The 113,082-nt window shown below is 42.3% G+C and overlaps 2 protein-coding genes and 1 long non-coding RNA gene across 6 annotated transcripts; all 3 read left to right on the top strand.

Annotated features, from left to right (window-relative positions):
* Positions 1-25,131: 25,131 nt before the first annotated feature.
* On the top strand, positions 25,132-90,541 carry Gab3 (GRB2 associated binding protein 3). Of its 4 annotated transcripts, none has more exons than XM_013141024.3 (11): positions 25,132-26,094; positions 57,618-57,921; positions 60,594-60,810; positions 61,324-61,793; positions 72,441-72,496; positions 72,981-73,200; positions 74,714-74,795; positions 75,876-75,978; positions 84,665-84,781; positions 86,095-86,211; positions 89,186-90,541. In XM_013141024.3, exons 1-10 carry the CDS (start codon positions 25,537-25,539, stop codon positions 86,206-86,208), a joined length of 2,241 nt encoding a protein of 746 aa, XP_012996478.2. In that variant the 5' UTR covers positions 25,132-25,536; the 3' UTR covers positions 86,209-86,211; positions 89,186-90,541. The 4 variants fall into 4 exon arrangements, with proteins under 4 accessions (XP_012996478.2, XP_063102698.1, XP_063102697.1 ...); XM_063246628.1 differs by having other exon boundaries at positions 60,591-60,810; positions 89,671-90,541; XM_063246627.1 differs by having other exon boundaries at positions 60,591-60,810; positions 89,191-90,541.
* A 5,620-nt stretch (positions 90,542-96,161) lies between these two features.
* On the top strand, positions 96,162-100,126 carry LOC106025155 (EKC/KEOPS complex subunit LAGE3-like). The gene is made up of 3 exons (XM_063246625.1): positions 96,162-99,314; positions 99,618-99,740; positions 99,932-100,126. Exons 1-3 carry the CDS (start codon positions 99,124-99,126, stop codon positions 100,068-100,070), a joined length of 453 nt encoding a protein of 150 aa, XP_063102695.1. The 5' UTR covers positions 96,162-99,123; the 3' UTR covers positions 100,071-100,126.
* A 782-nt stretch (positions 100,127-100,908) lies between these two features.
* Positions 100,909-110,241, top strand: LOC134475402 (uncharacterized). The gene is made up of 3 exons (XR_010046499.1): positions 100,909-100,984; positions 108,306-108,385; positions 109,906-110,241. It is a non-coding gene; the product is annotated as an uncharacterized LOC134475402 (long non-coding RNA).
* Positions 110,242-113,082: the final 2,841 nt, after the last annotated feature.

Below are 113,082 nucleotides of genomic sequence, written 5' to 3'. Positions count from 1 at the left end.
TACCTCCTTCTACTCCGAGTTACACCTTGTTAATACAATGGCTTGAAAGGGCCACAAAACTAAATCATGCCGTGTCCCTTTTCTGCTCAAAATCCCCTAGGCTTCCCATCATAGGAGATGGAAGGTGGCCCCCAAGCTATGTCCACAACCTAATCTCCAGACCCTGAGAATGTGACTTTATTTGAAAGGGAGGGATCTATGCAAAATGTAATGATGGTAAGGGTCTTGGATGAGGTCATCCTAGATTACCTGGGCAGGCTCCAAACCCATGACTACTGTCCTTAGGAGGCAAGAGAAAGTACACAGAGAGAAAAGACTATGTGAAGATGAAGATGGAGAGTGGAGTGCTTTCAGATTTCTAGCCCCCAGAACTTCAAGAAAAGCATTACTGTGGGTTTTCAACTACTTGGATTGTGAGTAATTTGTTCTAGCAGGCCTAGGAAACTACAGTATCATCTTGAAAAGAGTAAAGACCAAAGTTCTTACAGTGGTTCTCCTGCATTCATGGTCTCCACTTATACTCACACCCACACTGTCCTGCCAAGATGGCCCTTAGCATGGCAGGCCTTTGCCCATCTCCAGGCTTGTGCACTTGTTGTTCTTCCCTCAGCTTCTAAGGGACTTTTTTTTTTATTTAGGTACTGGGAATTGAACTAGGGACCTTGCACTTACCAGGTAGGCACTGTGCCACTGAGCTATATCCCCAGCCCAGGGACTTTGTTTATTGTCTGTGTCTCCACTAGAATGCTGGTGTTATGAAAGCAGGATATTTTTGTCCATTTTATTTATTGCTGTATACCCAACTCCTAGGGGACACAAGCTGAAACCAAAGTGCATACTTCCCATGAATTTTGCATTTGTTTTTGTTTTAAACAGGATCTAGCTTTATAGCCCAGGGTTGCATCAAACTCATGGAACTCCTCCTGCCTCAGCCTCCAGATTGCTGAGATGACAGGCATGCACTACCTACATCAGGCTCTCAAGGATTTTTTCTTTTTGGTCTTTTTGAGACAAGGTCTCACTATGCCGTTCAGGCCAGACTTGAGCTCACTTTGAAGCCCAGGCTTGGCCTCTAACTCATGGTGATTCTCCTGCCTCAGCCTCCCGAGTGCTGGAATTACAGATGTGAACCACCACACCTGGCTCCTCCCAAGGATTTTTAAATAAGAAAAAAAGTCTTAGTATTGCATTGGCTACCTTGTGTTTATGATAGCACAATGTTTTAAGAATCATGATAGAGGAAGGCCCCTTAGCACTGTTTTGAGCAGTTAAAATGGCTAACATTCAAATTTCTTGAATTTTTGACTCAAGCCAGGGGATGAAATTTCTATAACTCTGCTCAGGTAACCACTTAATACACCACAAGAAAAATGTCCAAAGGTTTGTGCTTTAATCTATTACCATTCCAAATTATAGAATTCTGTGAATTCATATCCTTGCCAGTTCTCTAAGTAAAAGTTAAGACAATGAAAAGCACAGAACATGGAGATTTGAAATAGAAATAAACAGGATAATTAGGAAGACAGGGACTTAGCAGAATTCCCAATTCCTATTGAGTCTCCATTGTTTAAGTTTTTAAAAATTACATTACTTTGTTATTTGTCTGATTGTAAGTTATCCCTTATCCTGAGTTAAAAAGCAGGGAAGAGTGAAAAAAAAGTTCTTTTTCTTTAGATTCAACTCTCCCACTCCAATTTCTCCAGACCTCTCACTAGAGTCACCTTTCACATGGCCTTCAGGAAACAATTTGCAAAGACAAATGCAGCAAGAGAAAGTTCTCATATGAAAACAATAGTAGGAGTTTGCAAGTAGGCATGGGTAAACATGGCAATATTTGCATAATTAAGCTTTGAAGCTTCTTAACCAAGAGGGTTGAGAAGGCAATGTTAAGTCTGGCTGAATTGTTAGTATAGACACTGAAATGAAGGTTCAAGTGGTGGGGATGCTAATAACACAGCTGTTTATTATCAAGTATTACGTCTTACATGTAATTGTCTGTGCTATACTTTTGTTTGTTTGGGGGTTTGGTTTTATTTTGTTTTGTTCTGTTTCTTGTTTGTCTTTTTTTTGAGACAGGGTCTTCCTGTGCAGTTCAAACTGGCCTTGAGCTCACTTTGTTGGCCAGTCTGGTCTCGAACTTGCAACAATCCTCCTGTCTCAGCCTCCACCAGTGCTGGGGTTACAGACATACATGGCAACACATAGCTGTGCTATATTTTTATACAACTTGCAGGCCAGTTGGCTTATTTACCTATCAATTTTAATTTGGGGGACCACCATTTTTATGTGTTACGTGGTACATTCTTTCATTTTGTTTCCAAGTAAGGAAACCTGTCCTTACTCTCTTAATCAATAATGAAATGGATTGGAAAGGTGGAATAGGCTCAGGGACTCAATGAACAGCAGCTTTAAAGAATGAACATGACACTTACAGTTGACTTTCCCTGTCAATTCCAAATCGGAGAGTTCAACCAAACACAAATCAAAAATATTTTTTAAAAAAAAGAGGAGTCAAAATATATGTCATGTGGGTGTAAATTCCCTATGATGAATATGATCATTATGTACATCTAAAATGTACCAATAAACTTAATTAGAATATACTTTTCATTCTAGGAGGATGAGGCAGAAGAAGCACAAGTTCAAGCCCAGCCTGGGCAACTTAGCTACTTAGCTAGAACTTGTCTCAAAATAAAAATAAAATAGGTTGAGGATGCTCAGTGCAAAGGCCCTGGGTGGTTCAATCCCTTGTACCACAGACACACCAAAAAAAAAGTCTTTAAAAAGTGTCTTCCCACTCATTGACTCCCAGGTAGCTAGGGAGCTGCCACATGCTGAGCAGTGTGAGCTGAAGGCCTCTACAGTGAACTCTATCTAGTTGTGCAGTGACAGGACCTTGCTTGGAACCTGGTAGGGCCCCACCCAGCATACCCAAATAATCCAGGACCTTTGGTTTGTCACTTGGATTCTGCCTGGGCCCCATACAGCAACCCTCCAGGTAGCTAGGGAGCCACTGTGTGCTGAGCGGTGCAATCTGAAGTCATCCACAGCAAACTCTACTTAGCTGTGCAGCCTTGGGACCTGGCTCAAAACCTGGTGGGGCCAGTCCAGCATCCCCAAACAGTCCAGAACCTTTGGCTCTTCACTCAGGTCTTGATTGGGCCCTGCCCAGCTACACCAAGCAGCTAAGTAACTTCAGTGGGCTGTGTGGTGTGGGCTGAAGGCCTGCACAGCAAAATCCACTTAGCCATGTGGCCTTCGTATGTTTGTGTGGAACCTGGTAAGGCCCCACCCAGAGACCCCAAGAAGTTAAAGAGCTTAAATGTAAACCCATGGTATAAACTGAAGATCTGCCCAGTGCACTCCATCTACCGTTCAGCCTTGGTACTCCACTCAGAACCTAGTAGGACCCTACCATGTGACCTCAAGCAGCTGGGAGCTTCGGTGAGCCATGTGATGTGTGCTGAAGGTACACCCAGCACCACCCCAACTTGGGAAGCCTTTTAGTGCCACTAGGGACCTGTCAAGGACTGCCTAATGTCCCCCATTCAACTGGAGAAACTCCCTGAAGCACAGACAGCCATCCTCAATCCAAGAAACAGCTGAAACTGCATTCAGCTGCTGCAGGGGAATACAGGAAAGTGACAAAATGAAAGAGCAAAACGTAATCACAAACTGTAGCACATCCCAAACAAGCTTAGGAGACATGGACATAGAAGAAAATGTAAGTCATACACCTGAAACTTCTGAAATGATAGCATCTGAAGTAAAGAAACAACTCCATGAAGCTATAAAGGAACTCAGGTCAGAAATAATCTCTCAGGTAAAAGAAGAAATGATAAATGTAATGAAAGAAATGGTGAACACATCTAAAGACGTAGTTAAAAAAATAGAGGAAGATGGCAAAATAATTGAAACCTTGAATGAACAACATAAGAAAGAATTAGAATGCAAGAAACAGATTCAAAGAGATGTCCAGGAAATCAAAATTTCATTGAAAGCTGTCAAAACTGCATCAATGAATGTGAAGATAGACTTTCAGACCTCAAAGAAAAGATTGCAGCCAGTGAACAGAAAAGGAAAGATCTTTTAAAAATAATATGGAATCAGGAAATAACAATTCAACAGCTGCAAGATGATGCAAAGAAAAACAATATAAGATTCCTAGGTGTAAGTGAAAAAGGTGACAACAGAAATGATATAAAAAGACTATTTACAAAGAGCTCCCTTGATCTGGCCATGGTGGGACTCAAGCAGCTTATTCACCCACCCTTCTGGTAAGCAACTATGGCATGGGCCAGGAGGAGAACCAGAGCTCCCAAGATCCGGCCGTGGTGGGACTCAAGCAGCTTATTCTTCTGCCCTCTTGGTAAGCACCCATGGCATTGGCCAGTAAGAGAACCATTACCTGTGAGCCTACTGCAATGTGGGTTGAAAACCAAGCACCCTTCCCACTCCCCCTCCCCCATAGCTACTGGGGATAGATGTCTCAGCATCCCTTGGGAGGATGACCATATGCAGTATAGCAAATATGGGGGATTTCCTTCTATCTTCTGTTTGAAGGTAAAGGTTGTTTTCACTGTTTTGTTTTGTTATGTTTCTTTTGCTCTATTCAGTACTTTCAATTGGTTTTATAATGTTCTATTTTTAGTTTGATTTTGCTATACCTAATTGACTGGACAACTATTGTGAAGCTAACAAGATATACCATAGTATCTATTACTACTATCCCAGTATCCTACTGTGAAATCCTGTACCAATTTCACTGCATTGTCTTGATTGGCTTTGTTTTGTCTTGTGCTGTTGCATTTTTACTACTTTCAAAATAAAATTTTAAAAAAAGACTATTTACAGAAGTAATAACTGAAAATTTTCCAAACATGAGAAAGGAAACTGATATACAGATAAGTGAAACATATCAAACTTCAATCACAATAAATCTAACAGACCAAAATAAATCTACACCCATACATATAATAATAAACATCCCAAAAATTTAACATAAGAACAAAATATTAAAAGCTGTTAGAGAAAAGAAACAAATCACCTGAAACAGAAAGCCTATCAGAATCATGGCAAAGTTCTCAACACAAACCATTAAGTCAAGAAGAGCATGAAATATTTCAATGTTAAAGGAAAATGACTTCCAACTTAGACAGATGTACCCTGAAAAACTATCCTTCAAAATTGATGGAAAAATAATATACTTCCACAATAAAAGACAGCTGAAGAACTTCATGACCACCAAACCAACCCTGCAAAGAATACTGAAAGATTTTCTAGATAAGCATAAAAATAAATACGATTTCAAGAACAGAAAAAACCACCAAGCAGGACAAATAATTAATCAGAGGCCAAAGGTAAAGAACCAATAGCAGAACAATAACATGACAAAAATAATCCAATACATATCAGTTATAACCATTAATGTAAATGGCCTCAATTTGCCAATTAAAAGAAACATACTGGCAAAATGGGACAAGAAACAACATCCAATCATATGCTGTCTACCAGAAACCCATCTAACCCAAAAAGAAATTCATAGACTGAAATTTAAAGGATGAAAAACAATACTCCATGCAACAGGAACACTACCCCCCCCCCAAAGCAGAGGTAGCTATTCTGTTTGCAGACAATGTGAACTGCAAACCAAGACTATCAAAAGAGACAAAGAAAGTCGCTAGAGTGATTGAAGGAAAACTTCAAGAGGAAGAGATAACTCTCTTAAATATATATGCACCAAATATGGGAGCACCCAGCTATACAAAACAAGTATTAACAGAAATGAAAACTCAAATAAGCAGTAACACAGTTATAACAGGAGACCTTCACACACCATTGACACAAAGAGATAGATCAGCGAGGCAGAAAATCAGCAAAGAAATAACAGAATTGAATCACACCTGTGAACAAATGCACCTAATGGATATGTACAGACTGTTCCACCCAATGACAACAGAATATACGTTTCTCTCAACTTCACATGGGACATTCTCTAGAATAGATGTTATACTAGCTGATATAACATGCTTAAGTAAATACAAAAGAATTGAAATTATCCCATGCATATCATCTGATTATATTGCCATAAAAGTGGAAATTAATCATAAAAGTAACTGCAAAAATTCCATAAACATAAAAATTAAATAATACCCTCCAAACAATCAATGGGTCACATAAAAAATTAAGCAATATCTACAAGTGAAGAAAAATACAAACACAGCTTGCTGGAACCTGTGGAATGTAGTGAAAGCAGGCCTCAGGGAAAATGTATTGCAGTGAACTCCCACATCAGGAAAACATAATGAATACAAATAAATAACCTGATACTATACCTCAAACATCTAGAAAAAGAACAGCAAGTCAAGCCCAAAGCCAAAAGAAAGGAGGAAATTATAAAGATCAGAGCAGAAATCAACACAATAGAGACAAAGCAATACAAAGAATTAACGAATCAAAGAGTTAGTTCTTTGAAAGAATACATAAAATTGGTAAGCCACTAGCCAATCTTATTTTAACAAGGAAAGAAAAAACTCAAATTCAGGCAATAAGGAATGAAAACGGCAAAATCACTACAGACCCTGTGGAAATGCAGAAGATTATCAATATATACTTTAAAAACCCTTTACTCTTATAGGTTTGATAACACAGAAGAAATGGACAGATTACTAGAAAAAATATGAATTATGAAAGTTGGATCAAGAAGATGTAAAACTGCTGAATAACCCAATTTCAGTTAATGAAATTGGAAAGTAATTAGAACCTGAGGACTGTGGATATCTCAGCAAGCAGGGGAGCATCGCAGGTTCCAGAGGCCCCGCGGGCTGTGGTAAGTGCTCAGCGCACTCTGCCCAAAGCCCAGATTGTTCAGGAAGCTCCAGGCTTCCGGGTGCAGTGAAGTGGAGAAGTGGGTTTGAGGCATCTACATCCGCCTCGCCATCCCGGCTGCGCTTGGAGAACTGTGGAGCTTCCAACAAGCAGGTGGGCGCACAATGTCCCTGAAGCCCAGCTTATCTTGTACTACAGAGTTCTAAACAGGCAGAAGAGGGACATTTGTTCTACAGGCCCAGTGGCTTGGGGTAATGGGGTGCCAGAGTCTCAGGAGCTGTGAACATAGAAGGGGATTTCCAACAGACCCTTGAGAAAGCTTTCAAATAACACTTGAAACACAGAAATATAGGAAAATGACAAAATGAAAGACCAAATTACAACCTCAAACCTCCAGCCCATCTCAAGAAACCGTAGGAGCAATGTATATAGAAGAAAATATATGCCATTCACCTCAAATATTGGACACAATAGCTACTGAAATTAACAAGCAACTCCAGGAAGCTTTAAAGAAATTCAAACTCGAAATAATCTCCCAGGTAAAAGAAGAAATGATAAAAGAAATGAAAGAGATTCTGAATATATCTAAAGAAAACACAGTTAAAAACTTAGAGGAACTAAACAAAAAGATAGAATCCCTAGATGAGCAAAATAAGAAACAAACAATACATAATGCAGATGCACAGAGATATACAGGAAATAAAAAACTCCACTGAAAGTTGTAAAAACCACCTCAATGAAGGTGGAATTTCAGACCTTGAAGACAGGATTGAAGCTAGTGAAGAGGAAAGGAAAGATCTTTTTAAAATAATAAGGAATCAGGAAACAACAATTCAACAACTGCAAGATGATGCAAAGAAAAATAACATAAGAATGATAGGGATTAATGAAAAAGAAGGGGACAACATAAAGGATGTCAAGAGGATAATTAGAGAAGTAATAGCTGAAAATTTCCCAAGCATGAGATCAGAAACCGGCATCAAGATCAGTGAAGCATATAGAACTCCTAATAGTCATAACCAAAATAAAACTACACCCAGATATATAATAATCACCATCCCAGAAATCCAACACAAGAATAGATTATTAAAAGCTGTCAGAGAGAAAAGACAGATCACTTATAAAGGAAAACCTATCAGAATCACAGCAGACTTCTCAGCACAAACAATAAAGTCAAGAAGAGCATGGAGTGAAGTATTCCAGATCCTAAAGCAAAATGATTTCCAACCTAGACTGATGTATCCTGCAAAACTATCATTCAAAATAGATGGTGAAATACGATACTTCCATGACAAAGAACAGCTGAAGAACTTCATGAATACCAAACCAACCCTGCAAAAAATATTGAAAGACAGTTTAGATACACAAAGGAAAAAACCCCTAAACAAAACAGATAATTAAACAGAACAGAAAGATAAAGATGCAACAGCAGAGAGATAACATGTCAACAATAAACCAGCATTTAACAGTAATAACCATTAATGTAAATGGTCTCAATGCACCAATCAAAAGAAACAGACTAGCAGAATGGATCAAGAAACAAAATCCAGCCATATGCTGTTTACAGGAAACCCATCTAACCCAGAAGGATACTCACAGACTGAAAGTCAAAGAATGGAAAACAATACTTCATGCAGCAGGAATCCAAAAAAAAAGCAGGAGTAGCCATTCTGTTTGCAGACAACGTGAACTTTAAACCAACAATGACCATAAAGGACAAAGAAGGTCACTACATACTCGTTAGGGGAAAACTCCAAGAGGAAGAGATAACTATCTTAAATATATATGCACCAAACTCCAGAGCACCCAGTTATATAAAACAACTATTAACAGAAATGAAAACTCAAATTATCAGTAATACAATTGTAACAGGAGACCTTAATACGCCATTGACACCAAGGGACAGATCAACCAGACAGAAAATGAGCAAAGAAATAACAGAACTGAATCACACTTGTGAACAAATGGATTTGATAGACATATACAGAGTGTTCCACCCAACAACATCAGAACACACATTCTTCTCAGCAGTACATGGATCATTCTCTAAAATAGACCATATATTAGCTCACAGAACATATTTAAACAAATGCAAAAGAGTTGAAATCATCCCTTGCATGTTATCGGATCATAGTGCTCTGAAATTATAAATTAATGATAAAATATACTGCAAAATCCCACAAACACATGGAAACTAAATAACACACTCTTGAGTAATCAGTGGGTCACAGAAGAAATTAAAGAAGAAATTAAACAATACCTAAAAGAAAATGAAAATGCAGATACAACTTACCGGAATTTGTGGGATGCAATGAAAGCCGTCCTCAGAGGAAAATTTATTGCACTGAGTTCCCACATCAGAAACAGAATGAATACAAATAAATAACTTGATGCTACGCCTCAAACAGCTAGAAAAAAAAAGAGCAAGTCAAGCCCAAAGCCAAAAGAAGAGAGGAAACTATAAAAATCAGAGCAGAAATCAATGCAATATAGACTAAGAAAACAATCCAAAGAATCAACGAATCAAAGAGTTGGTTCTTTGAAACAATAAATAAAATCAATAAGCCCCTAGCTGGCCTTATTAAAAAAAGGGAAGAAAAAGCTCAAATTCATGCAATAAGAAATGAAAAAGGTGAAATCACTACACACCCAATAGAAATACAGAAGATAATCAACACCTATGTTGAAAACCTCTACTCTCAAAGGATTAATAACACAGAAGAAATAGACAGATTCTTAGAAACATATGAAGTACCAAAGCTACATCAAGAGGATGTAAAACTGTTGAATAACCCAATCTCTGTTAATGAAATTGAAAAGGTAATTAAGTCCTTACCTACAAAGAAGAGCCCAGGCCCAGACGGATTCACTGCAGAATTCTACAAGAAATACAAAGAAGACCTAATGCCGACACTCCTCAAACTATTCAATGCAATTGAAAGGGAAGCAACCCTTCCTAAGTCATTCCTGGAAGCAAATATTACTCTAGTACCAAAACCTGAGAAAGACCCAACTAAAAAAGAGAACTATAGACCGATCTCCCTAATGAACACAGATACAAAAATCCTCAATAAAATATTGGCAAATAGGATGCAGCAAATCATCAAGAAGATTATACACCATGACCAAGTGGGATTCATCCCAGGCATGCAGGGATGGTTCAACATATGTAAATCGGTAAATGTAATCCACCATATCAATAAAGCCAAAAATACGAATCACATGGTCATTTCTATAGCTGAAGAAAAAGCTTTTGATAAGGTCCAACATTTATTCATGATAAGAACTTTACAGAAAATTGGAATAGATAGCCTTTACCTCAATATAATAAAGACCATTTATGACAAACCAACAGCCAGCATCATACTAAATAGCCAAAAATTGAAAGCCTTTACTTTAAAATCAGGCAGAAGACAAGGATGTCCTTTATCACCACTCCTATTTAATATAGTACTGGAAGTACTAGCCAGAGCAATTAGGCAAGAGAGAGAAATAAAAGGGGTAAAGATAGGAAAAGAAGAAGTCAAATTATCATTGTTTGCAGATGACATGATACTCTACATAGAAGACCCCCTAAACTCCATTGAAAGACTCTTAGATACAATAAATAAATTCAGTAATGTAGCTGGATACAAAATCAATACTCAGAAATCAATAGCATTCCTATACACGAACAACAAAATCACAGAGAGGGAAATAAGAGAAACTACACTCTTCACATTAGCAAGCAAAAAAATGAAATATTTAGGAATTACTCTTGTGAAAGACCTATACAGTGAAAATTATAATACACTGAAAAAAGAAATTGAAGATGATCTCAGAAAATGGAAAGACATCCCTTGCTCATGGATAGGAAGAACAAACACTGTGAAAATGGCCATTCTCCCAAAACTGTTATACGGATTCAATGCAATCCCAATAAAAATACCATCAACATATCTTATAGATCTAGAGAAATCACTCCTAAAATTCATCTGGAACCAGAAGAGACCTAGAATAGCAAAGACATTTCTAAGCAGCAAAGGCAAGGCAGGAGGCATCACAATCTCTGACTTGAAGTTATACTACAAAGCAACAGTAGTAAAATCAACATGGTACTGGAATCAAAACAGAGCCGAAGATCAATGCAATAGATTAGAAGATACAACCACAACTACAAACACACTCAACCACCTTATCTTTGATAAAGGAGCCAAGCAGGTTCACTGGAAAAACGACAGTCTCTTTAATAAATGGTGCTGGAAAAACTGGCTCTCCATTTGCCGAAAACTAAAGCTAGACCCATGTCTATCACCATGTACTAAATTAAAATCTAAATGGGTCAAAGATCTGAATATTAAAACAGAAACACTAAATCTATTGGAAGACAAATTGGGTAGAAACCTTGAAGACATAGGAGTAGGTAGAGAATTCATGAACAAGACTCAAACCGCACGGGAAATACTTCCTAGAATCAATAACTGGGACCACTTCTTATTAAAAAGTTTCTGCATGTCAAAAGAAATCGCCAGCATAGTGAAAAGAAAACCCACAAACTTGGAAAAGATTTTAGTGAACTCTCTCTCAGACAAGGGACTCTTGTCTAAAACATATAAAGAATTAAAAAAACTCAGACCCCCAAAATTCAAAGATCCCATCCAAAAATGGGCATCTGAGATGAATACGCACTTCTCAGACGAAGAAATGCAAATGGCAAATAAATACATAAAAAAATGTTCATCATCATTGGTCATTAGAGAAATGCAAATTAAAACCACACTGAGATTCCATCTAACTCCTGAAAGAATGGCCAGGATCAAGAAAACCAACAGCAACAAATGCTGGAGAGGCTGTGGGGAAAAAGGAACTCTCCTACACTGTTGGTGGGAGTGTAGACTGGTACAACCTTTGTGGAGGTCAGTCTGGAGATTTCTCAAAAAGCTGGGATTGGAAGTCCCATTTATTCCAGCTATTCCACTTCTAGGCATATTCCCAGAAGAACTGAAAGCATCATACCACAGTGATATATGTTCACCTATGTTTACAGCAGCACAATTTGTAATCGCCAGATCTTGGAAACAACCTAAGTGTCCATCCACTGAGGAATGGATTAAAAAGTTGTGGTATTTCTATACAATGAAGTATTACTCAGCTATAAAGAAGGATCACATTGAGATATTTATCAATAAATGGGCACAGCTTGAGACCATACTCATAAGTGAAATAAATCAATCTCGCATGTGTGAATACCGAATAGTTTCCCTAATGTAAGTAATGATTCAAATATATAAAAATATGTGGTAATCATGATTCCCCATTATGTAACCTTGAAGCCTTATAAGTTTTCACTTATTAATTGGAAACATTTTATTCTGTGCTTCTTGATATAGAAATATTTGAAGCTATAGTATATGAAGTTTTATTCAAATATTTCAAGGAAAAAGACAGACACTATGGTAACTACTATTAAGTCGGGTTATTTGGTGGTGAAGCACTAAGTTGCTGAAACAGTCATGCTTTTACCTGTATTGTTATAATGTTATGTCCTGTTTTATCTCAATCTCTCCCTTATTCATTAAAAAAATTATTTAGTTATTTTTATGGTTTTTTTAATTAAGGGGAAAAATTTAAAAAATTAGCAGGATATATAATAGTAACATTTTTTGATTTCCTATTAACTTATTTTGAAGTCCTGTAATAGTCCCACTATCTTGTTTTGACTGATTAAACTCTGTTCCATTCTGTATGATAGTATCAAGTTTGAGGGTATAGGCAACTACTTTGAAGGCAATAAGATTCACTAAGATGCCCATTCTTGTTTGACTATTGTCTCCTTTGGAAGTCCTGTAGTGTTTACAATGTTTAAGTTTTATTGGTCTTGTGCTCTACTGTTTCGTTCAACTTTATAATACCTTATGAGATAGACAATTCTTTTTAAGTAAACAAGAGACATTATGGTTACCATTGTTGATAACCTTGTACTCTGTTTTTACATCATGTGCTATGTCTATCCTTGGTTTCGACTGACAGCTTTGTTTTGCCATATTTGACTTTATTCTCTCCCAAAAAAAAGTAATAAGAACTAAGGAGTAATAAAACCCAAAATGTGTAAATTTTGTTGTAAAAAAGAGAGGGAAAAAAGTGCTCTAAAGGATACAACAGCAAGTGTGTTTAGGAGTGTTAAATAGCTGACCATATTAATGTTTTTGGTTGGATCACTGAACACCACTGTTTGCAGTCTCACTGTTTGAATGTCCACTTTGTATGCTTTGATACTGTGACTTGAGCAACTATCTCTAAGATGATAATATGTAATCTATTAACTGGTGATTTCTTACTGGTTTTTTTTTTTTTTGTAGTTCTGTATTACTTGTACCCTTACACCGCTTTGTTTTGTTTTGTTTTTTCTCTTTTTCCTTTTAAATAAAAATTTTTAAAAAAAGAAAAGTAATTAGAACCTTACCAAACAAAAAAAAGCCCAGGTCCTGATGGATTCATAGCTAAATTCTACAAGAAATTGAAGGAAGGCTTAATACAAACACTCCTCAAAATCTTCAATGAAATTGAAAGGGAAGCAATTCACTCTAACTCATTTCTGGAAGAAAGTATTAACCTAATACCAAAACCTGAGAAAGACCCAACCAAAAAAGAGAGTTACAGGACAATTTTCCTCATAAGCATAGATGCAAAAATTCTCAATAAAATACTGGCAAACAGAATGCAGCAAGTCATCAATTAGATTATACACCATGAGCAAGTGGGATTCCTCCCAAGAATGCAGGGATGGTTCAACATACACAAATCAATAAGCATAATACATCACATCAGTAGAGCCAAAGAATCACATGATCATCTCATTAGATTCAGAAAAAGCTTTTGATAAAGTCCAACATTTATTCATGATGTATTTTCATACATCATGGGAGTTTCATACATTGTGGGAGTTCACAGCAATACATTTTCCTCTGAGGACTGCTTTCACTGCATCCCACAGGTTCCAGTAAGTTGTGTTTGTATTTTTCTTTACTTGTAGATATTGTTTAATTTCTTCTGTGACCCATTGATTGTTTGGAGGGTATTATCTAATTTTTATGTTTATGGAGTTTTTGCAGTTTCTTTTATGATTAATTTCCACATCATGAATACATTTCCTTCCCTATGGAAAATCAAAATAGATGGTCTTTACCTCAATCTGATAAAAACTATCTATGACAAACCAACAGCCAGTATCATTAAATGGTCAAAAACTGAAAGCTTTCACACTAAAATCAGGAACAAGACAAGGCTGTCCACTATCACCACTTCTATTCAACATAATACTAGAAACATTAGCCAGAGCAATAAGACAAGAGAGAGAAATAAAAGGAACAAGGATAGGAAAGGAAGAGTTTAAATTATCATTATTTGCAGACAACATGATACTCCACATAGAAGACCCCCAAAACTCCATTGAAAGACTTCTAGATGTAATAACCAAATTCTGTAATGTAGCTGAAAACAAAATCAACACTAAAAACCAATAACATTCCTAAACACTAGCAACAAACTCACTGAGAGAGAAATATGAGAAACCACACCCTTCACAATAGCATCCAACATAATTAAATACTTAAGGATCAACCTAATGAAGTAAAAGATCTATTCAGTGAAAATTACAGTACTCTGAAAAAAGAAATCAATGAGGATCTCAGAAAATGGGAAGATATTCCTTGCTCATGAATAGGAAGAACAAACACTGTGAAAATGGCTATTCTCCCAAAATACAAATGTAATGCAGTGCCAATCAAAATATCACTAGCATACCTCACAGATCTAGAGAAATCAATCCTAAAATTCACTTGGAACCAGAAAAGACCTAGAAGAGCAAAGGTAATTCTGAGAAACAAAGGCAAGGCAGGAGGCATCACAATCCCTGACTTGAAGTTATACTACAAAGCTACTGTGATAAAATCAGCATGGTATTGGAATAAAAACAGGCATGAAGATCAGTGGCACAGATTAGAAGATACAATTACAACTACAAACACACTCAGCCACCTTACCTTTGACAAAAGGGCCAAACAGGTTCACTGGAAGAGTGACAGTCTCTTTAATAAATGATGCTGGTAAAACTGGCTTTCCACATGCCAAAAACTAAAACTAGACCCATGCCTATCACCTTGCACTAAACTAAAGTCAAAATGGATCAAAGATCGAAATATTAAAACAGAAACTGAATCTGCTGGAAGACAAAGTAGGTAGAAATCTTGACATTGGGCTAGGCAGAGAATTCATAAACAAAAATGAAACTGCATGGGAAATACTTTCCAAAATCAACAGCTGGGATCTTGTCTCATTAAAAAGTTTTTACATGTCAAAAGCAATCTCCAACACAGTGAAAAGAAACCCTATGAATTGGGAAAAAAACCTCAGTCATTTGTCCCTCAGACCAACAAATTTATCTAGAACATATAAAGGATTAAAAAATCAGACTCGCAAAATTCGAAGATTGAATCGAAAAATGGGCATGAGATGGATACACACTTGTCAGCTGAAGAAATACAAACGGCAAATAAATACATGAAAAAATGTTCAGCATCATTGGTTATTAGAGAAACGCAAATTAAAACCACACTGAGATTCCATCTCAGTCCTGAAAGAATGGCCAGGATCAAGAAAACTACCAATAACAAATGCTGGAGAGGCTGTGGGGAAAAAGGAACTCTCCTGCACTGTTGGTGGGAGGGTAGACTGGTGCAGCCATTGTGGAGGTCAGTCTGGAGATTTCTCAAAAAGCTGGGATTGGAAGTCCCGCTTGACCCAGATGTTTTACTTCTAGGCATATTCCCAGAAGAACTGAAAACATCATACCACAGTGCATATACATGTGCACCCATGTTTATAGCAGCACGATTTTTAATTACTAAATCTTGGGGAACAACCCAAATGCCCATCAACTAAGGAATGGATAAAAAAGATGTGATATTTTTATACAATGGAGTAGTACTCAGCTATAAAAAGGGCAACATTTAGGCTTTTATAGGTAAATGGGTATGACGAGACAATACTCATAAGTGAAATATATCGAACTCACGTGTGTAAATACTATATTGTATCTCTAGTGTAAGAAATGGTAAGAGTACATAAGATACAAAATCTGTAATAAATATAGTAAAAGGGTAAGAAATTGCTCAAAGAAGAAAAAATAACTCACATAGGGAAAAGGAGAAAAGAAGGAAGAGAAAAAAGATATAAATTTGCATATATATACACTTAATGGTTACTAAGATGATTCTACTACTAATTCTATTATTTTTTGGAACAAAACAGTTAACATTCAAGCAATACTTTTGAAGATAACTATGCAAAATAACAAAATTTTTTATGTTTCTACCACCTTGTTTTGAAAGCCTATATTGTTACTGTTTTGGGCTTTTTGTTATTGTTATTTGTCTCTTTTGTTTCTTTCTTTTCTTATACTTTGTTTTCTTTTGTTTTGTTTTCCCTCTAATACAGAAGGATAGATATACACATACAGGCTTATATATCCCTAGAACTTCTCCTAAAGGATTTATAAGAATTTTATTATGTGTGATGGTATGAACAATTACATTGAAGTAAACAAGACGTTATGGTAGCCATTACTGATTTCCTATCATGTTTTGAAGTCTAGCAATGCTTTTATTCTTTGGTTTGACTTGTTTTAGTCTGTTTCATAATATTTAATTTTAACATACATAAAGTTATGGACAGCTATTTTGAAGAGAGCAAGAGACATTATTGTAGCCATTATTGATTTCCTATTGTCTGTTTTTGAAGGCTCTCATTCTTTTGTTTTGATTGGTTTTATACTATTTTGTTTTATATTAATTTACTCTTTGTGAAAGTATGGGCAACTATTTCTAAGGAAACAAGAAACACTACAGTAACCACTGTTGATTTCCTGTGATCATGTTTTGAAATCCTCTGTTACTTGTACTGTTTTACTCTTATCTGCTTTGTTCTGTTTTGTTTTATTCTCTTTAAAATAAAAAGTGTGTCTTTCTTGAGAATGTATAGAGGTTTTTCTTGTCATTATCCATAGACAACACTATATCGCAGCTGTTTACATGGCATTCCCATGGTATTAGGTGTTGTAAGTCACCTGGAGGGGATGTAAAGCATATCAGAGAATGTGTGGAGGTTCCATACAAATCCTATGCCATTTTGTTTAAGGGACTAGAGCGTCTACAGATTCTAGTACCTGAGGAGGTCCTAGAACCAATGCTTTCCAGATTCAGAGGGATAATTGTGCTGATTTCAACAGATAGAGATTTATACACACATATATGAGTGAGGATAAATGTGTACATCACAGGAATAAACATTTAGGACAGGCCTCAAAATCACTTATAGTTCATCTCTCACTTGCATTGCACTGTGCACACAACACTATACTGTTATATAAGACTGTGGTGAAGAATTGGAGAGATTAAAAACAAAAATTACCATTTAAAGAGATTTATAACAATAGATCTAAACATGATTCTTTTTATACTCCAAGAGAAGAACCCATAACCACATAAACTCTTCACACAAGCTTCTAAACTCCCCCCATACAAGCTCTTAAATTCCCAACTTATTTTTTTGCCCTAAGATCCCATAGTTATGATTGGTTTTAAAATGTTTCACTAGTGGTAACTCTTGTTAGTAGAACCAGGTACAGTGGCACATAGCTATAATCTCAGCACTCTGGAAGGCTGAGGCAGGAGGATTTCAAGTTTGAGTCCAGCCTGGGCAACTTAACAACTTAGTAAGACTCTGCCTCAAAATTTTAAACAATTCAGCTTTATAAGGGCTGCAAGTGTAGCTTGATGGGAAAGCCGTAGGCTCAATTCCCACAGCAGAAAAAAAGGAAAAATAAAAAACATCGCTACATAATAACCATTCCTTTCCTCCTCTTCCTTGTTAGTAAAGCCTCAGTTTTATTTAGAACAGCAGCATGTCCACGTTTGAGGTAAGAATCACATTGTTATAAGCCTGTGAGATTTTTTCATTTGTTTGTTTTTTGAGACAGTGTCTCACTAGGCTGGCCTTGAACTCACTATGTAGCCCAGACTGCCCTCGCACTCATTGTTATCCTCCTGCCTCAGCTTTCCAAGTACTGGGATTACAGCTGTGTGTCACCACACTGGCTAAGTTAGTAAGGTCTTTTCTCACATCCTTTACTGGGCTGTCTTTTAGTTGGCAGTTAATGAATTGTAATGGGAAGTCTGCAGGAGAAAGCAAGGGTGTGTAGTGACAGGAGGAGCCAAAAACCGCCAAATAGGTCTGTTTGAAGTAGGAAGAGTAAACCTCAGGTCTCAAAGTGTAAATATACCTTTCTTGGACACTAGTATCGAAAGCAGCCAAGTACAGAATCAGGAAGTTGTGAAGCAAAGATTCCAAAGGTATATCATTCATAATTCTTGAGATTATGATATTCTCCAGTACAGTTCTCTGTTTTCCAGACCCCTTCCATTCTGACCATGACAAAAACTGCACTACTTAATGGTCTCTGATTCCAAGTATTATCCTGGTTTAGATATAAAATGGACATCAAACTCTTGTGTGTCCAGAGGCGGGGCTTTAAGAAGGTAATTGGGTCACAGGTGCATTAACATCATCAGGGAATCAATCCACTAAGGAAACTGTAAGTCGATGGCATTTTTGTGAGGTGACGAACACTTAACAGGAGCAGCATAGATGAAGGAAGTGAGTTTGAGGGCATTACCTTGAGGACTGTATCTTGTCCTCTCACACTTTCCTTTATACTCTGCTTCCTGGCTGCTGTGAGTTAAGCAGCTTTCCTCCATCACATCGTTGCCAAGGGTCAAAAACAGTGGAAGACCATGAATTGAACCTTCTGAAACCATGAGTCAAACTATACCTTTTTCCTAAAGGTATTTATGTCAGGTATTTGGGAACAACAATGAAAACTGACTACCACACAAATTCTGTAGGACAGCACTCTGTCTAGTCATTTTCTCATTGCTAGGACAAAACACCCAACACCCAAGACTTTAGAGAAGAGAGGTTTATTTTGGCTCACAGTTTTTAAGGCCATGGTAGAAGGATCTGTTGGAGGTAAACCACTCATGTCATGGCATCCAGGAAGCAGAGAGCAAAGGGCAGACCCAGGACCTAGGGAAGGAGATAAATCCTTCCAGGTCACAACCCTGACGACCTGCCTGTAACCAGGCCCCATCTCCTAACAGCACATTCAGCCCTGAAACAAATCCACTTATGAGTATAGCACCCATGAAAGACCTACCCCTGAGAATTTGAGGACATTTGAGTTCTAAACCCTAACACACTCTGTCTTCACAAGGTGCTATGTTCCAACTACCAGTGTAACAGAACCTTCAGTATTGCTCAGATCAATAGCTGCATGGAAGATGTTGAGAAGGGGTGTAGAACTACTATAGCAGAGGGATCACATCTAGAACTGGAGCAGCAATTGAAATAACATCTTGTTTAAGCTTATAACAATCCATAGTCATTTCATGTCCACAGCCTAGGTTTCTTCTGCTGCGTCAACAAACCATTCCAAAAATTCAGTAACATTAAGCAACTGTTTTGCTGTGCAGACAGGTTCTTCAGGTTAGAAATTTAGACAGATAACAGTGGGAATGGCTTCTTTCTGCTCCATGATTTCCAAGGCCTAGGTAGATATGGCTTGATGATTAGGAGTGATGGGATGGTTGGCAGCTATGATATTTTGGGTGTTCCCTCACTAACCTGCCTCTCACATACCTATGTCCTGGTTTTGACTTCCCCTTCTGCAATGGGCCATTTCTAGCACCTGACAGCTGGCGGCTTTCAGCCCCATTTCCCCCACTTCCTTTCTGCCCCAAACCTGAGCCAGAAACCCTGGGTTCTCTCTTTTGTGCTCTCAGGACGGTCCAGTCACACAATGCCCTGCTCACACTTGGGAATTGGCCAGCCCCACCCTAGCTTCGGTTCACTTACAGCTGGCTCTCAGTCTCAGAACACTCAGCAGCCTGGGCAACCAGCCCTGCTCTCCCCAGAAGCCTCACTGCAAGTGATAAACCTGTTCCTACCCCTATGTGCTTGTGTATGCACATGTGTCCTGCTCATGCAGGCTGGCCACACCAGTGGGAGGAAAGGTTTCATGGGCACTGTGGGCCTTTCCATGTGGACTGGACTTCAGTAAGATGCATCAGCCTTGGAGTCTGACTCTGTTGGATGGATCAGGTTTCAAGAACTGACTGTTAGAGTGACTAAGTCATAAAGCTGCTTTGCCTTTAGTGACACAGATTTGGAAGTCTTGTAGCTTCAGTTTTGCTGTGTTTTGCAGTTTAAGAAGTTACAGTTCTGCCTAGGTTTGAGGGGAGGAGCCATCGACCCCTTTATGAATGGGAAAAAACAAACAAATTTGAGACCCTTCGTTTAAAATTGCCACATTTATGAAGACCTGCTGTGCAGACCAAAGTGGAGAATAAAATGGGAGTGTGATATGAACTTCCTTCCCTATATTTTTTAAATCTTTGATGAGACAACTAATTTCTGAAATTCTACTCTGAGCATAGGGTACTTCTTTTGATTCACACTGCTGGAAGAAGCTCTAGACAAAACACTAGAGACTTCCACCTGGGCTTTTTTGGCCATAGTGTCCTCATTCCATAGGTCAGGAAACCAATGTGAGGATTTTGCTGAATTTTTAGTTTAGCAATTCTGATAGGTAGTGGCATCTTTTTTGTGGTTTTAACATGCACCGCCATAATAGTTGATTATGTTGAACATCTTCCCCTATACTTACTCATCATCTGCATATCCTCTTCAGTGAAATGCCTCTCTCTATAGCTTTTGCCTGTTTTCTAATTGTATCATTAGGGTTTTATTTGCATATTTATTTTCTTGGTTTTACTGTTGAGTTTTTGGAGTTTCTAAAAAGGCAAATCGGCTTTTCTTGGCAACTACTGAAGTAATATATTCTTCTAAGAAATATATCTTGTTATGGCTTGTGTCTGGATGTTCCCCCAAAGCCTCATGCAGTCATAGGTGGAACTTATTCAGAGGTGGCTGGATCTAGAGTGTGTGATTGATTCATGGTGCAATGCTAGGATTAAAGAGACTGGGATTCAGGGTAGGTTATTACTAAATTAGTCCACTGATTGGTTTGACACCCATTTTAAGCCAGGTAGCCTAGATAAAATATAAAGAGGACAGGGCTGGCTCTGTAGCATAAATGCCTGCCTGGTAAGTGTGAGGTCATGAGTGTAATCCCTGGTACCAAAAATTAAATAAATAAACAAATAAATAAAGGACAGAAAGAAGCTACTGTTCCCAATTGCTAACCTTTGCTTTCTTCTACCTGCCATGAACTGTTGCTCCTCTGTGATGTTCCTCTGCTAAGCTACCATATCTTGGAGCTATGGCCGACTATGGACTGAAGCCTCTACAAATTGTGAGACAAATAATCCTTTCCTTACTTAACTTTGAAGATCAGGTATTTTGCCTCAGCAATATGAAAAGTAACTAACAGAATTTTAAGTATTTTATCTAAAAATTTCTAGCCAGGGATTTAGCTCAGAAGTATAAGTGCCTGCCTGGCAAGCACAAGGTCATGAGTTCAATCCCCAGTATTCCCCTCCCCCCAAAAAAAGAATTTCTAAGACAATTTCTATTAGCTATCATAATTTACCTATAAAGTAAATATTATAATAACATTTCTTTAGAGCTTCCTGAAACAGATGAAATTATTATGGTTGCTTACAGTGAAAACTTAAAAACAAATTTATAGAACTGTTGACCAGATTCATTGGCTTGATTCTGTTCAGTGAAAGAAAAATAAATGAGCCTTCTAATAGTTCATCGTTCAGAATCTGTTACTGTATAGCTTTTAAGGATTTTGAGTAAATTCCAGTGAAGAAATAAGATCGATCTGCTTCTGTAAAAATGATCATTAAAAATATCCATAAGAGACCTATCATTCAAATTATAAAAGGAAACCTCATCCACTTCAGAGTATATGATATGTCAATGATAATAGCCATTATTTTTGGCGATAATTTTCTTTTCTTTTCTTTTCGTTTTTTTTTTTTTTTTTTTTTTGTCTTTTTCCTTTTTTATTGGTACCGGGGATCGAACTCATGACTGCCTGCTTGCAAGGCAGGCGCTTATGCCACTGAACTAAATCCCCAGCCCCAGAAGATAATTTTCTTAAGACCTAATGCAATATAATAGTCTGATTATGTTATCCAATTCCCCATAATCCATCCTATCCTAAAATTGGTTGATTTTGATTTTTCCTTTTTGGAAGAGACATTCTTTATGCACACCCATTGTAGATTCAGATTTATCTTTTATATCTCTTATAATCCAGAATTGCTGACCAGGTATAAAATCTCCATTGGTTATGAGGTAATTTTTGCATATTTCAATATCACACAGTTTACTTTTCTTCTTCTTCTCCTTCTTCTTCTTCTTCTTCTTCTTCTTCTTCTTCTTCTGCTTCTGCTTCTGCTTCTGCTTCTGCTTCTGCTTCTGCTTCTGCTTCTGCTTCTGCTTCTGCTTCTGCTTCTTTTGATACAGGGTCTCACCATACAGTTCAAGCTGACCTTGAATTCACTTTGTAACCCAGATTGGTCTCAAATTTGCAGTGATCCTCCTGCCTCAGCCTCCTGAGTGCTGGGATTACAAGCATACGCTACCATGCCTAGCTGGCTTTTTTACCTTCTGAGACAATAAATTTGCAGTGTACTGTTTCAGAATCTAGAACTATATGTACTTGAAATTGCTTGATAATTTTGTATGGGCCAGAATATTGTGGAGGAAGTGGGTAACCATAATCTTTGAATTTAAATGAAAAGTGTGAGGATAATTAAAGCTTTTGTATCTGTGGTAAATACTCTTAGCCTTTGCCAGAAATTGTACTTCTGATTTTACTTGTTTGCTCTCTACATCCTCTAATAGATATTTTGATAAGGAAGCATGATCCGAAACGTTTATTATTATTTCATTTAGTATTGCTAAAATATCTACCATTTCATCTTGTAATTACCTATGTATAGTCTCTTGCTCATTTTACAGAAATAATATAAATTGTTCCATTTTGGACTTTATTTCTTCTCTCCTATGTGCTACCTTTTTCTTCAGTTCCAGTAATTTTCCAATGTGCATAGTAATCACTTTTTCAGCTGTCTGCTTGCATAGCTCAATGCAATGGTCTTGATTGTTTCTGATCATAGAGGAGCATTAAAACACCCTGATATTTAACCTAAAAGCTGCTATGTCTCATCTAGTTTGTAAATCCGCAATGTTACCTATGGCATTAACCCCCAACAGGCTCTGTGTGAGTTCCAACAGAAGAGATGGCTCAGCTGCTCAGACCCAAGACTGCATGGAAACTGCAGACACTGGCAGGGCAATGGCTGGACTTCTAAGACTTCTTTTTATATTCTTGACAAGTGTTGTGTTAGATATATAGATGTAGGTTGTTGTACGATACTCAATATATTTTGTTGATCATAAATTTTAATTTCAATGAAATTCATTTTATGAATTTTTCTTTTATAAGTCATACTTTTGGTGTCACGTATAATAATTCATCACTAGCTTCTATGCCCCAAACATTTCCTCGTGCTGTCTTCTAAAAGTTTGATAGCTTTATGTTTTATATTTCAATGAAGGATTCAATTTTGAGTTAATTATTTGTATGAATTGTGAGGCTTGGATTGAGTTTTTGTTTGATTTGTGCTTGTTTTTTTAGTCTATATAAATATCTAATTGTTCCAATATGGTTAGTTGAAAAAACTACCCTTCCTCCACTGAACTGCTTTTGCAAAAAGGAGTTGGAAAAATTTATGTGTGTCTCTTTCTGAGTTCTCAATGCCATTCCACTTAACTACATATCTGTCTCTGTGTTAATACCACACAATTTTGATTATTATCAGTTTATCAAAAGCTCTGACATTGTATAAAGACATAGCCTTGTATCCTACAATTTTGCAAAAATTCATTTATTAGTTATAGGGGTTATTTTTACAAATTCATTGAAGTGACGGATTAAGACAATGATGCAATCTGCAAGTTGAGTATATTTCTTTCTAATATATATGACTTTTATTTCTTTTTCTTATAATAGTGCATTGGTCAAAATGTCCACTACTATGTCAGATTAAGGGTGTGGAGAATGGATATCCTTACTCTGTTTCCAACCTTCATATGACAAGTGTCCATTTTATCACCATTAAGTATAATATTAGTCATAGGTCTTCTATAGATGTTCTACAGAAGTTCAAGTTGAGCAAGCTCTCTTTCCATTTGTGGTTTACTGAGAGTTTTTGTCATGAATGATTATCGGAGTCTGTCAAATTCTTGTATGCATGAAAAGTTATAATCATATCATCTTTTCTTTTGCCTGTCAATATAACAAATTGCTTTGATTGGTTTTCAAACACTGAATGAGCTTTACACCTCCAGAATAAAGTCTACTTGGCCACTGTTACAATTTATAAATGCATTTTAAATTCTATTTGCTAGTATTTTGCCAAAGGTTTTTATGTCTATATTTGCCCTGCATACTGGTGTGTAGTTTTCATTTCTCTTTTGAAAAGCTGTCTTTTCCTGGCTTGGCACCAGAGAAATACTGGCCTCACTGAATTAGTTAAGAAGTATTTGATTTGGACTTGTGAAGATAATGTCATGTGGCTTTAAATACGATAATAGTGGATATGATGTCAGGATTTTCTCATAAGATATAAGAAATAACATCATAAACAGCAACAAAGCCGAATGTCACACTTCAAAAGGAAATGAGATGGGTTTTACTTTCAGAGGAACACATTTCAGATGTGTATATTGGAAAAAGAGCTGCCCTGTTTGAAAGTATACCACGACACTCTAGGTTTTTTAAACTCACATTTATTCGATCAAGAGGTGGGTGGGACATGGCCTTCACATGTGTCTCCATGTCTGTCCAAGAGGCACAATTTCCTTTTCAGATTTGTCATGAAAGAAAATGTTCTATGTCACGTTCTATTTGAATTTCCCTTTTCCACTTTGCCTTTCATGACACAACTGAAAGAGAAAGTGTGCTGCAACAGTGATTTGCTTCCAAAAATCCTTTTAGGTATAAGATTCACATTGCTGAATGAACTGCCAAATTGAGCCCCACCCCACCTCCATCCCACCCCCCTTTCTCCTGTTGGCGGTGCTGGGGAAGGAACAGCGGGCCTTGAGCACGGTGGGCAAGTGAATGCCCTACGGGGAAGCGCCGTCCCTGTCTTAGTGAGCCTGTTTCAGATAAAGAACCACCAGGAAGCATCTCGTAATAGTGCCACGTGTGGGCAGGACCAATGAGGAGCCAGAGTCATTCGGAATAAAGTTTCGGGCAAAGAATTCTGACCAACCACAGTTGAGGACCTGGCTGGAAAGCGAGGAGAGAGCAGTGGAAGAAGGAAGATATAAATGCCGATTCTGGTCTCAGGCTTAGTCACAGGGATGAGCAATGTCCTTAGTGTGCTTCCCCCACTTTCTTCCTCTCTCCCTTTTCCTCGGTGGATGGAGTTTGCACAGATCCAGTGAAGTGCTTAGGACAGTAACTGGCAAAATGTCAATCTGGCACAGAGAAGTCCCAATAAAAGTTGGGTGCTTACTGGTATCATTATTGCTCCGTAGGGTGTTGTGCATACCGCCTGGCGCAATCCCTCTCAGAGTCATCGTTTCAAAGTTGAATGAAGGAGGCTGCAGCAGCAGTGCCCTAGAATGAGACTCTGTGGGCTAGCTTGGTCACGGAGACCTTGTGGTCGGCAGAGCTCAAGGCCAAACGCTGGTTCTTCGGGGGCGCCCCGCGCGCCAGTGCAGAGGAGCTGGCCGGTGGAAGCGGAGCCTCGCCTTTCTCACCCCTCTGGCTGGCTCCACGGCAGAGGCGTCAGGGCTTTTGATCTGGCGCTTTATGCCTTGTGGATGCGGCTTGCTGGGGACCGTTACAGAGGCGGCCGGTTACACGTCGCGCTCCCGGTGGTCCCAGGGGAACGGGCGGCAGCGCCGAAGGGCCGCCTCGACGTCGCGTCCAGGGCCGCGCGGGCCCGCCGCCGCCGCCCGCCTCCTCCCTGCCCCCTTCCCGGGGGTCGCGGCCGGGGCGGCGCCGGGCCCGCGGCGCTGGGCCCGCCCCGCCGCATCCCGGGCTCGACTTCCTCCTGCCGCGGGCGGGCGGCCGGCCCAGCCGGAGGAAGCGGCGGCGCGGCCACGATGAGCTCGGGCGACGCCGTGTGCACCGGCTGGCTCGTCAAGTCGCCCCCCGAGAGGAAGCTGCAGCGCTACGTAAGTAGGGGCGCCGGCGCCGCCCGGCCGCCGCCGGCAAGACCGGGTCGCACGTCGAGCTCGGGTCCCGGGACGCCCGGCCTCGCGCGGGGTTCGAGCGGAGGGCGGCGGGTTCGGGTCGCGGCCGGGCGGCCCGGGGGACCCCCGAAAGCACGCTGCTGCCCGGCGAGGCGATGGGGCGGGGGCCGGGCCGGGGCCGGGGCTGCGGACCGCGGGAGCCCCCGCCTTCCCGGGACCGTTAGGCGCCCGGCCGCTCTGCGGAAACTCCTCCCGGCGCCTCCGCGCCCCAACTCCGTTCCCAGCTTCTCCTTGCAGCGCTTTCTTCCTGCTGAAACCGCGTTTTTCTAGTCCAGCAGGAACCACTGACATTGAGGATTATGAAAGAAGGGACACTCAGAAGAACACGTCTTCCTGCACGCCTTGTTAGCAGTTTTCTAATGTGCTACCCACAGCTCAACCGGTCATTATCTCCCTGAGCCCACTCAGGACAAATCTTGAAATTGTTCTGCTTAAAGACCTAATGGCTAGCCATCAGCATTCCTCAGCCATTAGGAAGAACCACTTTGGCCCCCAGGGAGCTGCATATAAATAGATATCACGAAGGCTTGCTCTTGCTTTTATTTTTTTCAAGGCTAGGAGTAGCTTGATGGACCCTTGTTGTTTCTGATTCCCAATTGCTCTGCGACTCCAGCGCTCAGGGGGAACAAATCCAGCTCATCTGTGGCCATGCACCCCAAACGGCGGCTCCGCCTGCCTGCTGCTCATGTCTCCCTCTCACATCGCGGCCCCTGCTGTGACCAGGTTTAACCAGTACTTTTCGTTTCCACATTTCAGAATACACATAGTGGTAAAAGATGAAGAGTCAGAATTGTAAGACTTTCCTTTCATAGTGTGTGAACACTTGTAGAATTTGCAACGGAATCTTTTCCCGAACATGCACTTGCTCTGGATCCCTTTCCCCTTATCCCTAGGTGACACAGTGTCACACTCTTAAGTGCTCTGAAAAGGTTTTTTGTTTTTTGAACTGCCAAGCATTTTACAATGTTGTTGTACTTACTATGTAAGATATCAGACACGTAGAAATATGAACAATTCTCTTAGTAACTTCCAGCGCATCCTGTAAAGTGCTAAATACAAGGTCCTGCATCTCTACACCTGGGCAGCATCCCTAACACTGAGGAGAACTCATTGCCCCTCAGTGGAGGCAAGAAGAGAAAATACACTCCCATGCCCTGCACAGGCAGATATGGCCTTTGTTACAGAATGGTACTACCAATGCTGCAAATTCGCTGTGCGTTGTCAGACTGGCCTTCACATTCTAGTAGATGATTCAAAAAGATGGTGAACCCAGAGAACAATGCTTATTGAAACATTTTTCCCAGCCTTGGGTTTGTAACTTGTCCTGAGCATGCTAGCTTAGGAACATTCGTTAGTGTTTTGTCATTGGGAGAAGGGGCGGCTATGGAGACCTGTTGTAATATGTGAGTCAGTCACTCTTTATAGGTGGAAAGAGGCTGAAGCAAGAGCAGACAGCATGTAGCCTTGAGATATAGAATGTGTGATGCTATAGGAGACTGACACAAGAGAATCTTGATGTTACTTTACCAACATTTCATGACATAAACGTTGACATTTTGGCCTATGACTGGGAACGACTCTAAGAAAGATCATGGTCTTTTTGCTGTGAAGTGCCTATGCATGGAAAGAACTCAAAAAGAAGTCCATTTTCTCTCATCCCTAAGGACTACAGGAATCCTTTGTGCCACTAGGTGGCGATCGTGTGTCACTTCGACGGGGCCTGAGAGAGGCTGTTGTTCATAACTCTGTTAATGTAACTCTCCTTCCCAAGTAGTTTCCCCTTCCATCAATTTGAGTGTCACCTCTAACCAGGGCCCATATTTCTTGCCGGGAAGACAGAGAATAAAGACTCGATTCCACCCCTCAAGAAGTACAATTAACGCGTTTAACTAGTAGTGTAACAGAGCTAGTTTAGTGGAGCAACTTAGGACAATAACTGAGTTCTCAGTTGTTTGTGTTGGCAGAGGTCAGTGGGCCACACTCCATTGCAGTCTGTTTGTGGACAAAGCTTTTCTTCATGCACTTGATGCCATGAGGCAAGGCCATGAGAAAGTTATTTTATATTGCTGCACTTGTAAAAGATAATTCTTTTGCAATTTTGTAAAATATTTATTCTTATTGTAAAAATTTTAAAAATACAGGAATAAATAGAATTTGAAGTGAAAGACCCCTTCTCTTTCCCCTACACCCTCCCCTCCTCAGGGATAACAGCTGTTACATATCATTCTAGAAAAATTCCCAGAAAATACATATTTTTTCGCACAAATAGTATCCTATTATATGAATTGTCTTGCAGTTTGCTTTTTCCACAATCATCCTGGAGATCTTTCCAAATTAGTAAATGCAAAGGTTTTTTTTTTTGAGACAGGGTCTCACTATGCAGTTCAGACTGACCTTCAGCTCACTTTGTAGCCCATACTAGTCTTGAGCTCACAACAATCCTCCTACCTCAGCCTCCTGAGTGCTGGGATTACAGGCGTGAGCCACCACACCCAGTTCAAAATTGTTTTTTAATACTATTGTCTAATGTTTCCTGTAATGTATGCATTGTAATTCAATAATTTCTCTCTTGGTGAGCATTTGGCTTTTTTCCAATTGCTATAACAACAATGATTATTAAGTTATGAAATAGTTCACAATTTATTGAATGTACCAGATGTCATGCTAAAGATTTTGCTTCGATTCAAAACAACACTGAGAACTAGGTATTGTTTTTGTCACTGGATATAAGTTCTTGGTTGGATTATAGTTTTCTATCAGTCTATAAGTTTGCCTTTTCACTGTCTCTACAGTATCTTTTGTAGATACACATCTTTGTGAAATCCAAAATGCCATGTTTTGTCTTTTGTGGATTATGTTTTCAATGTCAAATCTAAGAAGTCTTCAGTCTAAGATTGTCAAGATTTTCTCCTGTTTTTTTTTCTTAAAAGTTTTATAATTTTACACTTTGTATTTAGATCTGTGGTCCGTTTTGATTTGATTTTGTAAAAGTTGTGAGGTTTACATCCTGGTTCATTTTATTCCACATAAACTCCGTCTGTTCTAATGCCATGTATTGAGTGAACTTCTTTACTCCTTTGATTTATTTTTGCAACCTTGTAAAACATCAGTTTGCCATATTTATGTAGGTGCATGTAGATTCTCTAGATTGTTCCACTGACCTGTTTGTTCATCTTTATGCCATTGCCACGCTTTTTGATGACCATAGGTTTATAATAATCTTGAAATCAAATTAAGTTTTGCAACTTTGTTTTTCTTTTTCAGAATTGTTTTGAACATTCTACACCCTTATCTTTTTTTGTTTTTGGTATCAGGATTTGAACTCAGGATCTTGCACTTGCCAGGCAGGTGTTTGTGCCACTGATGTATATCCCTGAGCTCCTTTTATTTTCTGTCTTTTTTGTTTGATTTTTTGAGGCACCCACCTTGTAGTTCAGACTGGCCTTGAACTCACTGTGTAGCACAGGCTGGCCTTGAACTTGCAGCAATCCTCCTGCCTCTGCTTCTGAAGTGCTAGGGTTACAGGCATGCATCTGTATCAATTTTATAATTAGTTTAATTGATTTTATTGCTCTTGTATCCTGAAACCTCCATAGAGGCATATATTAGTTCTAATAGCTTGTTTGTAGTTGGAAGCTTCTTTAAGATACATGTTGAACAGAAATGTCAAATGCAGATATCTTTCATTGTTTCTTGATCTTTGGGGTGATAAAATTTAATTTTTAAAAGTATGCTAGCTGTAGATTTTTTGTAGATGTCACTTACCAAATTGAGAAAGTTTCTCTGCATTGATAGTTTTGTGATTTTTTTTTTAAAAAGCATGAATTGGATTTTGTTAAATACTTTTTTGGCATCTTTAAAAATAATAGTATACTTTTTCCTTTTTAGTCTTACTATGGTGAATTATACTGATTCAATTTTTGATGCTGAATCAGTCTTGAACTCCTAGGATACACTTCATTTTGTTGTGATATATTACTGTTTCTGTATTGCTTGATTTGTTTTGATATTTGTGTTCCTGTTCATTAAATATAAGCTTCAGTTTTCCCTTTTATCTTTGTGTGGTTTTGATGTTAGCATAATTCTGACATGAAATGAAATGGAATGAGTGCCCTCTTCTATATTTTCTAAAGAATATTGGGACATTTATTTATTAACTACAAATTCTGTTTATTTTTTCTAATATTTTTTATTTAACAAAAATATGTGTATATATATATATATATATATATATATATATATATATATGGGGGAGATTAAGATGAAAGAGGACATAACAACACAGATCAGAACAGAACTATTTAAGCAACATAGTGTTTCACCACAGAATGACTATTCGGATTGTCCATATCTTCTTAAGTGAGATTCATTAGTTTGTGTTTTTCAAGAGTTTTATCTATCTTAGCTGTGTTTTCAAGTATATGAGCATTAATTTGTTCATTATATTCTCTCATTATTCTCTTCCTTTATTAGAACTTACACTGATGCCCCTTCTTTCATTTATGGTACTGTAATTTATGTCTTTGCTTTGTTCCAGATCAGTCTGGCTGAACTCCTGTTAGTCATTTATATTTGCTAAGAACTAGACATAGGTTTCATTGTTTTCTGCTTTTCTTCTGTTTTCATTAATTTATCCCCTTATCTTTATTATTTCCTTCTTTCTGATTGCTTTGGGTTTAACTTTAACACTTCTTAAGTCTAGGTTTTTTAAGGAAGAAATTTAAATTTACTGATAGGAGACCTTTCTCATTTTCTAATATAAGCATTTAATGATACAAATTTTCATCTAAGCACTGCTTTAGGTGCACCCCCGAAAACTGGCTATGTTGTGTTTTCATTTTGATTCATAATATTATTTAATTTCTTTTTGGAATTTCTTTTGTGACCCAAGAATTGTAAGTTTTTGTTTGGCTTCCAATATTGAGGAATTTTCTAGATGTCTTTCTGTTACTGCTTTATAATGAAATTACATTATGATATAAGAATGACCTATATGATTCCTATTCCTTAAAATGTATTAGATTAGTGAGGTGTGGTGGTGCATGCCTATAATCCCAGCACTGGGGAGGCTGAGGCAGGAGGATCTTTGCAAATCAAGACCAAAAGGATCTTTGCAAATCAAGACAAAAAGACCAAAAAATTATTATATTTATATTTATATTATGGTCCACTGTAGTGTCACTTGGAGAAGTTTACAATTATTATTCAACTTCCAGCACTCTTCACTACTTTGCATAGGTTCAAGGCTTGAAAACATTTCTCTGGCAAGTTGAGTAGTTATATCTTCTGGCAATGAATTTTCTCAGTTTTTTTCTGAGAATATCTGTTTCTTCCTCATTTTGAAAGATACTTTACTGGACATAGAATTGAGTGTTGATAAGGTTTTCAAAATTTTTTATTTCATTACCTTGAAGACATCACTCTGTTGTCTGCTGGCTTTAGATTCTCTACTAACGCCTTATATTATCCTTCCAGGATAGGGGATGCTGGCCAGAGCTTTTGCTCAGTGTTTCTGTGACCTTCAATGTTTTCCTCTGTTGATTTTGTTGTTTGTGGTGCTGGCAACTGAACCCGGGGCTTTGCTTGTGCCAGGCAAATGCTTGGCAATACAGTGCTAAACCTCAACCCCTGTCTTTGACTTGAGATTTTTTTTACTACACCCCCAGCAACATTTCAAAGCTGGCTTCATTCCGTGCTCAGTAGCCTAAGAAACACTTCATGGGATTTGTGGAGGAAAAGAGTGCAAAACCTGTGGCCCCTGATGGCTTCACTTTTTCCCACTAGACCACACGCAATCTCCAGCAGTTCATCAGCTATTCTAGCTGAACTCTTCTTCATGGTATTTGGTGGTCTTTGACCCAGGCAAGCAGGAGCACTTCTTATCTGTCCCTGAAGGCTCATGTGTCTTTGCAGATTTCAGATTCACAGGTTGCCCTACAACCTTAGGTCATTATGATTATTTGATTAATTGGCCACTTTACTATCCTGAAGTGACCTCTTGATATTTATGCTCTGAAATCTACACATTCTAATACTAGCATAGCCATTCTAGATTTCTTTTATATCAGTATTATTATTTTTTAACCATACTACTTTTAGATCTTTTGGTGTTTACATTTAAACTGATTTCCTGATAGGTAGCTATAATTGGTCTTGCTTTTCATAATGAATCTGACAATCTTTTCTTTTTGTTTAGACAAAACACTTTTAATGTGATTATTAATATTATTGATTTTCAATCTATTATCACTCATTTCCTTTTTTGTTTTTGGTGTGGGGATCAATCAGGACCCTACGCTTTCCAGGCAGGAACTTATGCCACTGTGCTAAATCCCCAGCCCACACTCATTTCCTTTATTATTTGATTCCTTTTATTTTCTTTTGTGCCCTGCTTTGGGTGAATAATTTTTATTATCTCATTTTATCTTTGCGGGCTGTATTTCTTTGTGCTTATTTTTTGTACAGTGACTGTTGTAGTACATGTCTTTAGCTAATCCCCTTCTACCTTACAGTGACAGACCTTTGCATACTGTGTAAACAACCTGTAAGAGTATGGCTCTATTTACCCTGCTCCAAACTTTGTGCTACTTTTGCCGTGCATGTAAAGTGCCATTTTTGCTTTAAACACTCGAATATCTTTTCAAAAACACTCCCTTCCTCATATGAGAGATTGAACCCAAGCCTTTGTACATGCTAGACAAGAGCTCTACCATTTTTATTTTGAAACAGAATCACACTGGATTGTTCAGGCTGGGTTCAGACTTGCAGTCCTCCTACCTCAGTTTCCTACAGTGCTAGAATTACAGGCATCCACTACTATTTCATCATTAGAATTTTAAAAGAAGAAAAATATATTTTATATTGCTCACATATTTACTATACCAAGTAGTCTTCTTTTCTTTCCAAACCTCCACATTTCTCTCTACAAGTGTGCTGGTGATGAATTCTTTCAACTTTTGTATGGCTGAGAAATATCTTTTCTATAAACTTTCATTTCCAAATGATACTTTGCTGGGCGAAAAATACTTGATTGATTTTTTTTCTTTGTGCATTTTAAGGATGTTATTCACTTTTTTCTCCTGTGAATTGTTTCTTTGCACATAATGTGCCTTTTTGCTCTAGCTGCCTTCAGCACCAGTTTTAAGCGATTTAACGCACTAGTATCAATTTCTTATGTTTCTTGTACTTGGAATTCATGGAGTTTCTTGACTTTATGAGTCTGTAACTGTGCCTTGGTTACACTTATATTTAAAGCATTTATTGTTTCTCCCCATTTCTTTGCATTTGTTTGGAGACTGTAGTTATGCCTATAATAGGCTGCTGTTTTCCTCTCCCTTGCTTTGCTCTGGTATCATTGTGGATGGGGTGTTGCGTGGTCTTTCCACTTCACTTATCCTTTTTTCCTGGCAGTGTATAACCTGCAGTCAGACTTGTGTAGACTTTATATCTAAAATTAAGATCTTTTATTTTTTTTGGCACTGGGAATCAAACTCAAGCAAATACATGCATGCCAAGAAGGCACTGTGCTACTGAGCTATATCCTCAGCCCTATATCTAAAATCTTATGGTTTTTATTTTATGTGTTTTTAATCGTTCATATCTTGCTTTACTATGCTTTACCTTGAATATATGCTTATTGTTGTAGTCAGGGGTTGTGTAGAGAACAATTAAAAACAATTGTTTTATGATGGTCACCCAGAGTTAACGCAAAAAACTACAGAAAATCTGTCCACAACACCAAAGACATAGACTATTTAGTCAAGGGCCTAAATCCCACAGCAATGTCCCACATGAGTCCAGATAGAAATCCAGAGCTCGTAACAATGCCTCCTACGAGTCCAACTGGAGGTCCAGAGCCCAGAAAAAGGACTCACGCCAGTCTCTTATAGATCCGTGCTGGAAAGGCCCAAAGGTCAGCGGTGGAAACCAGAAAGTCTACACCAGCAGAGTGAAGGAGCTGTGCTGGTGGGTTGAAAGTTTTACACTAGAGCCAAAAAGTCACACTCACAACAAAGACCAGAGCTGTCCTGAAAAGCACCACAGCCTCAGCGACACAGAGCCCCGAGCTCCTATAATGACAAGCACAGTAGAGTACCTGCCAAAAAGCCAGCACGACGAGTTTATCCTAGAGACCAAGCGGCACACGTCTTCCTCTCCAGAGCCAGGAAGCAATGCTTGATATGAGGACCAGAGCTTCTCCAAAAAAACCAACGGCTCAAACAGCAACTCATAGGAAAACCCACAATGCCTCAATGCCTCAATGCAGTAGCTTCTCCTTCTCCAAGTCTTTATTTATGCTCGCAGTTTTCATTAGGTGGAGCATCTATGCTCAGCGCCATGCTGATGTAATCCAGCTGGCGCTAAGTTGACCACCAGTTTTTTCTCATAACACTTATAGTAGCTGTTTTAATGTTCTTGTCTATTAATGCAAGGTGCAACAACTCCTCTTCTACTTTGGAACAAACAGCATGCATGCTCCGTATCACTAGCCTCCTGAGAACTTTACTTTGGGACCAGATCCTTGATATTTGTACAGTTAATTGCACATTTTCTGGCATGCAATGTCTTACTAAGCTTAGGTAGCCCTTACTTGGTGCTCAGCAGGTCTAGTTTATATATCACTAGTGTAGTGGTTACTAGTTTGGTGATCTGTGAGATATCTATGCAGTCCCTGCCTCTCCAGACTAGAGGGAACAGAGGTACAAGCATTTGCCAGGTCTGTAGCTGCATAGCAGGTGCCAGGGCTGTGTTTATTTGATGGAGGGACGAGACCGTGTCTAGAAGCACAGCTATAATTGGCACCATCTCTGGGTTATGTGTACAAAAATAGATTCTCCATGATCCATCCACCTGCGCAAGCCAGACACGCTTGTGGAATTTGGGCTGTGCTAAGAATGACCGCTTTTAAACCTTTCAAGTCTTCAATGGTGGCTAATCTCTGACATTTCCCTGGGGATTCAGTTTTGCTTTTAAACAACTCTTCTGGCAGTGGGTGTGGGAAATGTGTCTGACTTTTGCCTTCAAGCTATTGTAGCCCTTACTCCACAGGTAGGAAGGCTGATACAGGGATTTTGTTGGTTGCCAGAGAGATTTGTTTCAATTGCACGTTCAAACCTGGAAATATGTATGACTGCAGAGCCTCTGGGCCAAGTCAGTGATGGAATTTAGTGAAAACTTCATTTGTTCCTAGTCTCTCTTGATTCCCTTGGCCTCTGTGCAGTCTCCCCTTACTCCCATCACCAGCTCCAGGCAGCAACTGGGCTCTATAGATTTCCATTTTCTGGAAATGTAATGTAAGTGGAATCACAGAGTGTGTACTCCTTTGTGTCTGTCTTTTTTGTCTTAGCATTAGAGCTCCCCCCACACAGCAGCCAGTGGCCTTTCTGAAATTGTTTGAGGTGGATGCTGAGGCTACTGAATGCAAGCCGCCTTTATTTTGCAGGGCAGACATTTAGTGCTACATATCTGTCCCTTGGTGCTGCTTTAGTGGCATTCTGCCAATTCTGACGTGCTATGCTTTCATTTTTATTCACTTGGAGTTATTTTCTAATTTCTCCTGTAACCTATAAGTGTTTAGAAGTGTATTAATTTCCAATTATTTGGGGGATTTTCCAGATATGCTTCTGTTTTCTAATTGTAATCCAGTTTCGAAGTCAGACAACCACTTTGTAATTTCATTCCTTTTCCATGTGTTGAGACTGGTTCAGTGTACGCTATCACCGCGCACATCACGGCAACAGCTGGTGGGTGAGTTGGAGAAATGTGCTTGGTAGAATCCCAGCCCCTGCATCAGAGGAGAATGTGAAGGGCTGGTCTCGGTGCCAAGCATTAATAAGCAAACTGGTGGCACAGTGTAGATCTACTCTACAGATAGGTCTCAACTTTTCTCTCGTACTTATCATCATCATATTGTTTTACTTGATGTTCTCAGAGACTTTCTAGGGTCAGAATTTCAGTTCACTAATTTACCCTTCATTTGTAAACAGTCTTCTGTTCAGCCTATTAGCTGGTGGTCATGTTTTCAGTTTCTCAATTTCCTTTTCACATCTGCCCACCCATCTTTTCTGGGTATCTCACCATCCTGTGAGAATTTCCTCCAGCTTGTTTTGTATATCCTGACTAAGATAGTTAAAATAGTTAACTTTCTAGAAATCAGGAACAGCAAGTGCAGAGGTCCTGAGTCAGCAAGAATATATGTGCCATATACAAGGAAGAACTTTTTGAATTTTGAGTTTGTATTTCTTAAATACTTGATGATTCTTGGCTCATTGCTCATGTTTGTAATTGATGGTCTGGATCAGTGGTTCTCAATGAGGATAGAATTTTGCCCCCAGGCAGAGTAACCATATTTGGCAAAAAAAAAAAAAAAAAAAAGAAAAAGAAAAATACAAGTCCCTCCTTAAATTTTCATCAAGATAATAAATATATATCCATCAACAAATGAATGAGCAAAGAAAATGTGATATACTATACAGTGGAATACCACTCTGCCATAGAGGATAAACTTGAATCATTTTCACCTTGAGGAAAATGGATCCACTTTGAGGCCATTATGTAAAGTGAAGTAAATCAGGCCCACAAACTTAACTATCACTGTTTTCTCTTATATAAGAAACCGAAAGTATAATTATGCTAAACAGCTAAATAAAAGGTAGATAATAAGAAACAGGGAACTATATCTTTTGCAAAGGGGAAAGGAACCAAGAGGTGGGGGGAAGGGGAAGGGGACATAAAAAGAATGGAGAGTGTTATGTAATTTACCTACTCCTGCACAATGAATGTAATCATTATGTACTACAAACATGTACCAAGAAAAATGCAATTTTAGAAAAAGACAATGAGTTTAGTATGTTTACTCTTTCGAATGGGGAAATGTTTGGAGGCATTTTAAATGTTAAAACTTGTGGTAGGGATGCTGTTAACACCCCTGCAGCACCCAGGACAGTCCCTAGCATGGAGAATTCAGCCCCAAATAGTCATGATATCTAGCGTGAGACATTTTGTTCCATAGTGGACAGTGGGTTTCTTCAGTTTAAATTAGAACTCTGGTGACCAAGAGCCACTGGAATGACAGGCTTGTTTCCTGGGCACCCAAATGTCGCCATATTAGGAGAGCGTTCCTTCGTGGGTCCTGTTTCCTCTTCACCCTCTGAGACTTTAGCTCTGATTGACTCAGGAAACCTAAGATTTTGTGTTTTGTTTTGTTCTGCTTCTCTTCTCAGGTGGGAGATGCAGCTCTTTGTGTGCTCGGTGTTTTCAGCCTGCAGCTACTATAATACTGTGGCGAGTGCACAAAGACCTCAAGCAAAGTCTTAAAAGTGAACTTGCTGCGTGAAAGTGCGTGTGAATGTGTGGTATCAGGAGGCAGCCGCTTGTTAAGTGGCCCCATCAGTTTCCACTTGCTCCTCATCACCACCTCAAATGCAGTCAAATATTTTTATCTTTGCATTGTTGACAGGTATATTATTTTAATTAAATTTCTGCATGAGTGAGATTATCTTTTCATGTATCGAAGTCATTTGTCTTTGTCTCTAGAAAATGATCTTAAATGTAATCTGAATCTTATATGCTTCCTTAAGTCTGTTTTGGGGAACTTTTATTGATCTTCCTACCAATTTATATGTATTTTGTCTCAGTTTTTAAATTGCTATTGAATAGGTTATATCTTGACATATTTCAAAAATATAAACAATTAAATAGGCACTCAGGAATTTCATCATCACCATTCCCATCTTCAACTACCCCATTGTCCTTCATCTCTCAAGTAACTATATTTATTAGTTTTTATCCTTTACTTTTCCACTACCTCCATATAAATATAAGCACATGTATATGTATAGATTTTTACTCTCCCTTTGCTTATACTTTTTCTTATTCTTGTCAACTAAAAGTAGCTTATTATACCGACCACTCTGTACCTTAAGACTAAAAATATATACTTTAAAAGCTTATCCTAGAATTCTTTCCATGTCAGTGATCCAAGATCATTTTTGACAGTTGTATAATATTGTGTTGCGTGACAGTGTTATAGTTTATTCAGCCAGTTCTCTATTTTAGATACCTAGGTGCTTTCCATTCTGGATATTACAACCAATGCCCCAAATGTGTATATGAATAAGATATACTGACATTTTATGTTTTGTGTTGCTCAATTTGCAATTTTTGCAATCCGGCTGGTAGAAAGTAGTATTCCTGTGTAGTTTTAATGCAGATCTTTTATTTGAAAGGAGGTCGAACATTTCATTATGTATTCAACTGTGACATGCAAGTTCTTCCTCTATTTTTGGTGTCTTCAATCTTAAATTCTAGGAAAAAGAGAAGTCGTGTAGTTTTAGCAGGTTGTCCTTTGCATTTTGATTTTATATATTTTTTGTGTCTACTAAAATCTAGTATCTAGTAAGAGTTGTTAACATATGCTTTGTAGCTCCTAGATTTTACATCATGTTAGGAAGACCTTTTCAACTCCATGGTTATAAAGGAACTTGCCTATACTTTCTTCCAGTGCTTGTGTGGTTTTACTTTATTGGTTTTCATAAATCTGTGATCCATTTGGAGTTTTTCTGGTTGCAGATATAAAGGATGGGTCCAATATAGTTTTCTTCCAGATGTCTATACAGTTGTCCTAACATTACTTGTTAAAAGTTCATCTTGATAAGTTTGTATATTCAGTTCATGCCCAGTGTATTCACTTCCATTATTTGTAATTGGGGCTTTTTCTCCATTTGTATCTACTAACTGGCTGTTTCAGTACACAGGCAATTGCGTCTTCAACTGGTTTCTTCAAAAAACAGATTTTGAGCCTAAACTTTCTTGCCAGTGCACCATTAGCATCATAATATCGTTGCGGTGAGAATGAGAGAAAAAGGATAAAGGAAAAGAAAATACAAACTACCATTTTGTTGAATTGGTCACCACCTCCCAAGAACGTACAGGACCATCACACTTCATAATGCCCTTTTGCAACCAGAAAGGGAGAAAAATGTATTTTCCAGTTCCGTTATGCTCTTGTCTCTTCTTGTCACTCTGGGCAGCAGGTGGGAAAGCCAGGTACCATGCTCTGTGGCATGTGATCTTGCCTGAATCTTGAAGCAGTGGGAGGAGCAGAACTTTGGTGGATCAGTTGGGATGCACTGGACACAGGAGCTGCTGTGGTTTCTGTATGATAGAAGCTGTGCCTGAGTTCAGCCTTTACTGCAGGGAGGCCACACTAGTAAGGACGGAAGGGACTGTCAGCAAGCGTCATTGTTTCTCAGTGAGTGAGCAGCCACAACCTGCAGGGCAGACAGGGCCAGATCTATCCAGGGTGCATACAATTAGGTGCAGTATGACTTTCACATATTAATGTTAATCTTATATCCTCTTACCTTGAGATTCTCTGTTAATGCTAGTTATTTAGTTGATTCGTTTGTGTTTTCCAAGTATTCACTCATGTCATCTGAAAAAGAAGTAGTGTCACCACTTTTAAAAAGATTCCTCTTTCAAATATGTTGTTTAACAGTCCGGTGTAAAACAGTAGTTGATAATGGGATATCTTATTTTGATCTTGACTTTATAGGCATACCATCAATGTTTTCCTCTTAAGAAGGGTATTGCCTTTGGGACCAAAAATGAAAATATATATATACACATATATGTATCACACTAGTGAAGTATTTTACTGATTTCTGTATTACTGAATGTCTTAAATCAAAAATCATTGTTGAAGTTTATCAAAAGATTTTCAGGATCTCCAGAGATGATTATCTGACTTTTTTGCATTGAATCTAGTAAAACAATGCATTCTATTAATAGATCATCTAATATTGAACCACTCTTAAGTTTTTGGAATAAGTCTCAGTTGACCAGGGTATTTTAAATAATGTTGTTATTTATGCTCATATTTTATATTGGATTTTTTTGTCAGTATTCCTAAGTGAGATTGACCTTTTTCTGTACGACCCTTAGCATATTTTGACATAAATGTTATCCTTGGTTCATAGAACCTTTGAAAATTTTGCCATATTCTAGAACATTTTAAGCAAGGTTAAAGTTTAAAAATTTAGCACAATTCCCCTCTAAAGTTGTTCTAACTGTACTGGTTCTTTTTTGTATTTATATCTTTGTTAGCTTTCTCTGATTCTTTCATGGAAATTGATCTGTCTACCTCCTCTTGCGTCAATTTGGTGAATTACACTTTCCTGGAAAAATGCTATCTGTATCATCCTGGTTCTTGTTTCTTAGTGGCTTTTCTATTTTACTGATTCTTTTTTTGCAGTGATAGCTTTTTATTAAATAGTTCTACATTTTAATTTTCAAGCTCTGCAACCTCTCCTCTTATATTTATTAATCTTTTTCTTCTACTTTGGTGCATTTTAGGGACATGGAAACCTCAGTTGACCATACACTTTTTATATGTGTTACACGAGTCAGAGTTTTAATTTGCTTTAGGAAGCTGACCCTATCTGGCTTAGGCAGAAAGCTTTTTGTCAAAATGATATTGGGCAGATTACAGCAATGTTGAGAGGGCTGCAGAACCAGCTTTGAGGTTAAACAGCCAGGAAAAAACATCCCAAACCACAAGTCAGAACTAGCTCTGGTTAGAAAGCCACTGCCACCACTGCTTACTTGCTCCTTCCCTCTTCAGCCGCAAGGAGTGAGGCTATCTGAGTGATGACACTGTCTTTGCCATCTCCATGAGCCGCACCGAGAGTCTGTAAAGTCCCAACTCTCAACACATCTAGATAGTATGGTAGGGAAAACAAAGAGGAGAGAAAAAGACGAGCAGATGGATGGTTGGTCTGGTCCTTGATTCTTGTTCCCCTTTTGCTCCTCCATTACCTCAGATGGTCAGAGTTCTTTATCTGGTGAGGTGACCTAAAGCTTTATCCCTGAAGAGTGACATCTTGCAGGTGACAGGAGCTCTTCTGACATGTTGGAGGTTGGGAGATTAGAATCCCCCAAATGTCTTCAGTCCAATTTTCAGGACCGCAAGCATTCTCAAGTTAGCTCTCAGTTTCACATATAAAATGTGGTGGAATAATTTAACCACTTGGCTTAGTTTTGGGCTATCTCAATCTGTGTCTGTAAGATGGGAGATTCTCTTACCACTGGCATAGGAAGTCCAGGTTTTTGTCACGCTTTGACCCAAGATCTCTGCTCTTGTCATCTTTTTTTCTTCAAAAACAAATGGCTGCCTTGCAGTCTGAGAATACTCCATGGAATGATTGTATTCTTGTGGTAGTGACATTGGGCTTCCCCTCCTCCAAAACCCTTATTTTCATTGAGCACGTCATTTCAGGTAAATAGATGATTCTTGCTTCTATAATTGGAGTTGGTCTTTCTCCCAGGAACTTATAAGGGTGAGGAAATGCCCAAATAGAGAAAAAGAGTTACTGGCCACTGAGAGTCTGGACATCAGGATGATTGAGACAAATTTGCAAGATGTCCTTTCTTCTACTCCCCTCTCCCCCCGCCCGGGTAAAGATCTCTTACTCTAAAGTATTAATATGAATGCAGGAAAAGGGAAAATAGGAAATGATTTTAGGGAAATAATCAATGGAACAGTGATAAGGTATATGGGAGAGGCAGTAGTAGAGATTTTGAACTTAACAGGATTTGGGGATATTGAGAAGTGGAAATAGCCCTGGACAAATTGCACCAGCTCCAATGATGGCCACATTTTTGACCTATTGTTTTGATATCCAGTCACTTCTGATGACAGAAAAGTGATAATGCAATGTGTTTTCCAAATTATTATGCATTATTTTTCTCTCTGATTAAGAGAAACTGAGCCTCATACTGTCCCTTTAGAATACACAGAACACATCTAATTATTTTTCAGTTTGAAAGCCTTGCAACTAATCTACTCAAAAGGTTAGCAGTTTGCCCTTCCATTGCTTAGCATAGAACAGGGTTCAGAGTTCCTTCGCAGTTCTGTCAGTCTTCTCTGAACTGACACCAGACCTTAATAAAATACTCCAGACCTAGGCTGTCCTGGGCCAGGCAGAGTGAGATGAGCAGCTCTCTTCTGGACTCTGTGCTTCTGAGAAAGCAGCTGGGGAGTTCATTAGTGTTGTTCTGGCAGCCACGCCACACTATTGACTCACACCAAGCTTCCTGTCAAATGAACTTAGTTTTGCTCTGTGCTTTTGCTAATTTATCTATTCTCCACTCTATTCTTATGCTGTTGGTGTTTGGTTTAAGCCAAGGAATAGTGCCTTACATTATTAACGTTAAAATTCATCTTTCTTTTTTCAATTGTTTTTTCTTGTCAGTCTGCCAAGGTCTTTTTGGACCTTGACTGTTTCATATTGCCACTGTGAGAGGGAGCATGAAAGGTTTGCTTTTGTGGGAGACTGTTGTTTCCCCCTTTTTCTTTCCAGAGCTCAACCATTAGAGAACTGACAAAGCATGTGGAGGTAAAAGAGCTCTTTCATCACTGAAATAAAAGCTGAATTGGAAAAAGCCACTTGTCCTGAAGTCCGATGGGATTTCCTGTTCTTTCTGGTGAAGCTGGTTCCTAATATTAGTAGCTCAGGAAGAAATAAGTGGGGCGCACATTGAGAAATGTGGCAGTAATGAGAGAAGAGAGGTGAGATAGGAGCTGACAGTCAAAGAGAGTTAAATCGAGAGGGAAACATTTGACTCATTTTCAAGGTGTAGCAATCAGAAAGTCAGTGACCAGTAATCAGATCTAGGCCCAAAAGAAATACTGTACAGCCAAGTGATGAGAAAGAACCAAAATTAACAATTTCCAAAGGGATAGCTGCAGCTTTGTGGCCTGAAGCGTGTGTTTAAGCTTAGTTCTGCTCATAGGTGTTGGTGAGATTGAGGCTACAGCCTTCAGGGGAAAACCTGAAAAGCTTCTCAGAATCCACACACATTTGTTCAGGACTTGGAACAGAAGTGCAGAAATAAAGCAGTGACCTAGTTCCTCCGCAGGCCAAATGTTTTGGGGACCAGCTCTCGAAAATACATTTCTAAGTAGTCAATAAAGGTGACCAGTTCGTATTTCACTGTTAGTAATCCAGAAAGATGTTGGAGATGTATCCTTTCCCCTAAACCTGTTGAAGGGTTTTTGCTTCCAACCACCACCATCACCAAGAGCTCCTATCTGAGGGATTACCCTTTGTCTGTACTTTTTGCTTGTACTTGAGAAAGCTGAAAGTGTCTAGGAATTTGTGTATCTTACACTTTAATTAAGGGAGGGAATGGACATAAGTCCAAGTGTTTGGGGGTTTATATATCCCACCTTTAATTGAGGGAGGGAAGGGACAATGTTCCAAGAATAGTAGACTTGACTGAAGCCCAGTCATTTCACTGTGACTTGTAAATGGGATTAAGGAATAGAACTCAAGGAATGCTAACAAATAAAAATGTTGAGATTTTCAAGGTATAAGAGTAGACTGGGGGAGAGGGGTATTTATATGTGATTTGATTTTTTCATACTGTAATTTATTCAATCTTTTGAGGGACATTTAGCTTTTTTCTGATTTTTGGCCACTGTAAAAATGACATCCAGTGGGCACATATTTGAAAACATTACCTCTCACCCCATCTTGAATTTGCAATTTCTAGATATGTGGTTCCGACCATTTGTTTCTTTGTTTTTTCTATGATATGCTTCTTCATATCTTTTGCCTATTTTTCTATTGGGTCACTTATGTTTATCTTAGGATTTCATAGATGCTCCTTGTGTGTCTGATTAATTATATAGCTCCCTACATATTGATCATCTCAGCTTAGTTCATGGAGTAGCTTACTGTGGAGATTTTTTTTGTTTTTTTTTTTTTTTTGTTTTTGTTTTTGTTTTTGTCTTTTTCCTGTTTATTGGTACCAGAGATCCAAGTCACGACTGCCTGCTTGCAAGGCAGGTGCTTATGCCGCTGAGCTAAATCCCCAGCCCCGGAGATTTTTTTTTTTACTTTGTTTAAATAATTCTGTTCCTTTATAGTTTTTGTGATTTGTTTGACATCTCACAAGTATACCTATGCAATAATTAAACATAAAGGCTTACAGGAAAACATTTTTTTATAATCTTAGAGTGGGGAAGGTCTTCAAACTTGTGGGAATTTCCCCTTACTTCACTCAGTCTGGGCAGCCCCAAAGCATGAGGGGAGTTCCCAGGTGGGGTGGATTCAGATCTGCTGTCTCTGTAGACAAGAGTGGGTGTTGGAGTGGAAACAGGGATGAAAGTTGGTTTCCTTCCCTTGTGGAGCACCACCTCTTGTTTACTTCTGTCTCTCTCAGCTGTTGGCCCATGACCTGCAAAGGGCTTGCTGCATGCCTTTATCTCCCCAGAGCTCACAGTAGGCTACATCCAAGTGGGGGTTCCTTCCCTCTCAGATCCTGCCCAGTGCCTGAAAACCAAAATGCTGTTCTCCTGAATAGAACTTTGTAAGAGTGTCCTACTGACCCATGCAGCGTGTGACCCATGCTGCCTCTCGGGCCTTGAACTTCCCTCTGTAACAACATCTGTCATAGTACATTGTGATTATTTGTTTGACTTACTCATATCTGCAGTGCCAGTACTTAGCAAAGCCTTCCACTGCAGACTTTCTATCCCAGTAACTCAGCTGAGTTCTCCTTCTCTATAGATACAAGTGTTAACTTGCTTCATGCCAAAACAAAACTCTTGCTAGTACGAACTAAATGGCGGCAGTGACAGAATGACAGCAAGACCACTTTATTGTTGCCTCACACGCCTCCTTTTCTGTAGTTATCACCATCGGGTTATAACTTCCTATTTCACAGCAAGCAAGTCTGTTATGTTGTGGCTTTCAGTGCTGACAAGAAGTCAGCGGTTTGAGGTTGTTGGCCATGAGAATGGTGTAATTAAAAATTACACTGGGGTTTAAGAAGGAATTTAACCCCACCAAATTTTCACACTAAATGAGAATTCTAACATCATCTTATCACAAAAGATACACTTTTCAATGTCTTAGCTCTTAAAATATCCTGAACAACATTATAAATATAAAAAATGGACATTACTGTCTCAAAATTAATTATCTTTAAGACAGATACTTGACACAGAAAACTTTTGTATTTGAGCTTTTAAAACTTTGGGTAATACGTAATACATAACTCCCAAGCTCTTGAAATTTATTTATACCAAGAAAGGTGCAAATTTCTTTAATTATCATGTGCTGTTAGTATGACCCTGATACCAAGTTGAGTAAGGAAATTACAGTACAAAAAAGAAAACTGTATCTCAGTCTCACTTAATAAAAATATGAGGAATAAATTCCAGATGCATTGTATCTAAATGTAAAGAAAATTTAGATGATACAATTTTCAGAAGAGAATGTTATCGAATCTCAATCTAAAAACATACCAGAAAGAAAAATACTGCAAAGGAAGAGACTTAGATCTTTGTTATATTAAAATAGAACATTTTTGTTTTGTCATTTAGTCAGTCTTTTATCATGTACGTAGTGAGCATGTCCTATTTTTTTAAGTGCTGTTGTAGTTTATAATATAACCTCAAAAAGCTTGATACAAAGTATAAAAATGTTTCAGCATATGCAGCAAACAAAAAGTTAATACCCTTCATCTCTTTGAATAACCCTTATCCATTATTAGAAAAAGGTTATCACAGTTGAGAAGCGGGTAAAGGACATGAAGAGCATTTTACAGCAGGTCTGCAAAGGGATAGGACACATAGGCAAAAATACCAATTTAAACACAGTACTCTTCTATTCAGACCATGTAACTGCCAGAACATAAAAAAAGACAGACAGAAAGTAACAGATTTCTGAGTAGCTTTGCACAGTTCCTCTGCATGAAACTCATCAAAAGGAAACAGAAGAATCCAAAACCCAAAGGAAAATCCATTCAACACATGGGTTAGTTACACACTTTGTTGTCCCTAGGAGAAGAGAAAATGGAAAAGAGATTTCTGAAGGGTTCCCTTGAAAATCCTTAACTTGGAGAAGAGAGGACCATAGCATGGGATAATTCAGTGTCCTGGAGGAGAATTGGGGTTGGTGAGGAAGAAGGCACGTGATGCTGCCTGGGACAGGGACAGGCCATGGAAACCAAGTATATCTTGCACTGAGGCAAACCTGAGATGAGTGCTTACATACGGAATGAGAAGTGATACTGGTTAGTGCTGTGTCTGAGCGTGATTGTTGATATGTTTTGGACCAGTGCTCTTGAATTGATTTAACAAACAGTTCCTGAACCCTGACTTGCACGTGTGTTCTTGGAAAAAAAGGGCAGGGCACATAGATCAACAGCAATGAGACAGTGTTTGGAGCCCTGAGTAACTGTGGGTTATTTCTAGCAAATGTGCTTTGAGGAAAGAAAGTAACGCAACTGAATTGAACTCCAGAATTTTCTTTTCCTCTCTAGGTACCAGGAAGTAAGTCAGCAGCAGATGCCAGTTGGAGTCTTAGCTTTGCCCCTGCTAAGACAGGAGCTTAAATAAACACTAGTGCCTTGTGGGCTTCTGGGCAGAGCGGTTTCTGTTGATTCATGCTTATGTGTTGATCAGAGGCTTGGGGGTGGTTTTGGCAACTTCCTCCAGCTAGAGGAGTACTTCAAGCTGATGAACCACCCATAAAAATCACTCAGAGTCATAACTGTCTACTGAATTTTCTACTGACTACTAGGTGCTGGAACCCCTTTTAGGACAGGCCACACCTTCCCATCATTGCCTTTCATCCAGACTTGATTGCCTGTTTTATGTTCTTATCGCACTTCAAACTTTTTATCATAGAATTTGCATTGAACATTTCTTCCAGGGTTGTTTTTAGCTCGTTGCTCCAACTCACAATTTTGCATCCCAGTCCTGGCACTGAATGGTCTCTCAGGTTTTTAACACCTGAAAATCTGTTTAGCTACTCTTCATGACGTGTAAGATTCTGCCACACAAGGAATAATGAGAAACTGGCCATGATATGCAGTGGCATTCAGGTTAAAAATCCATGAGGAAGGTCAAATTTATGTCATACTTGAACACAGCCCTCTTGGCGTACTTATCTCTGCTAAACATTTCTCCTCAGGGTTCATCCTCCCAAGGCCCACTATATTGCAGAGATACAGGACTTTTCTTCCTCTGTTGACAAGTCATGGAAGTAGATCCTGTGGGCCAGGCCATCTCCACGACAATCACAGGAAGTTATTCCATGTCTGGGACAAGTCCCAGCTCTATCTGGCAGTAAGCAGAAGGTTACAGGCCATCAGGCTGAAGGGTCACCAGCAAACTCAGAGCTAGTGGCACTGAGCCAAGGCAGAGAGGAGCAATGTAACCTGCTCTTGGAAATTCCCAACCCCCTGCCCTTGTGTTCCATGGACTTTGTGGTCCCCTTGGCAAGGAAATAGAGGTGGAGGGAAAGGACCCTCTTGAGTAAAGCTTGGCAGAAAAAAATAGAATATTAAACAGAATTAAGTTTCTTTAACGAGTCTCATTTGTTTTGCAACTCATAAACACATCCCAAACTTGCTGAGTGTGTTCAAGGCATAAGCACTGGAAAGAGAATGGAGCTCAGCTTAGAGGAGTGGGTCTCAGGAAGTGACCGAAAATCTCTAAGTTGTTACCAAATGCTGTCTTTCATTTCATGTTCTGGGACTACATCCAAGATTCTTGGAGGCCTTACAAATGGAAGTCAGTAATTGAGTTGTTAAGATTTCCTAAATACTAACTAGCTGTTACTAAGTATATGTCATTACCAACACAAGAACAAGAGAAACACAGTAGAGAAAACTTGTTCATAGAGGAATAAGGATGAGGGATGATATAAAAGGAAATGAAGTCAGTAAGTCAGACAAAAGCAAGGCTTATTTCTCCTTCCTTTGTTTTTCCATCTTCTGAACTGAAAAGAAGAATGCTTTTATGTTAAAGGACAGAAACATTCCACTTTGGGACATAAAATTAAATGTGGAGAAAGAGCTTGATATTTCTAAGCAATAAACCAGTCTTTGCCGAAAGTGCTCTAATGCATGATTTGGGGCTTATCTTGGTCTGTCACTCCATTTTCCTCCACATGCCTCCCAGTAGAGCAGAGTAGGTCAGAACAACCAGCTCAAAAATGTGCCTGGTAAAATTTAAAACTGTCTTGAAGCAAACTCAAATTGACCTGTACCTTCTTCCCACTGTACCTTTCGTTTCTCTCTTCTTTAATTTCAGTTTATTTGAAGTAATGTTTTTGAGCACTAAATAGAGAACCATAAGATTAAGTTCAGATTTATTGTCATTCAATGAACAAGCCATCTCATTTGTCTGGGTACCAGTTTGTTTTTCTCAACAAGTAAGATACTAGCTGTCTGAACCACCTCACAAGATCATGCTTGTGAGTTGCTACACTTGTAAGGAAAAATTGCCGTCGGTGAGAATATACTTGCTCTTGTTCCATGCAAAGGCGTCTGAGCCCTGGCAGTATGTTACATGGCAGCATTACCTGCCACTTGTGAACCAGAGCCTGTCATTCAACCCAGACTCTTTCCTCTTTTATGGCCCATGACAAGCAGTTGAGGACATAGTCCTATCAATCCTGTCCCCAACTTGTCTTTCATCATGCAGGTGCTACCACCTCCTCTAGCTGTGTCTTCTGTCACTCCAGCCCTGCCAACAGGTGTGAACTCATCTGTGCGGTACATTCCAGGCAGGACTTTACTTAGCTTGCTGGCACCACTGTGAACACTATGGTACTCCGTGCACATGTCCCAGGCTTTGACCTGTAGTACTTATTCAATCAACATTTTTTCAGAACAGAGTCCATCCACATTTAAGGTAGTTCTAGATGCATTTGGACCAATGTCTACCATCTTATTTTATGCTTTTTGTCTCACCTTTTCTGGGTTTATTTTTCTGTACTTTAAGAATCTCCCTTGGATTGAGTATCTGTTTATAAACTTCTTATTTTGAAACCAGTGCCTTGACAGGCAATTGTAAAGAAACATCCAGAAAGCCAGTGCACCCCCTCCCCAGTTCCCTCAGTGTCAGTGTCTGACACACTCTCACAACTAGTAGGCAACAGTGACACTGCCCGAGAGCTGCTGGAGGTGCCAGCCAGCCTATGTGTGTGCACTCATGTATGCACACAACTGTTCACTGTCCTTGTGCCTATGGAAACCAACGTAACAGAACTGTGCCATCTATTACCCTTTCATAGTCACACCCATTTCAGTCAGTCATTTGATCAGCAAAAATAAGTTGCATATGCGCAGAAAGCCAAGACTGGTCCTTTAGGGATTGAGCTGTTCTGTGACACCACGGAGCATATAGTGCGTGCCAGCACAGCCCGAGGTGCAAAGGAGAGTTAGAGAGCATTTAATGCTCACCAGCTGCGGCTTCATTTCTAGGGTTCTTGTATTCTTCCTGTGACTCCAAATGCTCCCCAACAGGCTCCACTCCACGTTTCCACATCTCCTATGTAACACTGTAGTGTGAAACCCTTTGTCAGGCTAAGTCACACACAGATGGAAACTTGTCACAATTGTTCCAGGTGGGATCTAGCAACCCTTTATTCTCTTTGTCCTCTAATCTGAAGCATCTCCGGCACCAGCACCTGTAAGCAATTGTAGCAGTCAACATGCAAGGACTGAAAGTCTAGAGCTCTAACCACCCTTAGCCAAGGCATGGAGCATATCCATGAGTCAGCACGGCAAGAGGTCCATGAAGTTCCCCCCCCGCAGGTCATGTCCAAAACTACCATTGTGTAAATGATAACAGTATTGAAGAATCAAAGCCTGGAGTGCCAAGTGCAAATCACTGTGGATTTGCTTCCTTGGCCTGAGCTGGCCATGGAGGCAGGTTGCAGACCCATCCTGTGCACATGTGAAGGAAATGATTTCATAGCTTAGGGATTTCACCACTGCAGAGGGGGCAGGAGGCCAAGTCTGTTCAAACAAAGGGACAGTAATCACTCTTGCCAGAAAAGCACTTTAAATCAGAGGTGTCTCCTTATAGCCTCAGAGACTTTTAGAATATTTCTCAGCTCATTTCAGTGTCTTTCGACAGGGATACAATCCAGATGGTTCACTTCAATTTTATTAGAGTGAATTATGGAGCCAAAGAAGTGAAACTTGCTATTGCCATGCACTTCGTCATATTTTCTAAGGGTTCACAGCCCATAAAAGTTTAGGAATTCACTTCTGAAATGGCTCACCTTGGAACAGTAGTTAAGAGATAGATAGATATATTCTAATTGTTGTGATAATGATAATACTTATGTCTTGATGTGTTAGACTCTAGTTTAGAGATGTTTCCTGAAACTGCTTTTGATCTTTATCTGCTCAGGTAGATTTCATTTGTGCTATATTCCTTCTTCTATCCCTAAACTACTATTAGTAGTGACAGTCCAGTTACTTCCCACTCTACATCCCTTTCACTTCTTTTGTGCTCACCCTTGGCCAGTTACCTTTATGCATCATCAGCAGCAGAGGTGCTTGTTAAAAATGTCCATTTCTGGGCCACAAGCCAGCCTGGGAAAATAGTCGCTGGCAGTAAGTAGTCCAGAAATGTGCAACAGACATCTGGATGATTTTACTCATTCTTTCCACAGGTCTTTGCTCTCTGTGCTTTAGGTTTGTTGATCACTTCTTCAGTATCTTCAAATGATGTTATGCCCATCCAGGGATTTTTAAAATTTCAGATACGTTTTTACCCCTATAAGTTCTACATTTCCCTTTTATATCTTCCATTTCTCTCTCTCTCTCTCTCTCTCTCTCTATATATATATATATATATATATATATGTGTGTGTGTGTGTGTGTGTGTGTGTGTGTGTGTGTATGCGTGTGTATGTGTGTGTGTTCCTTTAAATGTCAGACAATAATAGCTGGGTTTTGGTTGATTTTGGTTTTGTTGTATTTTTTGAGACAGGGTCTTGCCATGTAGTCCAGGCTGGCCTCAGACTTGTGACCGTCCTGCCCCAGCCTTCTGAGTGATGGGTTGATAGATGTGTACCACTAGACCTCGCTAGTAATAGCTATTTTAAATAGTTGTCTGCTTATTACATTGTCTGTGTCATTTTAGGTCTATTTCTAATGAGTGATTTTTCTCTTGGTTATGGATCACAGTTTGCTGCTTCTTAGCATTAGTAGTAGTAGCTTTGGATGCTATAACTTCTAAATATCATATCATTGAGTGTCTGGAGTTTTTGTTTTCCCTTAAAGACCTTTGTTTTTTGGCAGGTAGGTTAGTGCCTTGCAGATCAACTTGATCATTGTGAACATTATTTTTAAGGTTTTTCTAGGGCTGGTTTGGCCCTGCTCCTGCTTCTAAGTTGCAGTCTTTCTAGTGTCTCTACTAAGTGTTTTGGGCTTTTTCATTCTGGCTGAACAGAACACAAGTATCCCTTAGCACCATGAGAGCCCTGATAGTCACTCACTTAGGGGAATCTTCAGTATTGTTCTTCAGTTTGTCTTGTTGGACTTCGTTCTACCCATGCACATGTCAGTATTCAGCTAGAGACTCATGGAGGAACTCAAATCTAGATATCTAGAGCTCTTATCTACATACATCTCTCCTCTCTAGTCACATTTCCTGCATTCTAGTTACTTCAACCACCCAGAATTCTAATCTCTGTTTTCTCAATCCTACAAGATTGCTGTGGTCCATAAAGTGTCCATAGGCTGAAAACCAAAGAAGTCAGAGGACTCACTTCCTTTGTTTTCCTTCATGTAGAGATCACAGCCCTACCCTGACTGCCAGCCAGTGTCTGAAAGCAGTTGTTTTCATATCTGTGAGTTTGGGCTAGTTTTCTAGTTGGTTTTATGAGCAGGAGGAAAGTTCAGTGTCAGGTATACCGAGACAGTTGGGAATAGAAGTTTTCCCAAGTGTTTCAGACATATACTAAAGATTGGGAAACATATGGATTTACTACAGTGACTGTAATGAAGTCCTACAGGCTGCATGGATTACACAACAGAAATGCATTGTCTCACAGTTCTGAGAGCTGGAAGTCTAAAGAGTGTCAGCAGGGTTGGTTCCCCATTAGGGCTCAGAAAAGGATGAGTTCACTCTTCTCCTTGGCTTATAGAGGACTTCTTCTCCCCACATGTCTCTTCACAGCAGCTTCCTTCTGTGCAGTTCTGTGTCCCTGATGTGTTGATCCACTGAAAGACAAACTAGGAGGTGTTTGTAAACTGAATTTAGTAAGTCGGACTGTGTGAAGAGGAGAACCATGTATAGCATTTAGTCTCAGGTGGGAGAAATTCAATTCCTCCCCTTCCAACTCCATAAAAATGAACAAGCCTATGACCTAGACACACCTTCCTAAAGGGGCTTGGTTTAACCTGGCTCACATTCTAGAAATGAGCACAAATACTTTTCCACAAGGTCACAGGATGTGACAGGTTTTTGTTGTTGGAGATGATACTGGAAGGAGGGTAATGAGTCAGCTTGGTGGCTGTGACAGGAAAGGCTGATGGGAAACGGATCTTTTGCTGGTCAGAGCTGGAAAAGCCCTCAGTGCTCCTCATTGTACAAGGCGGGGGTGTGGGCTGCTGATGGGGGAGAAGCAGTTTCCCCTGGGCAAGCAGTGTCATGTGCCATGAGCGCCAACAGTCACATCGTCATTTTAGAAGCTATTTTCAAGTTGCCAGGTACTGGCATATACTTTGCTGTCTGTGTCTCATTTGTTCACCACAGTTACATCATGAGGGAGGCAGGGTATGGTTTATTACCTTCACTCACAGATGACAGAACTGAGGTTTGCAGAAATCAAGTGCTTGCTCAGAGTCACACAGAAAGCCGGAAGGAGATTCAGAACTCAGATGGATGCTCCTAAGCCTCCTTTTACATTCAGTTTCTCTGAGTTGTAGTCATGCCTGCTTGTCTGCTCAGTGATTATGCTTGTGAGATTCACTTGTGTCATTTGGCTTTTCAGTTTCCCAGGCTGCTCAGGACTGTTCCAGCAAGAGGGTCTGAGGAGAGAGGGTGGACCGTAGCTTAGCTACCGCAGCCAGCAATCCTGCGCCCACAATCCCAGAAAAACACGCTATCCATTTTCCTTCTATGTGCAGTGCCAGGTGCAAACAGTAGTAGGCACTCTGTACATATTTACTGAAGGAATCTGTGAATGCGCCCTAGGTATAGGGATTGTTTAACTCTTCTTTTTACCAGGAAAGCAGGCACAAACTGGGAGTGGTGGTGCATGCCTGTGTTCCCAGCACTTGGGGAGACTGAGGCAGGAGATTCAGAAATTCAGTCCCAGCTGGTGCAACTTAGCAAGACCCTGTCTCAAAAAAAAAAAAAAAAAAAAAAAAAGGAGGAAGCTCGGGGAGTAGCTCAGTGCAAGACCCTGGATTCAATCTCCAGTCTTGACAGAGACAGAGACAGAGACAGAGATACAGACAGAGACAGAGACAGGATGAAAAGGAAAAGGAGAGGGAGAAGACAAAAGAAAAGACAACACAAATATTGCAAATTACATAAATAAAATCTGGTGTTATGAATTATTATTTCCTTATAAGTAGCAATCAATTTAAAAATAGACCTTCCTTCCCCTGATTTCTCTAGAAATCTTTTTTTTTGCATTTTGTATGTTTTTATCACTTGAATGAGCATCTTCTAGACACATTTTTAAAATTTTATAAACCTTTTAAATCTCTTTAATCCACAGATTGCCCCTCTGTCCTATTGCTTTTCTTTTTTTTTTTTTTTTCTCTCCTTTTTTCTTTTTCTTTGCCTGTGGCACCAGGGATGGAACTCAGTGAATGTTGAGCTATGCCCCCAGCTCTTCCTTAAAATTTTTATTTTGAGACAAGGTCTCACTGTTTTCCAGGCTGGCTGCTTGGAGTTAGTAATTCTCCAACCCCAGTTTCCTAAGTAGCTGGAATTACAGGTGTGTGCCACCATGCCCGGATCTTCTTTTTTATTTATTACCAACATCACCATCATCACCATCACCATCAGCAGCAGCATTTTTTAGACAGGGTCTCTCTGTGTTGTTCAGGTTTGCCAAAAACTCACTATGTAGCCCAGGCTGGTTTCAGACTTACATGATGCTCCTGAGTGCTGGGATTACAACCATGTGCCATCATATCTGGCTTCTGTTTAAATATAAATTTAACTGTGTATATTTAAAATTTACAACATGATATTTTATAATAAAATGTTCACTATAGAGAGGCATGTTACTCTATTGTCTCACATAGTTACTTCTTTGTGATAAGAAAAACTAAAATGTACTTAATTAACATAAATCATTAATACAATAAAACTGATAGACTACAGACTCCATATTGTACATTAGGTTTCTAGACTTGTTCATCCTCTGACCTATATCTCTCCATTTCCTCTCAAGCCACACCCTTGATAACCACTCTCATTATCTCTATTTGATTTTTTAAAACAAAGATTCCACATGTAAGTGAGATCATATAATATTTTTTTTTTCTTTTTGGGTCTGGCTTATTTCACCTGCCATAGTGTTCTCCAGGTCCATCTAGGTTGCTGAAAGTGTGGGATTTCTTTCCTTTTGAAGGTTAATTGATAGTATTCCATTGTGTGTATTCACCCTGTTGTCATTATCCATTTATAAGCTGAAGGATACTTAGCTTGATTCCATACCTAAGCTATTGTGAATAACTCTGGACAGAAAATGAGAGTGCGGATATCTCTTCTATATGCTGATTTCATTTGCTTTGCTTTTAATTTTTTAATTTTACTAATCAATGTTTGTAGTACATAATCATCATATGCCTCATGGGGAGTCAGTACATGGGCATGACACATCTTCGTGCTTTTTCAACCCTTTCTCCCCCATCTTCCAATTCTTGATCCCCTTCCCATTTGCAGAGGATCTATATCCCTGTTTCCTATTATCTGTCTTTTATTTTGCTCTTGATTTATGATTTGGGTTTCTCATATAACAGAAATGATGCAATATTGAAGCTTACGTGTCTGATTTACTTCACATAGCATTGTGGTCTCAAAGTACATCCATTTTCCCACAAATCGTTCAAGTTTATCCTTCCTTATGGCAGAGTGATACTCCATTGTGTAAATGTACTGCATTTTCTTCATTCATTCATCTCTTGTTGGACATACAGGTCTCTTGCTTTGCATATATACCCAGAAGAGGGATTTCTAGGGGATATGGTAGTTCTGTTTTTAGTTTTTTGAGAAACTTGCATGCTCTTTTTCATAGTGGCTATATCAATTTACATTCCTAACAACAGTGCACAAGTGCTTCTTTTTTCCCTGTACCCTCTCTAACACTTGTTCTCTCTTGTCTCTTTGATAACAACCTTTGAGGTGAGATGCTATCTTATTGTGGTTTAATTTGCATTTCCTCGATGGTTAGTGATGTTGAGCATTTTGCTATTACATGTTAGCCATTTGTATGTCTTATTTGCAGACATTTCTTTCAGATCCTTTATCCACTTTTGTTTTGAGACAAGGTCACACTTTGTAGCTCAGGCTGGCCTTGAACTTACTCACTTGCCCAGGCTGAGCTCAAACTTGTAATCCTCCTGCCTCAGACATGTGCTACAATGCTCAGCTAGCTCTTTTATCCACTTTAATTATATATATTTTTTTCTACACTTGAGTTGTAAGAGTTCCTTACAAATTTTGGCTGTGAACTCCTTATCAGATACGTGGTTTGCAAGTATTCTTTGCAGTCATAGTCTGCTGTTTCATTTCACATCTGTGTAGAAGCGTTGTCTGATATTTATTCACTGAAGAACCTGGGCCTTTGACCTCCTTAGCAAAGAGTGCCAAGGACACACTGTGTCTGCTTTTGCATCATCACAGCTCTTAAGTAGAGATTTAAAACCCTAAGGAAGATCATGCTGGTGATTTTGCATAATTTAGCATCAAGGCCTTGTGATGTCCTATTCAAGTTAACCTGGGACTCTTCTTTTTTCCTTCTGCCCTCCTGCACCACTAAGCTACTTACACAAAGTGTTGTGCCTTTGCCAGCTTGGTACCTTGTGCCTGCTCCTTTCTCTACCCTGCTTTGGTCCTAGCTTAGCTACACTTCTTCCTGAAACCTCCCAAGACCACTGGTCTGACAGAGGCATCTCCCTGTGTGTTCCCTTAGCATCTTGGTTTTCCCTTCTTATAGCACTCATCTCACTGACTTCGATTGTCTTTTTATCCAGCTGCCCACTTTCCTTGTTTTACACAAAACTGAGTCACGGAGCCTGTGGCTTGCTTGGCTTGCCTCCCCAGCAACTGCAGTGTCCAATGTATCAGTGGGCTTGGAAACAGATCACTGTTAACTGAACGAAACACGTACTTATCTGTACTGTTTTCCTTGTATTAAGAGCAGTTGACATGAAACTTGTTTCTGAGCTCAGTTTGAGTTCCTCTTTGGAGCCATTTTTTTTGGAAATACAGTAAAGTTCCTGTTCACATTTCCCCACCAAAGTGACCTTTGGAAAGTTTGGGGTACCCCAGGATCCCCATAGAAGCTTTTCTCAGCGGGCATGAATGCCATTCTCCAATCCCCACTTCACCCCCATGGGCCACAGGCCCGTGTCCCACCCCCTGTGCTTCCAGCCTCAGAATGACATGAGCTCCTTCCCTGTCCTTATGGCTCCACACCCATCCAGGGCTATCATTTTGCAACAGGAATTTATGAAGTCGATCATTTTCCTTTCCTTCCTAGGTCATCCTCATGAACATGCAAACATGCTGTTATTTCTTCTGTTTTAGAGACAGGAATTTAATCATACTGCCTGTCTGTAGCCCAAGGGCCAGACCTTTCCTCAGAGCTTCATATGTGTAACAAGCTCAGGTTTCCTGCTGCAGCACCCCAGGGCGGCTGCCCTCCTGTGCGCTGCATGTTGCCAAAGCCTTGGAAGAGGTTTTTATTCTGAGGTGCGCTTTGGGTCTTTTGTGATGACTGGTCTTCTCTTTTGCTTTTTCAGCACTTCTTTGGATTTTCTGCTGCCTCAGATCTCATGTTGTCTGAGCAGGAAAAAGCTGAGGATACTCCAGATGGTGGCTTCTCCCTTTCCCTTGACCCCTTGCTCAGAGCTGGTCAGCTTATAAAAGTGTCAGGCATAATGACACTATAGATCCAAAAGACTTCCTGTCCCACTGGTCAGCATACCTCCTAGCAGAAGCTTGCACTTCCTGCCGTCACGCATACCACTGTACGGGAGAGCAAAGCACAAAGGCATAAATCTCTCCACTTGCACTTGCCAACCACAACCCTAAGAATCTCTAATGGAAGAAAGTACTGCTATCAACCTGTCACCACAGCAGAAATTAAGGATATGCTATCAGTGGCAATTGGCCCAGTGTCCTATATTGAGCAAGAGTACCTACATGCGCAAAGACAGGGCATGAGTTCCACCAGCAGGCTCCCCAGGAGTGAGCCATCAAATCACACAATAAAGCAGACTTAGATGGTACACTTGTCCTTTCATACAAAGTGTCTTGTAATTAGAATGGCTAAGTCACTTCTTTCCCGCTGTCTTTGTCACCACATAGCTTCTTGGCAGAACCTCAGAAACAAGAGCAGTTAGCCCAGTAACTCCTTGTTGCATCGTTTCTGTAGGCCTGGCGCAAGCGCTGGTTTGTCCTCCGCCGAGGCCGCATGAGTGGCAACCCTGATGTTTTGGAGTACTACCGGAACAAGCACTCCAGCAAGCCCATTCGAGTGATAGACCTCAGCGAGTGTGCTGTGTGGAAGCATGCGGGCCCTGGATTTGTTCGGAAAGAGTTCCAGAACAATTTCGTGTTCATTGTCAAGACTACTTCTCGTACATTCTACCTGGTGGCCAAGACTGAGGAAGAAATGCAGGTGTGGGTGCACAGCATCAGTCAGGTCTGCAACTTGGGCCACCTAGAAGATGGTGCAGGTAAGAGCTACTGCAGAAAAGTGGCCCTGAGGATATCTGCGTGGGCTAATTTATATCAGAGCTGTTCCTACCAAATACACTAGAGCACTGGAAATGGTCCTTTCTCACCTGTTTCTAGGATTCATGTCCAAACATACAAGATAGGATCACACAGAGCATTGCAGGTTTCTGCAGGAGATACAAGCTCTGTGTTTTCTCTGGGCCATTATTTCTAGACAATGGGAGCAACTGACCCAGGAGGAGGCTCTCTCTGTCTCTGCCTCTGCCTCTGTTTCTCTGTATCTCTCACACACATGCACACACATGGCCTTTCCCAGCAAATATAATATATCAAGTATATCAGAACTTTGGGGCTACAATTCACTTCCCTTCATAGATTTCGTTGTTGAGTATCAGCATTATCACACCACACTTTCATGTTCAAAATATAGGATTTTGCATATGTTTTCTTTTGTCCTCTTATTCTAGTGAAAAGAAAACTCTTACCTCTAAATCCTGTAGTTTACAGTCAATAGTTTCTGCATGGTTTTCTCCATCTGCCCCTGGAATACCCATGTTGTGACACTAGGGGGTGATGTTGCACCTCTCTCAGATGGCCACAGAGCATGCGCTTCCTAATGAGGACGTCCCTTTCTTTTCATGAGCCAGGGAAGCTTATTAAGTGAGGCTATTCAGCAATGCTGCTGAGCTTTGAGAGCACTCAAATAAAGGGAAATGACGTGATCGCAAATTCTTTTATCCTCGGTACAACAGATGAAGCTGACTTGCGATGTCACAGTAAGTCCATCCTGGCTTCAGTCTGTTAAGCCAAACTCAGGCTCCCTGACCAAGTCCTCACTCTGCTGCTGGCTTTTCACTATCCTGTTTCCTGCCTTCATTCCAAAGCAGATACATATTTGTTCATTCTGTTACGTGTCTCCTCTGGCTCTTTCCTCATCCAAGAATTGTCCCAAAACATGTATACATAATACGTTTTCCAGTAATCCAAGAGGAATGAGAATGAGCAAGGCACCAGGTAAAACGGGAAAGCCTCACTCTGGCATGAAGTTGGAGGGAGCCAGGAAACTTCCCTATAGCCCCACTCCCTCAGTTTTCAGAATATATGGGCCAGGAGCTGGGGATTTAGCTCAGTGGCATAAGCACCTGCCTTGCAAGCAGGCAGTCATGAGTTTGATCCCCGGTACCCATAAAAAAAGAAAAAAAAAAAAAACAGAATATATGGGCCAAGTCCTCTGCATGTGAGAACCAGGTTGGAATGGCTATCTGTGGCTTTCCACATTGTCTTAGTTACTTTTTACTCGTTGCTGAGATAAAATACCTGAAGCCCAAGTTGGGAAAGGAAAGGTTTATTTCTTACAGTTTGTGGAGGTTTCAGTCCATACTCAGTTGGCTCCAAGGCAGGGTGGCATGGCAGGACCACAGTTCATGGTGGCTGCCAACAGCAAGGCAGAAACTAGCAGAGAGACAGACACACCTTCTTCCTGCCATCACATTGTATGCTGGCTCCACCCCTAGGTGGGTGTAGCACTGACACCATCAATCCAAGCTAGACAATGAACCAATCACAAATGCATAGTGTAAATGCATGAGGCCTGGGGGCCACAGACATAAACCATGACACACATATAGTAGTTCCCCTTTAGTGGCAGGGAATACATTCCGAAGGCCAATAGTGAATACATGAAACCTTGGATAGTACCAGAGTCTACATATGGTGCATGGATATATGTATATATATAAAATGGGAATGTTTAAATAAAATTTATCACAGTAAAGGAGAAATGCCATGAATCTGCCTCAGATAATCCCCTCACATCAAACACACTTATCCCATTGTTCTGGTCATTTTCTGAAGCAGTTCTGGAGTCAAGAAGACTCCAGAAGAAAGAATCTTCAGCGTCTTTACGAGATGTGATTTAAAAAATACAGTGAATACTGCTGCTGAGTGCCATCTGACAGAAAGGCAGGCTCATAAAAACATCACAGTGTGTTTTCTTTCACCATATTCACCAGATCTGGCACCGTACAACTTCTGGCACTTCCCAAACCAAAATGATTGGGAAAGATAAACATTTTGAGTTGGTTCAAGATATCAAGGCAGCCACAATATGTCTAAAGACACTCATGAAAGAGGTTTTCCAGAACTGCTTTAGAAAGCGGCAGGAATGGTAGGATAAATATGTTTAAAGGGAGAGAGGATTTTGAGCGGGATTAATTGCATTGTGTATTTTACTGTAATAAATTTAAAAAATGTAAACATATACTAGATTTTGATCATATCTCATATGGATCAATGTGTTAATACATGTATGTATAAGTGCATATGTAACCATATACATATAGACTTGTTATGCATAAGTACATATGTGTATATATGTATATATTTATCGAGTGAATAAACACTGATACAGGGCCATAAAAAAATACTGTGTGTACAGATTTTAAGGCCAAGAATGTTGGGTTTTTTTCCCTCTTAATCGATTCAACACTTCACTGTTGGAACATTGCCTTCTTTCCTAGACATTGTTTATAGCTTGGGGAAATTGTCTCTGTACAAAAACCAGCTGTGATTTTCATCTTCTATTTGGCTTCTTAGATGTTGTTTGAGAAATTATAAGTGACTTGTATAGCCATTCCGAGAACAGTAACCTGGGAAATGATTTCTCCAGCAGATTCCACAGAGAGCCTCTCTCGTACACCCTCCTCCCTGCAGCAATCCCCTGCCAGCTCCCTTCATACCACCCGTGTTGCCAGCTCCTCCTCACCAAGAGATGACCCAGACACTAATGCCACAGTCGCTGAGGAAACCAGGAGTGAATCAGAGTTTCTCTTCCTTCCTGATTACCTGGTTCTGTCCAATTGCAAGAGTGGAAGACTGCAGCACACCAGGTATGCTTATGCTGGGGACTCAGTCCAAACTGGGTCTCCTACCATGAATCCTCTGTTCACCACACGTTCACCACCTCCTCATGTGGCACCTGGCTCTGAAATGTGTTCAGGGTACCGGGGCATGTCACCCTTTTCAGTGGGAATGTTTTCTAGTAGGTGTGTCCTCACCTCTCTTCTGCCACTGCAGAAGATGGGAACAGATCACTGTCAACCACTATGAAAAATGCAACAGTACACTAAGCAGGATGACTCATGTACTTCAGAATTGTGGCTTTCATTTCTAACCTTGCATTTTCATGTATGTATCTAATGTTTAGAGAATGAAAAAAGGTCAGTAAGTCACCAGTAAGGTGCTGGTGTGACTGACGGTTGCAGCAGAATTCAGCTCTGCAGTAGAACCAAAGGCAGCATTGGAGGGATGGGAGGGAACAAGACCAGTATGGGATTTGTGGTTGATGGGTGAGTGCATTTTAGAAAAACTAACACGCTTTTCTTCCCTCGGTCTTTCATCAGATGTGATAGCTGGTCAAACTCAGACCGCTCATTGGAACAGAATTCATTTGATGATGTTTTCCTGGATGGCCTGCAGCCACTGCCCTCTGGCAGCTTTGTGAACCCCTCACGCCCTGGAAATGGGTTTCAGGAGATGCCTTCCACAAGACCCCAGACTGCTTTGATCTGGAATAGAGAAATCAATGGACCATCCAGGGACCACTTGTCTTCTTCATCATTGCTGGAAACGTCTGTAAATTCTACCATACAAGCAGATAAAAACCAGGTTTCTCTGCCCCGTGGGGCAAAAGAACTAGCCAGCATGTGCAACACTCCACCGCCCCGCCCTCCCAAGCCAAGCCATCTCTCTGAACGGCACCTGGAGGAGCAGCTCTCCTGGGGTGGGCACAACAGCAGCAAGAAGCCAGAATGCACCCTGGTACCCAGGAGAATCTCTCTGTCTGGTTTAGACCACATTAGGGCCTGGAAAGGTAAGTGTCAAGTGCTGTGATTCGGACACAGAGAAAAACCTGGACAAGGACTGCCCTGCCTGGCTCCTCTTCATGCCTTGTGTGCACACAAGGGATTTTCTCAGTGTTCCTTGCTCAGTCAGCACAGTCTCCTGGTGGAGCTGGGTCCCTGCAGGAAGTGCATAGTGGAAAGGGGACACTTGCCTACTTCTGGGCAGCTCTACCCTCTTTGAGCTTGGACCACTGGGAGAAATATTCAGATTTCTGTCCATGGTGCAGAAAGCTGGAATGCTGGCTCCTGGTGATGGGCTAACCTACGTGTGTCTTTGCCCATGTAGCAGACCCCTTGCCCAGCTCTGAGCTGCTTATGTTAGTTCGAAGTCACTAGGGAACACACTTGCCACAGAAGGTGATGTCTTTTGTGTCAGCTTGGCCCCACTTTCTTCTTAGCTCCTCCTATGCATAGTGAGCCCTGAGGCCGAAGACACCAACTCCTTCTGGTTCTCAACAATCCAATCAACCACAGTCTTCCTCCCACTTGGCATGTTCTTCCCAGTTCCTGGCTGTACCTTAGCGATGTGCGTGCGTGTGTGTGTGTGTGTGTGTGTGTGTGTGTGTTACTAAGTTTCTCCCATCAGGGTGATTCTGACCCAGCTTTGTCCTTAGCATACCCTTCCGGAGCCCTCTTTTACCCTTTCTGTAAAATCATTTATCTTCATGAGGTTTACTTGAAATTTCAAATAGTTTCATCTCCTGCCACCCCTTCCCTCCCACTCTGTCTCTGTGGCCTTCAGAAACTGCTTGGTGCAAGTCCACACAAGCAGCCTTGCTGTAGATTTTGGATAATTTCTTCTTTGCTGCTTCTCCAGGCCTCCACACCTTTCTGCTGTGAGTTGACCAACCCAGGCATTTTTATGACAGCCTGTTTCAGAAAGACAGATATGAAAACAAATTCGCTTTGTCTTTCTCTCACTCTCCATCTATATAATCTCTGCACACCACCACTTGCTTACTCAAGGCATATTTTAAAGGAATCATAGAAAGTGTAGCAAGTGCAAATTAATTTTCAAATCTCTCATTCTGACTGAAGAAATAATTCACTCTGGCAAAGACCTTCCCCAAGGTTTGCAATGATGTGACCATTACACATTTCGCTTCCTTCTGACAACCCCAGTAAAACAACAGAGTACGAAAGAGAAGGAATATAAAGTCTCTGATTTAAGAACCGAGTACTGAAATAATTTGAAATTTGAAAACAGCCACAAATCAGCTTGGCTGTGTTCTTTTACATGAAGCCAAACGAAGCCGAAAATGAATTAGATTTGGACCACAAAACAAAGAGCAAAACAAGAGGGGTGAACAGAAGCCAAATGGGTCTGGGAAAGCCAAGGAAACGGGAAGTTTATGGTTCCCCCTGTCCCACCGGCCTGCACCTGGAATGAGGTGTGGGCATGGTAGCAGAGTGGGGGCGAGGGTTACTTCTGTCCATGACCCCGCACCCTGCGATGGAGTGGCCACCACACCCTCGTGGCTTTCTAGTGCCCCCTCGGTCACAAACGAAAGTGCCCTCCTACACCAGGGTCTGAGTCTGGGTTCTGCTTGCTGTCTAGGTTGGGCGCAGCTTAAACCAACACCACACTCTTAATTCCTCTATCATCTGTGCTGGTACCCAGGGAAGGAGATCCTCTCGTCTGTTCTTCAGTAATACCTTGCTTATTCTAGAGTCAATTTTACATTCAACTGCTCAGGTTCCAGATATATATATTGAATGTATTGGTAATTTGAGAAGTATTGTACCATATCTATAGACTGATATGTGAAGGTTTGACATTTCTACAATGTTGAGTTTTCCAAGCAATGTACAATAGGTGGATAGAAATATTATTTATATGGCTATTTTTTAAAAAAAACTATTTAACAAATAAAGATTATATATATGTAAGGTCCGTAATGTGACAATTTGATATGCAAATTATTGTGCAGTGATGATCACAACCTAATTAATTAGCACGTTCATCACCACTCATATCATGTGTTAGACCCCCAGAACTTGCTCAGCTCATAAACTGTCACCAATGTCTCCCATTTCCTCACCACCTCTAGCCCCTGGCAACTACTATGCTACAAGTGTGGTGTTTCAGGTTTCATAAATAAGTGGGACAGTGCAGTATTTAATCTTTAGTGAATTTCTTTCATTTTTTATAATGTCCTTCAGGCTCACCCCACGTTGTTTCAAATTATAGAATTTCCTTTTTTTGTGGTGCATTGGATTGAACTCACAATCTTGTGCATGCTAGGCAGTCGCTCTATTACTGAGCTACATCCCCAGCACAAGACTTTCCTTGTTTCTTGGCTGAATAACATTCCATTGTGTGTGTCCAAACATATATCAATAAAGATGTAAATTGTACATGTGTGATTGCTTGCAAATGTATGTGTGTATATATATGCCACATTTTCTTCATCCAACTATCAGTTGACACCTTGCGTGATTCTATATCTTGGCTACTGTGAACAGTATTGCCTTTTTGACATGGATTTCATTTCCTTTGGGGATATGTATTTAGGACTGGGATTGTTGGATCATATGGTCATTCTATTTTTAATGTTTTGTGGAAACCTCATACTGTGTGAGGGTTTCCTTTCCTCCACAGCCCGGCTAGCACATGCCATCTTTAGTCTTTTTTGATATTAGCTATCCTTAACGAGGTGAAGTGCTATTTCATTGCAATTTTGATTTGAATTTTGCTAATGATGAGTGATGATGAACTTTTTAAAAAATATATTGGCCAGTCATTTGTTTTCTGCTTGGGAATATCCACTTAGGTCTACTGATCATTTTAAAATCAGGCCATTTTTGTTATTGAGAGATTTTTCCATATGGATATTAACCCCTCATCATATATATGGTTTGCAAATATTTTCTCCCACTCTTCAGTTTGCCTTTTTACTCTGTTGTTTCTTTTGCTGTGCCAATGTTGTTTATTTTGATGTAACCACACTTACCTATTTTTGTTTTTCTCCTCTGTGCTTTTGGTATTATATCCATAGTACTGGTATCCAAGGTCAAGGAGCCAACGACCTTTCCTGCTATGTTTTCTAATAGGAGTTTTATGATCTTAGAGCTCACCTTTAAGAAGTGTTTAATGCACTTAAAGTGTAAAACAATGGCTCATTTTAGTTGTTTTGCATGTGGGATGCATTTTTGCCAGCAGCCCTAACTAAGAGATTTGTCCTTTCTCCTTGTCAAAGATCAGTTGACAAGTGTATGTGGGTTTGTTTTTGTTCTCTCTATTGTGTTCCTTGATGTATGTCCCCATTTTTATGCCTATTTTGCATAGAACTTACTTGATTTCTTTGTATACCTCTTTACAATTTTTAGTATAGAACTCTTACACAATTCTCTTATTAGTGTATTCTTGTGTGTTTTCTATTTCCAGATTATTGTCAGTGGTATTTGTATGACTGTGTTTGCTGTTGTCTAATGTTTTTTTGAAGTACTGGAAATTGAATCCAGGGGCTTTGCACTGAACTAAAATTGCTAGCCATTTTTATTTCTTATTTTGAGACACAGCTTAACAAAATGGCTGTTGCCCAGCCTGGGTTCAAATTCACAGTCCTCCTGCTTCAGCCTCTCAGAGTGCTAAGATTAGAGGCATATACCACGCTGGCTGTCTCCTGTATAAAAAATTTCAGACATCATAGATTGGTTTTGCCCACATTAAATTTTGAACTTTTTAAGAATCTTTGTTCTTGGGGGAAATTTGCCTGTAGGTTTCTTTTCTTGAAAATCTTTGTAAAAAGTGATAAAAAGTGGTAAAAAAAAATGTTATGCTGACTCCACAAAACAAGTTAGGAAGTTTTTCCTCTTTTTATTTCTCTGGAAAAGTTTGTATAAATTGGTAGTATTTCTGCACAAACTAATTGGTAGGATTTATCAGAAAAACCATCTGAATTGGGGGTTTGCCATTTGGAAAATTTTAAAAATAAATTTATTTTCTTGACTTGGCAACCCTATTTTGGTATTTAAATTTCTTGTTTTTATTTTGGTAAATTATGTTTTTTCTAAGAATTTGCTTCATCTAAATTTTTCAATTTGTTTTTAAAAGAATGTTATACAGTTGAGAATTATATAACACATAGCTTTCAGACTGGCTTTTTCCACTTAGCAATAAACATTTATTGGTCCTCCATATCTTTACATGTCTTGATAATTTTTTTTCATTTATTTTTCCTTCCTCCCTTCCTTCCTTTCTTCCTTCTTTCCTTTCTTGTGGTGTCAGGGATTCAATCTGGACTCTTGTGTGTGTTAGGGTTACCACAGAGCTAAACCCCAAGACAACTTATTTTCAGTGGATTTTATCTGGATGAACTACAGTTTATTTATGCATTCATATACTGAAGGACATCTTGATTGCATCCAAATTTGGGTAATTTTGGAAAAAACTATTATAAGCATTAACGTGCAGATTTTGTGTGGATATCACTTTTCAGTTCATTCAGATAAATATCATGGAATGCTGTTGCTAGACCATATGGGTAGAAGTATTTTCAACTTTCTAAAAAAGTGTCATACTGCCTTCCATAATGGTGGTACAATTTTGCAGAGTTACTGTTGTTCCACGACCTCACCAGTGTGCAATGGTGTGCATGTTCTGGCTTTTGGCCATTCAGGCATATAGGATCTATTTCCCTGATAACATATATGGTGCATCTTCTCATAGGCTTCCTTACCATCTGTATATGTCTTTGGTGACATGTCTGTCCATTTTTAATAAAGTTGATTGTTTCCTTATTATTGACTTTTAAGAGTTCTTTGCACATTTTGGGTAAGTTGTTTATCAGATGTGTGTTCTTTTGCAAATATTCTGTCCTAGTTCATGATTGGCCTTTTCATTATCTTCATAAATAATGCTCTTTCACAGAGCAGAAATTTTAAATTGTAGTGATGTTCAACTTCCCTGGTTACTTTTCTCTCATTGCTGAGGCAAAAAAAAAAAAAAAAAAAAACTCTGATGCCCAAAATGAAGGAAGGAAAGATTTTTAGCCTACATTTTGTGGAGATTTCAGTCCATACTCAGTTGACTTCAAAACAAGGTGGTATGGTTGAGGGGCAGCAATTAATGGTAGTTGTGGCAGATACCAAAAGTCACAAGAACAGAAGAACAAAAGGGCAAAGGGGAAGCATGCCTCTTTTCCACCCTTACATTGTATGCAGGCTACACACCCAGAGTGGGTGCAGCACCCACACTGATAATCCCAGCACTAGACATCGAACCAATCACAAATGCTAGTTTCAGCCACCTTGAAAGCCCCTCATGACTGCATGAGGCTTTGGGGGGAGATCCAGACACAAACCATAATACCAACTTATCGGTTATTTCTTTCATAGATCATGCCTTTGGTGTTGATTCTAAACAGTTACTGTAAAATATGAGCTCATCTAGAGTTCCACATTATCTTTTAGAATTTCATAGTTTTAAATTTAGATCTATAGTCCATTCTGATTTAATTCTAGATATTTTTGCATGTGAATATCAAGTTGTCACTGCACCATTTGTTGAAAAGGTGATATATTTTAAATGTTACATTCCTTTTGTTCCTTTGTCAAAAATCGGTCAACTATATTTATGTGAGTTTATTTCCTTGCCCTGTATTCTGTCCCACTAATCTATATGTCCATTCTTTCACTAATACTATATTATCTTGATTACTGTAGCTACAGAATCAGTTTTGAAGTGGGATAGTGTCAGTTCTACAATTTTGTTGTTGCCTTTCAGTATTGTTTTAACACTTTATATTTTTGCCTTTCTTTATAAACTTTAGGAAAAGTTTTTTCATATATCGATAACATCTTGCTAAATTATGATTGGGATTGCATTGAATCTATAGATCATATTGACATCTTGACAGTATTATTTCTGTCCAAGAACAAGAATTTCTCAATGTTTATTCAGTTCTTCTTTGACATAATTTATCAGAATTTTGTAGGTTTCTCATATAGATAATGTATATGTTTTGTTAGATTTATATCTAAATAAACATATTTCAGTTTAGGGAGGTACCAATGAAAATGGGATTGGATTTTTCATTTCAAATTCCACTTCATTGCTGGTTTATAGAAAAGTGATTATCTTTTGAATATTAACCTTGTATCATCCAGCCTTACAATAACAGTTTGTTATTCCAGGAGGTTCTTTGTTGATTCTTTCAAACTTTCTACATGTCATGTCATCCATGAACAAAGACAGTTTCATTTCTTCCTTCCAAGCCTGTATACCTGTTTCCTTTACTTGTCTTGTTGAACTAAGCAGTACTTTCAGTTCAGTGTTAAAAAGCAGTGTTGAGAATGACACCCTTAGTTTAATCCTGGCTTTAGGGACAAAGTTTTGACTTTCTCATTGCTAAGTGTGTTAGCAATAGGGTTTCTTGGGGGGTAGATATTGTTTATTGTGTTGAAGAAGTTCATCTACATTCCTAGTTTACTGAGAATTTTTCTTTAAATTATGAATGGATTTTAGATTTTTTCTTTTTAAAATTTTATTCAAAGAGAAAAAAAACAAAACAGAAAAAGGGTAGAAATAACACATAATTTCAAAAAAATTAACAATAAGAAATCACTAGTAGGTAAATTACATATTGTCCTCTTAAAAATAGTTGCTCAAGTTACAAAATTAAAAAATACAAAGTGGACATTCAAACAATGAGACTGCAAACAGTTCTGTTCAGTGACCCAACAAAAACTTAGTAATAAGGTTATCAAACCTACACACTTAAACATACACGTAGTTACATCCTTTAGAGCACTTCCTTTTCCTCTTTTTTATAATAGCAATTACACATTTTGGGTTTTAATACTCCTACATTTCTTATTACTTTTGACATTAGAGGCACAATGTGATATTTATACATATGATTCTTGTTTATTTCACTTATGAGAATAGCCTCAAGTTGCCTCCATTTACCTATGAAGGCCTAAAGATCATCCTCTTTATAGCTGAGTAATATTCTATTGTATAAAAATACCATATCTTTTTCATCCACTCTGAGGTTGATGGGCATCTTGGTTGTTTCCAACATTAAGCTATTGGAAATTGTGTTGCTGTGAACATGGGTGCACATATATCACTGTGACATGACCTTTTCAGGTTTTTTGGGGAAAATACCCAAGAGTAGAATAGCTAGATTGAATGGAACTTCCAATCCTAGTCCTTCTGAGGAATCTCCATACTGATTTCCATAGTGGCTGCACCACTCTGCACTCCCACCCAACAGTGGAGCAGTGTTGCTTTTTCCCCACAGCCTCACCAACGTTGGTAATCAGTTGATTTATTGAGGGCAGCTATTCTTTCTGGAGTTAGATGAAATCTCAGTGCTGTTTTAATTTTCATTTCGCAAATGCCCAGTGATGGTGAATGTTTCTTCATGTATTTATTTGCTATTTGTATATCTTCATCTGAGAAATGTGTGTTCATCTCAGATGCCCATTTTTGGAGAGGATCTTTGAATTTTGGGGTTTGATGTTTTTCAATTCTTTATATGCTCTGGATGTAAGTCCTTTGTCTAACGGGTTGCTGGCTATAATTCTTTCCCATTCTGTGGGTTTTCTTTTCACCCTGTTGGTGATTTATTTTGAAGTGCAGAAACTTTTCAATAATATGAGATCCCAGTTGTTGATTCTTTGAAGTGTTTCCTGTGCAGTTTGCGTTTTCTTCATGAATTCTCTGCCTACCCCTATGTCTCCAAGATTTCTACCTACCTTGTCTTCCAGTAGATTTAGTGTTTCTGTTTTAATATTTAGGTCTTTGGTCTCTTTAGACATTAGTTTTGTGCATGATGATAGGCATGGATCTAGTTTGTCTTTGGCATGTGGAGAGCCAATTTTTCCAACAGCATTTATTAAAAAGGCTATCCTTCTTCCAGTGAACATGTTTAGCTCCTTTGTCAAATATCAGGTGGCTGAGTGTCCTTGTAGTTGTGTTTGCATTATCTAATCTGTTCCATTGATCCTCAGGTCTATTTCTTTGCCAGTACCATGCTGATTTTATCACTGTGGCTTTGTAGTACAGTTTCAAGTCAGGAATTGAGATGCCTCCTGTCTTGCCTTTGATGCCCAGAATTGCCTTTGCTATTATAGGTTTCTTTTGTTTCCAAATGAATTTTAGGAGTGTTTTCTCTATATCTGTGAGGTATGTTGATGGTATTCTGATTGGGATTGCGTCAAATCTGTATAACAGTTTTGGAAGTATGGCCATTTTCACAATGTTGGTTCTTCCTATCCAAGAGCAAGGAATATCCTTCCATTTTCTAATATCCTCTTCAAGCTCCTTTGTTAGTGTAGCATAATTTTCAGCATATAGTTCTTTTACATTCCTAGGTTGATTCCTAAGTATTTCATTTTTTAGATACTATTGTGAAGATTAATATTTCCATAATTTCTCTCTCGGTGAGTTTTTGGTTTTTGTGTACAGGAATGCTATTGATTTTTGGGCACTGACTTTGTATACAGCTACACTGATGAATTTGTTTATTACCTCTAGTAGTCTTTTAATGGAGTTTTTTGGGTCTTCTGTATATAGCTATAAATTGTCATATTAAGAAAACAGAACGAGCACAAATAAACAACCTAATGCTTCATCTCAAGCTTCTAGAAAAAAAAGAGCAAGTTAAACTGAAAGCTCAGAGGAAAGAGGAAATTGTAAAGATTAGAGCATAAATCAATGCAATTGAAACTAAAAAAAAATACAAAGAATTAGTGAATCAAAACTGTTTTTTTGAGAGAATAAACAAAGTTGACAAACCTCTAGCTAACCTTATCAAGAAAACGAAAGAAAAAAACCCAAATTCATGCAATAAGGAGTGAAAAGAGGGAAAGTACTACAAATCCCATGGAAATTCAAAAGATCATGAATACCTACTTTGAAAATCTCTACTCACAAAGAGTGGAAAACACAGAAGAAGTGGACATGTTTCTAGAAACGTATGAACTACCAAGAAGATACAGCAATTTTGAATAGCCCAGTATCAGCTATTGAAATTGAAAACATAATTAAAAATTTACCAACAAGGAAAAGCCCAGGTGTTGATGGATTCGCGGCTGAATTCTACAAGAAATTTAGATAAGATTTGATGCCAATAGTCCTTACACTCTTCAGTGAAATTGAAAAGGAAGCAATCCTTCCTAAATCATTCCTGGAGGCAAGTATTACTCTCAAACCAAAACCAGAGAAAGACCCAACCAAAAAGGAGAACTATAGGCCAAGCTCACTAATAGACATAGATCCAAGATTCTCAATAAAATACTGGCAAATAGGGTGCAGCGAATCATCAAGAAGATTATACATTATGACCAAGTGAGATTCATTCCAGAAATTCAGGGATGGTTTAACATATGCAGATCAATAAACCTAATACTCCACATCAACAGAGCCAAAAACAAAACCAACCTGGTCTTCTTACAATAGATGCAGAAAAAGCTTTCGATAAAGTCCCAATACATGTTCATGATAAAACCCCTTCAGAAACTTGGAATACACTATGTCTACCTCTGTCTTATAAAGGCCATCTATGACAAACCAACAGCCAACGTTATACTGAATGGACAAAACTGAAAGCTTTCACTTTAAAATCTGGATTTTAGACTTTGTTAAATGCTTTTTCTGTATATGTTGAGATGATTGTGGATTTTTCTTTTGGTGTGATGAAATATGTTGGCTAGTTTTCAAATTATTTTTCTGTATTGTTAAATTAAATTTATTGTTAATATTTTGTTGAGGCCTTGTTCTGATGAGCCTTTGTCCTACCCAGATTTAAGACTCCCTTGGCCCTCCATAATTATAAATATGCCTTAGTGTCTTTATTCTCACCATGGATTGCACTGGAATTGGTAGATTAAAATCAGCTCGCTAGAATTGCAATAACTTTTCCATGGAATTACAAATAGAGACTTACTGGAGCATGACAAGTGCAGAAAAGGAATCTCTATACACTTTGTTTTGTTGTTCACTACAAGGAATATGTCAGACTTTCCCGCCTCTCCTCTCAAGTCTACCTGCCAATCTCTAAGCTCCTGTAATCAATGAAACAAGCATTTGGTAATTACTTGCTGTTGTGGTTTAGATGTAGAATGCCCCCCAAAGGCCTCACATCTTCAAAAGGGACTTTGAGGGAGGTGGCTTACTGGGGCATGGTCTGGGAGGATCCGCCTCCTTCTCTAGCTCCTTCCTTATTTGTTTGTTTTCTGGACACCATGACACAAGTAGTTTTTTTTCCTTTATGCTCCTCTGCCATGCCATTCTTGTCTTAGAGCTAGCCAACCACGCAACACTGTGAACCATGAAAGCATGAGCCAAAATAACCCTTTCCTCGTTTAAGTCACGGGTGTCCGGTATTGTGTCTCAGTAACAAGAAAGTGACTGAGATGCTTGCTATATCTCTTCCTCATTCACAGAGAGATGTGAAGCCATCAAATAGAAACTTCTTCAAAATCTGGTCTGATTTTCTGTCAGGGAATGGGGTTCTGATTGCCCAGCCACACTCAATTACGGGCCCATGTGTGGAAATCACATGTTATGTTTCTCTACCTCTCTGGAGCTGCACACAGGCCTTGAGGTGTAGAGAAACTTGGACACTGGTTTCAATTGATGATGTCCATCTTGTTTCTTGCAGCTGATGTAGAAAATCGATCCTTAAGATACCGAGACAAGCGGCTTAGTTTAAATTTGGTAAGTTTGGCACTTGGGTTACTTTAATCTCCCATTTAAGCAAAAATAGCTGGTCCCATATGTTTTTTTCTGTAGTTCTATTGAGGTTTTTTACTCGGATCTGTGCCTATCTTTCCAGTCTCACTTTAAACCTTAAATGGTTTTGGGGAACTCCTGGACTTGGTTCCAGAAAGACTCTGTGAATTCTAATGGCCAAGATATCTGTCTACCTGAGTTGCCAGTTAAGCCCAGGTTGGACCTAAAGCAGTTGCATAAGTTCATAAGCCTCAGTTTTCCAAAAAGCTAAGAAAGGAGACTTAGCACCTATACTCACACATTGGGTCCAGAGACAGAACTTGGTTAGGGCTTGTCCTACTTCCCTGGGGAAGTTCAGAGTTATTCTTGGGAAATTTGGAATCCAAACAATATGCACCACTTCAGTGCCCCCTTTTAGCGGTTTCCATGACTAGTGTGCCGTTCCAAACCTGTACCCATTGTTTTATAGCCTTGTAGGTGCTCCCCAATGTACCCCACAGCTATAGCCAGCGCTGAAGACAGCTACATACCCATGAGCCCCCAGGCCATGGCCTCTAGTCTTGGCCCCCTCTGCAGCCAAGATGACTACATCCCGATGAACTCAGGAAACATCTCAAGCCCACTGCCTGAGCTACCTGCAGACTTGGAACCTCCCCCAGTGAATAGAGATCTCAAGCCTCAAAGGAAACGTAAGGCACTTGAGCAGGCCTGCTGTGTGTGGGAGACCTAAGGCTTATTGGGCAGGAATCATTAAAGACACAATCCCAAAGGAGTACAAAGTACAAGGGCAAGAAAGAAGTGGCTGGGATACAGCGGGAAGGGTGGGAGTGCCTTGCTGCTCCATAATGTTTAGATCAAGGGAGGTAGTGGACTTGTCAGATGCTATGGTCCTGCAGATGCAGCCTACAAATCCAGCTTTATTCCAGAGGCTCCCCTTTGACTGCTTCTCTAACAAAAGCCTAGGAATAAGTGAGGATGAATCAGAAGTGAGGATAGATCAGAATGGAACCCATCTGACATCCTCATTTAGACAACACTTGAATAGAATCACAGTGCCAGGCTTCTGGCCTTTGAGTCATGTCCTGCATGCCCTGAGCAGCAGTGACTGAGGACAGGAGAGTACTTAGGCAGTGAGCAGCCTGACTCCTGTACACCCAGAACACTTACAGCTTCTGCTATCACCTGGTAGTCTTGCTGGTCTGCTAAGCAGCGTGGACAGACAGGGAGATAGAATAAGAGGGAAAGAGAAGAGGCAGGGTGAAGTGGTGGACTCAGAGATAGGCGAGGTCAGGTAGTGAAGCTGGTAGGTGCCTGCTGTTGAACCGGACAATGGGGTGTTGTGCCCTCAGGAGAAACCAGGAGCTCCATGATTCACAGGTCTTTCTGGCCCAGTCACTTTTCAAGACCCAAGCTATCTGGAAAACAATTGACCATTGGGAAAGTCACTGTCCTGTCACTCTGGTAACATGGAGGGGAATTAAACCATCATCTAATGGCAGAAGCAGCTGGAAGGGCTCCTGAGGCCTCTCTAGATGCCTAGGGTATTGTGGTGAACTGACAAATAAAACCCTGGCTTCCTGATGCATAGTCCAGAGTTGAGTCAAATACTCACAGACGAATGTTTCATCACAGCCTGGGGGAAAAGCCATAAACCTGTGAGGCCTGTAATATGGGGTCTGATCTTGTCTGGAGTTCAAAGAAAGAATCCCTATGCAGAGGACAGTGAGCTGGGATGTAAAGAAGAATAACTGTACATAGATACAGGGAACAGCATTCTAGGAAAAGCCATCGAGTGGGCAGTGATCTGGAGTTGGGGAGCCTAGAACCTGGTGATCATCTCTGCCTCTCAGACATGTCAAGTGTGAGGTAGGCATTGGGATTTCTGCAGGGCAGAGACTGCGGTCTGTGTCTCCAACACATAGAACTGTGCCCAACAGGCAGTAAGTTCTCAATAAATGTGTGTTGACTAAATATATAGCCTCTTTTCATTACCTCCTGCAAGGACAGAGACTATTGGCTTGATACTTGTTCTTACTTCCCAGGAGTCAGGAAAAGTAGGAAAGTGAAATTCGCTCTCATCAGTGGTGCTTCCCGTTAGTAAAGTGGATTCAGTGTGTTAGAAAAGTGGCATGTCATTGTTTCACAGTCTGCAGATTTTGGCCTGAGAACTAACCACGGTGCATGTGGTGCTCTGTCTTGTAGCACGGCCCCCACCGCTGGACCTGAGAAACCTCTCCATCATCCAGGAGCACACATCTCTGACCAGGACCTGCACTGTGCCTTGGTAAGCAAAGCTGCTGTTTGCCAAAGTGGCCCAGACACCTCTAGTCTTACCTAGCCTGTTTGGAGTGGATGTCTGCTTGATGTTAAGTAAGTCAAGGGAAGGCCTGAGTTTTCTATCATTAGCCAGAAGTTGTTTAAAGATTACAAAGAAAGAAATGTGACTGGGATTACTGGAAGCAGGAAATAGGGTGCTACGGGGACCTCAAAATATTTTCTCTCTCTTTTTCTCTCATCTGCCTCACCATTCACATCTGCTCATTCCTTAGCCTTTCAGAACTCTTTTCTTTGTTCTATGATCCCTATTGACCAAATTGTACTGTAGCTCCTGAGCTGGTCGACACAATTCAATTGCAGTGTCAATAAGGATGGACTCTTTTTCAGTTCCACCTCAGATTTCCTGAGAAGATGCAGTTATGCAGCTGCAGCCTGACTGGAATCGACTGTGGCCCAGGGATTGGGCCCAGGACTTCCAGGCAGACATCCTGAAGGCCGATTTTGTGTCTATATTCTTCCATCTCACCTTGTAAGAAATTGCGTTTTCAGAGTGCTGAGGCTGGCCCCGGAGTTTCCTGGCTCACTCTACAAGCCACAGAACATAGTCACTTTTAAAGCAAAAGCTTGCAATAACCTGTATTTCTCAGAAATCTGCGAAGACACTCAGGCTTTGCTTCTGACTCAAGAGTAGGATAGAAATCAAGTACTAGTTCTTGTTTTTATCCTATCAGAGGAGTGGATGCACTGTCTTACTTTTCCTGGACACTGTCAAAATAAGAGGGCCCCAGAGAAGTGTTTCATTTTTGCTTTTGTTTTTTGCTAAATGATATGATGTTTCAGTCTTGTTTCTCAAAGCTGTGAGCTGTGTGATATGGAAGGCCTTGGGAAAAGCAACTAGAGCTGTGTGTGTGCTCCATCATGGTACAGGGCTGCCAGGCAGTCTGTTTCTTTAGGACTTGTTGGGCTGGATAGAAGTTGTGTTTGGAGGGGTGGAAGCTGAAACCCCACAGGGCTCTGTCAGTTCTTGGCTGCCTTTCAGAGCAGCTGTAAAACATTGCTTTGACCTCATCTGTATTTTTGTTTTTAGCAATCGAACCAGTTTTCTCGCTCCAGAAAGAAATGGTATTAACTCTGCAAGATTTTTTGCCAATCCTATTTCCAGAGAAGAGGAGGAAAGCTACATTCAAATGGTAATCCCATATCTCTATGTCTTTTTTCTTCCCCCAGACTATATTGTTGTGAGTTAATTATAAAGAAAATATGCCCCTCAAAAATCTCTGTGCAATCTTAAAATGATCACTTGATTGTAAAACCAGGTCACAGTGTTTCTACTTGGGAACAAATCCACTTGAAGCTGGTTTTCTTTCCTGAAGTAGTCAGCTAATCATACTGGTTTTTTCCAGTGTGAAATCATACTGTTTTAAGGCCATAGCATTTCATGAGAACCTGGGGCTGAGCCCTGTGCTGTGGGAAAATGGAAATGGTAACAGTTCTTTTCACCAAGACTATAGTGTCTTGCTTGACCATAATATCTTTGTATGTCCCTGGATGTTCATTGTCTGGGATGTAAAACTGCACATATTGGATGCTTGCTTTTACCAGAACCATTTCTGTTGTGTGGCAGCCTCTGGAGATGCCCGTGATGGGCTCTTTCTGTAGCCCATGGTGGACAGAGACCTGGCATTGCCATTAACGATTCATAGTTCAAAAGCCCCAAAGTCTCCCTCCTGCCCTGTTGTCCCTTTTGTTCTCTTCCTCTTGCATGGTGTTGAGAGCATGCACTGTTGATGATGCTGTTTGGCACTTCTAGCCATTAGTGGGCACCTTGGCCCATTATCCAGTTCAGAACCATGGGCAACTCTGGAGGGAACTTGTGCATGAATTGTGAAAGGTGATGCTCAAGATACTGTGACATACACTCTTCAGAAGGATAGAAGGCAGCTGAAAATAAAAATGATAATCTCCAGTGAAGTCATCATTCAGTGCACTCTTTTGCCTTTTTATTTGATAAAAGTTGTTCTGTAAGCGCACTTAACCATATGCAGATGGAAAGTGACTCATACACAAATATGCTGTGGTCTTCCTAACATTTCTCACACTTTGTAATGACCCATGGGAAACTTGTAGGAGAAAACACTCCTATAAAGGATGCTGAACAGCTGTGTTCTGTCTCCAGAGAACAGAAAAGGGAAGTGGACCTAAAATCTAATACAAGCAAGTGCAGAGTCATTTCAGACACCAGCAGTTTCTTTCTGATCTTTCAAGTTGTGGGAAAGACCATTATTTCATTAACAGCACAGTTAGGGATTGATGTTTGCCTGCGTTTGCAATCACTGGTCAGTGACTGTGTGCATTGTTAGGCAATACAGCAGTTGAAGAACCAGGAACACTGGCTGAAGGCAATGTCAGCAAATTGCCATGTAAAAATATTTAAAGTCTATCTTATGCTGGGCATGGTGGTACACACCTGTAATCCCAGCATTCTATGAGGCTGAGACAAGAAGATCCCAAGTTCAAGTCCAGACTAGGAAACTTAATGACTTAGCAAGACCTTGCCTCAAAATAAATAGATACACAGGTAGATAGATATATAAGGCGCTGGAGTGTGACTCAGTACAAAGGCCTTGGGGTTTTATCTCATTCAATTCTTTGTATTTTTTTTTAACTTCAGTAGTACAATAGTCTCAAATGAATTGGACCTGCATTACTTCTTTGTGCCACAGAACAGCCTGGTATGGTGGTCAGAAGTAATATGGTTTCATTTTGATTACACATAATCATGTATATTGATTTTTCCCCTCTTTGCAAAAAAAAATCTGATCTGATTGTAAAAATTAAGGCCGGGGACTGAAATATATTTGTTCTATTGATATACAAGTCTTATTGGATATCCTTCTTTAAATGTTTATGAAATTATAGAAAATTTCAAAGATTGAATATAATATTAGCATACGTGATTTCTTCTCTCGCCATTTTTCAAACTGTAATTCCAATAGTTTTTGTTTTTTGGGTTTTGCTTGTTTGTTTGTTTGAGACAGGATCTCACTAAGCCGTCCAGGCTAGCTTTGAATTCACTGTGTAGTGAAGGCTGACCTCAAAATTGCAGTGATCCTCTTGCCTCAGCCTCCCAAGTGCTGGGATTAGAGATGTGCACCACCACACCTGGCTCCAATAGTTTCATAAGGCTTTTATAGTAGAATTCTACACTCTTACATCTCAAATTAATTTATGTTATAAAATTTACTCTAATTATGCAGGTCTGATAGTTTGAACACATATAGATTTGTGTAGCCACCACTACAATTAGAGCACAAAAGCTTTCCAGAGTACTTCTTCATGACCCCTGATGGCACTGATCTCTTCTTCATTACAGTTTTGTCTTTTCAAGAGTGCCATGTGAATGGAATCACACAGAACCTTTTCAGGCACCTTTATTTTACTTAGAACAAAGTCTGAAAATTTCATCAGTACATATGTCCATAGTTCTTTCTATTTAATTGCTGCATAGTACTCTACCATGTGGGTGGCCATGTATTGTTTGTCTTCCCACCCATTGAAGGACATTGTTTCAAGTTTTGGGAGCAGTTAGAACTATTACAAACATTTCGTTTACAACACCTAAAATATTTTACTGTAGTAAGATATATGTAACATCAAATTTACCATTTTAGCCATTTTAAGTGTACAATTTAGTGACATTAAATACATTTGTAATGTTGTATAACCATCACCACTGTCTATTTTCAGAACTTTTTCATCATCTCAAACTCAGATCTTGTACCCATTAAACATTAACTTTCCTTTCCATCCCTGGGAATTTGCCTATTCTGGATGCTTCATAAAAGTGAGATTGTGCAGTATTTGACCTTGTTTCATCTAAGATTCATGCACATGGTAGAATATAGTAGAATTTCATTCCTTCAGACTGACATCTTATAGTGAATTGTTTACCCACTCATCTGCTGGCTATCATGAATTATGGTGCTATGAACATGGTATACAAGTATATGTTTGGTTCTTGCTTTCAGTTCTTTTGGATATAGACCTAGAATTGGACTTGTTACATCATGGTAACTATGTTTAATTTTTTGATCACCCACCAAACTTGTCTTCCACAGCATCCTTCCCATTTTATAGTCCTACCAGCAATGCACAAGTGCTCCAGCTTCCCAACATCCTCACCAACACTTGTTACCTCTCACCATTTTCTTCATAATCTATCTTCATGGATGTGTTTTCTTATTTGTGTTTCAGTATGCTTATTATGTAAGTGCCTTGCCTATTTCTTAATTGAATTGTTTGGTTTTTGTTGTTGTTGAGTTGTAAGAGTTTTACAGTATGAGTATAAACCCCTTATCAGATGTATGATTTGCAAATATTTTTCCCATTCTGTAGCACATGCTTGCGCTTTCTTGTTCTCTCTCTCTGTCTCTCTCTTCCTCTGCTTCAGCTCAAACTCAAGGCCTTGTGTTTGCTAAACAAGCATTCTACCACTAAACCTCCCATTCAGCCTCATTTTCACTGTCTTTCAATTATCTTTTTTGAGGGGGCGTACTGGGGATAGAACACAGGGCCTTTACACTGAGCTGCATTGCCAGCCCTCTTCATTTTGTATTTTGAGACAGATTCTAAAGATTGGGCTTAAATTTGTGACTCTACGGCCTCAGCCTTACCCTTTTCTGCTCTCATGATACTGTCCATTGGTGCACAAAAGTTTTTAATATTAATGAAATCAGACTTATCTCTTTATTGTCTTGTTTTTTGTGTCACATCCATTAAAATTATTGCCAAATTCAATATCAAGAAAATGTTGTCCTGTGTTTTTTTCTAAGAATTCTATAGTTTTAGATCTTATGGTTAGGTCTTTGATCTTTTTTAAGTTAATTTTTATATATGATGTGAGGTTAAGAGTCCGGTTTTATCTTTTGGAATGTGGACTTCCAGTTTTTAAGAACCATTTTCTGAAAAGACTGCCATTTCCTGCTTAAATAGTCTTGGCATCCTCATTGAAGTTGACCACATACACAAGAGTTGATTTCTGGACTGTATTATATTCCATTGGTTTCTACATCTATCCTTATGACAGTGTCATACTGTTTTCATTACTGCTGCTTTGTAGTAAGTTTTGAAATCAGAAAATATGTAACCTTCAACTCTGTTTTTCTTCTTCAAGATTAAAATTCAGTTACTCAAAGTCTTTTAAAATATTACATGAATTTTAGGATAGGATTTTGTATTTCTGCAAGAAAAAATACCATTTACATTCTGATAGGGGATACTTCAGTTCTGCAAATTGTTTTGGGTAGTATTGTCATCTTAACAATATTAAATCTTCCAATAAATTGACATTGATATCTTTCTATTTATTTATGTCTTCTTTGCTTTCTTTCAGGGATGTCATACAATTTTCAGTATACAAGTTTTGTCTTCTTAGTTAAATTGATTCTTAAGTATTTTATTGTCTCTTGCTATTTTAAAGCAAATTATTTCTTTAATTTCTTTGGGGGATTTCTTTTTCTTGTAGTATTGGGGATTGATCCCAGAGCCACTTTCATAACTACTTGATTTTTTGGTATTGTTTTGAGTTCTTTATATATTTAAAATATTGATTCTGTGCCAGAATAATAGCTTGTAAATATTTTGGGCAGTTTGGTAGACTGTTTCTTCACCTTTGAATGTTTCCTTTAGTGCACAGAAGCTTTTTAATTTGATATAGTCCCGTTTGTTGGTTCTTTCTAGTCTAGTACTGTTCAAGATGTTTTGTCTGCTTATGATTTCAAGTGTTTCCCCTATTCTTCTAGTGGTTTAAACAGTTCAGGTCTTATATATTGGCTTTGGATCTATTTTGAGTTGATTTTTGTACAGAGTGAGGAATAGGGGTCTAGTTTCAATGTCTTACGTGTGGATATCTAGTTTTCCTGGTATCATGTGTTAGACACTGTCTTTTCTCCAATGCATACTTTTGTCCAGAATCAGATGGTTATAGTTGTGTGGGTTTCTGTGTTCTCTGTTCTATTCCATTAGTATATGTGTCTATTTTGTGTCAGTGACATATTGTTTTTGTTACTGTGGCTTTGTATTATAATTTGAAATAGAGTATTGTGATACCCACTGCTTTTTTTCTCTCAGGATTGCTTTGGTAGTTTGGGTCTCTTCTGCTTCCTTATGAATTTTAAAATAGTTTTTCTTAGTTATGTAGAAATTGTTGTTAGTCTTTTCAAGGGGATTGCATTAAATCTATAAATCACTTCTTACTGTATTTTTTTTGTGGTACCAAGAATTGAACTTACAACCTTGTGCTTCCCAGGCAGGGGCTTACATCACTGAGCTAAATCCCTGGCCCACTAGATCACTTTTTATCTCCATTTAACACCATTAATTTGACTGATCTATGAACATGCTGTTCTATCTCTTGGTGTTCTCTTCAATTTTCTTCTCTAGTGTTCTATAAGTTTCACTGTAGAAATATTTCATCTCTTTGGTTAGGCTTATTCCTAAGGATTTATTTTTTGAGGCAATTGTGAGTGGAATTGTTTTCCTTATTTCTCAGAAGTTTCATTATTGGTGTTGATTTTGTACCCTGCTATTTGCTGCTTTTGTTTATCAGATTTAAAACCTTCTGGCAGAATTCTTTGAGTCTTCAAAGTAAAAGTTTATATCATCTGCAAACAGAGATAAGTTGACTTCTTTATTTTGTTTGCATCCCTTTGTCTTCTTTGGCCTAGTTGCCCTGCTAACATTCTAAGTCCTTGAATAGGAGTGGTTAGAATAGACTTGTCTCATTTTTTATTTTAGAGAAAATGCCTTCATATTTCCCTCATACAGTGTAATTTTGGCTACAGTCTTGTCATAAATAGCCTTTATTGTGATGAAGTATGAACCTTCCAACCTAGTTTCCTTTTTTTTTCTTTTTCAGAATATTTATTGGTATATGTTTTCAGTAACTAATGATTACATTCATGGTGGCAAAGTAGTATCAACCTAGTGGCATCAGAATATTTACCATGAATGGTTATTGAATTTTATTAAGGGCCTTTCTATCAATTGAGATGATCATGTGATTTTTAACTTTGATTTTATTTATTTTGAATTATTGCTTTGCACATATTGAATCATCCTTGTACTCCTGGAATGGAATCAACTTGATCATGATGTATGAACTTTTCAATATGTTGTTTAATTATGTCTGCAAGATTTTTGTATTTATGTTCATCAAGGATCTTGGACTGTAATTTTCTTTTTCTTTTCTCTCTCTGCCTCTCTGTCTCTCTCTCTCTCTGTGTCTCTCTGTCTGTCTGTCTGTCTGTCTGTCTCTCATTTCTCCAGTTTTGTTTTCAGGATGATACTGTGATTGTGGTGATGTTATGAATAGAATGAATTTGGACACTTACTTTCCCTTTATATTTCATGGATTCATTTGAGAAGCATATATGTTCATTCTTCTTTAAAGGTTTGGTATAATATCACAGTAAATCCTTCTGGTCCTGGGCTTTTCTTCGTTTGCAGGCTTTTCATTGATGCTTCAGTGTCCTTGCTTCTTATTATCTGTTTAGGTTTTTCTTCTTGCTTTAATCATGGCAGGTCATCTGTGTCTAAAAATTTATTTCTTCTAGGTTTTCCAATTCATTAGGACACGAGTATTCAAAGTAGTTCCTAATAATCCTCTGGACTTCAGTGGTATATTCTGTAATATTACTTTAGAGCTTATAAATTGGAACATCTCTCTTTTTCGTTTAAAAAGTTCGGCAAAGGGTTTATCAGTCTTGTTTATCTTTTCAAAGAACCTACTGTTTTATTTATTGTTTGCACTGTTCTTTTAGTCACTATTTCATTATTTTTCAACCCTGATCATTATTATTTCTTTCCTTCTGTAGCTTTTTTTTGTATTTGGTTTGTTCTTGTTTTTATAATACCCTGAGATCTCTCAAAATTTTTAAGTAGGTATCTAATAGCTATAAACTTCTCTCTTTCAACTGCCTTTACTGTATCCTATATATTCTAGTATTTTGTTTTTCTATTATCATTTGCTGATAGGATTTTAAAAAGTGTTTTACCCCTGATTTCTTCAATGACCTACTGATCATTCAGAAATATATTGTTCGACCTCCCTGTGTTTACATAGTTCCTATAGTTTCTCTTGCTATTGAATTCTGTTTTCATTCCATTATGATCTGATAAGGTACATAGTGGACATTTCAGGGTTTTTTTGTACTTGATAAGACTTACTTTATGATCTAAAATATGGCCTACTTTATAGAAAGTTCCATGAGCTGAGAACAATATATATTCTGTGTTTGCTGGATGGAATGTTGTATAGATGTCTGTTAAATCCATTGTCATGTCTTTGTTGATTTTTGGGGGGAAGGTCTGGATGACCTCTATTTATTGATGACAGTGGAATATTGAATTCATCCGTTACTGTGTTGGAATCTATGTCTCCCTTTATGTTAAATTGTGATTGTTTTATGAAATTGGGTTCACTGAAGTCTTGTGCATACGTATTTACAACTGTCTTGGTGGATTGTTTACTTAACAAATATGCAGTGGCACTCTTTGTTTCTTCTGACTAATTTTGGCTTGACATCTGCTTTGTTGGATGTGAGTATAGTTGCTCCTGCTGCTTTTGGAGACCATTTTCATGGAATCATCTCACTTTTAGTATGTACAGTATATGCATATGTAGGTGAGTTGTGTTTCTTGCATGCAGCAAAGAGTTCAGTCTAGGTTTTTAATTCAGTATGCCACTCTGTCTTTTAATAGGAGAATTAAAACCATTTACCTTTGGAATTTTATTGAAAGGCATGTACTAATTTGTGCTGTTTGTTATTGTTTTTGATGTTTATTTATTTCCTAATGTCCATTTATTAGTGTGTTTTAGTTTTGCGTGTAGTGTTCTTTTAAGTATCTTCTGTAATACTGCTTTAGTGGTCATGAGTTCTTTTAGTTTCTGCTTATCTTGAATATCTTTATTTATCCTTTAGTTCTCAGGGGTAGCTTTACTGGATATAGTAATCTAGGTTGGCAATTAGTTTCTCTCAAAACTTGAAACCCATTCCAAGCCTCTTGACCCCTAGAATTTCTGTTTTGACATCTGCTGTTATTTAGATTGGTTTCTCTTTATAAATGATGATCTGGCATTCTTTTCTTTTGCAATTTTCAATGTCATTTCTTTTCGCTGTGCTCTTGACATTTTAACTGTGGTGTGTAATTGGGGAGATTCTTTTCTGCTCATGCCTCTTTGCAGTTCTGAATGCTTCCTGTACCTGGATGTCCATGTCATTGTCAAAATTTTGGAATTTTTCTACTATTTCACTAAATAGATTTTCCAAGCATTTAGTCTGCATCTTGAGCCCCTCCTGTATTATGGTGACTTTTAAATTTGCCTTTTGAATCATATGGCAGAGATGTCACTTGTTTTTCTCATAATTTCTTATTTTTTATTGCTATCTAAATGTAGTAATACATCACCTTTATCTTTAAGCCCTGAGCATTTGTCTTGTGCTTGTTCATGCCTGCTGGTGAGGTTTTCTATGGAATTTTTTTTTGGCATATTGGGCTTCTCATTCCCAAAATTTCTGTTTATTTTGTTTCTAGAATCTCTAATTCTTTACTGATATGTTCTTTTACATCGTGCATTACCTTTCTTCCATTCTGCTGTTCATGTCTTCTTTGAGTTTGTTGATAATTTTTATAATCATTCTTTTGAATTATTTGGTATTTCATCTACTTTGATGTCATTGTAAACAGTTACTATGGAAGTAATAAATCTTGGGGGGGCATGTTACCTTGGTTTTTCATGTTTCTTATATTTCTATATTGAGATTTATCATTTTGATTGGATATGATTAACCACAGTCCTGTGATGTTTGATCCTAGGAGGAGTATCAAACAGCCAGCTCTCTGAACAGTGGTGTTTTTCCCTGGACAAAGAAATTGAGCCTGGATTATTTGGCCCTAGACTTCAATTCAGCATCACCAGCCCCCATACAGCAGGTAGGAAGGATTTTGTCCTGAGAATTCTCAGGTGATTTTATTTATGCTTGGAGTATTTTGATTACTAAACCACTTATGTTCTCTTGAGAAGGCCTTAGAAATACAGACATGTATCATAAACAGTATTAAAATCAACCCTAATCCAACCTCTCAGAATGAATGAAATCCTGATGTATTTCCTTTACAGTATGTTCTTTGCATACATGTATGTAAATAGATATTATAATAACACTCTTCAAACTTTGGACCCAAAGGTAATAGAAACCAAAAGATAATAGAAACATTTTCAAATGGTGATGAAGTTGTACACAAGACTCTCCAGGCATGGGAAATTCCTGTTTAGGGAATGACATACAGCCTAGTTTGGCCAGACTTTATCAAGTGTTAAAAAAAGCTCCAAGTTGAAGTAGAACCCCTCAGTAAAGAGCCTTGAATGCCAGGTTGAGCATTTTCAACTCCTTTTGGTAACATTTATACCTGTAAATCAGGGATTAGAAATAATAACATCTACTCAAGGACTGTTGTAAGGATTGATGGAATTAATACTCATATGTGATGCTAGTCTTTAACATATTTCACAGTGTAGGCATGGAATGAATGAGTGAATGAGTGGTAAGTGGTTGGTTGACAGTTTTGAACAAGGAATGGTCACTACCTATACTATGTCTACAATGTATTGTTTGGTGAAAAAAAAAAGCTCACGAAATACAAAGTATAATCTGATTCCATTTATGCGTTTGTGTGGATAGAGTGCTGTGTAGAAACTCCTCTGGAAGACTTCCCTCCTATTTCTGTGAATTAACTCCTACTTCTCCTTTACCTTAAAATGTCATTTTTAGGGCCGCGGATTTAGCTCAGTGGCATAGGTGCCTGCCTGGCAAGTGCAAGGTTGTGAGTTCAATCCCCGGTACCTCCAAAAATAAAGTCATTTTTAAACCCTGAACTGAGACTCAAGAGAAGCTGGTCAGAAGGATAGGAGTAGCAAGTCCAAAGAAATATTAATGCGTTTCAGTAGACAAGCAAGTTCAAATCTCAGCTACTCACTGCAACAGAGGCTCTTTCAGTTGTTTCTCATAAGAAAGTCATCTTGAGTCCAGTGCTCCTGGCGGGGGAAAAGGAAATCATAGGATCCCAGGATGTGTATTTTCTCTCTAACATATACACACACTCACACACACCACACCACACCACTCATTTCTGTAGGGAGAAAAGGATAGCAAATAATTAACAACAATGTACTGTACCACGGATGTAGGCATTTTCTGAATTTTTAAATTAGATGTAATGAAAGCCTTCTTTTTCTCCCACCTCAGAAGCTTCTTTCAGAAGAACAAAGAGTAGACTATGTCCAAGTAGATGAGCAGAAGACCCAGGCTCTCCAGAATACTAAGCAGGAGTGGACAGATGAGAGGCAATCCAAAGTATGAGAGGTAAGCAGTTTGGCACTGTGAAATATAGAAGCCTGGGGCTCAATCTGCAGATTTTTTTCCGCACTAAAATTGCTGATGGTCAACATAGGTCAAAATCAAGGAACATATGTCATTGGTTTAGGTAAGAACTCTTAGGAAAGAGGACCACTTTATGCATTGAACAGAGAAAAAAAGGGGGCAGTTTCCTTCCAGAGAGGGATCTCAGTAATCCAGTTCCTGCCCTCCCAGTCCCACCTTTGGAGCCTCAAGGATGCTCGCAGTTGGCTCCACAGTCTCAAAAGGGAGAAATGGAGGATTCTACAGCCACAGACAGCTGTGTAAAAGATGCAATTCATCCAGGCAGGATAAGAACGAGAAAAAGAAGACTTGGGAGACCAATTTCCAAACATTCTGTTAAAATCTCTCAGATAGAGTATTTAGAATAAAGATTGGAGTTGGTATTGGTACCAAGAGGATGGAATCGTTTGCCTCCAATACCTGAAATTCTGTCCTGTCTCTTGTGTTTTGACTGGTATCATAAGTTGTCCTAGCAAAGGGGTCCTTGGAGACCATGTTGTCACAGCCCTTGAAGGCACGGTTGAGAAGCTCAAGTCTAGTGATGATGGAAGAGCCTACACTTCCTACACCAAAGACTATCAGACCATCATTTTTGTCACCAAAGAGATAAAATTCATCTGGCAGGCAATCAATGCCAGCTCTATGACAAGCGTATCAGATGACACTGGTGGCTTTAATGATGTGTTTTTGGTGGCTATTCTGTTGCACTTGGGATTTTCTCAGAATGCTTTCATATTCATCATATCATGCCAGATTCAGGTCCACAAACCCTAAGAGACAAATGACAGTGTGAGAGACATAATTTCTTGGAGGGTTAAAGGGCCCTACCAAAATGGAGGCCCAAACTGATTCGAACTCCCAGATTGATTGAGAAATAACAAAGGCATACAGTTCTGCTGAGTGCAGATATTTGTTTTTTTTTGTTTGTTTGTTTGTTTTGGTCTTTTTCGTTTTTATCGGTACCAGGGATCCAACTCACGACTGCCTGCTTGCAAGGCAGGCACTTATGCCGCTGAGCTAAATCCCCAGTCCACCCCCCCCCAGATATTTGTTTTTACTTAACAAGGCATTGATGACAGTTTGGCTGTATAATTAATTTTTATCTAATTGTTCCCTAGGGAGCATCCTTGTTTTCTGTGTAAGGCCCATCTCTGCTCGTGTTGGCAAAACATCCTGTCATTAAGATGTTCTGGCTCCTCAGAGTTAGCAGTCTGCCTGCCAAGTCAGCCTGAGCAGACACTGACCCATTGGGTGTTGCAAGGAATGCCTCAATATCATCTCTTTGGAAAAGCTAGGACAGCAGAGACTGGGCTCTTACTTTGATGAACAGAAAATTGAGAGCTAGAGGAGGGAGCCCATTGCCCAAGATCACCCATAGAGCTGAGACACAGTCAAACTTGAGAGTTGTCCAGGCTGCCAATTGCAAGTTCATTCCACTCTTTCACACTGCTTCTGAAGGTTTTGGCAAAATCAATCACTTGGGTAAATCTAGCCATCATTGTCCCTCCCTGTCATAGGAATCTAAGCAGATGCTTTGATATTTGGAAGGTATGCACACCCAAGAAGGGTTTCTCTGTTCAATATTCAACTGAAGCTTTAACACCAGTAGTTAGAATTAGAAATGCCTCTGATAATGAGTCTTAAATCCATGCGGGACTACATAGTCTTCTATGCAGTTAAGATATTTCTCTGTCTGTGAGCTAACTAACACAAAGGAATTTTTACCACCTTGGGAAAGATGTCTCATCCATGGCTATACTATTATAGATGCAATAATAGTATGTAATATGGAGAAACGACCAGGAAAAAATACCAACGAGTTCCATTCTCAGGCTTCCTAGCCAATCTTTCCGTTGCACTTGAGAAATGCCTTGGTCCCGAGAGTGCAAACATTCCCACTCTATAATGGGACATTGTGGTCCAGGAGACCTAGAATGAAGGTCTCAGTTGGACATGGAGTTTTATTTAATACCCCTTCCTGATTCTCCTGAGCACTTGAAGCCAGAATACATATTTGAATGACTAAACAGATACCAGTCCACTATTCTGATCAGCACCATGTCTTATATGTGAGGCTGGATATAATAAGCAGCTCTGTGGCAGTCAGAGGAGTTGCTCTAGGGCTTCAGGATCAAACTGCCCGGAAGGTAAGTAAATACCAAGGTCTTGGTTTTTCAGACCATACAAGAAGTCACTTTGATTTTCAAAGCAGTGGGTTCTGGTGACATCATTTTCTTTGTGTGGCAAAGTAGAGGATAATTGCCAAATACTTTTAAGCTGAGTTTAGGACCTTTGGTGGACCTGGAGTCAGCATGGAGAAAGCTTCCTGCCCCACCATGGCAGGGCCAGATCCATGTCACTACACATAAGCCTGAGCCTGTAGGGAGCTGACTTCTTCCGGTGAGAGTGACCAAGAGTTGCAGAATATCAGGCAAGAAACCAGAGCTGCAGCCTGCTAGTCACCATAAATGGTGATGTCCTCATGTGTGTTCTGAGTTCTGCAGAGTTTACTGGACCTCTTTCCCAGAGATGTGGCCTGAATAGTGTTCTCCCTTTCAATCTTGCACTGCATTTTCCACACTGTAACAGCTAGTGCAGAAAAGTTGTAGCTTCCAAGGAACATGAACCACACAAGATTACAAGCTATAGCTGAAATACCATTTAGTTGGAAGAAAAGAAAAACAATGATTTCCCTTTCTAAAAAACATTTCCAAGAATGTATTTGAGGCATGAAGCAATATACCTGTGAGAGTCGTTTGGGCCACTTTACCCTGGAGCACGGAAGTGCACATGGTGTGTCTCTGCCATGTCTGTGTGGTGGACACCTTCCTGAAAGATTTATGAGTCACTGGAGCAAGAGGGCAATGAAACATAGTCATACATTGTTTTCTGTAGATCATTTTTGTTTTATCTCCAGTGCAGGATGGGACAAGGCTTTCAAGCCTTCAAGTCGGAAAGGTTACCACCCCAAGATGTTGGGAGCTAAGCTTTCCTTGGAAAGGGAGGAGCTCTTGGGTCCAGTACACAGCCCAGCTATGAAGGCACAAAGCAATCCTGTCGGAGTCATTTGGGCCACTTTACCCTGGACCATGGATCAGCTGCATTGCTTCAACAAAGTCTAGACTGAGGACTCCCATCAGGCCTGCCTTTTTCCTCTTAAAGATTTCCTCAGCCTCCATTCATATAATCTCTGGACTCATAGTTGCACTGAGTTTTCACATTCACTTTGCTTTCATTGTTTCATTTTTGGCATTAATAAGTTTTAAGTTCTCTCTTATTTAAATGATGACATCCAGTATAATGAAGGACACATTTAGTAAGCTGAGTGTTTGAAAATAGGCTTCATTACTGCTTTCAAGTACAACAAATTCCCAGGAAGGTGACACACACCTGTAATTCCAGCACTTGGAAGGCTGAAGCAGGAGATCGCTGCGAGTTCAAGGCCAGCGTGGGCTATATAGCAAGACCCTGTCTCACAAAAAAAGAAGAAAAGTACAACAAATCTACCTGGACACATGTGCAGTGGCCTGAGTATTATTTTGCTATATTTGAACAGTGGCTGTAACTAGTACTGCTTCTGCTCAGTCAAACTGCATTGGGCATCTTTCTTCAACTGTTCCATTATTAACTAGCTTTGATAATTGGCAGTAAAATCAACTACTCTCCCTGACACTAGGAATAACATGGCTTTTATCATTATTAACACGAAGAAGCAATAGTCCTCTTTTTTGGGGGGTGGTGAGGTTCATTTTTAAAATTTTTTATAAATTCTAGATATTAGTTCTCTATCAGAAAAGATGGAAAAATATTTTCCCATTCTGTAGGTTGTCTTTTCACTCTGTTGATTGTGTCCTTTATTATGCAGAAGCTTTTTAGTTTGATGTAGTCCTGTGGGCTGATTCTTGGTGTCAGTGCTTGTGCCTATGGCTTCAAGAGTTTTACCTATCTTCCAGCAGATTCAGTGTTTCTTATTTTATATCTAGATCTTTGAGTAATAAAAGAGAATGAAATCATGGCATTTGCAAGAAAATGGATGAACTTGAGCCCATGCAAACGGAAATAAACCAGACATGGAAAGTTAAATTTTGCATGGTTTCTTTTATATGAGAAACCAAAAATGTAAGTAAACAGTAAAACAAAAGAGCGATGGTAAAAAAAACAGGAAGGCAGACTCTTTGGACGTGGGGAAGGGAGTCAAGGGAAAGGAGAAGGGAGAGGGCTAAAGGCATTGCAAATGATCAAGGTATGATATATATGCACCAATTCCCCAAAATGAATGTGAACTATTATGTATCATAAACATATACTAGTAACAAAAAGACCAGTACTTCTAATCTGCCTTTTCCCTCTCTGCTGCCTCACTGCCTCAGGGTCAGTGGCATCTCTAGGTCATGAAGCAAGGTGAGTCAACCAGAGTAGGGCGTCGGGCTTGGAGTGGAGGAAACAGGCTAGAGTCATAGAAAGAAAATAGACCCAGGGTTATTCTGGTGCTGAGAAGCCAAGAGAGGCCACATTAAATCCCGTGTCCCCAGTACTGACAGTGAATACTTTTCCTTGATACATGCACTGCAGCCCAATCCCCAGATCCAAAGAAAAACAAGTTGTCCCACAGGGCTGGCCTGAGAAACAGGGATCTCAAAACCCAAGCCCCAGGATCTTTGAACACCTGGGTTCTTATGATCTAGCCCTGTTATGTTTTTAAGGTTCCAGATTCTTACTTGTCCTTTTCCCCTTTGTGTTAAATTTTGCTCACTTCTTTTGTCACTTCATTATCTTCATTTGGTTCTTATTTTGTCCAGCTGAGAGAGTGTGGTGTTGGTTTAAGCTGCGCCCAACCTAGACAGCAAGCAGAACCCAGACTCAGACCCTGGTGTAGGAGGGCACTTTCGTTTGTGACCGAGGGGGCACTAGAAAGCCACGAGGGTGTGGTGGCCACTCCATCGCAGGGTGCGGGGTCATGGACAGAAGTAACCCTCGCCCCCACTCTGCTACCATGCCCACACCTCATTCCAGGTGCAGGCCGGTGGGACAGGGGGAACCATAAACTTCCCGTTTCCTTGGCTTTCCCAGACCCATTTGGCTTCTGTTCACCCCTCTTGTTTTGCTCTTTGTTTTGTGGTCCAAATCTAATTCATTTTCGGCTTCGTTTGGCTTCATGTAAAAGAACACAGCCAAGCTGATTTGTGGCTGTCTTCAAATTATCTCAATTACTTTGTTCTTACATTGGAGGGTTTGGATTCATTTTTACACACTCATGACAAAAATCAGAGTAGCAGGTACCTACCTCTATTGGGGAAACTGTGATTGATTGGAAAGGCGTAAGAAAGAACTTCCTAAAGTCATGAAATTGTTCCGTATCTCAGTTTGGGTGGTGGCATATGGGTGTATACATATTCGAATTTAATATTTGTACATTCCTGCAAAAGATTATACCTCAACAAACCTGTTATCATGAAGGTGAGCAAAACTCCAGGGACATTATTAAGTTAAAGTAAGAAACAAGACTATAAATATTACAGGCTACAGGAAAACTTTTATTATCTTGGATGCAGAAGATCTTCAGCAGCAAGGCACAAAAAGCAAAAGCAAGAAAATAAATATTTCTTTTGATGATGATGACATTCAGTTCAAATTTAGTGATCACCTGCTGTAGAGCTGGCCCTCAGGTGAGGACTACAGATATGTGGATGTGTGAGATGTCTTTCATTAAGAAGCTTCCTTCCTGGCAGGATGCAGTGTGCACTGCTGGTGCTCCCCTCAGGTTCTCTGGGCCCCCTTCACAGCCTTGATGTGCTCCTGCTGCTGACAGCCCACACCCTTAGGACTCTTTTGCACAGGATATCTCCTCAGGCTCCTGGAGGTGCTTTACCTGCAAAAACACAATGAGTTCCCACTCCCCCTTGGAAGGTGCAACTTTACTAAATCCCAGATCCTCTGCCTCACACTGGGGTAGCCTTGGAGTAGGAATTACATGCCAGAGTTCTCCTGTAGGACCTGGTTGAATCTTACTTCCAAGGTTGTACCCTCATTTGGAAACTCCTCTTTCCCTGCCTACTCTTCCAATTAGGGTTTTGGGGAAAGCCAATTTTAGCACACTGTCCTACTTGCTTTTCTAGAATCTATATACTCCCCATTAAGAGATGCAACCTGCATATCCCATTCTAGAAACTGGGTAGGACTAGGCAGTGGATGCCTTGACTGATGGCACACAGCAGAGGGGACACTGACTTCTGAGACTGGGTAAAACAAGGCGATACAACTTCAGCTGAGGACCAGGGCATTATGTGGTAAGGAAGCAAGAGCCATGTAGACAGGAACCACGGCTCTTCCCTCAGACTCTGATGAGTGGTCCTGCCTGGCAGCCAGCCCCAAATCGCCCACTGTGTGAATGACTTCTTGGATTCCTCCAGCCCATTCTTTTAGCCCTTGGTGCAGTTACTTGAGATGATGCCTCATGGAACAGACATGAGGCTTACCCCCAGTAACTATACAAATTGAATATATACACACAAAGTAAATGATTGTTGAGTAAGCTTCTAGGTTTGGCAATACTTTGTTACATCAAAATATTGATCAGACCACTGACAGAAGACAGATGAGACAGGAAACAGAGAACAAACCAGTTTATTGTTACACTGTACCCTGGAAGGAACCTGACTGGTGTGTTAAGAGAAAAGGCACTGTGAATGTGACTTGCTACCCACTGGTCTGGTGGAGGAAACTGCATGGAGCAGAGTGAGATGAAAACTACCCAGAATTTAACAACACAAGGGATTAGCCATGAGCTGAGGTGATTGTGGCTCGGACCAAAGTGGCAGGAGAAGTGGTAGCGTTTGCCTGGATTCTGGATGGCTTACACAGAAGAGCAGAATTTGCTGAGAAATCAGATGTGGGCCATGAGCGAGAGGGAGGGGTCAAGGGGTAACTGCAGGGTTTGTGCCCCAGGGTGAGGGTCGGGGTGGCCATAGCCCTGCAGAAGAAAGCCTGTGGGTGCAGAGTCCTCTGGGGATGGGGTGGCGTGGAGAGTGGGGGTCTGCAGGAGCACCAGGCCGTCCTGGCTGGGAGGGGAGGCGCCCAGACCTGTGGGAGCTGGAGGTGGGACAGGTGCCAGGGACACACGTGGGAGTGAAGTGGGAAGGCCGCACCACAGCTAAGTGGGCTCCCTGCCACACCAGGCACGGGGAGGGGCAGGAGTGTGGTACGGTGTGAGCCACTCCTTTGAGAGTCGAGCCACAGATGACACAGTCTTGAACTTCAAGAGGGTGTGGTGGGCGGAGGGAGACCCTGCTGAGTGCCAGACCTGGGCAGCTGGCAGGGGGCGGGGGAGGGGGGCGGCAGCCAGCCGTGCCTGTGGAGTCCTGGGGGCCCGGAGTGTGGGGAACCTCTGGCAGCCAGCTCCATCTTGGCTGCTCAGGCCAGGGAACTCAGAACGCAGGACCAGGACAAGAAGACCTGGACAAGGGAGGTGCGGGCGCGTCAGGTGGGCTCAGGAAGGGGGCCACGCACACAGTGCGTCCGAGCCACTCGGGAGGGGCCCATGGCAGCCTGCAGCCGGGAGGGCAGTTCCTAGGCGGAGGCAGCGGGCGCCCCGAGCTGGTGGAGGGGGTGCGGGTCACTTCCTCCTCACTGAGCCGGTGCCCTACACCGACACCAGCAGTATGAAGGAGGAGAGGCTTTTTCAGCTTGCATTTCAGTCCAAAGTCAGTGGGCTCCCAGGCAGCACCAGTCAGCAGGGCAGAAGGGCCTGGCCACTGAGGAGCCGCTCACCATTGGTGGTGGCAGGCAGAGAGGCAAGGGAGGACAGGAGAGCCCCACAGACCCTGCCAGGCCACACCCGGTGACCACGCCTCCCATCAGACCTCCTCCTAACAGCAAGCCAGCTGTGAGCCCCATCTGTCAGCTCCAGAGGCCCTGTGTGGGGCCCAGAGCCTGCTGGAGACCCCTAGATGTGAACTCTAACGGTGGTTTGTGCTGAGGCCAGATTGCAGCCAGGAGCACAGGCAGGGGCTGTGGGTTAGGGTTAGTGAGTCATAGGTCAGCTTTACTTTGTGCAGCAAGAAACATTTGAGTACAATTCTCAGCCAGCGACAAGGAAACAAACATGCGGCCTCTGAGCACCTTAACTCCTGAAGGGTGAAACAACGAGGGCACAGAAGGCCCAAGGAAGTGTGTGCGCTGTGGCGTGGCACTCCTGGGCTTCAGCCTCCCTCTCCTGCTAGGATGAACGGGGATCGGCAGCACGCATGCGCTCCATGTTCTGCAAGACTCTGGAAAGCTGGCTCAGGAAGGGGGCGAACACTGCCTGGAGGCCGCCTGCGTCCAGGGCGACCCATCTCCTGGGAGAGAGAGGGGAAACTGCTCCAGGTCAGGACTCTCAGCCCTGTCAGGGACCCCGCCCTGTGCATCAACCTCTCCCACTACACTCAGCGCCCCTCACGTGCAGGGCCCCCCAAGCGCAGTGCCCCCTGCACTCAGCTCCACCCACAATCAGTGCCTGCCATGTTCAGCGGCCACCATGAGCAGTGCCCCCTGCATTCAGCGCCCTAAACACCCAGTGCTCCACGTGCTGGCCGCTCTCTGCGCCCTGCGGCCTCACACAGGCAGGAAGCCGCGGTCCACCATCATCAGGCTATGGTGCTCCTCAGAGGGTGTCCACGTGCTGGCCGCCCTCTGCACCCTGCAGCCTCACACAGGCAGGAAGCCGCGGTCCACCATCATCCGGCTATGGTGCTCCTCAGAGGGTGTCAGGAACCTTCGCGTGATCTCCGCTAATGTGGGGAACAGAAAGGCACCCTGAGGGTGCTGAGGAGCCAGGTTAAGGCGTGATGCCCTATCTACCGACTGGGCCCTGCCCACCATGCCCTCGGTCATGACCTGTCCCGTGAGGTCCAGTCCAGTCCCGGGCAGCTCTCGGGCTGTCCCCACCCTACCCGGATCCCCTCCCTTGTCCCTTTTGCCCAGGACCCTAGCCCTGCTCCTGTCCCCCGCAGCCACCATGGGCCCTGTGCGGCTACAGCCCTGGCCCCAACCTCCCCTCTGCTGCCCTATGACCCTGTTCCCTCCGACGTTCCAGGCCATAGTGACCGCTTCCCAAAGGATACAGCACATACACATGCAACCCCAGCCTTCAGACCACAAGGCCAGAATGCCCGCAGGTCCACGGCCCGGGAGGCATCTGCACAACACACCTGACTACAGGAGCACAGGCGCCTCCTTCTCCAGCCCCAGTGACTACACCTGCACCACTCGGGTGTCCAGCGCCATCCTGGTCACCTCCGTGGCCCTCCGCACCACCAGCACAACCGTCAGAGGCCTGCATGGCTGTCGGGCCTCTTCTCTCGGTGCCCTCCTGGATCCAGAACTCCTGGCACAGGCTCCTGCTGAGGAAGGAGGAGTCTGCAAAGCTCCGCCCCTTCCCCCCACCCCCCCAACACACCGGGAGAAATCTGTGGCGCCTTTGCAAACATGCCCACACCTAGGAGATGCCTGCCAAGCCAGATGGTATGGTGGCCTGCAAGCCTCTTGTGTTGCCAGGCACCCTGCTGGGCCTTGCCTTGTACCAATGGATCCCTAACCATCAGGTCTCCTTCAGGGTCACCCAGCCCTAAGTCCCAACGACTCCTTTCTGCTACAGGGGCACTGAATGTGTCCAGAGGCAGGACTCTGTACCAGGGAAGTCTGGGGACCCAACACAGCCCTGGGGCGGGACTGGGGACATTCCTTGCCTGAGACCTGGACACCTCGGTAAGCTGCTGGACCCTCGACTCCCACTGGGGAAGCCCGGCTGTGGGCGCTGTGCTGGCAGAATCCCTGACGCTCCCGTAGCTCCTGAAACCCTCCCGCCCACCCCACCCCCACCGAATTCTGGAGGAGGAGTTGGCTCTGGGCAAGCCCAGGCTGACCCAGCTGAGTCCCCAGCCCAGTCCCAGGAGCTCCTGGGCCGGGAACCATGCGCTGTCTGGGGTGCTGCTCCCTAGCGGGGCTCACACTGGGGGTGTGCTCAGGACGCCCAGAGAGAAAGCCCTCCAGAGGCCAGCAGCTCTCCATGACCTCCAAGGGATCAGCAGGCCCACACATCTCGAACCCTTTGGTGTAAAGCTGGGCCCTTCAAAAGTCCGCATCAGGGGGACCCGTGCCAGCCTCGTCCCCTTCTTCTAAGGGAGAACACTATTCGGGCCACATCTCTGGGAAAGGGGTCCAGTAAACTCTGCAGAACTCGGAACACACCATCATCCACACCCAGGTAAGAGATGAAGCTAAGCTGGCCTCAGGTCACCTAGAAGGTGGCTAGGACAATTTGAAGGGAATCAGCTGCAGGGCAATGAGAGACTGGCAGGCTGTGGAGAGAAGACAGGAGAAGGGAGAACGCGGGCAGTGAGGGAACAGTGAGGCTGGTCAGGGCAAGCTCGGGCTGACGCTGCAGGACTGTGCTGCAAATGCAACCAACCTCGCACGGGAAGCACTAGAAGAAAACCGCGTCTCTACTAAACATGTACGGGGTACACGATAGAAGGACAAAATGCCATAGCGCTTACACTGCATTAAAATTGTAAGTAATCTAGAGATTCCTAAAACTATTTGCAGAGGGGGCATGCCAATGCTACATTTGGTGCAAGGGCTCTGAGTTCATGGCGGTTCAGGTTCAGGGACCTGATCCCAAGCCTGGAGTAGCTCCCCGTGGATGCTGAGTCATGACTGTATTGGTTTGAAGCCCAGAAATTCAAGAACATCCTGAGTATCTGGCAAAGAGTTCCTTATTTAACTATCACTCTCAAATTTGTTCACCTGGGCCCCATCGTTTCATAGTCAAAATTGTTAAACATTGTGACCAACGTGACAGAAACATATCTTTGTCACGTGCCAAACAAGTCTTTTCTGACTGAGACACATGAAGGCTGTGACTGGCAGTGCTTAGGCCAGGACTGGCAGTGTGGAGGGCACTATTTAACCAGCACCTCCCATGGGTGGGGCTTTTGTGCTCATATGTGAGTAGTCGGAAGGAACAGAAGAAAAACATCTAATGTAACCCAATGAATCACTGAAGCGAGCTACCAGCTGCCCGCTGGAGAGACAGCTTTCAAGGAAGGTCCAGCACTGTTGCAGAATTTGGAAAAGACCGCTTTGCAGAAGCAGCTCAAAGCCACAGACACAAAGGGAGCTGTGTGGCGTCAGCCCCCTGGTGTCTAGCCTTGGCCCTGAGACTCGGTGACTTCAGGGAGTGCCCAGGACAACAGTGATCACCGCATCAAGCAGAGGTGCCAATTAGAAGAACTTTCCCGGGAAAAATTCAGCCTCTAGTGAATAGTACCGAATAACTACAACTTCTGCAAAGTAGTTCACTTGGGAACTAATTAGAAGTTTTTCTCCACAAGTAATGAATCACTTTCTTAACTGTTCTGTTGACAAATGTAATACATGCTAACTGTAATCACACACACACACACACACACACACACACACACACACACACGAGTTTGGAAAGGAAAAGCCAGATGATTTCACACACATCTGTCATCACACGACTCAGAGGGTGGAGGCAGGAGGATCCCAGTGAGTTCAAGGCCAACCTGGGCTACAAAGTGACTTCAAGGCCAGCCAAAAGTGCATAGTGGAGGAACAAAGAAAGAAAGTAAAACTCAACTGCTATTTCATCATTAAAAGTAACCACACTGAAAGTGTGGCATATTTGTGGATAAATAAGCCAATTCCTGCTTACTACTTTAAACAACGATTGGAACGTGATACCCAAGGCATGTTTTTGGTTATCATCATTCTATTGTTAGTGGTTTAGGAAAGACTTCAGCTATCCAGATGGCCAAATAAGTTCCCGGAAATTTTCTTTCAGTATGTTTGGTTTGATCCTACATATTTCGTGAACACGTTGTAAACCATTCATATACAAAGAACCCTTCCTGTGTATAGTAGTCCTTTAGACACTTCTTTCATGCTTCTACTGAGATACACAACAAGAGCTGAACAAGTCCGTGTTGATCGCCCATCCTGTTTCGATTCACTCAACAGTGATTATTCGCATCTCAAACTTACCCAAGAGCGGCTGTTCCGGACACACCCCTGGGTGGGCACCACCAGGAAGCTGCACTCCTGACTGCACGCCCGGGCCTGGAGAGTATGGGGCTGGGCTTGGCCACAGCCACTTCCTCCCCAAGAACCCGGTTGGGGGGCATTGGTTGGAGGCAGGGACCATGGGCCAGCACAGCGCCCAAGGCCTGGCTCCCCCTGTGGGCGTTACAGGTCCAGCAGCTCCAAGAGGCGTCCAGATCCCAGACAGGGCCTCTTCCCCACCACGCCCAGCCCCGTCCCGTCCTGCACAGTCCAGCACCAGGCATTCACACAAGAAACGGCTTTGATGCTCCTAACCTGCCAGGCCTTGTCCTGTGCCATCCCACCCAGCGGCTCCGGAGGGCCCCATAGATTTTGCCACTACAGAGCATGACCTCTGGAACTCCTCAGTGCCCGGTAACCCAAGGGCATCTCTGGACCCAAGGGCTGAGCCAGCTTGGAGGGGACCCCACGCCTGAAGGTCCATTGCGCATGGGCACTGGGCGTGGGGGGGGGCGTTCTGGACGGGGCTCTGTGAGGAAAGCCCCGTTGCCTGGCAACCAAAGAGCAGTTTAGGCCTGAAGGCCAGTTTGGCGGGAAATCCGCTCGCGCGCGCATGAGCGCACGCACACGTACGCACGCACACACGCACACATACACGAGAGCCACCTTGCGCAGGCGCTATAGGCATCACCAGGTGCATTGTGGGCGGTGAAAGGGGCGGAGCTTCACAGAGGCCTACTTGATCCGGTATAAATAATCCAGGCAGCGTCTGAGGAAAAAGGTCCGGCAGCCATGCAGTCCTCTGGCGGTGCTGAGGGCGGAGCAGACGGCCACAGGAGTGACCAGGGTGGCGCAGGTGTCTCCGGGGACGAGGGAGCCTACGCTGCAACCATTTTGCGGATCGTCCAGATACCCCATGGCCCGTGGCCCTTTGGGGACATTGTGCTCTTGGTCAGCAGGACAGGGACCGGTCTACATGAATTGTATCCTTCAGGACGGGGCCTTGGTTGGGGGACGGGGAGGCGTGGGGAGCGGAGCCAGAGACGCGCAAGACCCACGGTGGACGCGGGGACAGGAGAGGGGATGGGGTCCCGGGCGGAGGGGCCGCGTGGACAGGCACAGCCCGGGCGAAGGGGGCGAGGGAGGGGAGCCACGTGGGTGAGCACAGCCTGAGAGCTCCCGGGCCTGGACTGGACCGGACAGATCGGAACTGGACAGGAGGGGACAGAGGACCTGGCGGGCCGGGAGTGGACAGTAGCGCATCAGGCCTTAACCTCTCACCACAGCAAGGTCAGGGTGCCTTTCTGGTCCTCCCTGGAGGCTGAGGTCAGCCTAAGGTACCTGGCTGATTTCGGGGAGAGCCCTGACCTTCACCGGGTGCTCACCAGGGACCGCAGCGTCCTGACTGTGTGAGGCCGCGGGGCACGGTGGGCGCAGATGGCGGTGGGGGGGGGATGAGTTTGCGGTCTCTCTGAGTGCAGGAGGTGCTGAGTGTGGGCAGTGCAGAATGTCGGGGTCCCTGAGTATGGAGGAAGCTGAATTTGGGGGTGCTGACCAGGCTCCGAGTCCTGACCCGGAGCGATTGTCCCTTGTCTCGCAGGAGATGGGTCGCCCAGGACCGTGGCCACCTCCAGATAGTGTTCACCCAGTTCCTGGAGGAACTTGCCCTGCTCTTGCGGATCCTGCAGCGCTTGAAGCCCTTGTTTCCGTCCTCTTCTCTTCTGGCAAAAGGGGGCTGAAGCCCATACCACATTGAGCGTGTGGCACTGAAAAAAATAAAGCTGAGCAACCTTTCCGCTCCTGAGTTTGTTTCAGCTAACGCCTCTCCTTGGTTTCTGGCTTTTGTCCTCTGAGGTCTTGGGCGGCTTCCCCTGGGGGACACACACTTAGGGATGGAGGTAGAGGAGGAGCTAGTAAAGGTAACAGCTGGTGGCCATAAGTAGCACACGGGACTGGAGCATTCTCAGCCCATGGACCTGAGGTCAGAGGGGCGAGCATGCCATGCTGCTGGGAGGGGAGCTGGCTTCCATGCCCACTCTTCCTGCCGGCCTCAAAGCAAGGCAGGAGCTACACGCTCCAGGAGCATTGTGAGCATCCTGGCCAGTGCCAATGGCCAGTGCTCTCCTCAAAGACACCCTGCACTGGGGCCATGCACTCCAGGGGGCTGACGACATTGTGGCATGGTCCCTGACCCCAGGGATGTTGCCCAAAGCTTCCTGCCCCATTCAGGAAGATGCCCTTGGTGGGAGGGCAGCTTAGGAAGCGGAAGCCCCCTCCTCACTATTTGTACCTCCCTTGGCTGAGGCTGGATGGGAGGCTCATGATAAGAGGTGTCTCTCTCCAGGGCACTGGGGAGCAAGGGCTCCTTGGCTGAGCTGAGAGGAGGCTCCCAGTCCTCTCCTGCAGAGCCCAGAGGCCCCAGCCACCTAGGTCGTACCCCTTCCGAGAGAACTGCTGCTCAGTGCTCTTGGTTCCAGTGGCTCACCTGTGGAGAATTTTACAAAGTTTTTGTACAAACAACAACCAGAACAACCTATTCTTAAAGGGACCGTGGTGTTTATTTGGGGCAGAGAATGACCTTGGAATGGGAACACGCTTACAGTAATGAACCCGGAGCAAGCTGAGGAGCCTGAATCCAGCGGAAGTTTTCACGGTAAAAATGGGGAGGACTGGATTATAGATTCAGCTGCCGGTGAATGTCCTTGAAGAAACATTGCTCCCTTCTATCAGGTTGTGGTGGCCTTTGTGCCAGGTTGTGTTTCTGTAAAGTTTCATGATGGTTAATAGCAGGCAGATGCACGAGACAACCCTTGTTCAAGCAGTAACAGCCAGCCTTGCTTTTTACATTTTTTTAGAATGATTCTGAGGATCTTACGCTTTAAGTGCCTTCAATACATTTCTTTATTATGGGCTTTGCTGGCCAAGGAAACTACTACTCAGTATAAAATCTTTAAAAACATTATTGACAGTGTACAGTATTAATGTAAAATTTTCTTCTAATGCAAGTTTACTTTGGTGTGGGAAATGGCATGAGTACTCTCTCAAAGGTTCCTGGAGTCCCAGTATCATTTATGAAGTAGCTCATATTTTCCTCAGTCAAGAATGTCAGGCCAGGCATGGTGGTGCAGGCCTGTCATCCCAGCACTCAGGAGGCTGAGGCAAGAGGGTCTTCATGAGTTCGGAGCTAGTCTGGGCTGCAAGGTGAGTTCCAGTATAACTTGAACTGCATAGCAAAACCCTGTCACAAAAAGACAAAAGGACAAAAGAAGAAAAAAAGAGAAAGACAAGAATGTCACATTTAGTGAGACTGTGTCTCAAAATACTGTGTTGCTTACATTGTTCTGATCTGCTTTGTTATGTCCTCTTTTGTCTTAATCTCTTTAAAATAAAATAAAATAAAAATGTGACTGGAGTAGGCGTTTAACTCATGGGAAAGCCATGGGTTCCGTATCCAATACTGGGCAAAGTTGTGTTTAGGGAAGTCGAAGCCCTCATCTTGGTGACGCTGGCACACTGTCCTTCCAGGGAAGTTATGCCAGGGACCCGCTTGGCCTCCCTGAGGAAATGAGCCGCAGCACAGTCAGGAAAGTTGAGGACCCTGGGGGAGAGGACAGGGGAGGAAATCCCACAAGCAAGAGGAGAGTGGTTTGGTGTCACTGGATGACAGGGGACTGATCTGTCACATGGCACGTGAAGGCTCATGTCAGGCAGGAGTAGGGGGAGGCAAACTCCTTTCCCCATCACAGGAAATGTGGCTCATTTGCAGGCTGGAATGATAAAGACAGTTGCTTGGTGAATGTTCCTGAAGAAATAGCTCTTTTCCCTGTCAGGTTTTTTTCTTAATAAAAACATTATTGTCAGGCAAAGTGATACATACAACAGCAAAACAGCTGACAGGCAGCAGGGCAGAGGAAGGAGCCCTCAGCAGGGAGGGAGCAGAAAGAGGTAAAGGGGGCTCTGCCGTGGAAGCCTAGAGAGATGGGGAGATAGAGGTGTTCCCCCCCCCCACCCCCAGGCAGTGGGACTCAGTTCATACTGCGTCCTGACCACCTCGGTGCGGGGCAAATGGTGGGAGCCCAGAGACAGGGGGAGGGGGTGTAGGGAACAGAGTGGTTTGGGATAGCCAAGGAGTGGGGCAGGTGTTCACCACAGGCCTGATGCCATACCATGCCGCCTCAGCCATCCGCCTAGATGGGTCAGGTCAGGGGCAGACACCCTCCAGTGCCCCGCCCCCCACCCGGTGTGACATCTGTTTAAAACCAAAAGGGGAAGCTGCTCTTCCCTCTGGCACTCTCTCCCTGCCTCTCCTCCCAGGAAAGCAAGAACTTATATCCCGGTGCTTGCCTCCTGCTGTGGCCCTAAGGTGTTGGCTGCTTCTGACAGAACTGTGGGCCAGTTGGGGTGTCACCTGCACCCAGCCCCTAGATGCTCCCAGGATGCTTAGGCTAGTCTCTCAAGAGGCTGACCCCTGAGGGTTCCCCCAGCCTCACACAGAAACCTGGAGATCCAGTGTCCTGTGAAGTGCTGGAGGAGGAGCTGTAGAGGCCTTTTCTGGCCCTGCCTGGGCTTCTGCTACTATTTGGCCTTCTTCTTTTAAGTGAAAAAAGATAGAGAAACATCAAAAGGAAACAAGCCAAACAACAACATCAAAAGCAAAACAACACCAGCAACAACAAAAAACAACGGTGACACCCGTGTTTCCAAAGAAGGTGACAGATGTTTAACAGTGGTTGCTATATTGCATATGTCTCTATGAAATACTTGCTCAGGATAGCGGATACAGGAATATAACCAAACAACAGGACGGGACAAAACACTGGGTGTCACAAACAAGGCAGAAGGAAATCCCCACAGTTGCTACAATGCATATTGTGATCCTCCAAATAGATGCGTATACTGCCAGCTTTCGGCCTGCAAAGTCAACCAAACAATAGAAGCATTAAGTCATTTTCTTTAGTTGAGTTGCTATCATCTCAGCCTGAGCCGCTGGGAATCAGCCAGTTGCTTGTGGCAGGGGCCGGGGTGGGGGTTGCTCTTCTTGTCTCCCAGCCCACCTGTCAGGCTGGCTGGCTTGGGAAGGTGTGGTTTGGCTTCGGCTTCTTGATTCCCTTCTCATTCTTCATGGCTCTGCTCTGCCCTCTTGAGGTGAGTCCTTGTGTGAGGAAGCTGGGCAGAGGAGTCTTGGAGGGCGGGGTTTCTTTTGAAAGGGAGAGGAAATTCAGGGCTGCAGTAGTGCGTTGGGGAGGCACACTGCCCACCTCCTGATCCCGAGCTATGCTGGTTCTGAAAGAAAAGGACAGTCTCCCCTGGAGAGGGCTGTGAGAGGGCAGTGTTTTTGGTGACCGTTACAGATTCTATCAGGGGTGTTTCCCAAAGTCCTCATGTTCCCACAGCCCGGGCTTTCCTCATGGGGGTGATATTGCTACCTTATTGTTGGGAAGTGGGGTCTAGTTGGCGGAGGGGGGGGGGCAGATTACTAGGGATGTGACCTGGAAGGGTGTGTCTCTCTTCCCAGCACCTCAATTCTCTCTTCTTCCTGGCCAACATAATGTGAGCAGGTTTCCTCTGCCCAGGGCCTTCCACCATACCATTTCTGCCTTGGAGTCAGCCAACTACAGATCCTAACGTGAGCCACAACAAACTTCTCGTCCTTTAAGTTGTGAGTGTCAGGAACTGTGCTTGGACAATGAGAGAAGAAAGAGACTAGAACAGATTTTGGTGCCAAGAGCGAGGTTTTACTTTAGAGGCCTCTGGACCTGGTTTGCAGGAGGGGTTTGGAAAGGTTTGGAGATTCCAGCTGGAGAAGCCTCTAAAGTGCTATGAACTGAGCTCAGTGGGAGATTCTGGTTGGCACTCAGACCAGAATGTGGAGACAAATGCAGATCGTAAAGGCCAGGCTCAGGCAGTTTCAGCGGGGAACAGGAACGCCATGGGCAGTCGGGCGCGAGCCTGTGTGTATTATGCTCTAGCACAAAAAGTGCCTGCATTTTGATAACGTCCAGAGACTTTGAGGGAGACTGAGATTAAGTGCAGCGGACAAATTAATCTGGCAGAAGAAATGTCAAGGCAGCCCATCATTCAAGCTCTGAAATGGATAGTGTTGCGGGCTTTAGCCAGCTGTGTATTGGGAGTCAAAAGCAAACAGCATAGCCCAGTGACTTTAAAAGTCTTGATTGTCGACAGAAAGGTGCTCTCATGTCGGTGGGGCCTCTAAGGGTTTGGTCAAGGAGGGCCTGCTTGCTCAAAAGATTAGCATTAAAAAGAAGCCAGGTAGTTTATGTCAGGAAAGTAGAAAAGATGACTTGATGATATCTGAGAAGTCGGTCACGTCTCATCCTTCACAGGCTAAGAGGTCCAAAAGACTTGTTTTGAGAAGAGAGGCTCAGACAGCCCTTCCCCAAAAGGACCACCCAGGGAACTGGTTTCCCAAGATTCAGTTCATAGTGCTCAGCCATCTAGGCACTGAGAGATCTCTGCAGCCACAGTAAAAGTAACAGTGGGGCCTGGCTACTGTCCCAAAGCTTAGCATCACCCTTGTAGTGCTGCTTTTACAGGCATGTAAAATGCAGTAGTTGTGGGTTCAAGGAGGCTTTCACCCAGCCTTCAGAACACAGCCCAAGAGGCCAAGCAGTGTGCCTCGAAGAAAGTAGTGTGCAAGGCTGTGAGAGTGAAACCAAAAGTGCAGAGAAGACGTTAGGAAGTTGGAGAAACCAGGGACACGGAATGTCTGAGGAAAGCCACAAGAGAGTGAGCAAAGCAGACCCAAGAGCTTGGCCTTGAGAGCCGCAGCTAGCAATCCCCTGTGGGCGGGGCTGCCCAAGTTGGTTTTCACATCTTATTACCACCCATCCCAGGTGCTGGAAATGGAGTTATGGGATTAAACGTTTACCCTGCTGGGTTTCAGTCTTGCCTTGGTCCTGCTCCTTCTTATTTCCCTCTTCCTCCCTGCTGGAGTGGGAATACTTACTGGGTTCCATTGGGTTTTGAATGTGTTTAACTGTCTTTTATATTTCCCGGAGGGGCTCACAGGTAAAAGTTTGGCTTGAGTACCAGAGGAGACTTTGGTCTTGGACTTTTGAGCAATGCTGAAACCGTTAAGACTTGTAACCCTCAGAGATGCCTAAATGCATCTGGCACACTGAGATGGCCATGAGACTTTGAGGGGGCCAGGAGGCAGAATGTTCTGGGATAGATCAAGAATGCCTCCCAAAGGCCTCAGAAGCTCATAGGAGGGCTTTTGGAAGGCACTTGAATCTTGGGAGCGCTGTAGCTGACTTGCAGCTGGGAGGCGGCTTCCTTGGAGGAGGAGGCACCATCCAGAAGGGTGTGTATCTCCCTTCCTGGCTCAGCTTCCTGGCCACCATGAGGTGAGCAGTTTCACCTCGCCCCGCCCCTTCCACCACGCTGTGTCTGCCTTTCAGCTAGTGGGCCAGGGACCCTGAACATGAGCTAAAGAAAACCTCTCCTCCTTTAATTTGTGTAAGGTATGGGGTGTTCTCTAACACGGCTGAGCAGAGAAAAGGGACTAAGGAAGGGACGGAGCCAAGCATCCACAAGGGTGCGGGGTAGAGTGATGCCCTGTGATGAGAGGGTCACACACAATAGGTTTCAGCAGGCTCAGCAAAAGCATTGGGGTGGGACGGGAGCGCTCTGGGGGGGCTGGCTGAGCTAGGGGAAGGATCCTCAGGGCTGGCTGTTCAGCGCTTTGACCTTGGGTTCTGCTTCCCGTCTCAACGTGTGCCCAAGAAATGTCCTTCTCTGCTGCCACCCAGTGAAGCCAGGCTCTTGTGAGACACAGTCACGGGCTAAGAAAGACCTTCCTTGCAGCAGCTGGCAGGTGGGAAGATGGAACTTCAGTCCTAAAAGCAAAACACAGAAAGACACAGAAATGCCACCTTGCTTGGGATTTTCAGGAACCAGGCTTGCAGAGGGATGCTGGGCAGGGATAGCAGACAGCCGGGCCCCAAGATAGTTACCAATTTGTTGGGGGCCGCTTGGCTGATGTGCGCGAGGTGCTGTTCTCTGAAGGTCACCAGATGTCCCAGTTTCTGTAAATCTGGAAAAATTTGTTACTAAATAGCAAGCTTTGTGGGTCTTGTTTTTGTTTCTTTCTCCGGGAATACTCAACCTTGCAGCTATGCACTGAGCTACAAAGGCTTGTTTTCCCAGAAAACAGAGGAAGATGGTGGAAGACACCTTTTACCCTAGGGGAGTTTGTAACGCACTGGGCAGTTTCCATCAGAGGTGTCATCCACAGTGAAGATGGGGTGGGGGGACATGGACGTTACACAGGCATGGGGTCCTCCAGATTTAGTGGGTTGCCAAGTCCACTCAAAGCACTTGAAGCTGGAGGGCTGTTTAGGGTTTGCCTCCGTCACAAATAAGGGTCTTAAACACACATGAATATCTGATTTCATAGGGCCTCATTGTATCTGTTGGGTGGCTGCTACATCCTTGGCTATCATGGATTGTGATGAATTTCATCAAGAGATTTCACAAGATCGATCATTCCTGTATTCCTGTGCTACTCTCCTGGAGCCAAGTCTGGGCTTGGCGATAGCAGCTTCTGCTTCTGAGCAAGGCTGCCACGTCTTTTCTGTCCCTTCGTGTCGGAAGGGACTGTCCAGCACACCCGCCTGGCTAATTTCCAGTTCATGCTGTATGTCCTCCACCTCTACTCTCTTGGGGACATTTTGGGTGGCACTAGGGATCCCACCCAGCGCCTTGGTGCCGAACTCTACCTCCAGCCCTATTTTTAAGTATATAGTTCACAACCTGGTCTTGCCTAGTCAGGCATTATCCAGGCTGTGCTCAAATTCCCAATTCTGCTACCTCAGTCTCCCAGATGCTGCTGGCATTACAGCTGTGTGCCACCATGACTGAACAAAGGCACGTGTCTTATGTCGATTGACTCCTACTGTGGTTAACGTTGACATCCGTGGGGCTGCTGGGGGCCGGCCTACTAGTGTGACTGGGAGAGGACAAAAGGGAAGGTAGTGCTCTGGGTGCAGGTGGAGGCGGGCACTGCCTGGGAGCCTCTTCAGGGCACACCAAGGCGAAGGGAGGTGAAGGGACGCGGCCGGGCCCGGTGAGTGGCGAGGCCCTCCCAACGACGAGATCGTTATTCAGAGCCCACACGGAACAGGGCGCTGAGCACAGCAAAGAGCAAACAGAAGAAGCACAGCCTGTGGTGTCTGGGAATCCCTATTTTGCTCTAAAAGTTACGAGATTGGAAGCGGGTGGAGGAGAGGCAGCGTCAGAAGACTCCGCTCTCAGGAAGGACGCCTTCAGCCCCGGCACCTCCTCGTCTTCTTGCCCATGGAGGCGTCTTCATGTTCTCGCCGTCTTTGTCCTGTCTGCCTTTTCTCGCCTTTGCAGCCAGGAGCGCTGCGCTGTACATATTTACACCACGTTTCTGCTGACTGCTGTGGGTCACGGCTCTCTCTGGATCTCTCCTCTCTTCTCCCTTCCCTTCCCCTGCAGTGCGTTTCCGCCCCTCGCCCTCTTCCTCACTCCCATCTCTGCTGTCTCCCGGTTTCTTCGTGCCACCTTGGCGAGGAGGTGCTCAGCGCTAAGGGAAGAGGTGGCTGGAGGGACTTCTCAGGGTTGGGTCCTCTGGGTACCTAACTGGATGTCCATTTGTGGCGCGGTGCGCTGTGTCTGCCTCTGTCGAGTCTCGCTCTCTGCAGGGCGTGTGGACACACAGGGTCATCCCCCAGGTGAAGATGGCAGGCACCTCCGGTCCAACCAAGAGCCACCGCTTTGTTACCAGGGGCGGGAAGGAGGCCAGGAGGCAAACACCCGGGGGCTGGGGCAGTAGAGGGCCCGGCTGCTGGGATGGACCCCAACAGCGGAAGGCTCCTCTCTGCTTGTTGCAGATGCTCATCAGAAGGGGGCAGGGCAGACAGTGGGCCTGGGCCACCATTCTGCTTCTCCCCTTCAATGCCACACTGAGTCCCTGCTTCCCTCTCCAGGACGGCTCAACGCATGACAGAGTCACATGTTGCGGAAGGAGCCGGCGTCCCGGGCACATCCCCAGGGTGGGCACCGCCAGGTAGCCGCAACCCCCTCAGGAGCTGGGGGAGGGTGGTCTGGGCTGGGGCTGGACTTGGCAGGAGCCATCTCTTCCTCCAGATCTCAGTGGGAGGGGAGGGGCGTGGTTAGGGGCAGGGGTGGTGGTCGAGGGGTGGGAGAGTGGTTGGGGACTGGGGTGATGGGCCAGCACGGCGCCAAAGGCCCGGCTGCCTCTGTGGGCATCGCGGGTCCCGTGGCTGCCCAAGGTGTCCTGGTCCCAGGCAGGACTTGTCCCCCTGACACGCCTCACTTGGCCCCAGGGCTCTGCAGGGCCCCACAGACTTCCTTGGCATAGGGCCGGGTACCTGGACCCCGTTAGTGTCCCTGAGAAGTAAGGGGGTCTCTGGGACTCGGGGCTGGGCCAGCTTGTAAGGGACCAGACTGGGGGTTCATTGATGCAAGCAAGGGCAGCATGTTGCCTGGCAACACAAGAGGCGTGCAGGCGGCCAGACCAGCTGGCTTGGCGGGAAACACCAAGGTGTGAGCGTGCTTGCGCAGGCGCCACAGCTTTCTCGCGGTGCATTGTGGGTGGGAAGGGGCGGAGCTGCGCGGACTCCTTCAGCAGGAGCTTGAGGCAAGAGGTTGAGGTTGAGGTGGGCACTGAGGAGAAGAGGCCAGACAGCCATGCAGGCCCCTGGAGGTGGTGTGGGTGGTGCTGAGGGCCTCGGAAGTGACCATGGTGGCCCCAGAATCCATGACGACCAGGGTGGTGCTGGACACCAGGGTGGCTTGGGCCCAGAAGGTACCAGTGGCCCCGCAAGTGCCAGTGCCGGAGTCACTGTTCCTGTGGTACAAATACCGTATGCCACACAGCCCGGTGGGCAGACTGTGGTCGTGGTCAGTTGGCCAGGAATGCAGCTGCACGAACTGTATCCTTCAGGACGTGGCGCAGTGGCCGGGCCTGGGGGCGCAGGCAGGCATCGGGAGCCATGTCGGGAGCGGGGCTGGGACTCGGTGAGGGCAGGAGGCAGGGAGGAAGGCAGGAGAGGCGAGGCAGGGCCCAGGGCCCAGGCCGGAACAGCGTGGGGCCCAGGTGGCCTACGGGGGGCAGGAGCGAGCTTGGGGTGCTGGGCGAAGAGGGGCAGGGATGGGAGCCGGCTGGGGAGGGGACAGCATGGGACAGGACTGGACGGGACTGGACGGAACGCGACAGTGTCTGGCGGCCCTGGCCCTGTTGGTACAGCATCACGTCTTAACTTAGTTCCATTGGGAACTTCAAGGTGGTTTTCCCATCTTCTGTGGAGGCTGAAGTGGCGCGAAGATCCCTGGCTGCTTTTCAGGAATTCCCGGATGTTCACAGGGAGCTCACCATGAATGGCAATTTCTTGAATGTGTCAGTGCTAAAGGCCTGGGGTTCTGGGGGTGTGGCCACGACCGCAGGGAGGAGATTTTAATGGACTCCAGGAGGTGCCTAAGTGTTAGGGCCACACTGGGTGTGGCGACGCTTGCCAGATCACAGTTCTGACTGTTGACTGGAGTTTCCTTTTCTCTCACTTTCAGGAGATGGATTGCCCAAGACCCTGGCCGCCTCCAGACAGTGTTAACCTCCTTCCTTGAGGACCTTTCCCTCATCTTCCAGGTCATGCAAGACCTGGGACCCCCAGGACCTCGGACGTCTGAGTAGGAAAAAAGGTCTAAAACCCATGTGCTACATGCCACATGCCAGAGCGTGCATCCTTCCCTAGGCCCTAAGTTCTTGGATTGCCATGTTCTCCTTAGATCCTAACTTTTTCTGCCTTCACTGCTTACTCATTGGGTGCTCGGGGCCCACTTGTGTTTCATGGTTGGTGGGAGACATAATTAAATGTTTGCATAAAATAAATCAAATGTAACTGAGCCACGGTTCCATGCCTGAGTCTTTCAGCTACATACAGCATGTCCCTATTTTCACTGTTTGTCCTCTGAGGACAGATGTCAGCTTCCCATGAGGGACATCTGTTTACAGATACAGATGGAGGTGAAGTTAGGGAATGCAACAACAGGTGAATATTCATAATGCAGGGGACTGAACATACCCACCCATGGGCACAAGGTCAGAGTGCAAAGCTGTTGAACTTCTGGAGTGGGGAACTAGGTCATGTCACCTTCTCCCCCTGCACACCCTAAAGCAAAGCTCTGGAAGGCAGCCTACACCTACTGTCTCTCCCTGTGACACCCTATAGGGGGCTCAGTCACCAGGGACCCAGGCTGGTGTGTCCCCTTCCCATGACCCTGTCGAGAGGCCGCCTCAGGGACCAGGAGTCCCCTCCTGGGTCCAGGATGGTGAGGAGATGGGGAGAAGAGGCTCCTGTTGGATCCCTCCTTCTCTGCAGAGCACCAGGTCCCCAGCCCAGAAGGACTCTTCCCTCCCAGCTCTTCCCCAATCTGCTCTCGATCATCCACGACACAGCCCCTGCCTGTGCTCCTGGCTGTAGTCTCTGCCCTCTGAACAAGGAGTTAAAAGCCTGGTGAAAACAGCAGTCAGAGGGAGAGCTTCCTTACCTTCCTGTCCTGGAGTTTGTTAGGCCAAAGACTAGCCTTGCTGTAAGAATTTGCCTGCCACAGTGAACTAGAAGTACAGCCAAAGTGGTTGGGGCAAAGGAGGTTTCAAAGGTAGAAAGCAGAAGGACTGCAGTCTCCATCTTGAGACCCCCTCAAGGGTTAAGGGGACAGACAGCTGGGGAGAGGGGTTGGGGAGGGAACCTCACAAGCAGAGGCCGGAGGTTTCTTGGGGAGGGCTGGGAGGGAGGCTCAGGGAGTGCTGAGCCAGGGTGACCTTCCGGAGGGCCGGCGGGGGCTGCAGGTGTACAAAACTGTGGGACGTGTGCATCCCCCCTGTAAGGCAATCGATCTTAACCAATCCATGCTCAGAATCTTGGAGCAGAGGCTTGGTGGGGTGAGGAGCAGAGGCAGAGTGGCAGTGTGGTGGCTCCCAGGATTGCTTTCTGAGGTGGGTTTCCCTGGACTCACAGTCAGGTTTTTTGTTGTTTTGTTCCTTTGTGGGGTTTTTGTTTTTCTGGTACGTGGACTGGAACTCAAGGCCTTGTTCCTGCCAGGCAGGCCCTGTGCCACTGTGCTACTGTGCTCCAGGGTCCAAGAGTCCTCTTTCCCTGGGACCTGTGGACTTTGGCTGCGTGTGCAGAGAGAGTCCAGGGTCCTGATCATGGAAAGGCTCAAGGTTCCCTGGGCCTGTGGGTGGTGTCCACAGGATCGGAGAGAGCGCCTCTGCCCTCAGGAGACCTGACCCTGGCCATCAGCATGTCTAGGTACCAGGCGACATCCTTGGAACCTTTTTCCTGCTCGCCTCTCCACACTTGTGTGTGGCTTCAGAGCACAACTGGCCCCAGTGGCCCACAGGCCATGGCATTGGGCTCTGCCAGGCTCTCCTATCCTGCGGTGTGAAGGAAGTCTCTAGGCCTTCCCCATCTCCAGCCAACAAGTAACGGCAAATCGCCCAGCACACCCCAGTTGCTGAGCCTGTGTGCCAACCCATGTGACACTGCCATTTCCGATGGTGTTGATGTCTTTGGTCATGAATCCCAAAGCACAGCTTCCACTGAGTGAGGCTAGGCCCCACGGGAAGGGCTGGGTGACATTAACCTGGGAAAGAGCCCAGTCGTGAGAACATGGTGACAAAAAATACCACAGATGGTAAGAATAATTATTAGAGCCAAAACACATTGTTATTATCCACTGCACCCACCCCCCCCATACAAACTGTTTATCTTTCTTGATCCTCTTGACTTTGGGGAAGGGCCTGAAGGCTCAAGGAGTCACATTCAGAGAGTAAGGTTGGGGAGGACACGCTGTGGTGTTTTGAGGAGCCTGCCTTTGCCTTGGATGGTGCTTGGTGACAGCATTCACTTCAGTTGGGTCATACCCATTAAATTCCCTCACCAAGCAGACCTTCCAGAAGGGCTCCAGATATTGGCAAGGACAATGGGATGACCGTGTTTGAAGACAGGGGCCAGATTTTGAGAGGGATCCATGGCAAGGTGTCTTTTACTCTAGCACATTTATTGAAACACTCCCCATGTATTGCGGTCACCCTTTGTCCAGGTACATACACAGGAAGAATAACAGCAGAGACACCAATCACTTTTTACAGCAGTATCTGATCATGGCTCGTGACCTACCTTGTCTGTTTGGTTTCTGTTTTATGCCTTGTTTATGTGTGCTTACTGGTCATAGACATTAGTGTGTTTGCTCTGGCAGACTGGTGTGTGCACACAGCATACATACCTTGGTCATTGTCACCTTCTCCTCCCCTTTTTTCCCAGCCTGCCCCTAGTCACACAGGATTTGGCTTTAAGTGCAGCTACGGTGGTGCCTTAGTTCAGAACTCTGTTCTCTCCGTGAGTCTCCTCTCAAACTGAATTGGACAAGAACCAAATCCGATTTCCCCTAAGGTCAACATTGAACCTAACCCCTGAATTTTAGTTTGTGCTCCTACTATATTTCGGTCCTACCCGTCTCCCCGATTACCGGCCCTTTTACTCTCCTCTTCGTGTGTAACGGTCTGCTGTATTACTGACTTTTTTAGATACTGCCTGTGACAGCTATGAGTTTGGGTTCTTTCACTCCACATGATAAGCTCCAGATTCACCCTCGTTCCTGCATATGACCAAATTTCCTTCTGCTTACGGCCAAATAACGCGCCACTGTGGCTGTATACCACGATGCCACGTTTTCTGTATC

The sequence above is a fragment of the Cavia porcellus genome, unplaced genomic scaffold, assembly GCF_034190915.1.
Source record: "Cavia porcellus strain 051 isolate PalLab524CR breed Dunkin Hartley unplaced genomic scaffold, mCavPor4.1 scaffold_3, whole genome shotgun sequence".
In the NCBI taxonomy this organism is placed as follows: domain Eukaryota; kingdom Metazoa; phylum Chordata; class Mammalia; order Rodentia; family Caviidae; genus Cavia; species Cavia porcellus.
Note: the sequence above shows the minus strand (reverse complement) of the source record. Positions and strands in the feature narration are given on the sequence as shown.

What these genes read in the sequence shown, in the direction of transcription:
- Gab3 (XM_063246628.1), top strand. Translation starts at nt 25,537, where the DNA reads ATGAGACTCTGTGGGCTAGCTTGGTCACGGAGACCTTGTGGTCGGCAG. An exon ending in CCACATTAGGGCCTGGAAAG is followed by an intron (nt 61,794 to 72,440) that starts GTAAGTGTCAAG and finishes TGTTTCTTGCAG; the next exon opens with CTGATGTAGAAAATCGATCC. An exon ending in AGGAAAGCTACATTCAAATG is followed by an intron (nt 75,979 to 84,664) that starts GTAATCCCATAT and finishes GTTTGATCCTAG; the next exon opens with GAGGAGTATCAAACAGCCAG.
- LOC106025155 (XM_063246625.1), top strand. Translation starts at nt 99,124, where the DNA reads ATGCAGTCCTCTGGCGGTGCTGAGGGCGGAGCAGACGGCCACAGGAGT. An exon ending in GGGACCGGTCTACATGAATT is followed by an intron (nt 99,315 to 99,617) that starts GTATCCTTCAGG and finishes CTCTCACCACAG; the next exon opens with CAAGGTCAGGGTGCCTTTCT. An exon ending in GACCGCAGCGTCCTGACTGT is followed by an intron (nt 99,741 to 99,931) that starts GTGAGGCCGCGG and finishes CTTGTCTCGCAG; the next exon opens with GAGATGGGTCGCCCAGGACC.